This window comes from Falco peregrinus, chromosome 1 (genome assembly GCF_023634155.1).
Source record: "Falco peregrinus isolate bFalPer1 chromosome 1, bFalPer1.pri, whole genome shotgun sequence".
NCBI lineage: Eukaryota > Metazoa > Chordata > Aves > Falconiformes > Falconidae > Falco > Falco peregrinus.
Window position 1 is genome coordinate 75264382 of NC_073721.1, and position 116680 is coordinate 75381061.

Here is a 116680-nt window from a genome sequence, read left to right on the forward strand (position 1 = left end):
GCTCTCTTTAGGTCTTACCTAGGCCTACATGGTGGGCAATGAAAGAACTCTTAAATGAAAGCTGTTGGAGTATGACCTGCTGTTTAAAAGTGGAGACTTTGTAGAAAGATTTAGCTGCTTTCTGCAATAATGATCAACCTTGCTAAGAGATGGTTCTGATCTCACCATGTGCAGATGTTAATGAGCTTGCGAACAATGGAAAATACTGGGGGTTTTGTGATAGTAGAACCATATTTAGTGGGATCAACAATAAATGTTTCAAAGAGGAGGAATTATCCTTTTAAACATAGATCCAGTATTGATTGACCAACTCTTGTTTCTCCAGTCAATGCTACAATTAGCTCTAAGAAAGCCTGTTGAGATGATTAAACTTCCTGTTGCATGCAAAACTGGCCTTGAATTATGGGGCTAATCTCACCTGTTCCAATACTGCAACCTGCCAAACCACTGCTGTGTGAGCTCTCACCTTCCACTACCACATTTGTAGAAAACAAATCTCTTTACATGTGCTAACTACCACCTAGCCCCCAGTGTAGGTAACTTGCCATTTTGTACCCACATGAACAGCAAGTAGTGTAGTGAACTGTTTCTTTCAAGCTGAGGTTATGAGACCATTTTCATTATTTCTGAAGTAAAGGTGGATGTGAAACCATATTCCTGCTGTTAGCAGCTGTCACTGTCCCTTCGCCAGAGCTGACTGTCCCTGCGTACTTGCCTTTCTGTTGTTGCTTTATATTGCCTACGAGAGAAGTGTTACAGTGACTTGATCTTGCCTGTCTTTTCCTTAACCAGTTCCTTTTCATGTTGTCTGAAGTCCTCTTCAGCTTTCTGTGCCAGCATATGGAGTTTTTACAGTCTGTGTGTGCATCTGCTAAGTATAGCTGCTGATTACTGGATGCCCATTATAAATAGCATTTAGAAGTTGTATTGCAAGGGCCAGAAGAGTATGAAATACTGCCCTTCTGCTCAATATGGTAATGCTGAGAAGGTTTCTGTTGTGTGGGCATCCAGCCACAGGCTGACCGATCCAAAGAATTTGTTTCCAAGTCTGGTATTGTTTTACCTAAATTTTAATTTCTCTCTTGCCTATTTGCATGTAGCTGCCTGTAAGGTAGGTAGTGGGATGAACTCTCCTGTACGTTATTGGACAACTCTAAGGGAAGGGGGGACACGACCAAACCCTGAAGGTGTAAACAACTCTTAGTTTGCTCTCTTGCCCTAACAATCACATTTATAAATACAGTTAAATAATTTTAACAGTTGTTGAAACGAACATGGTAGGACAGATTAGTTTGGGAGGGTTGTCACTATGGGCCTTCAACAGTACTAGAAATGCTGCTGAGTCACCAGCTGTGCAGGATCTACTGTTCTGGTTTTCCGTGATGTTAAAATGCTGCTCCTGGAGGAGAGAGCTCTTTCTCTTTCAGGGCTACTTCTTTCATGAGAATGATGACTGTTCCTTCTTCCTTGGGCTTGGTGGTCTTCAGTGAGTTTTTAGAAGCCTGGAAATCAGTGGAGGCATGAAATGCAAGAATGCTGATCCCTAAGCTGAAGAGGTATAGTGTGGGAGAGAGGTTAAATTTTGTGTGTGTGTGTGTGTAATAATGGGAGTGGAGAAGGGAGAGCAAAGGAAGAGCATTATCTGGGCCCTGTTCACCAAATTAACTTCAGGGAGAGTTGACAAGTGATGCAGTATTCGCAAGAGATTTCAAACTTTCTGAATACAGCTGTGCAGCTTCTGACTTCCCCGGAGCCTTTGAGCCTCATTGTGTGCCTGAATAAATATGTAAAGTCTGTTAAGTCCAGGTCCTGGCCCTTCCGTAAGAGGCACTGTCCCTGAAATCCACCAAGTCACAGTACAGAACGCTTCTCTTCATAAACACTGTTTGTCGTCTGGGATTTGCACAAAGGAACGGCTAAGTGATTGGTGTTGAAGGCTGACTGATCTCCAGACATTTCAGTTAACACCCTCTTCTAGTGTGGCGGTTTTACTCAGACTAATGAATAACTTTGGCTTGTGGAAGACTTGCATAGACATCTCTGCGTTAGCTATGTTAGTAAACTTTAGAAATATAAGTCCTGGTTGTGAAGGAGTATTCCCAAGGCTTTACTGCATTTGGAGCTGGTTGCCCAGAGAGGTAGACAAGTCTCCATACTTGGAGACATTCAGAACTCACCTAGACATGTCCCTGAGTAACCTGCTCAAACTGACCCTGCTTTGCAGGGTGGGGTTGGGCTAGGTGATCTCCAGAAGTCACTTACGGCATCAGCAATACTGTGGCTTGTTTTTCAAGAAAATGAAGATTTTGGAGAAGCAAGAGAGCAGTCTCAGAAAAGTGATGTGATTTTTTGTGCAGCTAAATCTGGTCTCTAGTTTGGAGGCAAATCCCCCTGTTAATGCTTGGATGTTTCAAGTGCCATAGGACTGTCATTTCAGTTGTGTCATCATTATGCCTCAATATTTTTCACTGACAGAATTATTAAAATACAAATATGTTTCAGAATAAAGTCTTCAATGTAAGTTATAAGTATTAGCATAGTATTGAGGTGAGGGGGAAAGCTATTCCAACTGTTAGTAAGCTTAAAAATATGCGCAGGTGTTTGCATAAGTACTGAACAGCTGCTTCACATGCTCTTTTGGCAAAGAAAATGTTTTCCTAGATTTGCTAACTAAATTTAAGATAGTTTAATAATAAATAAATAAATCTGACTCTCCAAACTTTTTCCAGATTACCAATCTAACTTAAAAGCATCTCTCAAACCTGGCTGGAATCTGAGGCAAGTTTCGTGAGCAAAGCCAGGCAAAAGTGCCCGAGCAGTGTGTACTTGGAGGGCACATGCACATGCTCAGACTGAAGCATCAGCGGCAGGGTGAGACTAGACGTGGGTGTCCTAACGCACGCAGAGCTATCAGCTAGTAATAATAACCAGCCCAGGCTGTGGCTGTGGGACTCTGTACCTACTACAAAATTTATACTGTGCTTGGTAGCTAGAGCCAAAGAATGGGTGGGGAGCTGAGAAGATTTGAGTCATACCCCTTCGTGCCTCTCCTAAGAAAAAACATCAAAGTAATGTTACTGCACACAAACATTCATCCCATTTTTAGATAATGTTTGTTTCAAGCAGTTACTAGAATAGATTTTTAACTGTATAATTGCCAGTTCACATTTCTTAGTCTTGTTTCTCTCTTACAAGCTTGAAATAATGAAATATTCTAAAAACTTTGGCCATTTTTGTGCTTCTAGAATATGTGAAAGTACCTGCACCATGCTGTTTGCTTGTCAGGTATCTTATGGTCTATGGATGCCTGCTAGCTTACCTTCAGTTGGTTCTGAAGTGGTAACTCATTCATCAGCTTACTTGGTAACATGCTGATAATGACTCAAGTCCTTTCTGCACTATCCTTGATGACTTCATGCTCTCTGTAGCTTTTCTCTCCATTGATCTACCAGCATTTCCAAAAAATGCTTATTTCCTGAAGTCTCTCTTCCCTTTGGACCTGTCACCTCTTTGCTTTCCTCTCTGTCCTCATTTGTTCAGTCTGACACCTCTGAACTGACTCAAACGGCCATGAGTGTGGTACAGTTCTGACCACGGACAGTATTGTCTTCCTGTATTTATTACTTGCAGTTCTCGTTTCCTGGTAAACACTGCCTTGAGGCCTTACAGTAGTGTAAGTAAAGTAGAAGGTTTTTGCCCCCAAGATAAAAAAAAAAAAAAAAAACGAAAAACAAAAACACTGCAAAACATAAAGCAACTCTGTGACTCTCCTTCCAGCAAGGTGGGAAGTAAGCTGAGGGGAGGCGGGAGTGGGTATGTTGGTTGTACTTTTCCATGACATCCCTCCCTGGTCTTGCAGGAACGTACCCTTGGACAGGGGGAAAGGTCACACAGACAGGCACTGTCAGGATTGTCAGCTGCTGGAGCTGCAAGACTCGCTCTGACTTCACAGCCTGAACATGTGGCCCATGTATATCTACTGAAACTCCTTCACTGCAACAGTTATCTCCATTCTCTCTTCAGCTTCTCTGGTTCTACTTTTTGATTTCTTTAATGTATATGTTTACATTTAGAGGGAAAAGCAGGGTGAGAATGCTAGCAGGTTTGTATTGTAACAGTTTGTTAGGACAGTTACTATTATTTAAAAGGCTTTAGAGAACAGGCTCAACCAGTTGAGCTTTATATTTCTAGATCACTTGAGTAGTTTCAGATCTTCGAAACTAACTTTTGTGATGTGTTTTGTCCAGTGCAGATATTTCTAATCGGCTATATTGAAGCATGACCTAGAAGCTACCTTTAACGTACCCCTAGGGTTTAGGCTTCAGTTACATCTCAAGTGCAAAGCTACCTGCGCTTGGCAACTGCTTTTTTTCAAGTCCCTGATCCCTTGATTTGTATTTTTTCCACTCTCTTCCTAAGCCACCTGCACTTGAAAGTCTACTTTTAATCTCCTGAGGATGATACAGAAGCCTTCCTCTTCATGGAGCAGGGAAATGTTAGGTAGTATAGTGGAGTTTTTTTGTAGACCAGGACAGAACACTGTATGGGCTTGCTCTTCAATTCACAAGTAGCATGTACTGAATCAGTAATGGTTTGCGTTACCATCATTTATCCACAAATGAACTTTTAACAAATGTAGGTGCCCTTATCAGGCTGTTGGTTATCAAGTTATCAAAGTGATACAGATTTGTAAATGGTCAAACTAGATTCTGCTATGTGTGTGGACTTCTGGGATTACATGCCTTCTGAAAACTGCGTGTCTCGCTGTGTAATTAATTATTATATTGTAGAAAAGATCTTTAAGCATGCTCAGTTCAAAACAGTGTGTGTGGTAACTGGACGTAAGAACATTTAAATGAAACTGCTCCCATGTGTTGCAATGGTTATTTAGGAAAGGTTGACATCATGAGTGATTCACGTCTGCAAAAACAGAGCGACTGACATACTATCACAACATCACTTGAGATGAAAGTCTTGGCTGTCAGAGCATTTGGTGAACATGCTGCCAGGACTTGGCGGAACTTTGACATCTGTGGTGCAAGCCCAGTTTGCATATTTACGTGGATGATCAGATGGCACCTCATCAGTCGCAGTCTATCTTGAAATGATTTTTTTTTCTATTTCCACTACATGGTGTAGTTAGGGCTTAACCTCTGACTTGAAAGACCAACTCTACTTGCAGTAATCTCACCAGCTGCTGACATGTTTGGATACTCACTTACCTGACTTTAAACAGCTTCTGAAATGTGGCCGGTAAAGACATGCTAATATAATTTTGCAGTGAGTTCTTTGCATCCCTTTTTTGGACAGTAAGTAGCTTATCAATAACACATCTACGGTGACAGTTTAGAGAAGATCATGAAAGATTGCCAGTTCAATCTTATCTTGTTTTGTTACAAAAGAGGAGCACGCTAGTCAAGAGGAGGGTAGGTATCAACAGGTGCTTCTTATGTCACTGCACATAGCTAGAATGCAGAAGCATTCAGAAGCATGCCATGTCATCACGTGTCATCACAATATCTGAAGAAATAGTGTCTTGCCCTTCTCTTCATGATACTGACCGTTAGATGACAGTTGACAGTAATTTGTGATGTCAAATCAGGACTGAAGCAAAGATTCTTCCCAAATGGTGGGGTTTTTTGGTAGCATCTTCAAAGTGAATCATATGGTGGAATATAGAAACTTATAGTGGCCATAGATATTCAGCATTCAGGATGTAAATTGCGAAGAATTGCTGAGTGCACAGTCTTGGTTTCTTCCAAAAATTTAAGCTTGCTGAAGACTTCTACATCCTGTAGGTATGTCAGTGAGCAAGCAGTGGTTTATCAGGCAGCTAGATAATGCTGTAGACAATGTCTTAAAACAGCTTATTGAAAGTCATCTTCAGGTGAAATAGCTCCTCATGAGTAATTGAGGGCTGATAATAAACATCAGCTGTACAAGGTAGCTGCCATTTTTTTTCAAGGCATTACTGGTCTAGAATGGGATTTACCTCGGCAGCTTGGTATTCAACCTTCCTTGGCCCCGAATTAGTTCTGTTCTTGTGTCCAACTCTTCTACCAATGCAAATATCTCATGCAGCACTTTGCAGAGACATGGCATGAAAAGTTTCTTTTCAGTGGGGCAGAGCTTAGTGAACCACGGCATGTCCCCAGGAATGGCAAAAACATCCACTCCCTTGTTGAAATAGAATGTGGTATCTCGAGCAAAATCTCCACAGTGAGGTGATTCTGCTCCTCTCCCGTCACCAAATACATCCTAGAAAAGTGGGGGTTAGGTTTTTTTCTTGTTCTTAGTCATTTGTTTGCTTGCATGGTGTTCCCTGTGCAGCAAATGTACATAGTTAGGCTCTTATGGTATTTACCAACTGTAGCATTAGGAGGACAGCAACTTTGGGGATGCTTGTAGAAGTGTCTCCTCCATATACATGCTGCTTTAGAGCCCTTTTGAAAGGGTCATGGCCAGCTCTTTAGGAGATCTGTTATGAGCTTGCTATGACAGCAAACATCAGACAAGAACATGGTGAATATCACTTGCAGTCTCACAGGTTCCTGTGGTGTGACTTGAAGCCTCCTGATGCTTTTTGTTAGTCTGGCAGTGAGTGTTACATTTCATCAGACACCCCAACAATGACATTGTAATCTTGTGCTAATATGTACAGACCATGACAGAGTTTTCTACTGATCATCCCCTAGGAACAGAGAGAAAAAACTTGCAAAAAAAGAGCATCTCCTAAACAACACTTCCAGAAAGAGAAAGCATGTATCAGAGTTTCTAACGAAATAATTTTGCAATATTATTGTTATTAGGTTAGAAGGCAGTGTACCTTCAGTTTGAGGTCCCAGCAGAGGAACACTCCTTTTGAAATTAGGAGGTCTGATTCGATGGGTTCCCTCATCTCATATTCTTTTTTTTCACACCAGCTTTTCTTCTTGCCTCAGAACTTCAATTGTGACCCCACTCGCCATTTAGTGTTTTCATTAAAGGACATTATTAAGCACTACCTGCACAGCTTCAAATGCTGCAAGGCTAATCTAGCCATCTACAACTGCCCCTACATGTCCTGATAGGCCAGGTGGGAATCCCTCGCTTCCTATGCCACCAAAGCTCCCAGATACCTAGTTTAATTTTTATATATTGAATCACTACATAACCCGGAATGCAGCACTGCCAGTGTGTGACCCTCCTGCATGTCGTGTTCCGATGGCCTTGTTCTGCTTGATTTTTAGCTCACTTTCAGACTGTGATTGTTCCAGTTCCACTCTCCCTCTTTGTTCGGTCCAGTACATCCATTCCAGCTGGTAACAGGCCTCTGAATTTGTCATTGCTCAGTGAATGAACTACATGGATAATGTTTTTGTAAGTTGCATGGAGAAACCCTGTTGTGCTTTTCCCTCTTCACTCCCTCTGCTGTAAGGAGCTTGCACTTAGTCACACATGAATAAGACTCTTTCAGTGTCGTGAAAAAAATTGTCATTGAAAGGCCAGTTATAAAAACAACTGTAAATTCCCTTAAATCCAGTAGAAGCCATATATACTCACTTTATCTCTGGATCAGCCCTTTAGCTAGTAAAACTTCTTGTTTAGGTCTGTTATTATGCTATATGTTTTGAGTGACTACTTTTTTCAAGCAAAACGGCATAACTGCATGGATTTCAATATATGGATTGAGGAATGTCAACAGACAAACACATAGAATACTTCCAAAATTGTTTTAACCCATAAGTGGTTAATGTTAACACTTGTCTAGTGCCAATAAAGTTAAATTTATGTGGCTCATAATTTAGGAAATTGAGTAGGCAGAGAGCTGGTGGATGCCTTCGTAGCTAAAAAAAATGTTCACTTTCCGTTAAACACTCACTCACATTTGTCATAGCAACCTTGAAGGTGGCCATAATGCTAAGCAAAATAAACAGTGCTAGCATAATGTTCACTGTAATAACATGTCTCATGAGCTAGTTCAGTACTCCTTTTTATTACTTTATTTTCATTGCTCATTCACTGTGTTGGAGTTCTGTTTTGTGGTTTAATCATTATTACATCATTTTCCTTTCTTAATTTAAAGCTGCTGCCCTTTTCCTGTCATTCCATGCCACCTCTTTACTGTGTGCACATATCCCTCTTTACTTGCTTTATTTCTTACTGGTGAGTTCTCTACTCTATTTGTTCCCAATAAAGGCTAATAGTTGGATAAATTTTGTGTAAATCTAACTAAATAATGCTTTGTCATTAGGAAGAAAATAGAAAGATTAACAGGAAAAGCCAAAGCCATTAACAAAGTATGACAACACAAAATGCATAGAAAAGTTAATCCAATTCCATCATAGTCACATCTGTGCAAAAAAGAATTTTGAATTTTATAGCTACTGTTCATTGCATTTCGCAAATCATGATCAAAGCACCCAATATTTTGTAATATCCTTAGTGTAAAGTAGAAAAACCGTTCTTAATTCCAGTCTTCTTCTATCCTCCTCTTCCTTTTGTAGATGAAGAAACCTAGATAAAATCAAGCATGTTTACAGAACAACGTATCGGAGATTTCCGGCAGATGGACAATCGCTACTCTATGTGCCTTCCCAGTCATTCCTAATATATATGGCAAAATCCCCGCTGACTCTCCCTGGGAAAGGCCACCTGCCAGGTCAGGACTGAAGAGGGACAAGGATTCAGGGCTGGCGCACTCTATTTTGCTCCTTTAACCCTTTAATAACTGAGCTGCTTATTCTTAAGCAGCATAGATGTACTGTATGAAGAAAAATTGAAAGTACTCTATTACCCTTTGCCTTAGGAAAAACATGCTAGTTCATCGTACTGGTAGCTATTTTTATCTGGTAGTCCTCCTCATCTGAGAGATGAAACTCTGTTCACCTCAGATGGCTCATGCAGAAGAAAAGAAATACTTTTCAAAAACCCTTCTGAGTCCCTTTCACTCAATTCTATGTAAATTTGGGAAAATAGGCAGTTTTAAAAAGGTTTTGTATTGTCCAGCCTCTGATATTCTGTCCAGGTCTCTGTGTATAGTTGTATAAAGAAATGACCCTTGTCACTTCCAAAGTACCTCTCATAACGTTTATCCACAGTGCCATATTCACGGAAGGGCTATCTACAAGTGACGTAGTGTCCTCCAGGTTTTAAAGAACAGCAGAAGGAACCCACAAGATGACAAGAAATCGAATTTAATGATACATTATGTGTATTTGCTTGTAAAACCCCAAAGAAAACGTCACAACTCCTTCCACCCAATCAAAAATATAATCCACAGAAAACCTACTTGTTTTAAGGAGCGTTTCCCAGGTGCTGATGCTTCAGTGATTGCTGATGCAAATGCTGAAGTGCAGCAAAAGCAGCAAAGTTGCTCTCATTTAACTGTCTGCACTGAATATGATAGGATTATTATTGCAATGGTTGCATGGTTTCTCTCATTTCTCACTAATCCCCCTCTCCCTGCCCAATGCCCATCTACCAGAATAATGAGGAGGAAATGCCATTAGGCAAAACTCATTTCCAAAGGTCTAGCTGCATGGGTAAGCACTTGCTTGCAAGGGTGCAGATTGGAAGTCTGGGTCAAATTTGTCAAAAGTATGATAGCTTTCTTTAAAACCAAACCAACCAACCAAACAAAAAATCCCAACCCCTTTCTTATGCCAAGTGAAAAGGAAATCCATATAAGCAACATCATATAAATGGAAAAAATGGCCTTTACTAATACTTTTTCAGCACTACAATGTGACAATTCAGTTATGGAATTGGGTTTATTTGAGTACATATGCCCTAACCTTTTCACGCAATGGTATTCTGAAGAAAGTAATAGGTTAGCCAAGAGCTGGTGGGCTAAGCTGTTTGTCTTTATTTTATGATGTTAATTAGGTTTACTTGATTGTCTGCCATTTACCTCAGACCACAGGATTAACTGAGTGCCCTTCATATTAACTCTCTCATCAGTTAATTATCATTGCTTTTTCCATGCAGTATTATTACATACAACATTTACTTTCATTTCCTCCAAATAGTGAATAAAAAGTGTATTCATTATATAATGTATTTACTTTTAGAGTCATGAAGCCATGAACTCATTTTAAGGACTGAGGAAAAGAAGCAAATACAAAATTACTATGGGCAAGACATGCTGTCTGCCTCAGCAGTCAGTTTAATGTCTATCATGGAGAAATGTATTTTCCAAGGCCAATTGTGGCACAAGTATTTTTAACTTGCCCTTGCTTATGCTGGTTTAAATCTGGAGTAACTCACTAAAGTTAGAGTAGAAGCCTGGATGAATTCCACAAAGTGAGAAAAGAATTTGGCTGCTAGCATATAAAACTAAAGCTGTTAATCTTCCTTTTGATTCTAGAGTTGGTCATTTCTTTATAAATGTTTACTACATCGTAGTATCTAGGAAGTAGTATCTAGGAAGAGACCTATTGAACATTTTTGGCTTAAAATGTATTTTCTCCTCCTGAAATCTGTATCGCAAGGAAATGTCTTACTCTATCAAATACATTAATCTCCCTCCCTTTCTGTACAGCTGTACTGCCTCTACACTTCTGAATCTTACCAAGTGGTTTCCTTTACAATATTTCCAGGAAGTAAGAATGTGATAGTGTTCCCATTTCATGGTGAGCCGACGGAGTCTCATAAGGATTGTGGGCTAAATTCAGGAAAAGGATTTTTTCCTTAAGCGTCATTGTAGGCCTTACAGACATATTCAGTTGCCTTATCTACTTCACACGGAAAGGCATCTGAAGTCACTCAATACCTAGTCTGTCATGAGTGAAGCTATACTGTCTGTTGGACAGACATACAGATAAATCAAGTTGCAACCATATCAAACAGCTAGCTGCTGGGCAGCTCCGGAGCTCTGCCAGGGTTCACAAAACAGAGGTTCCTCATCCTTTTTTACCCATGATTCTTGATTTACGACCTAAATCTGGAGTAGAAATTCTCCAGTAAAACGGGCATATGAGGTGGTTCCAATAGTTTGGCCTGCCAGAGTAACCCCTTGGGCTGTGGGTCCCAGGCTTGGTCCCCATCAGTGCTGCTAGCCGATTGCTGCATCCACCAGGTACTCTGATAAATTTCTTTAGTGGAGTTTGCTTTCTACAAAACACATATTGGCTGTGCCAAAAAGGTGTGTTTTCAAGGCATGCAGCTGGGCAGAGGAGAACTGGGTTCTAGAAATTTCTCTGTGAAACCAGTTTATTTATAACTGATGATCTCCAGGAATAGGGCTTGCCTGAGAAAGCCTCAGCCTATCAGCTACACAGTAGAGTCTTGAATTTGGATCTCCCAAAATACACAAAATGCTGGAATAGTGAGTTGAAATGTGCCACATCCAACCCTCCTTTCTTAGCTATTAAAAACCCAATTTGACTGTTGCTTAGAGAAGAACAGTGACACTTAAACCCTTGCCCGCCCCTTGATATCTTTTACTGGATAACCAAGCTATCTCCTGCTCAGATCACTCCATTTTATGAACCTCACCCTTTGACATCTAAGTCTTTTCATGCTTTATGGAGTATAGGCTGGGAATTTACATCAGGGCATTCATTACAGCTGGTAGCATGCAGAAGCTGAAGATTTGAGCACCTCCATTAACTTGACTGCAAGAAGACTGACCTGGAAACTCTGCTCCAGCATGTTGCCTTCGTTCCTCTCTTCTGTCTGCCGTATTTTTCTTCCTGAAATACATTTCAGTGGAATCACAAACTAAACCTTTTTTTTTTTTCATCTAGAAATACTTTCTTACTACCTTTATTTTATCTTTATGTCTAGAAAGAGAGCAAGGAGCACCAACCCTGTGTGAGAAAGGAGTGGTTAAAAGATCCTCCGGTGCCCACATGATATACTCAATTTGTCTTAGATTAAAGGAGCTTTTCTGCTGACACTGTGGGACTAGAGGGGGCCATTGCCAACTTGTATACTTTATACATGCTGTGATCTGTAAACTGCTCCCAAACAAAGAGCTTCCTGTTTTGCAAGATGCTGAACTCTTCATCTTAGTAAAGCCAGTAGGAAGCAGCATGCCTCAAGGTTCAGTCATGTCTCAACACTACTCTTTTTAATTTGTATTTATGATTGGAAATTTTCTAGGTAGTCCGGTGTCTGAATGGATGTCTGTATTGTAAAAAATAAAACAAGGATGAGCAAAAGTTCCTACAAGAGAACTCTTAAATAGTACTAACATATGTATAGATGTCACCTAATGATGGGAACAAATAAGGGGAATGATAATTTGTGAAGATCGGCATCAAGAGCTAACATAAAATGTATTAAAAGTAAGTTTATTGCTAAAATGGGGGGCTTGAAAGACTATTAAGGAATATCGTTCTCGGATAAGCACCTAAATGTATCTACTACATGAGGAGCTACGTGTAGCTGTGTGTATGGGGGTTACGATGAAAAACAGTTAAGTTGTGAAGACAAAAAAGACAAACTTACTTGTCTGTTTTTATTTATTATCTTGCATGTTGATGCAGAAGCTAGAAGACCTACTGAAGCAAAAACCTAAGAACACACCTAAAGAGAAAGAGGAGTTAGAAAGAAAATAAGGTCAAAAAGTATATTTTTAAGTTAATATAACTAAAGTTATAAATAACTTCAATTGAATATACTTTTTCTCCCCAGAAGTCCTTTCCATTTCACTAAGGCAAGGCTACATAATAATCATCGTCTATAAAACTACTCTGTGCATAAATGTTGTGTATATAGACAGTATACAGAGCACCATCTACTGACATACGAAGAGCATGAAATATTCTTCCTTCCTAAATCACCTTCACTGCAGCTCATAACTATTAGTGACTTTAGTTTCGTTACATGCCACAATCTGTCCTTCATTTAGCTATGTCTTCCAACTCTAATCCACACTGTATCTATGAGGCAAATAAAAATATGTTGGGAAGTAATCAGGCTAAGGACTTGCTCTTCCTGTGTCTACAGCCAGCATATGTCCTGAATGCAATGATTTCTGTGATCAATCACATCATGTATATAGTAATAAGAATGTGAATTAAAATAAAAAAAAGTCATCTTGATATGGCAGAGTAAAGCATACCTTTGCATAATCTCTCATTCATGTGCTCATTCTGCATTATTTACACCAAAACCCAGCTTGGATGAATTAATCTTTCATGACAGTACTCTTAACTTTGCTTGCTTGTGGGAAGAAAGGGTAGAAAGTAATATATTACAGGTATCACCGTATCAGCCTCTCCTGTTAAGCCGAGTTTAAAAATTTTAGTAGATTTGAGAGCTGTTGATTAAGTACAACTGTCCTTACTTCCCTCAAACAAGAGGAAGTGGTGTATGTTGCTCTTCCTACTCCTCTGGCTTCCACCAGACGCACTGAAGTTCAAATTTCAAGACTGCCCATAGCAGTTTTACTGCTGTCACCCTCCAGATATGAGCCTGTGTCCCTGAAGCTCAGGTAACACAGTTTGCTGATACAAGACAGTGCAGCAATGTGAGAGCTTTTTAGGGCTCTGCGGGCTAAATGTTTCTAATGTAATTTCCTCCCCCCCCCCCCCCCCCCCCCTCAGTTTTATAGAAATGAAATGCAGCTCCACAGAAAGAAGATATGAATGACAAAAGGTGTCTTAGAAATAAAAAGAAAGTTGAGTCTTCCTTACTTCTCTGTTCCATAGCATATTAATTTTTTTTAAAGTATATAAAAAGCCAATAAAGTAAGCAAGAAATCCAGATACTTTTCCCTGTGTAGTTTAGCCACTAGTTACTTGGTGTATGGATTAGCAATGCAAATAGTGAGAGGGAGAAGAGTATTTACAGAGTAGCTGGAGGATTTGTGGAAGCCGTCATGCACGCATGATGACAGTGTCTTGGTTTCACCCACATTACTCCTTCTCAGTTACAGAGCCCCCAGTTCTTTGAGGAGCTACCATATGGTTAGGGAGAGGGGAACTGATGCTGCACAGACATGATCTGGGTTTTTTTACCGTGCTCTCAGACAGAGATCTCCTTAGGGACAAGCTGGGCTTCGCTGGTTGCATAATTTTGCTCTATTTCCTAAGATTTTTTTTGCAAAATCCTTTTCAAAGGCTTGCACAATTCTGCTTTTCGTAGTTTATAATCTTATCTTAGTTTATAATCTTATCTTTTGGTTTCTGTCTTAATAACTCATGTGGCGCTATGCTATTGGCAAAAATCTGTCATTTAACAAAGGCAGTCCTTCACAGCATAGCAAATATTTTAAATAAAGGACTACACTAATATTCAGAGGATGCACAAAAATCCTGCCAGATTCTTTCTGAAAGAATTGAAAAAATTCTCAGCTTCCTGAGTATTCCCCAAAGGTTTTTTTTTTAAAAAGTCATTTGTGGATGACCCTTCTGATTTCATCTTACCAAGAGTATGTTGAGGTCATCTGAGATTTGTGCAATGCAGACATCTGGGGAAAGGGATACAATTCTTAAAGAGCTTCAAGGGTGCTAACAATTATTGTCGTTATATGTTACCAGTAAGGTCAGAAATGTATTAGAAGCCTTCTAAGAGCATCAGCCATGATGTTATCATTTGAAATTGGACCCCCCAAAAGGAAAGCATAAGCAATAAATATGCTGGAAGGTCAGAGGAAGAATTTGGCACTGCCAGAATGGACTGGGTCTAAGCGTTTTTCCTGATGGGGAAAAATAGCCATTAGAAAAATGATTGTTGCTATTTATGAACATCAGGTTGCTAAGTGACATCATGTGATGTTCACTGCTTCATTTGGCCACCCACAGTTCTCAAGGAATAGAAACAGAGGGGGTGAAAGGGGTGAAAGAAAGCCAAAAGGCTGAGTTACTATTAAAAAAAAAGCCTACAGTTCAAGGCAAAGCTAAATAAGCTTTCTAAAAATGTCTTCTTTCTTTTTCTTGGAGAATGTAATAGAATTAGGTTAAGAACTTTTCACAAAAGCAGTACATAGGTGAATCATTTGAAAGAGAGAGCCTAAGAACCAAAACCTACCCCCGACCTCAAATATAAGTTAGTCACCTGGCTTTATATATACATATGTATATGTATGTATGTGTGCACGTATGCATGTTTGTATTAAATTTTCCATGAAAGACTGTACACATTAAAGGCCACGTCATAGATTTTTTAATTGCTTCTAATGTTGTCAGACTTCAATCATTTGCACTCAAATGCTTCTTGCTCCTTTAATTTACTCAATTTTTTATTACTTTATCCATGTCGGCTCAGCTGCTTCATGTAGATTAGACTATTTGAGCAACCATTTCACTGAAGCTTTAGCACTTCCTGTGCTTTGCAATCTCTTGAAATTAGGAGGAGGAGGAGGAGAACAGGGATAAGGACAAGAGTGAGATGGAGAGGAGAAAAAGCCTGGATCAAATACCCCAGGAAAGAATGCATGAGCAACTGATGAGCTTGGATGTAGAAACAGAGAAGATGGAAAAGAGACAACAGACTGGACAATATTTTTTTCTTTTCCTGTAGTCTTATAAGAAAACCTCTAACGGTATGGGTTGGAGGCCAGCATCCAAATCCTTACCACTTCCTATTTTGGATACTCCGCACACTCAGGACTTGAGAGGCACGAGGCATAAAGCAAGCATGCTCAGCCTTTCTAGCCAGTGTATCTTTTTAGCTGTTAATAATTAGTAACTTTCTTAATCACCTCTCCCATTATGATTTCTTTTTGATGGCTTTTTGAATACTTTACTCTGGACCACAAGCTTTCATATTTACTTTATTGATGCTTTGCTTTAACCTTTAATACAAATATATAAAATGATCAAAAATATACACACGCACCCTAGATGTCCCTTCTCCTACCCTCTCACAGCCTCTTGTTGCCTCTCTCCAGATTCTTTTAGTCGTGTTATCCACAGACTCTGGCAGTTTTCATTTTTAATGACTATTAAGTACAACAGGTTATTAATTTGATGTCTGTTGTCCAGAGAAAACCGTTTAGAATATTGAATTAATTTTCTCTATTCACACACACAGTGATTAGAAAGGAAAGGCAATTTGGCATTAGTGAGTGCTGGGATAAATGTGTTAGCCAGGTGAGTTAGGAGGAATGCTTGTTGTTTTTTCCCTCACAATGTGATTATCAGTAAGTACCCATTATTGATACATCATTATTAACTCTCTGAGTTAGAACACACAGAGGTGAGTAGCTTGTTTAAAGTTCCAGAATCACAAATTTATGGGATTTACATTCAGGTCACACTTTGATTTGGAGTTTAATTCCCTACCTAGAAGGCAATTTCTGTCAGAGAATGCAAAATGTCGGGTTCTAATCTTGCTTCTTGAAGCCTTTCTATTGCCAGGCTTCCTGAAAACTGCTTGTGTAGCACCACTGAAGACTTCAAATTAGAAGTGTGTCCTCTTTTAGAGAAGGAAAAGCAAGAATTTCATTTTATGCACACTTCTTTGTTGACATTTTCATTTGTGCTTTAAAAAAACCAACCAACCAACCAACAAAAAGACCAATGTGCCCTCAGTTAATTTTCCCATGCTAACAAAGTAGCTCTTTTTCCTGTGGCAAACACACCTTCCAGACAGGGAGTTGCTTTCGGACTTTAGTGGTTCACTCCCTTCCTGTTTGAGACCAATTAAGTCTCATTTGCAAAACCATTAGTCAAGGAAGTGGCTATCCTGAGGTCACTTCTCAGCCCACCCTTCCTAAATGGCACTGGTATGCCTTTCTTCCAAGCCACCAGGCCGTGAGGTTGGGCCCTCTTTGTGGTGTAGGCTTCTCCAAACGTACAAGCAATGTAAACCTTTCAGGACTGGCCACAGCTAGTGCAAGTTGAAATCCTCCAAGCTAATTTGAAAGCTGTGGTTTGAAAAATGATGCTGGCTGTTTATTAAAACAGCAAGCATGATCAGACCAAGCCAACTTGCTGGTTTAACAGATGGAAGCTTGTTAAAAATCTTTATTCCAATATGTTAAGAATCCAGTTTTGCTACAAATTGTGAAGTATGACTTGTGAGTCAAGCCCCAGTGGAATGGATGTCTCATACTTTGAAAGTCTCAGCTTTACATTCAAGACCCAACATTTGCCACTTTATGATGTTTTGATTCAGGGTTGGGTTTTTTTCAGAAGTAAACTATTCCCATCATTTAATAATATTCCATGTTTCCCGTCTTTTATTTTAACTAGGACAGATATTCCGATACTTTACATTTTATTAGTTGAGGAGAGTATGATGATGATTATTATTTATTAAATATATGAAGTTCTGGTCTACCATCTTTACTACCCGGATAACATTGGTTTTTACACCTGAAGCACATAGAGTTCTAAGTAATTTCCCAAGGTCACGCTGTGTACATGACTAGCAGAGAAATAACTTTCTTACTCTTTGCAAAAGATCTTCCTTTCTCCAGTTTTGTTCTCCTCCTCAGAAAGAATCTAATGGGGGAAACAAACCACAGAAAATTCACTTAACTGTGGCAAATCCATGGAATAAAGAAACAGGTGGTGATAAAAAAAAAAAAAAAAAAAAAAAGAGTTGTAAGCTGAGAGAGCTTTGCAAATCTATATGCCTGGCTTCCCTATGCAGGCAGCACAGCACCTGTGGTGCCCTCGTGCACACACTTTTCTGGAGAACTCCTCTGCAGCCTTTCAGTGTTGCTGACATAGGTTATGGGCACTCAGCAGCAGGTTTCTGACCTCAGGGAATCCCTCTCAGGTAACTTACACACCTGGTCACTTACCTTCTTCACTATTTAAATACTCAGCATATCTTAATTAAATTGGTATTTGCATAAGAACTATCATAAGGCTTTTCTCTGTTGGACTTTCTTAAAATGTAAACAAGTTTCAAACAGGCACCTATGACTACATCATACATGAGTATAAAAGAGTAAAATTAAAGTTTTTGTTCATTTATGAGGACATTAATTTTCAACCAGAAAACCTAAAAGCAGGAACAGTTTCTGCTTGGTTTTTTACTCCTGTAACTCTAGTTTTGAGCCGAGATGAATAAGGTTACCTTTCAGTGAAAGAAGTGAAAGAAGTGAAAGAAGTGAAAGAAGTGAAAGAGAACAGAGGATGGCTGTAATACATGAAGCTCCTCACAGTGAAGCCCCAACACTTAACTTCTAAGAAATAATGTCAGTGTAAATCATGATGTGATGAATGCTTCACTGAAATGATTCATGCCATATGGTCTGAAGAGCAAAACCGGCACAGTTTATTTTTAAAAGAATGAGAAATATGAACTTGGAATATTCATTGCTTTGTCCTGCCAGGCTGAACATTTGCTGTAGCAGGGGCCAGACTTACTGCAGGTCTGTCTTTTTTTGCTCACTTAATATGTTGCACTAGTTTGAGGCTTCAGTCTCATTCATAATGGAATCATGTCTGCAAAATTATGACCAGTACTTAGCAGCCTCTTCTGCAAGCTAAATGTTCACTGGGGACCTACAGACTAAATCGTCTTCTCACTTTCTCTTTTAAAAAATCCATGAAAAATTTCAGAAACAAATAGTCCTCACAGTGCAATGGCTATCTTGGTCATGAGAAGACAATCAAATTGAGTCCCCTTGACAGAGGTGAAAGGTGCTGGCAATTCCATGAGTCACTCAGCTTTTCCTTTTATAAAGCTGCTTGTGGTCAGCACCTTTCTTGCTACATTGCTGTGTATTAATATATTCAATGTGAGACTCCACTTAAGCAGAAAGAAATCTAGGCTCTTTCAATAGTCATAACGTTTCTCTTGTAATGCACTAATAGAAAGAAACAGAAGCAAATAAATGTAGATGCCTGATCTGCAAGGAATTATTTATTTTTATTAGTGATGCTAAAAGGTGTGAGCACATCTCACTGAAATATTTAGGCCCCACACCTACTCCTTCTAAAATAAATGACAAAAATGTTAGTGTCTTCAACTACGTGCAGTTAAGTCTATAACATTACAAAGCCAGACTGTGCCTTACTCATTTTATTCCAACTCAAGGACAATGAAGAGCCACTGTCTCCTTAGACCAGTACTAGAAAAAGAGGACTAGTCAGTATGCTGCAGTCATTGTGCAAGGTGTTGATGACTACCTGGTTCTGACCTCTCCCCCACCATCTGTGCAGAGACATGTGCCCCAAGAAAGCAGTTTGAGAGCAGTCCATTTTCAAGAAACTGAAATTTTCATTGCCCTGAATTTATCACTGTCCATAATTTCTAGAAAGAATTCTTTTTGGATTGAAAACTTTGATGTCACTACTTCAGGTGGCTTGGTTTAGTCCGGGAGATGTTAGAAGGGTAATTTCTAAATCAAATGTTTATGATGGGAGGTCAGCTTCAGTTTCAGTAAGCTGCTCTTTAAATTGGTGGGCAGGAATCTTGTAGCTAGTGTAAATCCATTCAGGTTCAGTGAAGTTAGTATACCCATCATTCACATTTACTTTATTTGCAAGACTGATGTAATTTATATATAGATCAATTTTAACTTGCAGCTCAGTTCCACAATGTGTAATTAATTTGATACTGCCTGGGGTGGGTACCCAAATCATCCTTAAAGATAAGAAGGAGTTTATCGAAAGATTAAAAGCAATTTAACATTAGTTTTTAAACAAGCATGATACACTTGTTTAAATGTCAGCAAGTCTGAAGAACAGTACTTATTATTTTAATAGGTTAAAAGAATAGCTAGTAAGTTTTTTTACAGATGGAAGTTGAACAGGTTTAAGATCTATTAGTTTGATGAAAAAGATATGTGCAAAGAAGTTACCTCATTTTAACAATTAAACCTGTTATTGATCTGTTTTAAACTCAATTGATAAAAATTTCTTACATTGCGTAAGCATGCAAGAAGTGCTGTCTTTTCTCGTTTTTAAACTATGCACATACAGTACAACATCGCATGCAGGCAAGCTTGTGTTAGAAGAAAGCATTTGTTACGCAGTGTATTCCATTCCTTCTCCACTCCTATGATCCCCTCTAGTGGTCAGTAATTGTCTGCTAAATGTTTCTTAGTATTCTAAATTATTTGTACCTCTTCTGCATTAAAACAGAGTGTCTCCTGCTCACTTGAATTCAAGCGATCTGTTGTTTATTCCTGTGCTGCACATGAGAAGCACAAAGCAAACGAATCTTTTGAAATGTGCAGCTAGCTTGTCTGCAGGCGGTTTTACTTTCCCTACTAGAAGCAGACAGATTGTACACAGCACATACAACTAAAACCCTGCTTTGTGGGCAGTGTAGACCAGGAGGGGACCACTCTGTTGCAGCGGTAAGCAGGACCCTTCCATCTCGCCCTTGCCAGTAAGCAGTATTAGAATGCCCAGTGCCCATTTGCAAGCCTGGCAGTAGGAACACTTCCTGAGCAGTTTTGAACAGCGTAACATGTAACTTGTTATATTCATAGTAGTTTGGTAAGTGGTTGAGATTTACCTTAGTTTAACATCTATAGAAAACTGAGTTACGTATTTTGGTTTTTTAGTAAGATTACAGGGAACTTGTAATTGTGGATATTTGGTATGAATTGGCAGAAGACCTGTCCCCCAAGTTCCTATCTTCACCTGGCTTTCAACTCAGGGTACTTCCCAATATATTTAAGAGAGATGTAGACAGCTGCAGCTGCATGCTCAGTTAAGATGCCATTTCATATCAATTCAAGTTGACTCAAGTCAGTGATCCAGTGCTATCTTCATTTTCTAACCTTGGCTGTGCATTTCTACTCAGTCCTTGTGCTAACACCAGGACTTATCTGACTGCTGAGGGAGATGACTAACTGGTAGACTAGTGAAAAAGAAATCCTGACAAAACCCAAAAAGCTCTAGGGTGCTGGTGGCCTAGTTGAAGCCACATACACCTTTCATGTGAAAGTAATAGCTGTATGCTGAGACCTCTTCCTTTGGTGGTGGTGTTTGTGTATTACAAACGCCATGAGGCAAAGGCAAAGTCCAGTCCCATGGGAGCAGGCTGCTACAAAATATTTTTTAGCCGCTTTATCATGATATTTTTTCCTCCCTCAGGGAAGAGAAACTCAGGAATGGACATGGAGAAAGTTGTGGACTGAATGAATGACAAAGTTGTGAGAAGGTGTTAGGCAACCTAAGTAGATGATCACAACCAAAAATGGTTTCACTTGTGGGTCTCAAGACACAATTTGTGAAATTCAAACTTGTATGTCCTCATATACATAAATATCTCTGCTATACAGAAAAGTTGGGATTTTTTTAAAAAATCTTGTGGAATTAAAACACTGATTGATGCATGTGCTTGTCTATCATATATGTGCAACATTATCAAAAGACAGTAGGAGAAATTACTAGTTTATGAATTGTCCTATAACATAAATTAGCAAAATACATTTATGGCATGTAGGAAAATTTACAGGAAGACCCAGGAAATGATGCTGCCACCTATTTATACCACACAGTACCTCTTAAATTACCGGATTACTTTTTAGTTTTGATAGATTATGTTGTGCTTGTTTCACTTCCAGTTGTTCCCAGTTATGGGAACATTCAGTGTTGGGCGGTATGAAAACTACTTGGTTTCTCAGAACGACCATACAGTGGTGATTCATGGCAGGTAGCATAAAGATACAACTTTAGAAAAGAAAGGGAAAGAAAACTGGCTGTTTCTGTCTGCATATCTTGTTCTCTCTCTCTATTAATTGGACATTAATGTTGTTTAAACAGGAGTAAAGAGTTCTTATTTTCAGAATCTCTGCTCTCAGATCTCTGACCTTCATTTAGAGAAATTGTGTTAACCCATTTGAAACAAAAGTCCTTTTAAAGCTCAGTCACATGCAGTGAGACACAGTTGAGAGTTGTGAAAGAGACCGCTGAGCTACTGGCACCAATGTACATCATACAGTCAACATAAGCCTATCAAACTTTAATATGCTCATCTTTCCACTGACTGCCATGACTAATGTTTTTAATTTCTAGATTTCTGTCTGTGTTTGTGGGAGGATGTCATGGCTATCCTCATCCCCATTTTTAAAAAAGCTTAGTACTAAATAAAACCACACCTAAATGGAAATAATTCAAAATAGTTGCTTCAAAAACTGTGGAGATTTCACTCATTAAGAATATCTATGTTGTAATTACTTCAGTCTGATTGCACATCTTTATAGGTCTTCATCACAGATTCAGCCGCTGGATTTTCTGAAGGTCCACATGAGGCAACACTGGTAAAAAAATTAAAAAAGGAAGCAGAATATTCCTGCTAGTTAATAGGAAAGATAGGAGTCTACGATGAGCTAGAAGAAATCAAAAACTCTGAGAAGCTAATGTTGCAATATTGTTTTAGAGGGAATTTGGGGGATGCTTCACCAGAAGCGGCTGTGCGTGAGGGATAAAACAGGGATAGTTTGGGACCAAACAGACAAAAAATGCTAATAATAGTTTATGCTTCTCTCTCAAAATTGCTGTCACTGAGGAAAGTTTGGAAATGAGAACCCAGACCTCTTAAAATAGAAGACAAAAGAACATCAAAGAAAGTCACATGTTTTGGGAGACCTGCCTTCTACTTTTCCAAGAAATAGGTCTAATGGTACTGGATCTGGAAATCCCTGCAGGTCACAGGACTGAAGGGTGATGTGCTCAGAGAGACACAGCAGGTCACACAGAGACACCCACACAGACACAGACACACACTACATGCAGTACGCAGTCCCACTCAGGCTACACAGCTTCCACGGCAATGGCCACATCCAGTGGGAAACTGCATTCCTGGGCAGCTGCTGGTCATGCTCATAGCGGGCACCAGTCAGCACAACACAACCCACCTATTCCACATTCCCTTTGTAATTTATTAAAAATACCATGAACAGCCTGGATTTTTGGCTCAACCAGGCTCCGGGAGCAGGTACCCTCCAGGCGCACACCCCTGGGGCAGGGCTGAGGGCGACCACTGTGCAAAATGAGGGCGACGGAGCCCTGCAGTCATGGCCTACTCCTTCTCAGGCGGATTTTCACAGTCTGGAATACAGTGAGATCCCAGAAACACTGCAGAGGTCCAGGCCTAAAAACCTGCTTTTTTAAACCGTCTCGCAGAGGAGGCGTGAGGCAGGCCGCAAGGGCGGGCGGCGGGGCTGGCTCCCCAGGCACAAGCTGTGTCTGGAGCCCCAGGGGTGGCCATGGGCTCTCCCGGCCCTGTGTTTCTCCAGGCGGCCGGTACCTGACGGCGGGTGAGCCGCCTGCAGCGGACTGTGGTCTGGGGCCAAACGCGGGGCAGGGCAGCAGGGCCAGCCGCAGCGCCGGCACTCGAGCCCCGCCAGGGAGGGGTGAGGCAGCCTGGCCACCCCTGGCTAAGGGAGGAAAGCTGCCGGCCTGTGTGGCAGGTCACGGGTGGCGCAGGGCGGCCCCACAGCCCCTCCGAGCGGCGGAGGCAGCTGCCGGGAGTGGGCGGGGGCAGCCCGGGGCCTCCCGCGGGGCGCGGAGCCGGCGGCGGCGGAACGTAGCGGCGGGCGCAGGTTGCGGCGGGCCGGTTTGAGCAGGGCACAGCGCGGCGCGGCGGGCCGCGGTGCCAGCATGAGGGAGCTGGCGCCCGGCGCGAAGATGGAGTGCGACATCTTGGACGCGCTGGAGGCCTTGGGGTAATCGGGGAGCTGCAGTGGCTCCCCCTTGGCCGGAGGGGAGGGGCCGAGGGAAGCCCGCCGCCGCGCCACCCGGCCGTGCGCCGACAGGGGCCCCTTCGCTGCGGGCGTGAGGCCGGGCCGGAGGCGGCGGGGGGACGGGCCTCGCGTTCCGGCGGGTGCTGGGGGAGGCCCGGCGGCGGCCCTGGCTGGGCCTTCTGCCTCGCCCGGGAGGCCGGGTCGCCCGGGCTGTGATGGAGGGAGGCAAAGGACGCGCGGCTGCGTGGGCGTTGCTTGGGGTCCGCAGGGTGTGAGAGCGCTGGGGCGAGCGCTGGGGCCGGGGCTGCCACCGGCCGGACTGCCCGCCCCCTCCGTTCGTGCCTGCCTGCCTCCCGTGAGGGCGCTTCAGCTGCAACAGAGCAGAAAAAATGTAAAATTTGGGTTAATTTTCAGTTATCTTATTGCTAGTACTCTAGGGCAGTGAGTTGTTAATGTTGGAAGGAAATCTCTTTGACTAAACACTTGAATTAATACTTTAATTCTTGCTTGTTTGACACCTATTGAGGCGTGAAACTGTTTTCCTGTACATGTGATATGTGAAAATGCCAGCCTCCTATTTGCTGACAAATAATTTTGCTTGTAAATTACCACTTTTTTTTTGTTGTTGCGTTTAAAAAAGATCTGAATTATTTCTCGACAAAAGTAACTTACAAAGATTAATTTCTTTCAGAGTAGTTGCTTACCAGCTTATAGTAAAATTATTTTTAAAATGGGTATGTTTTATGTTAAACTTGCTTCTTATCACGATGTTTTTCTCTGCGCAGGTACACGGGTCCACTGTTGGAGGAGGAAGCCCTGAACAAAGCAGCAGAAAATGGATTATCTTCCCCAGAATTTTTTGAGCTTTGTGTTTGGTTAGGTTCCCAAATAAAGTCACTTTGTAATATGGAAGAAAGCATCACTTCAACAGATGGTATATGAATGTTAATTTATTAAAGCAATTTAGTGTATGTTCAAGTGGATTTAGACCCATACTGTTCAACACTGTAGTCTCACTATTAGCTGAAATTTAGAAGATAGCTGGAAGATAGCCAGACTGAGACTGATAATATTTCTGTGCATGTGGCTCTTAGATTAAAGTCTTGTCCTTAAAGACAAGAAAGAAAAGAGAGAAAAAAAAAGATGCTTTTGAGTTGGTTTTCTATCTACATAAATATAAAAAGTACATTCATACATCCCCTGAGTGGTAGTTATATATAATCATATTTTGATGGCTTAAATTGCAGTGTCTGGTATTTTCAGCTAGTTGATCCAGTGCAGTGTGCCATTCAGCACTGTGTGTAGATACGCAAGTTGCTTGTTAGTGCTACCTGATTTTTTCTGTTGAGTGTTGGAACTTCAGTGAGATGTTATATTGCTTGTGTTTTCACAAAAAAAGTAGTAAAACTAAAAATGACCATTGAAAATAATGGGCTCATGACTCCTGTAAGTTGTTCATCAGAAAATTAATTACATTGATATGCTGTTTTGTGACATAAGCTGTTGAGTTCCTAGTGATGTTCGTTTGCATTCATGTCTTCAAAGACTGCTATAGCATCGCCTTCTTGTTCAAAGTATGGGTGCAGTATTGCTGTAGCTATTAAAAGGCTTGTCTGCTTGTATGTAGGACTTCCTTAAGCATAAGAAAATATTACTAGGGTGGTAAGTGGGAAGTCTTTCTCTGGGCTATTGAAACCTGCAATTGAATTGTATAAATTAAGAAAATTAGATTCAGATTTTATGTTTCTGTAAAAAGCCATTAGCTTTGCGTTTATTTATTCCCATAGGTGATAAAGATATAGAGAGCTTCCAGCTTGAGATTAGTGGCTTTCTGAGAGAAATGGCTTGTCCATATATGTCACTTACATCTGGAGACATCAAGGACAGATTAAGAGAGAAAGAAGATTGTCTTAAACTCCTTTGTAAGTTATAATTTACATTTTTCCCGTTTATAATACAGGTTTTTTATATACATCCTCCACTGTTACTGTATAATTTACATTGAATAGGTCTTTATGTATATTTGAGTGTATATGTACAACCATTACAACCTAGCTGAGCATGCATCAGCTGCTCAGGGGTGCAGAAATGGAAAATAGAAAACTATTTTAGTAGAAACTAAAACTTCTTTGTGAAGTATGGGTCAGCCTCCTGAGGCCTCCTGATCGCTTTCTTGATCCACTTCCAGCTCAGCTGAAACTGAGACCTTGCTTGCCATGTTTCTGAGAGATTTCTGGGCAGCTTAAAAGAAAATGCTACATGGTTTGAAGGTGCTGAAAGCAGGATTGAGAGAAGCAAAATCTACGCTTAAGCTGGACTTGGTCGAAGGTGTAGCAGCAGGAACCAGTGTGATAATATGAAACTAGCCAAAGAACTAGGGGTCTGGTGGCAGAAGTGGGTTAAGCAGTTAAATATGATGTGTAGGCTAAAGGTAGGAAGTCAGGTGAGAATTAGGTCAGAGTGGGAAACTGATACTAACCTGTCCAGGAGAGAACTGAGAAAGAGTCTCCCTTTTATCATTGTTGTCTTATAAATGTGTATATTGTATTTGTATATAAGAAGGGATGCAGAAAGATTTGAGTGTCTCTAAATCTGCCATTATTACACTTTTCTCTCTAGTATTTCTAAGTACAGAACTTCAGGCTTTAAAGATACTGCACAGCAAGAAAATTAAAGGTTCTCATTTGGAAAAGCACAATGAAATTCATCAGGAAGTGCAAGCTATTTGCGATGCACTGGGCCTGCCAAACTCCTCGACTTCTGATATTCCTCCCTTGTTAACCAATGTGGAACAAAAGGTATGGGCTTTTATGTGTTCTCTCTGTTGTTAAACTGTAAGCATAATCTCTTTAAGCATATATCTTAGAGTTAAGGGGCCAACAGCCTGATCTATAAAAGCCCTATCTGACAAGTGCACAGAATTTTTTATTCTGAAAGCCAGCTTAGTGTTTGAATTGTTTCAGTTATGAGGTGAAGTATTTCAAGTACGTCGCATCCGCAGGGAGATGCTGATGAGGCATACTTTGCCATGCAAAAGGTATGAGTTGAAGTAAGTTAGTTTTCCTGTTACCCATTCAGGTGTGCTGCAGCAAGGAGAAGACTTTGGGTAATAACTGATTGAGTGTTTATGTACCTGTAGTCATTTCTGGCATGTATTTAAATTTAATAGCCAAAACCTAAATTTTTGCTTTTCAGTTTATGAATTTCTAAATTGCAAGTATTGATTTGTTAGTGCCATTTCCTTAGTTGTAGAAGAGGATGAAAATGTCTGAATTACCAGTGAATAAGCCAATTTAAACCATACTCAACAGGATAGCTCTTTCAGTTGTGTCCCACCGGTTTCTAACTGATGTGATCTTTAGTCTGACTTCCTCACTGCAGAATGTAAATAGGCTCTTGGGGTGGAATTTATCTTCTGTCAGGCAGCTAGAAGTTCTGCTCTTTATTTCTCCCTAGTATTTGGAGAAAGAGTGGGCGACCAATCTCTAAGAATTACAGGAGATATGTGGAATGAATCTGTCTGCTGCTGAGTCTTTGAGTTTAGTAATTTTACGTGATTATGCTTCTTTATTTTTCTTCCTCCTCTTCTCATCAACAGCAGGCAGTTGAACATTCAGTGGTTTCGGGGAGAGGGCTTGTTACTTGCATGGTTTTCTTACATCTGTATAACTTTAGCATGACAAGATGAAACCTTTCAATACATTCATTTATAAAAAGCAGCATCCAGGTGGCTGAAGGCCTATTCCTGCACCATTAACTGTGCTTGATCTATTTAATTCTAATGAAATCTTTATATCCAGTCTTTCCGTTAAATATTTTTGAAAGGATAAAGATACAATCCTAGCACTGTGTTCTCAGGATTAAAAAGTCAGTTTTACAAGCAATAACTAATTGATTGAAACTTGCCTAGTACTGTTGCTCTCCCTCTGGGTGTTAGCTGTGTTTATATTCATGGGGGTTTGTGGGCTGCAGCCATGGGTAGTGGCCTTCCTTGCTCACTTCCTTGCTTCAGTTGAGTACAGCTTAAGTTTCATCCCATGTTAAAGGGGTAGGACTCTAGTTCTGCAACTGCAAGACAGCAAAACCAGATCTGATGGGCCAGTTCCTTCACACACACATAGAGAGTCTAGAAAGTTTTCTTTGAGTTACTAGACTCCTGCCACCTTTTGCAAAGTCCAGGATTTCTTTTCATAAGGGATCAGTGTCTTGAGTTGGTGTGTAGGGTGTTACTGTTACAGTTTATGTAAACTGTTCCAGTTTTGTAAGTACTAAAATGAGCTGAATCTTTAAAGCATGTTATCTTTTTTTTTTTTCCCCCAAATAATACTGTCTGCGCTGTTTTGCAATTGTTTTCAGGTCTGTCGGTTCCACAGTAGTTATACGACTTGTACTCACTTCATACTGTAGAAAGGCGGCAAGACTAGTTTGTTCCTCTTCTGCGACTCCAGATTAATCGTGTAATTTGTTCTCTGCATGTTTCATCCCTTACAAACAAAGGATTTATTTTTTTACTACTTCTCAGGAGATTTTTGTAGAATTTCTACCATATGTTTCCTTGGCCTTCATCCCTCCCTTTAATATCGGACAGGCTCAGAGTTACTCTGATACAGTACAGAGTTAGACACATTCGTAGCTGTAGCTGTGTTAGATCAGTGATACCACCAATCGGAATTCCTTTGCTTTGTAAACTTTTTTCAGTGCTATTTGTTGCTCTTTTTAGATTCTCACCAAAATTCACTTGAAATTATTGATTTCCTTTTCTAAATATTTTGTTGCTTTTGATTTAATTAGGTTCCATGTGAAATGCACTGTGGGTTTTTAGTATTATACTATATCATTTGTAATAGACACTTACATACCTATCTAGTATTTTTGTTGAATTTGCAAATGTATCTGCAGCATTTCAACATGTCTACTCTTTGTCTCTGTCTAGCATCTTCAACATTGTCAGTAGCTGTGGGAATAGTTCTGAGAATAGTTGGGCTGTGCAGCAGCAGTCTACCAAAGGGACAGATCACACATTGTATTTTGGTATGGAACATTAGCACGTTGATTGTTTTTAATAATTTGTCAGTTTATTTAAAAGACTAGTATAAAATCAGGATTTCTTTCTTCATTCAGACTATGAGTTTTATAGTAGCAGTCACGGGAAGTACCTTTGGAATTTGCATCTCCTGTAATAAACTGGGGGGGTGGTTGTCAACATACTTAAGAAAATGTGAGAGATGAAATGACAGTGTTACAGCCTCCTATCACTAAATATATTTTATTCTATAGCATTGAAAAACTAATAGTAATTTTGTAGTTATTTGGGTTTTTTTTTTTTAATGTTGTTCCCTTGTAAAGTATGTTTACAAAGGGTAACTCTGGGAGGCATTCTGGAATTCAGTACCAAAATCCCCGTAAATTCTAAATGACCATTCATCAGAGACTCAGAAAGGTTTATGCCGGTATTGTGCTTTGTAACTCATGCTCACATCTGGCTTTTTTCCTGTCAAGGTAGTGTGCATTTCACACCTAATTACAAAGTGACATTCTAATAGTGTTTATTTGAAAGACTTCTTAATATATTTTTCAAAAGACCAACAAAAGGTGCATATTATTTGTTTTCTAGAACATTTTTAATTTGTAGAGAATGAAAAGAAACTATAAAGGGCTAGCAAAGAAACTAAATCAGAACTAAGCTAAAAGAACATTTAAGTGAAATACTTTAAAAATATTTGGGAATACTTCCTAGAATTTATTCATATTTGGTGTGTGCTTTTAACTGTTGGTGTTTAAAAATTTTGCAGACATAATTAGGCCTGTACGTGAAATATCAATGGAGTTACAGGGAGCAAGATGAAAGAGTTGTTCTGTTCACCAGGCGTAAAGGTCAAACAGAAATGTCTTTGAAGTTAGTTAAATATTGAAATTAAAATGATCTGCAGGTAAATGGAAGACAGGTAGAGGGTGGCTTAAAAATATTTTGTGCTTAAGATTTTAGGTGATCTTTCTGCAGTTGTGCAGTATGCCTCATGACTAATCAAGACAGTGTTCCTTCCTTAAAGCGTTGCTAGTTTAACTTAAATTAATAACATGCCACCTCTCTCCAGGTAAGGTTTTTTCAAAATCTTGGAAACCCTGGAGGTGCGTGCGTGTATGATGTTTATCTGTGCAAATGGTGTTAAGCATAAAATTACTACTCACTTTTGACAGAGGGTAAAGATAATAAATATATGGAACGCAATAGTGAAACATGAGCTATAATTTTTTTAAGTAGTATAGACTTATAAAACAGATGAGAAATTTCATGTTCAATACATAAAGATATGCTGTATTTGGTAACAACAGAATAACTATATTTTTATACAGCAGATTTTGAAGTCAATGTTTTTGTCTCAAACAAATCCAATAACTGATTCATTCTCAAACTGTTTTTAGAGGGTGTGTGAACTTCCAAAGCAGTCCTTTAAATATTTAATGTTACCAAGGTCAGTGACACAGTATGTCCAGTAGTGAAGTATATTTATCTCCATCTAGCTTTTAATTAGTTGGTTTGCTTTTTACAGCTGAGGGTGTGAGAACTTTGTGATGATTTGGCTGTTGCAGTTTGTTTTACATTTCTATGAGTATGTTTTCACTGCTCTTTCTATCTGGGCACTGCTTTTAGTGTTGTTCCCACTTACACATACGGACTTCTTTCTGGGTTTTGGTTGTAGTGGTGATTTTTCTTAAAACTCCTGCTTATCCTTTTTAACCTAGGGCAACTGTTACGTTTAAGAATGTGGGTTATAGCATAGATTCTTGCATCAGTTATTTTCTTGTCTTCTGGTGGAAGATGCTTATGTCAAAGCTCTTGTGCTCCTAGTTCTGTCATCAGTCAAGGCTGGACAATGTGTTCTGCAGCGGTAAGGCGGCTCAGCTCATGTCACCATTATAGCTGCAGGATATGCACTCGGAGCCCGGCTGATGGCAGTGGGGGAGTAAAGTGGAGATGCAGTCATTTGGGCATGACTACAGTATGTCACAAACATGAACGTAGACCAGTTCTTCAGTGACAAGATTCTTCCTTAAGTGTTAACTTGATTAATAAACCTGTCACTGGATAAAATTACATAGGTATTCTCTAACCTGGAAATAAAAGGTTGCAGAAATTTGGGAGCAGTTTCCCAGTCAGTAAAGGATTGTTTCATTTAGCTGCTCTTGTTTCATCTAGTTCTGATTTTCACTGATTCTCTTAATTGTTCTCTCTAAACTTCCTTTCATTTTTCAGTTTATGGAAATCAGGAATATGTAGTGCTGGGTTAGGTCTTTTAATTGTGATTGACTTGTGGCAGAATGTGTGGCTTTTGTATGTGAAGCCCAGTGTTGTATTAACCACTTAGCTGCCCTTGCAGCTGCAAACTTGCTGTAATTCTAATCTCTAGATAGTATTTAGCATCACTGGTTTCCAGATTTTCTTCCACTCTGTAGCTATAAATGACATTGAGAATTTGTTTTGGTTTTCTTGTGTTTCAGCAGCCAGTCTCTTTTGATAGATTCTCTTCCTTTCAACTTGTTAGAAACTTTGAGGTTGTATTTCTGACCTTAGTGGTATACAGATAGGCACCTCTTACCTAACAGAATTTTTAATTCATCTGCTGTTTATTCTTTCTTCTATACTAATTAGTGATTTCTCCATCTCTTGCTGTCATGCTGATTTTATTATATTTTTCATTGTTACCTTTATTTTTTCATTCTTCAGACATTTGTTTAAATTCAAGCGTACTTTGTGCTTAGGTACATCTGAATTGTGAAGTAGATTATGAGAAGCATTGTGTACATGCTTCACTAAAATCAGCACAAGTTGGCTATGTTTAGAAGACAGACAAATTGGACAGCCCTGGAGGGCTTTTTGGAAAGAAAATAAAGGTTCTAAAGAAGCAAGAACTAGCAAAGAGGAGCATAGAGATCAGTAGGCTACATGGAACTGAACTTCACCTCTTATTGTAAACTTTTTTTTTTTATATGGATGGAGTATAACAGCAGGGAAACTAGATGGCCACTTTTCAGAAACTACTAGGCTGTCTTTTCTGCTGGAGTCAAAATACTGGTTTTGCGTAATTTGCTTACTGCACAGTAATTTTTTTACTTCAGACTTTTCCTGGGGGTATTGCATTTTTAACTTGCCACAGTGCTGTCCAAAGGTGATGTAAAAAGAACAAAATATACACCCTGGCTTTCACACAAAATTTGAGATCAGATTTTTTCCTTAGTATATGCAAAAAAGGGAAAAAGAGATAACTATGAAATCCCCGAAATACGAGAGTTGATTTATCAAGTATTCCTTTTCAAGTAGCTTTCTTTAATCAATTAACTAAGTGCTCTAGAATTTTATTTCTGTCTGAGTTGGTTTTTTTCATAGCGATCACAGAAAATGATACTTCTATAATACGTGGAACTCGAAACTCTGACAAGATGAACTAAGATAATACTGGAAGAGTGAGCTTTGAACCATATCTTTATGATAAATTTATTGTAAACACCTGTGTGACTAATGAAATCTTATAATCCTTGCAGATGTATCTAATGGCTGTCCTCAGCTACAGGTTGTAATGTAGATTGTGCACTACCTTAATCCTTCTTTGTGATATCTAAAAGAAAATTAACTCTTGGTTTTAGTCGTTTGACTTGGTTCCCCATAATTATTTATAAAAGCTAATGAAGATTTAGGTCAGGGGTCCTCAAACTTTTTAAACAGGGGCCGGTGTGCGGATGAAGTGGCAGGCAGCCATCTGCGGCTGCTTGGTTTCCACCCCCAACCCCCAGTGGGGGTTGGGGCGGGCAGGGGTGTGTGTCTGTAAATACCGGGGGCTGGATTGAGGACCCGGGGGGGGCCGTATCCAGCCTGCAGGCCATAGTTTGAGGACCCCTGATTTAGGTCTTCTGTGCATCAGAGTGTGTGCAAAGCTTGCAGGATCAGTGATACGCATGCATTCTACTCCAGCTGAAAAATCAGTTGGCTGGAAAGTTATGTACAGGTGTTGTGGGTATTCATGATGAGTTTTAGAAGAACTGTGCCAAAGGAGGTTCCTTCAAGAGGAGGAGGTGGAGGTTTCTTGTAGTGAGAGAAGAGAATGCAGTGGAGTCTGGAAGGCAGAGAGAGACCATAATGATCAGGGATGAAATTAGGACAAAAACTAATGGAAGAAGTATAAGCAAGGCAGATTTGGAGTGAATGCAAGTGTTAGACATAATGTTAAATGCCAGCAATTACAGGAATAGAAGACAATTAGTGAAAGTGGTTGCATACCCATCATACCTCCTGCCTTTCTTACTAGCACCCATCACCAGATTTTTGTAGCCAAGTCTAGCATTTGGGAACAGAACTCATAGTAGCTTCCAATTTTTACACTTCCTTAGTTGTAGTTACAGCACTTAGTAATAAATAAAATGAGTAATTTAACTAGTCCTACTCCCTCTATGCACTTGATAAATTTGCTACATAGATACTGTTCTGTTATAATTGGGAGGAGAAGTGGTGTACCATAAAATATTTTTGTGTAGAGGTTGGTCACATAGTGAAAGTATTCAGGAAATCTTTGTAATGGATAAGTCAGATGTGTATCTGTGCTATACTTGTAAGATCAAATAGCAAATTGTGATTGCAGAAAATTGTGCTGAAATAAATGTAAATATAATTTGTATTCTGAGAAGTATGTGTTTCGTTTCAGATAAAGGAAATTCTCTCAAAAGTTCAAAATAACCACGTGGGGAAATCACTGCTAACAAAACCTCTGAATTCCGACCAAGTGGTAAAAAAAGTCTCTCCTTTTCTTTTCTGCATTTAACAGGATGGTCAAAATTAATGCATACAGCTTCATCTAACTTTGTCCATTTCACAGTCACTGTTCTATTGCTACATATTAATACTAAAATTTAGTTGCTAAATATTAACAGTGCTAATCAGATGCTTCCAGAATTAATGTTATAAAACAGACTTTGGGTTGATTCATCCACTTACTAATTTCCCAAATATTTTGTATATACATACTACTGTAGCATTACACAGATGCACCCCTAATTCTATACAGTTTATAGTGGTGACCTGGGGATAGACATCTTATTTGCTGAATGGGGTTAGCTTTAAATTGACTTCTATAACTCTATAGATGTGAACATTTGGACTTTTTATTGTAACACTGCAGGAAAGATTGGAAAAAATCAATGATGCGCTTCGCAGTGAGTATGAATGCCGCCGACGTATGTTAATGAAGAGGCTAGATGTGACAGTACAGTCTTTTGGCTGGTCTGATAGAGCAAAGGTAAGCTTGATGCTTATTTTTTTGCTTCCTGTAGTGGGAATCTGCTACAGTTCCATGGGTCTTGCTACCAAACATACATACTATGTAAATACACTTCAGTTTTATTTATAACTTCTCCAAGAAGGTTTTGGGGATTGAAAATGTTTTGGCATTTATATAATTTAGATGATTTTTTTTTTTTTTAAGCCAAGAGGCAAATTGTTGTCTTTTTTTAATTTACTTGTTAGCTTGCCTTTTTTCCCCACTGTTGAATAGGTTTAGATACCTTTCTCTACTTCAGATGCTGTGGCATTTTTTTGTGTTTTTTTTTAACGTGTTCAGTCCCCAAGACAGGTAAGTGTGCAGACTGAAATGGATCCATAAATGGTGTAGTAACTGCCTAGCAAAACAGTCATGTAAAGAAACAATACCTGTTGTCTGGTCCATCCAAGATCAATTTTTTTTTTTTTTTTCTCTGAATGGCGATCATTCTTGATGTTCCTAGAAAGTGTATTTGTTTTTCTTTTTTGTTAAAAAAATGAAACATCAAGGTGTGTTTGGAAAAAATCTTTTCTCTCCCTTTCACGGCTTGCAGAAGTGTTTTGCTCCATTGATACATTTAAATTTTTTTCCACAAATTTACTGTACTTTGAAGCTGCTCTGTTTTAATTACATTTAGAAGTAATTTGTTAAATACGGCTATGTAAAGTTTTTGAGAGAGCAGGCTGGACTCCTAAATTTAGATCTTTAAATATGCTGGAAAACCTCAAAGAATCTGTTTGATGCCAGTGGATAGGAGAATTTCTTTTGTAATGGTGCTAAGTTTCAACATCCGTTAAAACATAATCAACGTTTTTGTATAGTAGCTCCTCAGCATGAAGAGAATTGGTAACAGCTGGCATTGTATTTTGTAAGGTAACTTAAATTTTCAGACAGTGTGTGTTCAAATTGAAACTTACAGAGACCAATGCATGGCTTATGGTAAGTGTGTTTCTGTGTTTTATGCCTAGCAAGTAAGTTGCGTTTGATTTTTATCATTTAGGTAAAAACAGATGACATAGCACGAATCTATCAGCCCAAGCGCTACGCGTTATCTCCAAAGTCAACTATTACATTAGCTCACCTTCTTGCTGCTCGAGAAGATTTATCAAAGATCATAAGAACAAGTAGTGGATCAACACGGGAAAATACAGTCTGTGCAATCAACAAGGTATACTTTTTCTTTCTGGGATGCAATAAAAGGACATGGGGATTTACAGACCTATCAAAAGTAATTCTGGAATTATACTCCTTGCTTAATACTTTCATTTCTTTTTGCAAGATACCTGGTGCTTCAAGAAAGGAAGGTTTGCAGCATTCCAGTAGGCATTGCAGCAGCTTCTTTTTTTATCTTATTACACAGTCATTCTTGCAACAGGATGAAACAGTAGTGGGGGCTGTATGTGTGCACATGCATGTGTGTATATGACCTCTTGAGTTCAGTGGAACTGCGCGCCTCAAGTTGAGTCTTTCTGGTATCATTTCCTGGGCTACCTGTTTGCAGGATTATGTTGTTCAGTTTGTAAACGAGTGTCTTTAGTTAATCAGTATATTTGAAATTTATGTTTAAAAATTATAAAAGTTTCTGTGGATTTGTTGTTTTGCTGCAAAGTAGATTTATTTGGTTTGGCTAGAGTAATTAATCAACATTGTACTGCTTTCTTGATGATAAAAGCTGGAGTTACTAGTTTCACCACTGTAATGGTGACTAAACCCATTTTATTTACAGATTTTTCTAAAGTTTTGTGCTTCATTTAGATACACTTTAATATGTTCTGATCCCAAAGATTCTGAAATTTCTTAATTATTGTAGGATCTCAGAGAAAAGTTTTTTTCTTTCTTGAGAGGACTTTTAATTGGAGTGCCTGGGACTGACCAGAGTATGTTAACATTCATCACACAGCGAGTTTAGGAAATTCAAAAGCAGTAGCAAAAAGACCTACTACATTTTTTTTTAAACTCAAAACAACCTATTTTTCCATACAGGTTCTGATGGGGAGAGTACCTGACCGTGGAGGCAGGCCAACAGAGATTGAACCACCTCCTCCCGAAATGCCTCCTTGGCAAAAAAGACAAGAAGGTGGTGGAAGGGGTGGCTGGGGAGGTGGTGGTGGTGGAAGGGGTGGCTGGGGGGGTGGAGGGGGTAGAGGAGGAGGAGGAGGAGGAGGTGGTGGTGGTGGGTTTGGAGGTGGGGGTTTCAGAGGTGGTGGAAGAGGTGGAGGTGGCTTCCAGGGGGGCAGGGGAGGTTATGGGGGCAGGGGAGGTTATGGTGATAGGGGAGGTTATGGTGATCCATATGGTGGAAGAGGAGGGGGAGGATACCGAAGATACTAAAACACTGTAAATATTAAGAGAGTAATTGGCAAAATATAGTGGTGGTGTTTACTGGTATGAGAAATTTAGATATGTTAACTCGGGTTTAGGTTAGAATTAAGTATGACCGTATGAATCATTGCATTAGACCAACTGATGTTGTCATTGAATTCTTTTAGTTAACTGAACAGAACTTTTATACTAAAATGTGATGACTAAAGTCCTTGTTTTTCGTACTGCTCATAGGGTGGTTTTTATGTCATTTTATTTAAAATAAGCCTCAGAAAAATGAATAAAACCCTTTCTAAACAAACAAAAAATACATTATGTAACGTTCAAGCCTCTCCAATTATTGCATGTTGCATGTCCACTCCTCTGCTCCAAAATGCTGTGTAGAAAACAAAATAGGCCTAAGAACCAGATGGAAACACTTGCAGGAGACTCTAAAGTGCTGCTTTCAGGCTTTTTCTCTTCCACCTAGTTTTCATATGGGACGTGTAAACAAATTTTCATGTCAAATGTTAAAATCCTTAAGGCTTTCATCAAAATTATTCAATTGGATTTCTTATTCTTCCAGAATTTCATATAAAAGTAGCATTCTGAACTAATACTCTACAGAAACTAATAAAATTAAGGTTGTTTTGTGTGTTCGTAAATGTATCGTAGACTACGTGAAAGTCAGAGCATATACCGTAAACTCACAATCATGGTGAGTTTTGATAGCGTCTATTTTCATTTTACCTGTTCTCCATTTTATTTGTGTTTCATAGAAATATTTTAAGTAAGATCAGATTGGGCAGGAAACTTATGCAGCCATCGTGTCTCATAAGAGTTCATTTATATATTTCTTCTGAGTCAGGCTTGAGACATAAAGGTTGAATAAGCTGAGCTTCTTGAGAAAGAACATACCAGTTCTTTCCCCCTGCGTGCCACCCTCCCTCCCTTTTTTTTTTTTTTTTGTCCCTGCCTGCTCTGTGTTCAAGAATGGCCAGCTGCCCAGATAGTAAGGTGTCTCACACAGCAGTTGTCCTTCCTCCGTGACTTTTCTCTCTCTTACTCTGCTAACCCATTGGTCTGGTAACCTGAAAGCAACCATCTTGTTACGGTGTGGGTGCCTTCTCCTTCATAAACAGTATTACTCTAGATGAAGGAGTTAGCTTTCGTACAATTATGGCTGTAAATACATGCAGACAAGAATTTAATTTTAGAGCTGTCAATTAAAGACGGCAGTTTCTGTTGTCCAGCATCTATTAGATCTCCCCTGTTGTGAGGCCGCTCGTGAGTACAGAGGTGGAACAGAAAGATGATGCCCCAGTATATACTCATGACAGTATTTATCAGGGTCAGGTTACTGCAGAGAGACTTGGCGGTGTCTGTTGATTGCATAGCACAGAAGCCATGAAGCATTTTAATTGAGCATGTAACTGCAGGCTTAACTGCGTGTTGAACTTTAGGATTTGATTTTGGGTTTCTGTTCCACAGTTAACGAGTTCTTTCTGCACAGATTTTCTATTGGTGTCCATGTTTGGTATGCTTTAAAGGTGTTACTTTACCTTCAGGAACACATGCATCATGTGTTTCATAGGCAGCTTTATGCATGAATGTAAAGCTGTTCGAAATCAGTTATTATCTCTTCCAAAAGCCTATGGCAGATTTTAATAAGCCATCACCAGCCTTCCTTCTCATTTGAAATTTTAATCCAGATAAACTTCAGAAGTTTCTCTTCTGTTGTTTCCTCTCTGATCATAGGGTGCTTGAGAATGCTGCTTGTGATGCAGTAGATACAGCATTATGCAAACTTTAAGGTCCCAGCAGCTGCCTAACAAAAAGGGGCAGAAGTTTTCCTTGCTTGAACGTGTTAGCTTGGATGTGAACTCTTGAAATAACGGCTTAACTTCACCCAGCTGCTAGCAGTACAGTTCCTTTGCCAATTTTTTTTCTACATTCCATGCTGGCCTAAGCTGTTGCCAGCTTCTGCATTCAGTATGGAGAGACCCTCATGGATCCTGTGGGAGCACAGTACTGGGTTTCTTGCTGTTGAGCTTGGGTTTTGCCTAATGCTCTGGAATAGCTTGCAAATTGATGACGTAGCAAGTGAGACTGCTGGCCTTGGAGGTGAAGTGTTGGTCAGCAAAGCAATGGAGAGAGCAGTTTTTGACAACCAAAGCCTTGATATAAAATTCTGCTTGCTCATCCCAGTGTTGTGTTTTGGTAGAAGCAATTTACAAACAGCAGGCAGGGATTTAGCTTTACCAAGGAAATATGCTAGGAAAATCAAATGGTTTATCTATACTTAAAGATTTCATCAGTCTTAAGGTGTGCAGTTGTACTGGTTTAGTTGAACTGTTGTAACTGTGGACGTGCCTTGGTGCGTTTACACTCGTCAGTTTATCCTGTGTGTAGCAGGCAGGATGGTTCTGAATGAAGTAAACCCTGACGTGAACTAGCTGTGTTGCCCACATGTAATTCTGACAGTTACATTATTTCAGTACCATACTTAAATTATATTTATCTAGACCATGTAAAAGATGAGACATTCAAATAGGTTGGAGGTTTGTTTTTTTTAATCTGGCCATTTCACTTTTTCTTGAATAATTCCAAAATGTGAAGCCAGTAGTGGAAAACTAAAGTAAGCACCACCACGTTTCAGAGGTATCCTTTTCTGTCCTGTTGTCATAATGTATGCTTTTAATTTATCAAAAGATGCAATAATACCATAGAAATAATTGATTTAAACCTTTTCTCAAATTTTGTATGTTCGTCTTGAAAAAGTATTTTCAAAAATTCTGTTGCAAGTAAAATATTTTCATATACATGTTTGTGAGATTTTTATGTTTATTCACACATAGTGAACATCTACCTGAATATTGTTTTGTTTGATTAAGAATTGGAAAGATAGGTTGGGTTTTTCTTTTTTCAGGATTTGAGAGTCACTTTTGTTAACAGCTGTAAACACTGAGGAATAAAGTACTGTATTTGAAGTTATTTGCATCACTTGTGTAGTGTGATTTGGCTCCACTATCACATGTTCCTCCTATGTTTGTAAGGAATAATTCCTGCTGGTGACTTACAATAGTGATGGAACTTAACTTTTTATGATAAGGAAAAAGAACAGATATATTTATACCAGCATTGAGAAGGCTGGAGATAACAATATAGGAAAAATTCAACAGGCAGGACATGTCACAAATACATCCCTGTTACATTGTCTGTGATTACTAAGGAATCTCAGTTAAATTTTTCTTAGTAAAAAAACCCAGTGTTATAGATCTGTACAATAATTACTTTTGTCTCTCCATAAAGGAAATATCCTCTAATTACTTCTGAAGTTTCCTTTTCTTAATTTCTGTAATTATGATGTAAAACACAACTTCTTTTGTGTGTGCAAGACTGTAGAGTAGATCTGCCCATATAAATAGGAATTCTGGTTTTGGTGGTTAGTCAGCACTCTACGTCTTCATCCCTTGCCTCCCTCAGATGATTGAAGATAACTGAGTAAATGTTCATTAGCCCATGTAAGAACACATTTGAGGTGAGGTATTCTGAGGTTTACTACACGGACAAGAATAGCAAGTCTTTAGGGTTATATAGTGCTGCCTGTATAATAGCCAGCAGTGGCAGATGCTTACAGAAGCCCTGTTGAAACTTGGCTGTCGGGCTGTGAAATCTTTTCAGAATTAGAATTTTTAACAAAAGTGAGAGATTCTGCTAATGAAGAGTTGTGCTTTCTGCTAATGAAGAACTGTGCTTTGTAATACTTGGAATAGTGAGTAGCAAAACAGTGTACTGTGTCAACCATTAAAATACCAAAAAAATAATGCGCAAATACCTAGCTTCCCGAGTTTTCTCAAAGCAATGTTCCAAGGATTTCAGAAGGTGGAGCTAGACTGGGGACTCGGGTAACTAGGTTAATTCTGCAGCAGTGTCTCATATGACTGAGTCAAGGAAGATGAATACAGGTGGTTTAGATTTCTTTGAGATACAAACTCTGAGGCATGAACTGTGATTTTATTTTTTTTCTATTATAAATAGTTAACAGTAATCTTACAATTTATATAAAATCTTTACAATCTGTACACTTTTTCAATCTTCTCCAACAGCATCAGACCAAAAATTTTTCAAGTTGCCACAGAGATCAGTTACAACAAAATAACAGATTGCTACTGTAACAAAAATGTATTTCTAAAAACATATAAGCTATTTAAAGGTAGTTGTGTTTAATCTGAATATGAACAGCACCCCTGCCTTAATTAATTGTGATTGTTAATTGTGATTATGACTCCATCTATTTTTATCTTAAATTTAGAAATTAAAAAGAATTAAATATCTAATTATCAGAATTCACACTTGAAAATAAACTGTACTTGGTAGGGGGTAGGCACTTGGTTTTTCTTCCTTCCTGTATGTACATGAAACACAGCTGAGCCTGGAGAAGGAATACAGGTGAGTGCTTTTCATTTAAATTAGCCATGACGATAAAATTTCAGTATCAGTGTTTGCTAACATTACTTTTAAACAGCACTTAGTACTTTAATTGTATTTTTTTTCCTAGCATGAAGCAGCTTGGGAGATTAATACAGATACGATTTTTGTTCAGTAGCTCTGTCAGTATCCCTGTAGTCAGTTTCTGCTATTAGTCTTTCATGCAGCAAAAAGGAAGTCCCCAAAGAAAGAAGGGGCTCCCATCATAAACAAGCAAACAAAACCCCAACTGTAAGGAGCTTTGGGCAAACAGAGAACCTGAAGGTACTTTGAGAGCTCAGAGATTCTCCAGGTACCAACTGACTTCGAAGAAGGAAGTTTTCAGCTTATGTCAAGCACCACATACTTATTCTGTAAGGCATTCCTGCAAACAGATCCCTTCTAAGGCATTCAGATTGTAGGAGCAAGAAGAAAACACAGAGAAATGTTAAGTTAGCAGTTAAGGCTGTACAAATCTTTGATTGTAACTCAATTTTGAGTATTAAGTACTCAACCTAGTAACACGGTAGCCTATAGGCCAGCTGTTGATGTTAGGGAATTTTCTTAAGTAACAGCTTTTGTTCATGATCTCCACCCCCCAGCACAAAGTGTATGCATACACACAAATTCTGTCAGAATCCAGAGTTTAGACCACAAGCAAACAGTTATCTTGGCTGCACAAGATTCGTAAGTTTTCGCTGCTCTTTTTTGGGTATTTTCGAAGTACATAAAACATTCAACTTTTATCTTGTTTATTCCAATTGTTGCAGAAACAGACTTACTTGCTAAATGCCTATTAGGAATGTGCCTTGCTGTAGTTCCTTGAGTAGAGGACAAAATCGAGAAGCTTGCAGAAAATGGGCAAAGCAGGTTTGCAGTCATGACCTGAAAGCCATTCTGACTGCTTCATTGATCAAAGTGCAATTCCATGTTAATTGTTAGTAATTCAGGTTTAGTGTATGAGGAAAAAAAGCTGCACAATCTTCACAGCTGCTGGTTTTTGTCCTATGCGTTTCAGTTATTTACAGTAAGGTAACAAAATCTATTATTACTACAGTTTCCCTCCATTTGTTTTTACTTACACATGGGGATGCAAGCACAAACAGAATTCAAACCAAGAATTTAGAATCACTTAAAATTAGCTTCAAATGGACTTTTTTTATAAATAAAGCATTCATATACTTGATAATGACTGTAAATTGCAGATGGAACATACACTTATACCACTTTCAACAAAGCACGCATGCTATTGTAATGGGTTGACTAAATTTCAGCCTATAACGGACTTGGAACTTACAAGTTTTGAAAAGCATTGAATGGACTTTGTAGATAAACATATCAAAGTCATAAGGTTCTGATGTTTAAGTGTATGATGATGAATCCCTCTGAGAAATGCAAGCAAGTTTTATGCAGCTGTCAGTGTACAGACTAAAATTGCATTTGCATTCCAAGACAAAGTTGGCTATTCTGATGAGCAGATTTACCAGGAACTTGAAAGACTGTTTTGTCGTCTTTTACAATATGTACACTTTGTAGCTTTAAGAGAATTAAGTTACCTCCCTAGGACCTTTTACTATACAAAATTTACACACATAAGAGCACACTCATCTTGACTCTTTACCTAAAGTGCATGTGAAATATAGAAGACAAACCCATGGAGAAACCCTAGTAGTTAGAATCATAAGTTAGGAGCTCTGGAATACAGTAACTGTGACACTGGGATTACTGTACAGATTCCCTCATCACATGGCCCTTGAGGTTCTACTCAACAACGCCATCCACTCTGACATGACAGAAAAATAATCAGCCTTGTCCTGTATCTACGGTATGTGGACAACAAGTTATCCCTTAAGCCAAATAAGTAGGGCTAAGTGTTCCAAGCTGTGGCGTGGAACACAAAAACAGGAGCAGTATTCAATGTAAACTCTCTCTAGTTTCATCTGTTTTACCTCAACAAAGGTAAGTGTTTGAGCAGCGGGATTTCTAAAGCTCTGAAAGAGGTTTAAAAAAATTGTCAGTTTATCTTAAAGTCTAAGAATCAAGTATCATTAGCTTAACCACTTATTTTAATATTCTTGCTAAACTTTGGAAAGATGACAGTTCGCTTCATAATTTTAATTGGTTTCAGCCACAATAAAGAACCGTTCCTCTTAATGGAATATTTCTACAGTTTTACTTAAATACTCTGATTTTTTGAACATTTGTTTCTACAAACCTGAATTTGGGGAAAATCTGAGACGACAGTGTCTTACGAATACCTACTTTCTAAGAACACTTGTAGAGTAAGGTGTGCTGCTGCCAGACAAGTCACTGGGGAATCCACATGGTCTTCATCATTAACAGAAACTTAAGCAACAATGTCACTCCTTTTAAAAGCAATCCCAGAAGATAGTATTTTCATTGCACAGATAATGCTAAATGACCTTAAAAAGTCAAAGGAATGGATTTATACATTTGGGAGTGTATGTTTAATCTGGAAATGTGTTGAGTAAAGAGTATTTCTGTTTAACATCCTTCAGACTCTCTCTCGTTCACTTGATAAATGTGCCTTACCACAGCTCCGCCTTCAGTCTTACGTTCTTCCATAGGAGATTTCCTCTCTTGTCTGCTAGGAGCAGTCTCTGTATTGTAGGTTATTGACTACATGGTTTCTTCTCTGGATCGTGAGAGACTCAATTGTTTTATGTGCCTGTTCCAGCTGGATCTTTAAACCTTCATTGTCTGCCTTTAGAATATTTCTTTCCTAAACAAAACCAAACCACACATGCAAAAAAAAGAGAATGGTATTATATTTTGAATTTGCTTCAGGACTGTCTGATTGTATGTTTAGGTTGACTGGCATAAACGTTAAGTTGGTGTAGCTCTTATCAGAACAGAACCAGTAACTTGCTTGAATGTTTCCGTAGTCACTGGTCTGTCCTTTGTGTATACTCCCCAGCAGCTGGCGTCTGACACCCTGTCCACAACCTGCCTTTATCCACCCTCCACTGTTCCTCTCGTAACAGCAGCAGTCTAGGGGAAACAAGAACACAGCTCACACTTCACTGCTCTACTAATGCAAAATTTGTTGTCCAATAATCTGAGACATTAACTTACAACATCAGCTGCTGTTCAGTAATTGAGGTCAGGATCTGCTGAGGAAGCAAGGTAAACTGTGGGACTCAGATGAATGGGACATTTTAAAGAACCAGTTCTTACTAGTACATCCATGCTTCACACCCTTGTCTACATCGAATGCATTGTGTTGACTGAAAGTGGTCTACACTGAAGATTCTTGCTAATTGTCTTAATCTCTGTCTTAATAAGCCAACCATCTTTCATTAACTATCAGCAGCAAAGGATACTTTGAAAGTTATACTGATCATTCAAAGATCAGGCTGTGGCCTTGTTGTTGGACTGTTTCCATGTTCTGTCTCAGAATAGTGACAGTAATTAAGTATGAAAGTAAGTTTGCCTTTGCTCCTCATAATCACATCTGGATCTACCCATCAGTTGCATTGTTGATACTATGATTGTCTCTTTAATCTGTCTCAAAAGGTGGTGTTTCTACAAACCCGAATGTGGGCCAAATCTGGGGTGACACTGTCTTATGAATAGCTTATTGTCAAAACATTCACAGAGTAAGGTGAGCCACAGTGGGGCTGATGCAGGTGAAATCTAGCAAGAGGTGTCATGTCTGTTCACAAAACAAAACTTCTTGGTGACTTAAAGTTATCCAGAAAAGAAAAAGGGACTGTCAGTTGAACAAAAGCAGAGCTCCCCACTCTGTGTGTTCTGTCACTTAGGGGAACAGAAGCCACCTGAAGAGTCCTGAATTTCTTCCTATGTTGCTTGTTTTATGGAGTAACATCCTGTCCTAAGATCATAACAAGGGCTTCAAAATTTGTGCCCTACACTAGTATTAAAATTTCTACTTAAAGCAAAGCATTGCTGGAGTTAAAGTGGCTAAGAATTTATGATGTCACTCATGGATTGTTCTGGCAATTAATGATACAGGAGTAAGGTGACACCTTCCCACCCAGCCACTCCTCCATACCCTACAACCACTTCATGGTACTGTTGTGTCAAACAGAAGTTGTGTCACCACGTATATACCTGCTCAAGTTCCTGATAGGAGGGTTTACAGCTGTGATGCTCCTCCTTCGTTTTCTGGCCGGAGTCCTTGTTTTCCCATTTAACATACGCCTTTTTGCGGCCTAGAATTGGGCTTGGACGTAGGGGTGGTGCAGCTGCCTGGAGATAAGGATTTTCTGGCATCCTGTGTTCTTTCTTCTCTGTCTGCCTACGAGATGCATCACCAGCCGGCGTGGCAGAATCAGTCTGTGTACCTTTATGAACCACAGCTGGTTTCAGTCTCACTGAGATTTTCTGAGCTGAGGAACCCATGAGCATAATGGTTCGGTCCTTGCTGTCTTCACTGTGTTCCACTAATTCTCCATTAGGAAACGTGAACAGTCCTTCCTCTTGTCCTGGAGAATATATGCAGTAAATTGACTCAAGATCTTATCCCAGGAAAGGAGAAACAGGAGGCAAGTGGAGGCAAGTGCAGGGTCCTGCACCTGGGGAGGAACAACCCCACACATCAGTACGGGCTGGGGGGGACCTGCTGGGGGGGACCTGCTGGGGGGCAGCTCTGTGGAGAAGGACCTGGGAGTTCTGGTGGGCAGCAAGTTGCCCACGAGCCGGCAGTCAGTGTGGCCTGGTGGCCAAGAAGGCCAGTGGGACCCTGGGGGGCATTAGGGGCAGCGTGGCCAGCAGCAGGTCGAGGGAGGTGATCCTGCCCCTCTGCTCTGCCCTGGGGAGGCCACATCTGGAGTGCTGGGCCCAGTGCTGGGAGGGTCCCAAGAGGGACAGGGAACTGCTGGGGAGGGTCCAGCAGAGGCTACGAAGATGCTGAGGGGACTGGAGCATCTCCCTGATGAGGGAAGGCTGAGAGAGCTGGGCCTGTACAGCCCGGAGAAGACTGAGAGGGGATCTTATCGATGGCTACAAATATCTTATGGGCAGGTGTCAAGAGGATGGGGCCAGGCTCTTTTCGGTGGTGCCCAGTGACAGGACAAGGGGCAACGGGCACAAACTGTCATACAGGAACTTCTGCCACACAGGGATGTGAGGAAAAACTTCTTTACTTTGAGGGTGACAGAGCGCTGGGACAGGCTGCCCAGAGAGGCTGTGGGGTCTCCTACTCTGGGGACATTCAAAACCCTCCTGGACATGACTCTGTCAACCTGCTGTAGGTGACCCCGCTTTAGCAGGGGCTTGGACTAGATGATGTCCAGAGGTCCCTTCCAATCCTGACCAGCCTGTGAGTCTTTGAGAAAGTTAATGGAACCTGTCAACTGTTCAGTTCATGGCAACTAGTTCTCAAGACAGTCTGGCAGATTTAGACAGGTTTTGAGGAATTTGTACACCGTACATCATGTACTGTGCCGAGTCCTCCCAGAAAGGGCGTCCTTACTTATTCAAACTAGAACTGGAACAGTGTTACTTGGTACAGGCTCACTTACACCTGGTTCTAGTTTATTTGTGGATAAAACACTGCAGTTAACTAACAAAACCTAAAACAATGCTGTACAACTCGGCTTTAGAAGAAAAAGGAGCAAATGAAAGATTAACAAGATCAAAAGATCTAAATAATGTAATCTTTTCTCACCATGGAATTGCTCTTTGACTCCTACTGGGCAGAGGCTGGAAGCAAGAGCAGATGTTGGGCTGCTGTCTGCAACTGAAGTTTTGGGTCTTCTCTTGCACTCTATCACAACCAGATCTTTGCATTGCTTGTGACAGTTCATTCCGCAGTCTGTAAACAAAACAAAGTTTACATGATTCAGTGGCTCTGTTATAGCATCTCAAATCAGCTCTAACACTGCACCTATAACAACATACATCTGGTAAACAGACCAACAACATCCCTTTGCTATATACGTCTAAAAATCCTTTTCATTGTGAAAATGCAAAATAGCAACATGGCAACAGTGTTCTGATGGTAGGAGTTACAGAGAAAGACACCTGTACAAGCAAGAAAATTCTGTTAACATACATGTTGTGAATGTGCTGCACAGTTTTCACAGTGTTGGTGTTTGCACCCACTGGACTAGAAGGGTCTGTTCCCAAACACTCTGAATTCAGTGACGTTTTGCAGAGGGTTACAGCTGTCAGTTACAAGTTCCTTCATTGCATTTCTTCTGGACCATCTACCTGTCACACTATTCTGGCATCAGTCTTCTCCTCCCTGACAGGTCAGATTAATTAGGTCCATAGACACAGCAATGGATCTTAGGACGATCAGGGTTTTTTTGTCATTCACCATCAATTACAGAGTAAAATTAACGGTACCTTTGCATCTGTATCCTTGTTTAATGACTCCCCATAGCTGAAATTCAAACAAACAGAAAGACTATATATTAATACATTTCCCTGTACATGTGATACCTCCAGATATAAAAATCCATTAACAGCTCCACTCATTTCTAAGATCTGAGAACCTGAAGAACATCTTGGTTTTCTACCCTTTTAATTGAAAGGTCAAAATATGAACTATTTACCTCTTTAGCATACGGTAAACAGAACATTTTGTGTGTGACCTTCAATCACAAAAAAATACCTTAGAGCAGTCTCCAATGAATAATACATCACCAGATCTGACAGCCCCCAGAGCAGCTATGGAGCTGGAGTAGACTGAGAACTCCATCTCAGCATCCTTGTTTGATCTCAGGTAAACTGGGGACTGGTAGGACAGTCAGTTTTACTAAATCTTTCGATAACACAGGCAGGGGGCATCTTATGTCTGTACCAGAACATGAGTTCTAACAGCCTCACAGAGTGGAAGGCTCTGGATTTGGAAGTCTTTCCTGTGAGATTGTGTTTGGTGACACAGCCAAACACCACAAGAAAGGAGCTATGTTTAAACAGGTAATAGTACTTCCCAGAGGGGTGTAAAGGCTACCTTAAATAGCTACACAGGCAGAAGCCTGATGTTCTGTAGAGCTTCACTGCTGTTGTATATAGATCCATTTCTGTATATGACACATGGTGATTATGAGATAAAACCCAGTGTTATTAAAAACAACATTAACATAATCTACTAAAAAGTAAGCTTACAAATCCAGCACAGTTGTCGCAGAAAGTAGGCCTTAAGTAAGTGGTCTCTTGGAAGTTGTGAGCAAAGCCAAGTCCTAATTTGGAATAGATTGAGCTAGCCCTCATAAAGTAAGCTGTTATTTCATCCCTGCTAATCAGACCTTCCCTGAAAATAAACAAGAAAGTTGTTTGTGAGGCACACATTTTCTTAAAAGCCTAAGAATTGAATATATCTTTCTTCCAGTTTATAACGGCAATAGTTCCATAGGCCAAAAACTACAGTGATCTCAGTAATCTTGTCAACTGCTCCCAAAGTCTACAGAAGCTTATCTAAACATTTAAAATGCAGCCTGTAAGGATAAATGAAGTATCTACCTATGTGATGCAACTTCAAAACTACTTCACATAACACCTCTGAATAACCACTACTGTATTTTTCCATACTTTTAATAGGTTAAGAAAAAATGTTCTTAATTTGACTACAGTACACAATTGCCAATTTTCTATTTTTGAAGGACAAGTTCATCGTAGGGAAGTTCTTTAGTAGTATATACTGAATATAATTTGAAAAAATATTTTTCTTTTATCTGTTCTTCCTCCTACATCAGCCTGGTTACCAATGATATAAGCTCATGAAGACATCATTCACAACAAATTTAGAAGATGCTTTTGTCTGTTATGTTTTCACTTCTATTTGTGGGCGAAAAAGATGATTTTACCACCCTCATGATAGAAATAAAATCTAAACACAAAAAACCCAGACCCCCTCCCAAACAGATGCTATGAAGTTGATAAGCAGAATTAGGTACTCACCAGTCCTTAGCCATTACACAAAATGAGAATGGAAAACTGGCAGCTATCTTTTCAAATTCTTCCTGGGAAATGTATCCATCCTGATCATGGTCATAATTTTTGAAGACAGACTGTTCAAGGTAATAGTAGAGTAGCTTACAGTGAGGATGGGCTGAATTACCACTTTAAAAATTCTCCACAATATTTATGGATTTCCCCTCTCACTTTCTCCCAGTATCTATTACACAACAGTCTAACTGCTTCTTTTGCTTGAGACCAAAGAAGCATTATGATTTCTCGATTTGTGGCAAAGCGCGGATAAGTCAACATAGACTGGACTAAATACTTCACTACACAATGACAGCTCTTTTTTAGTTTCGTTTTAAGACCATCATGTCTGGGCATACATATACAACTTGTACTAATGCTCTCAATTAGTGCTCTCAGTGATTACCTCGGTAGCTAAATCAGTGTAGCTGCCTGGCTTGTTTCATCAGGTCAATGTTATGTGAAAAGTAGTTATGTGACAGAATTGTCATGTAGACACCTGTTTCCAGTTGTGGAATGACATTACTGTTTGTCTCTGGCCCTAAGGCAAGGAGCACATCTAGGCCAAATTTAGAAATATATTCCAAAACAGCATGTATCAAATGATACCTAGCAATAATAGAAGTGTTTAGAAGGAAAAGAGATGAAGCAGAGATGCAAAGACAAACTCTTTATCTCTCTCTCTGTCAGTTCTGGAACCAATCAACTGATTACTTGGCGATTTCAAGTAAAGTGGGTGACCCAAAAGAGAGAGAAAAAGCAATGGCTGCTAGTAACAAAGCTGCTGAGAGGTCCACCTTCAGACTCCACCAATACCATGATGTTGGAGGCGCTGGTAGAAACGGGCTGCCTGGCTCCTTGGAAGAATGACTCTGGAAGCATACCGCCCAGCGTTCACACTCCCCACTGCCTCCATAGCCATTTACGGCACTTCCTTCCACACCTCACGGGCTGCTGCTGCTATTTACAGCTAGGCAGAAGTATATTTGTGAGGACAGAAGTGCTTATAAACTCAGCACAGCTTTGAACGTGTTCAGTGTCTTTCCCTTTCTTTTTATCTTCTCACACCTAGAGACTAAGAGACTGATGCACAAAGTAAATGGGCTTAACCATACTTACATCTACCATCCTCTGAACATGTTTGCTAATGGTTTTTGGATCAGGTTTTGGGGCGACTCCTGAGGCCCAGTCTGCAACTACCGGTGGTCTGGAAGGTGTCAAAGGCTAGAATAAATTGAATGGAACTTTATTTTAATATATTAGTACCACACGGAGATTTTCAGTATTACATTTCTTTCATTTGTGACAATGGGCTACGTGATACAGGACTGCAGAAACGGGCCGGTTGGACCCAACATCATACTTCTGATAATTACATGATACTTCAGGGAAGTTCTTCCCTGAACTGTCCAAAACAGTGGTTGTTCCTTAAATTGTCACCGTTCACTGACAGCCCTGTAAATTCACTGTCTTTTCCATATTTGTAAAACAGGAGCAAAAACTATAATGTAATACTCATGGGTTTCATCATTTGAATCACATAAGAATTATTCTTTTAAAAGAATCAGTATCAATTGTCAAGATTGAGCCTGATGTCCTGTCTCTACACAAATAACTTTGCTTGTGTTCATATTATAAAACCTGATATGGTGTCGACTCTCCTATATATTCCAGCTTAGGCTTCATCATCAACCAATGTATGCTTCAACAGATTTTGCTCAGTGTATAAAGGTAAATGTTTTCAATTAAGCATAAAATAAAATACAATGAATGCAAGGGATAAAAGTTACGTTACTAAAAAAATCCTTTTGTTAAGAATCTGTAAAGGCCCTTACAGCAGCTCGGTGACTTCGTGGCTCTCGTGCATATGAAAGCTCATAAATTTCATCTTCAGTGTAGTAAAGATCAAGGGAGAGCTGAAAACAAACACAACTTTAGTTTAATCTTGAAACAGCCTGTTTGATAAACTTGCTTCTGGTGTGCATTAGTATTTTTTCATGGATTAATTTTCAATTTAGGTTGCAGCTATAAAAATGCACTGGAGCTGCATAGGGATTCAGTGATTTGAAAGAGGTACATTTCTAAATTCCAGACTGTTATTGCCATTATCTGAAAATCTGTAACATTACACAGCTACAGTCATTAGCACAGCAAGTGACTGTAGGGATAATTAGCAGTCAATTAATAAGTAACCTGAAAAAAACTGTTACTCCCATAATATTAAAAAAAGTCTATCGTGCAACTAAGCATAAAACCACTCCAATGAAACTGTCCAACAACTCAAATTCTCAGAAAATTCTTGTTTAAACATGTCATATTTATCCTATCCAGCTGTGACCATGATGAACTAAGAACTATATGATGAGGATAGAAGATGGACTTGCAGGTATTTATTGAGAACATTTAGCTGCCAACAGCAGTTATGTAAAGCAAGAAACTTTACGCCTGGGTAAATAAAGGAATTTGAAAAAACAATCAGATTTATACCTTTGCTTTTGCATGTGTCCATGAAAATAGTACAGCAAATATTTTAATCACTGGAAAGAAATTTCAAGCTAAGATTGAAGACTGATAACATGAAACTTCTTGAATATTTATATGAAAATATTCACACTAGACATGCAAATGAATAGAAAAGCCAGGCTTAAATGTTATAAGCCTCAATCTATTGCAAGTCCAAAGAAAATATAAACTTGTTAGAGAGTCAAGATTGCTGCAGTCATATGCATATAAACTAGAAAACCAAAATATGCTATTTTATTCAATGAAAAATTTACTCAAATTGCAGATATGCATCAATTTTCTTGTGAACAACTGCAAGAATTACTGCTGTAGTCTTAATAGTGAATAATGTTAGATTCTTGGCAAAATTTTAAAGGAGCTTCTGACACTCAAAAAAAAGTGCAAGTGTTATGATACTTCCATGAATTATTGAGTTATGTATGTAATTACAAATACCTCTTCAAACTGATTTGCCTGCTACTGGAAAAGTAAATGACTAAAGGAAACAGAAGGAGAAAGACTGTTGGAAAAATTGGGGAATAAACAGGAAAATTTATGTGCCCTGGAATATTAACAGATTAGAAGCTGCTGCTTTGAAATGAAGTACTACTTTTAATTTATGTCTTGTCATATATAACGGCATGAAATTGTAGCCAAAGTTATATATATTTGTGATAGCCATTTTTATAAAACATTATTATTTGAAAAACAGGGAAAAAAGGAACTTACAATAATTTGAGACAAAACATTTAAAACGTTTAGCAGAAAGAAATTCACCACCTCATGTATCTCTATTCCAGGCCCTGGAATATGTGCTTAATTTCACACATGAGTGCTCCCAGACAGAATAAATAACCTCAAGCACATAAGCACTTTTATCTATTAGGTTTTTGCTGAAACAGGGCTTGTAACCAGAAACTGGAAGCAGGCTATCTATTTTTTCCAAGATGAGGTACTTGTTAAGGCTAAACAAAACTGAGAAAAGGTAGTTTTACCGTTTTAAGAAAAGGTAGTATTTTAACTTACTAGAAGCTAAAATCATTGTCGTGACATATGTCCTAGGTAGTATTAATCTAGTTAGTAACATGGCACTAACTAGATATGACTGGAAGAGTAATACTACAACTATATTTGATTAATGTTTGTGTCAAGACAGTTTTTTCAGTACCAGAAGAAACTTGGCTAGAAACATGGTATGTTTAACCCTACACATCTTGAGGGACTAACTTCGACGTGAAAGTTTGTGTGTTCAACACAAAGAAGTTTTTTAAGCAATCTGCCTCCAAGGTGCATCTAAGGAAGCTTTGTACCTTTCTGCCTATTTAAGCAGAAGATTCAGAGTGCTTCCTTAGTGAAAGTACAGAAAGAATGCATACTACTATAGTGAAGCAGAAATAAACATTTCCTTCCCTTGTAGAAATAACTGGAAGCATACTGCTGAACTGGCACCTCTACCCTTGCTGCCAGATAAATCAGTATCACTAACTTTTTGTCTTCTTCTGTTATTGTATGTTTCCTTAAGGAAAAAAAAAATCTTACGATATTATGTATTTATAATTAATGGAATCCTCTACTTAATTTCATATACCTTTTGAACAACTATTTTTTAAATGGAGGTATTTATCTCATCTAATGGACTTACTGTAAGCAAATGAACAAGGTCCATATTAGCCTCCAGGGGAAGTGGCATTTCCTGGAGTTGTACCAGCTCATTTATGTGGTTATACAGAGAGTACAGTTTGTATATGTTAATTTTTTTGTCCTCTAAGTAGTCCGGCATGCCCTCATAAAGTGATATCAAGTCTTTCAAGTGGACCCCAAGGATTGGGATCTTAAAGTTACTGCACTCGTTATAGGCACGTCGGTAACTATCATAATTTCTGTAAGATGAAAGCAGTTCTGTCATTTCATTAAACACCTAAAAATAAAAAGAGAACAAAAATCAAAATTGGTTACTGCTTTTGTTCTGGTCATCCAGCACATCAACTTCCCACATTATTGTTAAGGAGTTTACTCACAATGACTCTTGAAAAGGATTTCAAAACTTTAGGCTTCAAATGAAATCTAGGTATTCACTTCACCTAATTTAACTATCTATAATACATAATTCTAGACAGTTAATCTATAGTCTAAACTACAATGCTGGTATTCCTACATTCCTATTTAGTCAATGACAAGAAATAGCATCCTCTCAAATCAAGGAGTTGTGCATGCAATTAATGCATAAGCACAGCACAAGCTGTCTGGCCTTCATAAAACCAACCACCTCCACCTTAAAATGTGTAAGGCACTTATCTGGCTTCCAGGTCACCAGCTGGAATTGCTGGAACTGGAAAGTCCTGGCAGAGAAACCCTAGACTGTGCTACAGTCCCGTCACAGTGTGACCAGAACTCCTACTATAGTTGAAGGTGGCACATCTGTGTCTTTAAGAAAACTTTTGTTCCACAGAAATGAAGAAGAAACAATATATTGGACTTGTAAAGGCCACATGAATCTCAAGTCTAGCAGTATAAGTATTTCCCTTGTTTAAAACAACACAGGTACAAAGTTGACTCAGTGTTACAAAAATCAATGGACCAATGTTTTCATGTGGAAGTTCCTGTCTAACTCCTTGATTTTTAACCCTCACAAACTTGATGCAAAAAGTTATTCATATGATTGACACATATGCAGTTCACTTTTCATAATGACAAAATTTTTCAAAACTCCATGCTTATTCTAAAATAAGCTTGCTAACTGGTTTTGCAGATCATGAAAGCTGCAGCCATTGTCAGTGGGAGGTCATACTCCAGGTATGTACAGTCCATTCAAGCTGATCACACTGTGATCAAAACAGGTCCATTAGATACCTACATGAAATATTTATGGTCCCAAATAAGATAAAACAACAAAGCATATTAGTCTCTTAAGAAGCCATTTCACTGCTGAAAAGTATGCAGCTACTAAATCTGTGAAGAAACGCAATCTCAGCAATATGAGCATCTGTATTTCACAAGAATTTAATCGGAAATTTTAACTGATTCCTAAACATTCCACTGTATTCTAATGTGTGTGTATTATGGCTCAGTTTGTTCAAGACTGAACGAGACAAAATCTGTCATAAGGAAAGATCAGATGAACAAAACCAGTCCTTTCAGTTTTAAACTCAAAGTACAGAGCTCTGTGCTAGCATTTCATAAATTCAGGTTGGTCAGTGTTGCTATGGATGACAACAGCTTTGCTTTCAAATGTTCTAGGATCCCATTCTCTGCCACCATGTTTGAATGCTATTCTGTACTACTGCATGTAAATGAAAATGCAGCTTGTCACATCTGAATATTAAAGAGAAACTTTAGAGAAGCTATACAAATCTTGAAGAAAGGTGGGGTTGGAAGTGTAGGAGTTACTGGTGACGTAGAGATGAAATGACAAAGAAAACCCCTCCAAAACAAACGGAAGTCTTAGTTTTTCTCCCCCACCCCCACATCCCGTCTTTCTCTCCATCTTATCCAATGAAGTAAGCTTCTTTTTTGTGGGGGCAATTACAAAAAAGTTAAAGGTTATCTTACTTGTAAAACTTAGAGGAGAAATACCAACCTTAATTACATCATGAGGAACACATGAGCTTGTTTCCTTGAGTCTGGAAATGGAACTGTGACAGAGACCTCCTATCACTGCCATTAATGTATTGAAATTCTGCAGCTGGTGGAGCTTCTGTGTTGGCATACAAAAAAAAAAAATCAGTATTTATTATTTAAAGGTTCAAATTCTGTATTTCCTCTAAAGTCTTAGAGGTTTTGTGCCACTATCCACTGGACTTCATTAATTTTGGTAATGAATTGTGATTTTACTGGGTGTAACATGTACTTATTCTGCTGTTATTATATCAGATAACAATTCTGCAGATTCAGTAAATCTTCAAAGGACTTCCTCAGTCCTTCTCCCCCTTCCTACAGTCTGCCACAACTAGGAAATGCTGCCTATTATGTTGGTTACGACTGCAGTTGAATTAGCATGCAAAGAATACCAACAGGACCATAGCTCTGCTTCTATCCAGTAAGGTCTATCTGGTAGAAATGCTTTTAATTAGAGCCAAAGGCAGGACAGTGGTTCAAGCTTTGGAAAGGTATGAGGTCACAGCTTGGAATCTCACCAGCTGCTTCAAAAGCAAGTCTAGTTTTTCAGTGAAAACAGTTTCTTCAGAACGGATAGGAGGAAGTCATGGTGCCATGACACAGTAGTATCTAAATACTTGGTATGAAGCCAGAGCATACACAAATATGCATGCTGTATGTACGAACCAGGAGGCCAGTGCCACCACTCCCAGCTGACCCTACAGTAGTAGCATGGGAATAGCAATTAAGGGGCTCTATCAGAGAAAGACAAAATAAACAGAACACATGTCAAAATTTAACTGACCTGTGCAACATGAATAAACTTGATGAACACTTCAGCCCGAAGCTGTGGCGTTGGTCTGCTGAGAACCATTAGCTGCACCCACTGAGAGATACCATTGCAAAGAGCAATTGATCGTTCCATTGTTGGATTCTCCTTCACACAACTATTCACAATGTAGTTCTGATAATCTGAGAACTTTAAAAAAAGTTAATTGTAAATGAAAACTCATCTACAGTTTTATATACCTTGTGATCTGTGTGCAGATACAGCTCTGCTGTTTAAATGAAATATACAAGATATATTTTACACCTTAAATATCTGTAAGACTGAAATCTCTCCTTTGTCAAAGCAGAAGGCTTTAACTAATTGGATCAACTGAAAGTATCTTTTTACTTTAATTTGTATCACATCATTTGCATCATGTGTATCTCAGTAGCCTTGGCTCTTATAAACCCTAGGACAAGTAGAACTGGGGCTTTCCTCCCAGCCTCAGGGGCTCCATCGATTCATTGAATGTAGGCTTCTACAGGGAAGGTTAAATGGAATTTAAAGTAACTAAGTAATCTAGTAACTAAGTGATAGTTTAAGGAAGTATAAGGAATTTCAGTGTTCGGATTACATAGTTAGGGCACACTTCTGAATTATACTATGCTAATACAGAAAGCAAGTTCAATAAAATTAATATACCTGAGGCAAGACCTTCAAGAACGAGGGCTACAGATTCCTTAATATTTTTAATACAGCTTGTGAGATTCTCTTATTTAACCAAAGCAATCTAAAATTGTTCAGTTGACACCTGTACATGATAATGGGAAGAATGGCTTAAAAAAATCTGTTTAAGATCAAAAAGAAGTAATCATTTGTTTTTGTTGATGCAATGTTTATCCATTCTTCTGATTTATCCATTAACAAGAACACACAATAATTTGAATCATCAGAAAATGTGACATGGGATTTATACATCCATTCTTACTATGACCATCTATGAGCATCTTACCAAAAACATTCACTGCTCTATTAGACACCTAATCCTTTCTTAAGGCCACAGGAATATGCTGAATGGCATTGAAACTTAAGAAAAAGTTATAAATTGTGAGCTGCTGTTTGTTTCTTGCTCTCCCTCTCTAATTTTCTCTCCACTTTTCAACCTTTTCCAATCCACGTAGTAACTACTGAAACTTTAAAAACAAGACATGACAGCAGACATCTCTGGATTTGTCCTCTTATTAAATAAAAAATGGAAGAAACATAAACATTAATAAGTAAAGCTGCCTCTGAGTTTACATAGTACTCACAATTACTCTTTGAATTTTGAACCCCAGCCAGATTTGGCAGGATCTTGACATTTAAGCAACGAGTCTAATACAAAGAGATAAGTTTTCAATTCTATATTTTGTTCTCAGCAGCTCTCTTCTTCAGATTTTTTTTTTAAATGCTGAACAAATTTATATCTAACATACTACTGAAATTTTCAAAATAATTTTGGTAAAAGAATTTATTAACGAGGTTAGCTGTAACAGGATTGTTAGTTGCAGATAAGGTAAAGAAATCCAGGTACTTCAATAATGCAACAGTCTGATATTGCAATGACTAACATGAGCCTCAACAGAAAAGCAGAATCCAGATTCTTACAAAACAGTGTAGCCTCCATGTTTTTTATAACCATAAATTAAAATGGTTTCCAAACACCAGCATACCTGCAGTCATTACCCTGTGAACACCACTCTGCACTTCTCTTTGCTGTAAGATACATGGTATCTTGTGGAAGATTTTGCTAGTGCTCTATGTGTTCAGGGGATCAACTGTTCCTTTCTGACTTTCAAATGACTGAACCTATGAATAGTTATTCTAGTGACTAATAACACTGCAGGTCATTTGCAGCCTTCTCCCAGTATATTTTAACATGTTAGAATAACAAAAGGAATCTGTGGCTTAGCATATCATGAACGCATTCTGCAAAGAGTTAACGAATATAGCTATTTATTAACATTATTTTCTGGCCTGAGTTCTCAGTAAACTCAATTTATCCCAAAACATATGCAGGGGACCCTGCATAAAAAAATGTATACAAGTATGTAACTGTTGGAATTCTATGACACATCTGATACTGTGACTGCAATCATCCTTGTTATGTTCATTAGTCATTAATTACTTTATGTCTGCACAGAGCTTGAAAATGTTAACTTATATAAGCTTTGCATGTTATTACTGCCTACAGACAGCAATCTGTGCATGACTTTGGTTCTATGGCTTTTTGAATTTAACCCAAAACACGAAGAGTCATGTATCGTCAGCTCAAGATAAACTACACTAACACATGACTCTGAAACCTTCCACAATCTATTGAGAGCCTCTTTCCTTACAAGACTTCATCTGCAAATTGTAGTGTTTCAAAAAAACCCACTAAAATACCAAAACAAACAAAAAAACTTAAAAAAACCCACTTTGCTTTCACTGTTATCATCACACTGACTTCGCAACCATCTTAGATTTTAGCCTCTAATATTCGCTTTTCTTTTCCGTGTGTGAACTGCATCAGGTTTGAATAAAAGTAATGTTGTAGCACATAAGGATGCAAGTGAAGCCAAGGTGCACAGGGAAGTTAGCATCTTATTGGTTACCAACATAGCTAAGAAAACAAATCAAATGAAAGAAAACATAAATGAGAGAAATCCTTAAGAGCTGTTTGTGTACTTGAAAGCTTGCCTGTTAACATATTTTAAACCCTTTTTACATTAAAAAAGGCATTTTCTCAAGTGCTTTCCCACCCCTAGTCTTTGTTATGCACACTCAAAAATGGCAAGCGGAGTCCAGTGGACATCTTCTACACAGACAGTCCATTAGTCACTGCATAAGAATGTTGCAGTTTCCTACAATCACAGGAGGTTAGCACTCTAAGAGAATATTCCAAGTATCCTTCATCCCATTTCAGCCTGATTACTGATTTCAAAGACAGCTGTTTGTTCCTGTGCCCAATGACACCATTTGTTCTAACAAAAAGATTACTTGGAAGAAGATCAAATGGTTTACTCCTCTTCCTTCCAACTGACCTTTCCCCAACTCTGTTCTACAGTTGCTTAAAAGGTTCACTCTCCCTCAAATGACTGCAGGAAAAGGGTAATGTATTCAGAATTTTTAAGTACCACTGGCCACCTTCAACACTAATAAAACAAAGTGTCTGGACACAGACTCAGCTTGGCCAATGGCTTCCATTGCAAGGTTGATCTTTTAATAATATCCTTCTCCCATCTTTTCTACATCCTTTCCATCTTTGTTTAAGATAAATAAATAAAAAAATGTCACTTACTGATATTCTTCTGAAAGACTTAAATTCAAGGTATGTAAGGTGGTCTGACAGCTCCTCTGGCTCAAGATGATCAAAAAGAAGCGAGACTTTCCGTTTCTTACTGGTGTTGACCTTCACACGCTGTGTCAGCTTTCTAGACCAATCCCTAGAATTTCTTTTTGACAAATTTTAGAAGAGAGTTACCTTGAGTTATCTTCCAAAGAGCAAACTTTTCCTCTGTCCCTAATACAAAAGTAACAGTTTTCATGCCTTACTGCAATAGAAAGTGAATTATTCTAATTTCTAAACAAGCTCCTTTCATGCATTAGAGATTATAAAACAAAAACATTACTTTTAATCTTTATTATATTGATGTAGCACATAAGTACAATACAGCTATATTACTAAACAGCATGAGATTATATATCACACTTCCAGAATCACTGTTAACTTTGTCTTCATTGAACACACCCAGTGCTCCTCCATTTAATAATTCTTACAGATTTCCTTGACCAGCCTCTGAGTATGAACAGTCCCCCTATGCTATTTGCCCATGGAGTAATGAAATTTAATTCTGGATGTGAAAAACTAAATACCCTCTTTCATAATCAGATATAAAATGTACGCAAAATTCTGCTCTGCTTTTACCTGTACCTTTCCAACCAAAGTACGATTTGACACTATTATAGAGTTCCACAGAACTATCATACTCTCATAGAACAAGGAAGGTTCTCTTCCCAAAAAAGAACTATGTGATGTACAGCTGTAGGATTTATTCTTGACAGGACAAGTAATTTTATAACTAAAATCACATAAAATAGTATCAAGAGTTTGACAACGTAATAAACTGTATCTTCTCACTTAACTTAGGTGTTAAAAATACAAACACACTTTTTGTACCTCATCTGTTACCCAATCAAAATGTATTCTCCTTTCTCATTGACTTCAAGTGATCTTTCAAAATCATTAGACCTTTACAGATTTTCCAAGTTCCCTGGATGGAGTAAGTTATCTAGCATAGAAAATCAGCACAAAGCCTACACAGCAGTTAAATTCAACCTAAGCCATTCTTGAAAGGCATTCTGTTCCTCTACATAATTTTAATCTATAACGATGTATAAACTCTTCTAAGGATAGGTAACATGACTTATTAAAGCTAACACACTATAGGACCATTATCCTGCTACACTGGAGAGACATTATATTTGAATAAAGGAAATTCAGAGCACAGGTTTGTTTTCCGAGACTTTGGCACTCACATTTGAGTTGTGTCGATCAGACGACAGTGTAACTCCTCACCATTAGCTTTAACCAGTTCCTGAAATTCCTCCATAGTTGTGGACAGTTTAGAGTCCATTTTGAACATAACCCAGAACTCTGTAATCCAATACCTATTGCACATTGAAAATACAGAAACACAAAAAATAAAGGTTTTGCTCTAACATCAGCAAGGTTGAAATTTATGCTCCTTTTTATGAGTTGTATTTCCTCTTGACCAACTTCAGGGAATAAATCTTGCTTTTAGATGCTTTTGCTAGGCTACCTTGATTTTATCAGCAATCAGAATTTCAAGATTAAAAACAAATTAGGAACTACCTGGCTTAATGCCATATAGAACTATACTACATATATGTCTGCAATAAATTCAATATTAAAATATTTAGTTTCACATTAAGTCTGGAAAAAAATGCATGCTGGTTTTCTCTTCATGAGCTTCCAGATAATTTTATATATTCCTTTAAAACTTGAACTTATTTGGTCTGGACATAAAAAAGAAACCAACAAAAAACCCCACAAACAATGCACTGTGCTAGTCAGAATTTTATCTATAAACTGAAAAAAATTTACTAATTAAATATATTTAATAGTTTACAGTGATTCAGTCTCACATGCACAAAATATTTTCAGAAGAGTGTAGTTCGCCACACATTTTGTATTTTAATTCCTCTACGTGACTTGTCACCCACTGTGGTGGGTTGACCCTGGCCAACAACTGAGTACCCACCCAGGTGCTTGCTCACTCCTCCCCCCTGCAGTGGGATGGGGGAGTAAATAGGAACGGCAAAAGTGGTAAAAATACATGGGCCAAGATAAAGACAGTTTAATAACTGAATGAAAGAAAAAAGCCAATCAAACAAGTGATACAAAGGCAATCACCATCTCTCGCAAGATGCTCAGCCAGTATCCAAGCAACAGCTGCTTTGGAATGACGAGCCCCCAAGTTTTTATTGCTAAGCATGATGCTGTATGGCATGGAACACCCCTTGGGTCAATTCAGGTCAGCTGTCCTGCCTGTGTCCCTTCCCAACCGCAAGCTCACCCCCAGCCTACAAGCTGGGGGGGGGGGGGGGGCAGTGTAATCACTTTTCATCAACAGCTAAAACATTAATGTGTTTTACTCACAGATGCAAAGCGCAGCATCACAGGGGCTGCCCTGAAGAAAGTTAACTCCTCCTCAGCCAGACCCAGTACACCCATGCATGTAAAAGTCTGTGCTTGTTGGAAAAACGGAAATGCACATTCTCTTGGATGCATGTATATATGAATTTGCCAAGAAGCAAAATGTTCCCAGACCACATATAATACCAAAGCATTCTGACCTAACCAATAATTTGCTTCGAGATAATAAAATCATCATTTAAAATAAATTTTACTTTCCTAACTGTTACTACTTACATCCCACTTTGTGTAAAAAAGAGATATTATATGCTAATCTATTACCAGAGTTGCATCTTTATTCCCCCTCTTCTGTTTTCTCTAAAGTGAGATATCAAACTTTACTAACCTTAATTAAAAAAAAAAAAAAAAAAAGCGCGCAATCCAGGATCATTGCAAGTGACTAAGTAGAATTACTAAGAATTACCTACCAAATACAACAGTTTTGCTTAATATTAGCTGCACCATCCCACTTCATTTTCTTAACAGACCAATATAATAAGAGACACAATGCTATCAATTCCTGAGCACTGTCAATTTTCACTGATGTTTAAGATACAGATTCATACAGACTGCTGTCCAAAATTGTGACGTGCGCTGACTTCAACGGATCTGTACAAAGCCGTTGGGCCTTTTTTTGTGTAAAGCTGCTAAAGTGAACTTAGAAAAGCTGAAACAGTATAGCTGTTTCTCTTTTTAATGTCAGCTTAAGATGTAAAAGTGTTCTTATGTATGATACACGGATAGCTGCAGACTAATAGCTACCAAGAATATTCTTACCTCACAAAATAGCATATCTTTACACACAGCATTGAAGACTTATTTTCTAAAGCATTAAGATAGGTAGAAAACTGTTAAGGAAAACCACATCCATTCACATGATATGAAACATAACATGCTTGACACTTCCGTACCTGTAAGCAACAGGAATCATTCTAGTGATGGCATATAAGACAAGACCAGGGTTTTACACAAGTGTATACAAAGTATATCCCAAGATCGTTAGCAAAAGTTTATTGTAAATATGACTACTATGAGTAATACTGATGTGGCCGCCTAAGTGCTGAGTAGTGTTGAGTAGCAAAATGATTCTGCTTTCTGCATGTGTTTCTTTGCAACATACCTCACAGTTTCTAATAAAACTCATGCACTTGCACATCTCACTAAAATTTGAAACAGTAATAGCAAATTTATCAACTACTACTTCTATGAAAAACTCCCATTCAGTTAATTATGATTCACTGGAGTTTTTTTAAAAAAGATGCTATTTTCTTTTAAACATAACTAGTGGCATACAATGGTAGAAAAAAAATGTGAAATGCCTCTCCTTGCTAACCTCACCTTTCTAACTACACAACAGTTTTCACTTGACTTGCTGTGACAACTGAAAAGAAACACACATATTTTTAGTCTCTTAGCTCTATAAAACATGTTTTGATATTGTAGCCATTGTCTTTTAAAGACATGTAAAATCAATTTGGGAAACGTATTATGCATATCTTGATTCTTCTGCTGTAGATTACGTACGTATTATCAGTACTAAAAAATATAACTTAATGAAAAACCTTGTGGATCCTCCTACAATCTGACTGAAATTAACTGCAGCCTAAATCTACTGCAACTGACAGGACACACCATCCACAATTTAAGCACTCACATTACAGTCAGCCTAATTTAAGCACTTAGAACTAGCGAGGTCTGAGTTAAGTTCCCAAATCCTTTGAAGGGTCCTGAACTGAATGTCTGAAGTTAGATGGCTTACAAATCATCCATAACCATCTAAAATCATTCACATAATTTAGGGCATGGAAACTAGTGAAACTGGGACATTTGCAAGGATTTTGAAAATACAAGAGCCCAGACTACCTGAAACATTCAAAACTGTCTTCACCTTTCAGTGTCTTTACAGGGAGCTATACACAGACTCAAAAACCAACCTTGCAAAATATGCAAATTTGATAAAAGTTTGAATCACTTCTCTGACTGTAGAAAACACTACTTCTCAGAAACACGCAATTACTTTCTTCCATTTTCGAACAGCATATGAGCCAAAGTTAAACGCAACGCTACAGCATAGTTGTAGCTTAGCACGCTTGGCTAACACTTGTGGTTAGATAAGGAGCAGGACAGTCAAAATACAACACTAGAGTAAAGCTCTGTTGTAAATGATGCTGCTTTTAAAAGCCAGTAAGATACAGAGTTTGGGAGAAGAAAGGAAAGGATTATCTAAATTAAATTTCACCAAAATTGGCTGGACATTCTTAGCATGTCAGGTCTGCCTCCTGTACTGCTCTCATCTAATTAGGAGTAAACACTCCATAAAGCTAAGAACTCAGGTAACATATTCCACAATCGAAAATTCCTAAGAAAGGCTGATATTGCCAATATGACCTAGTAGCTTTGTAGTGAAAAATCTAATGAGCCGGAAACACACATGTATGAGTCCAGGCAGTCACCTCGAAACAGGAACAAATAGGAAGGAAAAGCTTATGATTTATTTCAGTGCATTGGAATGTTGAGTATGTGAGTTAGAAATCATATCTGCTGAAAATTTCCTTTCTAGATGATACAATCAGAATATTTTCAAAAATTGCACTTTTGTTCTTTGCTCTGCTGCTTGTACGGAGGACAGAAAGAAAGAAATCTGAAATGTAGGCCCAGGTTCCCAGTACCTAACTGAGGAAATACATTTATCTAACACCTGCTAGATATTCCCTCCACAGCCAATGGAGGGTCATTTAATCTTACGTTAAATTGGAGTTTCATCACTTTCTCTGTGGATGGTAAGCTAAACCAAAAAAACAAAAAACCTCAACCCTAAACCAAACAAAACCGCACGATACAACCAAAAACTGTATAGAACAAGTATATTGTTTAATCAGTGGAACAGTAATACACCCATAGATTAAATATTCTCTACTTACCCATTTCAAAGTTGTAAAGCTATCTAATATTACCTTAACAGCAGCTGAATATTACAAAGGATATAGATCAATGAGTTTCTGGAGCATGTCTGCAGAAGAGATGATAAGTTGATGCATGGCCAGAATTATCTTTAGCAGCTGGTTGTTCTGACATGCATTTCCTTCTAAATCTGAAAAAAAGGAGTACTCATATTGAAATCTTGGTATACCTTGGTAAACAACTTGCAAGAGGCTTTTTCAGAATACTAATCAGGCCTGCTCACTTACGCTATTTCAAAGACAGCAGTAACTTACTAACTTAGGAGCGCATCATTTTTCTTATGAGAGCTATATAAGAACTGTATTTTACTACCAGGATTTTGAAGACTCTTACCCACCCCACCTCCCAAAACAAAACCCACAAAAAGGCAAGCAAAACAGTAGCTGTCTCAAAAGTATTCAAAATATGCAGGCAATTATACATGATACAGCAACGCACTTAAATGCTTAGCTTTAGGCAGATAAGCATAACCTTTGAAACAAATTAACGAATTGCAGAGAAAAAGAATTCAGTTACTGACCCATAGAGTCAGTCAGTGGCATGACTGAACTTATCAAACAGAATGGCAATATTCTTAAGTGTTCAAGAGGCTTTTTGTACTGCTGACACGCATAACACCAAAGTACATGCACAGATTAGGATCTACACCTAGATGTGCATGGAAGGAGCTACAATGTCTGCAGAAGTCCTGAGATTAATCTGTGCAGACTCCCAGTGGCGGACCTAAATGTCCTAACACATTTTCTTGAACTACGCATTACAAGGATTTCACTTGAAGACTGTTCTTAGACTACATCTATCTTCTGGGTCTTGTGAGGTTTTTTTCCATATTCAGAAAAGATCAAGGACATCAAATGTAGCAGAACGTTTCAAAGTTTCCATTTCTGTAACACAGTAGTGAAAGTGTGTCTAAGTATTAACAGATTATGTTTTTCTACAGCATGCTGCGAGAACCTAAGTAGCTTGAATTGGAATTAGACACCCTTTCAAACACAAAAGAAAATTCACCTTTTTGAATAATTTTAAATACACTGTCCTCTCTGAGGATAAATATAGTTATCACTTAAAATAGTAGTAACTAGAACAATATACAGAAGCAATGTGCAATAAGGAAAAAATGGAAGAGGTAGGTGAAACAGCAGTTTGCAGCGTATGAAATGGCATCTATTACTAGAGGGAAAAAAAACCCCCATTTTTAAATTGCACAAAGCCAAAAACGTACATTAAACTTAGATGACTTACAAAACAAGATAATTGATGTTAGCCATTGAGCAAAAGTTTCCATGCTTTTCTACAGCAAGGTACCAAATGTGAAGAAAGAAACCCAGAGCCTAGGTGGTTCCTTTTGAACAATACATTGGATCTTTGGTAGAATGAGTAAAACTTGATTTCCTCTAGATCTATCTTCTGTATTCTTCACCCCCATGATAGTCCTATTCATGCCCTTAATTACTATACTCTCCCCTGAAAGTCTTTTCTTTCTCTTCCCAACAACAATGCCACAACTCCTTACTGACGCTTAAAGCGATCAGCTACGCAAAGCAATACATGCTGTGGCTGAATGCAGGCTGACTGGCCAGACAGCAGATCAAACCAAACCAATGCTGGGCTCACACAGCTGCCCCTATACCAATGTGAGCACTGATCTGGACGTCACTCTTCTACACAAGCAATTCTTTGAGATTCCTATCTTTCCATCGAATTTAGTTTAAGCTGACAGCCTGCAGAGTAGATGTCATTTAGTAGGAAGGTGACTCAGAATGGCCTAGATCTGTAGTTTACAAGTGAAGCTATTGTTTCAGCTGACTGTTTGAAGCCCTGAAAGCAGAGTATGTGCAGGGTATCATATATCTGGTGTGGGTAACTTCATTCTTCTAGCAAAAGCACAGTCAGTTTGGAGGAAACTCAATACAATAAATAGTATTGAAATATCCTACTACAGCCAGCCTCTCAGGCAAGGCAAGCAGAGAAGTCCTGATCACTAAATTCTGCCAGACCTATCTGAACATGCAGCAAGCCACTCAGCACTGTCAAACCCAGAATAAGAACTTTCTGCATCTGGCAATCTTCAACACGGAACATGAGGGACCATTTTCCGTACCTACAATTTAAGTTTAACTACAGAAGGTAAGTAGTAATTCTACCTACAGCAATACGGGCAGGGGGAAAGTCTGCCCATTCTACAGCCCCATAAATGGGAGCAGTATAGACCCCATGTAACTAAAAGTTCTTGATCTGCCTTTTGACTTACTACAGGTTCTCAGTTTTATAGCATGAATCAAAGTTTATGCATTCCTTGTTCATGTTCTCACATAATTTCATTCGTTACCTAAATAATCTTTCTGGGATGTAAACTGCCTAGGTATCACAGCAGGTGCACTGAGGGCAAAACAGCAAAGCATCCAGCCAGAGAAGTGGGAAATTTGCAGAGAAAAGCTGGGCCAACAGGGATCAATACTTATTCGTGCCTTTAGTATTTGGCATTTTGTACTCTTCCGTGTCTTCAGGAAGAGTAAAATTGTTTTAGGCCTTGCATACAGACACCTGTATCAATTCTCATCCATTTTACAACACTTGGCTTTCTGCCAGAGCCTCCATCCAACAGCTCTTGTTTAACCAGAAAAGTTCAACATATGCTTAACTTGGAAGCCAAATGGTTACATGCACACATACTATTAAGTATATATAGCTGTAATTAAATCACCAGCTTTTCAGAAGTGCTCAGTATAGATATCTCCAGCTGTCAAAGACAGCAAATAACTCTCCTAGCAGTTTCTCCTCTGTACATTCCAAACTCCTCTGCGATGACACAACACAGGTACCATTTGGCACCAGGTTCCAGATTGAATACCTGTCCTCTAGAAAGTCTCTTTTCCATTTTACAAAGATGCAGAGAAAAACAGTATGCTCTCCTTACTATTAGTGATTAGGTCAACACATTTATGGTATTTTTTTGCATAATAAAAGTGCATTTATGCTTCACAACATCCAGACCTCATTATCCCACAACAGAGACAGATAGACTTCATTACGATGACATGCAATTATTTTGCACGCATCAAAGTAGTACTCAGTTTTGTGCTATCCATTATCTTGCCCAACTAAAAGGCTCATATCCACAAAAAAAGCATTGTATTTGTGGTAGCTTAAAGACCAAAATAAACCCTCTGCAGCAAAAACACCTTAAGGTCCCCAGTACACTTCAGCACTGAGCAGCAAGCCTGCATGGAATTGCAGCAGCACACAATTTTACAAACACATGCAGTATCAAACATTTAATGTCGTCTTCCTGCCCAGTTTTAAAACGAAGTACTTTTCAAGTGCATACACCATGATACAGCAAACGTTACTAAAAAGAAAAATACTGATTCTGACCCCTCGTCTATTTGTATTTCACAAATTTGCAATTCATAAAAAATCCATGGCGTTAAACAGGTAAAAAGGGGCCTTAGGTGAGAAGAGACTCCAGCTCAGGTTTGGTTTCAGAACTGTCATTGGGTCTTTCACATCTCTGACCACCAGGTCACATCTTTTCAGAAAGCTAACCTGCCAAACGTAGTCATGTATAAGGAAGTAACAAAAGTTATGGTAAACTATCTTTGTGCAAACGGCGGAGCCAGTAAGAGGGCTTTCCTGACAGTGTTGCAAGAGTGTCTCTGAATGCCTCTGCAGCATTCTCTTGAACCTCCAGCAGCTTGTTTTAAAACTTTGAGACTCATTTTCATTTCCGTTCATATACCTGTTTCTAACCACACACTCTGCTGAGCAAAAACCACTAAGTGAATACTAAATAAAGTGGAAAGGGTGTGTTTCAGTTAGTCAATTTAAAGCAAGCTGCAAAAAAATGCATAAGCCTCTGCTTTGTTTCACTGCAGCAAAATACAAATAACCCACAGGTTATGGTTACAAGCTTATCCTCCTGTATATGCCCTTATTGTACTAAGATGTTTTAATATATATTCTCTGAAACAAACAAGGAAGCAGGAGTTGAATATACTTTTCCAGTATTTAGAAATGCAGACATTTAGGGATAAATATTTTATTATCTAGATAGTTACACTAAAAACTACAATTACAAAAGTTCCATTGCATATGTGACCCTCAACACACAGGGGAAAGAACATCCTAACCTAGGCCCATCAGTCACTCTATTGCTCAATCCAATTTGTGGCACCCTGTAATTCGTAATGTAGAAACAACTGAAGTATCACTTGTTCCTAGAATAGTTGAAAGAATCAAACTACTCAAAAGCCAATAAGCAAGGCTTCAAGAGCAAACTGCCTGCTTTTCACCAGGTACTGATGGCCATGAAGCCTGTGGTAAATATACTTAGCAGAAAGAGTACATTCAATAGACAAGATTGTTGTACTGAGACTTTCCTACTCGGGTGCATTGGTAAGGCAACTGGAAGAATACCAAAGATGTCTTAACTGATCTGAATTTTGCAAGAATGAAAAGTTAGCTTTTCTAGGTCTAAAAGGCCTTTATTTTATAAGCATTGTTTTTATTTCATAAGCAGGTTCCAACTCTATCACCTAGTGCACAACTTGAAATGAATCAGAAGTGAATCACAGAGCACGGACATCACGTGATCAGTGACTAAGCTACTAAGAACATCTTGTAAACTCCCTGAAGTGTTCCAGTGGTTATCAAAAAGAAGCACAAAAAAACAATGCAATGCAAGGAAGCATCAGAAATTGGCAGGTGGTCTTACTAAGTACAAAGCTGAAACTTGTGGGTTGCTATACTGATAAGCTACATAGAATTCTTCAAGATTTCTACAAAGTTTCTTTCTGGTGGCTTAAAGAGGATGGTGTGGGGATGGTGTTATAAATCTCGGCAAAGATCACTAAAGCAGCATGGGATTTGAAAATCAGGGTAACTGATATTCTTGAGATCTCAAAGACTTTCATAAAACACAGATACATGTATGAAATATGGAGGTACATGTGGGAGTACACGGTAGGGTTTAGTGACTGAACAGAAACAGCCATAAGTCAATATCTCTGCCCCACGTGCGAAGTGCAGTACTAACAATAACTGTAGAATGGCCAGAAGCAATCAAAATTGAATGAAATATTTCATGAGTATTTCACTGATACTTCCTGGAACATACTTTTACAAACAGGAAACACTCTGTTCCCCTTCAGCTTAAAACTTATGCAACACATAGTAGTCTTCCTACTATAGGCTTATTATTGCCGCATTGGAATTTGGTACCCTGTAACAGAGAGGCAGTCATTTAACTCTCTTCATTAAATTGATCACACTTGGTCAGAATCAGATTCATAAATTATGACACCTGCTCATCAGTTATGACACCATCATTGAGGGTCAGCAATCAAATTCAACTTAAACTAGGGCGTTCACTTACTGAGTTGGAAATAGCCTTTATTTTTTAATGACACCTGAAAGCTCAGTTGATGGCAGAAATCAGGGCTAGGAGCTAGTGGACTCTATTGCCTTGCCCCAGAGCAGAATCAGCTTTCTCAAAGCAGGTATGCTTCAGAGCCAGTATGCTTCACAGCCAGTTTAATTTGTTGTTAAAATTCTACAGTGATGAGGATTTCACAGCCTCTGTAGGTGACTTGTTCTAGTACTTGAGCATCTCTGTCATTACAGCGTTCTCCTTACTGTCTAATCAAAGACTTCAGGCAACTTGGACAGCTTAAGCCTGTTTTGCCTGGCCCCCAGCAGACAGAAAAAACATTCTCTTATCAATATGTTTCTAGATCTCTGGTCAACACTGAATCCTTTTCTGAACCCTTTGCAGCTTCCACATTTATGAAGCAAACCTGAATGTAGTACTCCAGAGGAGGTCTTAGCATCAGAGTTAGATTATTTTTAATACCCTGTACATAATACCTTTATATACATATGCATTTTTATACATGCAAGTGTACTTAAATAATATGTATATATACTTAAACAAAGACACACACACACATGCATGCATATACTCATCTCCTTGAAGTTTCTGCAGTGCTACATCAAACCATTTGCCATTTTAAAATCCATCTTCACATTAAGATTCTTCTCTGCAGAAATGCTGTGTATCAAGGACTTTACCATACTGGTTTTACAACCTGTTACCCTAAGCGTAGAACTTTGTATGTTTCCTTAATGAGCATTTCTGTTTCAGATCATTACTTTAAGTGCTTAATATCTTTCAGAAGTAACACCATTCAACATCCTTACAAAGATGATGTACTAATTAGGTAAAAGAATGATTGTTTTAATTTAGCTGCAGCAGAAAGCAGGTGGAGTCTTGAGCTCTCCCCCTTACCTTTAATTCTAGACAGGATGGTGGTGTTCCCCCTCATGCAACAAGAATGTTTAGCAGACAGCACCAAAACACTTAGGGAATTGAGCTAAAGCTTTTCTTTCTGTCTTTTTTTTTTTTTTTTTTAATTGGCTTATTGTCCATACATGCTTGCTTGCAACCATTGAGTCATACAGAAATTCATTTATACAAGTAATTGGTCTTAGGAGGAAAACCTCCAAAATTAAAATGAGAACAAATCAGTATTTTTCCAGAGAGGAAAGCATCATGCTATGTGATCAATCCTGCACCAACACAACTCTAAAGAAGCCAAGTAAATACAGAAGTTGGAAGAAACCCTATAAACTTGACGTTTCTTCAAGTCTACTTCTCCCTTCAAACTCTCTACAGGAGTAGGGGCAGGGGGGCACTGCTGCTTCTCCAAATACTCATTAACAATACAAATATATCCAAGACACAAGTGAGTCAAATATGCTTCCAAAAAGGATAATAAGACTGTTCTTTGTGAGGGTAAGGAACATTAGGGGTAAAAAACCTCAAGGGAAAGCCATTACCCTTTCTCAGAAACAGCTTTTGGAAAGCTACATCTTGCAAAAAGAGCTCTGGGTGGGTAATTCTTTGAAATGAAAACAAGATAAAAGCTCTTGTCAAGGGGAAATGGGATGATTTTGAGAAATTAAAATGTACTTTGAGAGAAACCAAATGAAATGTGGGTGGAAAGCATTCCATTAGCCTTGGAAATTCAGATCAAGTACACAGAACAAGTTAACATATACCCCATACATTATTCTACAGCATATTTAAAATACTGATTTTAGCAAATTTAGATGAGAACTTTTTAACCAAATAGTCTTTTTCTCTAAAGCCTGCAAAACATAATTTGTGCGTTCAAGACTTTTTTCAAAGGTCTAAACCATGATACCAGAGCCACATGCAGCTTCTGAGCTGCAGGCAGCTCTTGAATAATTCAGGTGTAATGCCTGACAACACAACTGTCCTGGCATAAGCACTGATGGTCAGGACAACGGAGACTCCCAGAACAAAATCAAGAACTTCTGAAGCCAGTATCATTATTTGACCACTGAACCCAGATGCATGCTTAGCACTTACCCATCCCACAACTGCAGTGTGCTATAATAAGCTTCTAACTGCATGATTGATCCTGGGGCAGCCAGTCGCCAGTCCATGGAAGCACAAAGGTTCAAATTTTAACAGACTAGCACAGACCAAGCTGCTTTCCTCCCAGGGACTTGAAGATGTTGCAGATCACTTAGATCCCAGTTCTGAGCCTTGATTTTCATTACTGATGCACACTCCAGCTCTACTCCTGCTCTAGTATATCTGACTGTTTCAGGTTTCCCTCCCTTATATACCTAAGCTTCCTAGTCTTTTCTCTAACTTGCAGGTATGTTTCTGGAGCCAGTGTTTACAGACTCTCCGGAAAACTAGTTTCTAACCCAGCAGCTGGGGCATGCCTTCTCACACAGCCCCACCAGTGAGTAGGCTACAGGTGGACAAGAAGCTAGGAGGCGATACAGGCAGGGCAGCTGACTCCAACTGACCAAAGGGATATTCCATACCGCTCCATACTGGGCTCAGCAACAGAAACTGGGTGGAAGTTTGCCAGGGCTGCCTTTGCTCAGGGACTGGATGGCCATCAGTTGACTCGTGATGGGTGATTAGAGTTTTTCACATCACATGTTTTTCTTGGTTTTGTTTGGGTTTTTTTGGTTGTTGGGTTTGTGGGTTTTTTTAAACTTATTAAACTGTCTTCAACTCAACTCACATATTTTCTCACTTTTACCCTTCCAGTTCTCTCCCCCATTCCACTGAGGGGGCGGGTGGAGGGGTGTGTGTAATCAAGCAGCTGTGTGATGGCTGATGGCTGGGGGTTAAACCACAACAGATCACCCTTAAACTGAAACATCTCTTGTTCACCATGGACCAAAAGAACCAGTTAAAAAAAAAAAAACAACCCGCAGCTTCACTCTAAATTTAAAACATACCTAATCCCAGGTAGCACTATCAAATATCTGCATACAGAAGAAACTGCCCAATTGCTGATTCAAGCTAGGGGCAGTATGGCAAATTTTCATCTGAGAAACATTTTTACATGTGTTTAAATGTAAGCGTTGTTGGCCCCACTGTATCACTTGGTCTAGCACTGAACAAGAGTATTATGCCTCCTAAGTATTGCTGCAGGGCATTTCTTAACATCACTAACAAAGGTATCTGATCATTTTCTATGATATTCAACCTAAACAAGTACTCTTTTTTTTTTTTTAAAGTATACTTTTAAAAGAGTAACACTACATAGTGGAGATTGTCTTCTTTCCTCCAGGAGAACCAGTTATGTTTAACGTCAATCTCACTCATACCCAATGTGAGTATTCTTTTAAAAAAATGTAAAGGTTAAAAAAGAAAAGAAGCTTTTGACATCTCACACTGGTTCTCTGTCAGAGAGGTTCCATATTTTGTATTTTGAAAGAAGAATATTATGGCATACCTCTAAATGATCTTTCATCACAACATAGGTGGCACAAGGCACTGAATTTTGTTTAACATGACCTCTATATACATTTGAGTATTAAAACTGCAGTGTCCCTAAAGTCATCTCCAATGCAAGTGTAATCTTAATATGTCCCAACTGAGCTCTCTCTTATCTTTGCCTTTTGCCAGTTGCATTTGCACCTTTTTACCTCGGTAATATGGGGAAAAAAAGTGGTATCATGTTTAAAAAGATATTTGAGCTTTTAATCTCCAGACTGTCCTGCATAAAAGAAAGATGTACTGAACTATGTAACAGCCTAAGGGAAGCCCTTTCTTTTTCAGACTTTTAAAAAAGCAATGCAAAAGTACGTCTTCACACTTGGTGATAATGCAGCAAAACACTGAAAGACTTCACACTAAAGCACACACAAACCAAACCAAATAACAAAGTAAAATGCGGAAGCCTGAAGAACAAGTGACTGACTTCTTGCTTTAACTTCATACACAGATTGAGGAGAAGAAAGAATTAAAGTCATACTACATTCTCAGAAGAATGAATTATTTTCTATTGCTGTGGAAGTTTTTTTGCATTGCTAAACAATAGTTTGGGGTTTTTTTTTTCTGAAGTCATATTTAGAGGCATGAAGGTAGAATTTTCTGTCATATCCCTTTAGTAACTATAAGTAAATGGGAGATTGCTTTATAAAGCAAGAAGCCTGAGTTCTGTTCTTTTTAAAAAAAAAAACAAAAACAAAACTTGTTTCTTGACTTTGGAAAATTATATTGAAAAGACTGGAGTCAAATTAGCTAAATAGAACTTTTAGTGTATATATATATAAAGATATCTAAAGTTTCTTTTCTTTGGGAAAACTTTTTCCACAGACATCAAGTTACAAAAGAAATCTATTTTCGTTTTGGCACAATCACAATTAACTTTAATAGTTAGCTGAACAGCACTTAGTATTCTCCAGAGCAGTAACTACTCTTCTGTTCCCACAATGTCATGCATTCTCCAGAGCAGTAATGACTCTTCTGTTCCCACAATGTCATTAATTAATCATTAACATAGTTTCTGTTGCCAAGCAATACTAAAGTTTCTGCACTGTATTTGACCAAGTTGTACCCAGATTACTTAACACACAATGATCAACAACATTTTAACACAGAACAATACCATGAACAAATTTTTAACTACTTTGGGGGGACTGGAGACCTCAACATTCAGCCTAGGCTTCAGTGGTGCGGGGTGGAACCCTGCAAGTTTGTGGAGCATGAGATTAAAACAAATGACTGCTCAGGCAAACCTAACAGAAAAACGTAAATGACCAAAGCTGCCTTCTGTGCGTATGCATACGCCTTGAAAACTGTAACTGCTTTTGAGTCAGTATTCTATGTTAGAATTTGGTATATGGTAAATGGTAAAAGGACAGAGATAAACTTGAAACTTGAACTGTGGTTCTTTTACTAGTTATTGTATGCTTTAACTAGACTGGAAGAATGTACTTTTGTTAAGAGTAGAGTGGGTTTTTCTTGATAACTGAAAAGTGAAAAACTGGATAAAACTTCCAAATTTTCTGTACTTTAGAGAAGATGGCTATGGTTCTCCTAATGACTGAACTCTAATTTGCCTGTTTCATTGCTTGTAAACTGGATGCAATACTTCCCCAGCTCTCAAAGAATTCCTAAGACTCAATATATTTTTGCATGATGTTTATACAAAAGCAAAATATACAAGTATTATCAATTCACAGAACTGTACAGTTCTGCTAATGCAGTTATTCTTTGTTCTACAAAATGTTAACTACAATTAACTTGTACAGTTTTAGGCAGCTAGCACCTAAGAGGCAACCAGCACCTTTGCCAGATTTCTGATTTCTATCAAAACAATTCCACGGCATCTTTCATTCAGATCAGTCTGGAAGTGGTTTCCAGAATTTCTAGGGTTTGTTTGATCTGAGGTTTGTTTGATCCCACTTGATCATACATTGGTGCAACAAGCTAGTTTACCACTGATCAGACACTGCAGAGCAATTTACATCAGAACCTACTCTTAGGCCTAGCTGTCTATGAGTATTATGACCATTAGAAGCTGCAAATTACACTAGGTTCACATAATTCTATTAAGAATATTGCTAATCCTTAAGATTATGATTTTAAACTTCTTTGGAAAATAGTAGCCATGGTTTAAATCTTTTTAATTTTTCATACTGAAGATCGACATAGCAGTAAAAACAACTAACTCCACTGCAAACAATTTACCAAAGCTGGGCTTCCACGTAAAATTATGCTACATGCTCTAGGAAATACTTCAGTTGCTTTCCTGAAGACCACTACTTACATTTCCCAAGAAACCAGACACAGGGACATTGCATGGTGACACGCATTCAAAGATGATGTTTTGTGATTTCTTTTTTCCATTGACACACTCATTGTGTCTAGCAGTAAATGGAGTGCCTGAATTGCAGGATAAGCCTATCTTTTGTGTGATACATTTTTAAGTACTAGAAGCAGGTTTAGTGTAAGAGACAAATGAGTTAGATCTCACACTCAAAGGTTAAGGAGACAAATACCTTCATAATACTAAAATTTTGAGATCTTAGGGATTTCTCATCTCTTAAATGACCCTCAGATGCTTCTAGGAAGACACGAGTGTTTGTCTAAGTTAAGACTTTCAAGCACTCCTGGAATTGTTTCTTAGCTAGTACTGCAGACAAAGCAGGGGGATAGGAAATTGACACTATGCTGAAGATACATTTTGTCCCAGCTGCAACACAGTTTTTGAACACTTGCAAAAACAATGTAAACAAAAGTTTTGTGAAGGCAAGGAAAAGGCCTTCTGACCCTACATGGTCTATAAGCTTGAATGCGTGTTAAAATATTTCATCGACTCTTTGAAAGGTGTATTTGTTTTAGAAAATAAGGACATTTAAACCTTACTCAAAATTTTTTTTAAAAAAAAAAGTAAATTTATAAAGATAGATGCTTACAGTCAAAGGAAAGAAACAGGGACCTCTTACCATGCACAAACATATAGTGAAGATACAAATAGGAAAAAAAAAATAATCTTCCAGAATAGAAGCTGACTTGATAACACATAGTCAGAACATTGAACTCACAGTAGCATGAAGATAGCCTAGAGTGAAAATTATTATGAACAATTATTATTTCATTTCTATAGTTAGCAGATATACAGTTAACAAATTAATCCAGTGAAGTGAACACTGCTGATATATTTCCTCTCTGACCTGTAACACTTTCTGGACTAAAAATATGTTAACGTGCATTTACACAGTCTCACAGAATTACTATAAGAACTAGCAGAAAGTAGGGCTGTGCTACTAAACATATGCTTCCTGTGTTCTACTGAACTGTCAGCACGAAATAGTCAATATGGCCGTGGACCAGCAAACTAGACCCTACTCTGTCAGTTTCAACAACAAAGCTGATAGCGTAAGTGTCTTTACAACTAGCAATGAAGTAGGAGACAAAGCCATACTGGGTTTCAGAGAACTGTCTGCCAGTCAGAAGTACATTCTTTTCCAGGAGTTTTATATACTACGTAATGGAAAAACATGGATGCAGGGGGTTAAAGTCACTGTTCTACTTACAATTCCACTCCAGAATCACAGTCACTAATGAAGATTTCCTCCAGAATAAATTATCTCCCTCCTGAAGCTGTCATATCCAAGCCAAGATCTATTAATTCTTTCTTTGCTTCCCTGAACTCACAGCCTCAGCCATCTTATTGCCAGCTGAACCTCTACCTTTAATTTTCTCTTTATGACCTTTCTATCCAGAATTAACCTCTCTGATGGAGAGCTTTCACTGAGTCTAACCTTTCTACAGCCTCTGTGTTTTCTCGCCTTTTCAATAATCTTACCCTACCTCCTGCTCCTCCTCTTCATGCACTCTCCTCCCTTCTTCGACTTCTCTTTTCCTCCACTTCCCTATTATGACTTTTCTTTCTTTCCACACAATCACTTTTTAATCTTTAAAAGATACTGTGAGTTCCAGTTATACACCACACTTCGCCTTCTTTTCTAAGGCAATCACGTGTGATGCATTCACCTGAGCTCTACAGCTTTTCTTGTCAATCCAGATCGTAGCAGTAACAGCACCTTGTAGCTACTTATAATGTTGAGAGACCTTCCAAGTCATATAGAACATGTTTTAAATCACTGTCTTGTACAACCACATCTCTTATTTTTAAACTGATGACAGCCAGTTTCAAGTCTCTACAAACCTCCTAATCTCAGGATCAATATTCCTTTCTAAGTCACTTCCTGCCTTCAATCTCTTATCATGCTATTTTTCCTGAACTCTTGCCCTAACTTACAACCTGGCTTTTCTGCCTTTACTTTTCACAATTCATTTGCAGGATGATTCATCTTACTTATTCTGATGCAACCTTTGATGAGACTTGAAGAAACCTCTACTTTCAGCATCTCCTACTCATCATGTTATTGAATAAACACTGATGTAATGCTGATCTCTCAAATGTAGTGATCACCTACATGACTTCACCCTACCTCATATGGTCCTCACTGTTTCTGTCTCTAAAGCATATGTCTATCATTCATCAGTTCAAGCTAAAGATGACAAAATTTGAGAGGTGAAAGAGCACACACTAATTATCCCAAAGAAGGTATTGAAGTTAATTACACTGAATATGCTTTTGGTCTTTCCTGAAAGATGAAAAGCCTCCCACCTCTTTACTTTTTGAAATTAGCAAGTACACCACCACCATTGTAATTTACCCTATTCTGCCCACATTCTAGCATCACCTTCTGCCCAGCACTGTTGTAGACCCAGAGATAATATCACTAATGCCAAGATCCAATCTTTACTCAAAGGAGGCGAGGAGCAAGTTTTGGATTAAGTTGGCTCTCTGGACAAAACCTGTCTTTCTACAAAACATCCTGGAATCAGTTTACAACACGGTGGCAAAGCTTCGCCTTTTCACCCCAACTTTAACTTTGCATACCCACCTTTCTCATTTTTTCCCCCTTATCCATAATTAGGATAAGTAACTTACACTAGTGTTCTTCACAGCTGTGTGTATTAATTCTTAATACCTTCTTGTGATATTCAACTGCATATATGGCAAAAGGCTGCTAACTTCCCCTTATGCACCATTGTTGACAGCAGCCTCTCTTACACATTATTTGCTTTTTCAAAACTTACATATTGAGTCCAGGAACATAAGTTCAGCTGCATACTTTATATAGGAATTGTATTTGTAATTGTATACATAATATTAAACTGCTATTTGCTAATACTAACATGATACAGTATCTATTCTGAAATGTGACACACCATCATCTCTGTCTACTACCTATTGTTCTCCTTAACTCTAGACAGCAAATTAATCAAGAGGGTTTTTTTCCAGAAAGCAAACTTAGAATATACAAAGGAAATCTGTGCTTATGTCTTGAGGGTTTCTGTATTTTTAGTATTGAAATAAAACTTGCTCAGATCACATTAATGAATTCCTAGAATAATATACAAAATATTATAGGTCAGCATATCTGAGACTGAAGAGATAACCTCCGTCTGAATAGAACTATTAGAGTACAGGGTGATAGCTTTACTTTAGTACTGCGCACAGGAACAAACACATTCAGTCACTCAATTTACTTGTAATCATTCAGCAACTACACTCTTTTTCCACCATTTTTCTCTCTACCCCCACCCCTTCTCAAACTCCCTGATAAACACTTTGCTAGACCTACGCACCACTTGTCAAAGTTCAAGAAAACCCTATTTAGCAGACTATGGTGTATTTTCTAACTGAAGTATGAAACCTTTTGCAAAGATTCACATGCATGTACAGCTGAACTGGACAGGTACACTTGCTTTTATTGTCACCTTAGTCCTTACAACATATGGATGCCCAGGAATCTGAGAACATGTGTATGCTGTTATATGCATGAAGTATTAAAATAATCAAGCCAACAATAATCCCCCATTCAGGGCTTCACCTATACTACTTGAAATTAATCACCATAATTTTTTCATGAAAATGTGGACACATTAATATTGGTCAAGCAGTCACAATATTAAAACTGTATGAAGGTCTTACACATGCTTTAGATGTCTTATCTCATTCACAATGAACCAAAACTTATAAAAATATGAATCACCATTTGTTTAGGAATTAGGGCTTTATAGCTGTTCAGTGGATATGTTCTTCACAACAATTAAATGAAGGAGAAAAGAAACCAAAAAGAAACAAAGCATTACTGACACGTTTCATCAACTTTACTCAGACATGCATTTCACTGCATGTTCTGATTATAAAGCATTTCCAGTGAATGTGAAAGATTCCACTGTTTATACAGTATCTCCTGCGTTAACTAGATCAGCACTATGTGTTACTATTTAACTATACAGATTAATTATTAGTGGGTGTTCAAGTACATTTATTTTCTAAGGACTACTCTGCAACTAAGACTTTACCACATAAGCTTTGGGAATATCTCATAACACTGGAAGACACAGCATTAACAAACAGATGCACTACTTACAAGCAAAGTATTCAGAATCATTTTGAGTGCCTTCAGTACCAATGTATTTTAAAAATATAAAAAACAAACATGTTTACTAAAGAAAAAGTTGGAAAAGGAAACTACGGATGTAGGGCTTGGGCAACGGTCATGCTTGTCTGTATATTACAGTTCTTATTGTAAAAAGACAAATGGATAACTGACAGGCTCAAAAAGGTATACGGTTGTGATTTTTATTTGGATTCTTTCTCTTTTGTAGAGAAGCAACTTTAAGTCTATACTGATGATGCAAGAAGCAATCTAATGTTATTTCACTTAATTTAAAAATAGCCCTACTCGTTTCAAAATGTTTAATATAAACACAATGTTTACACACATTATATGAATATTCTGCAATATGCAAAATATAATGATTATTTGCTAAAGTTTACCAAACCAGTACTTGAAGGAATGACAAAAACCACACATAGTATAAATGATTGGCATTTGTCTTACTCTCAAGAAAAAGCAGCAGTCACACTAATATCTTGGAATGTATTACATACATACGCATAAACAGATCCACAAACCTATAAATATGCAGTCCCCTACAGCACAGAAAATTCTCAGTTACATCTTTCTACTCCACTGATAATTCAATGTCATTCACTAGTAAGTGACCTAAACAAAGCCAGGATAGAAATAAATTAGTATGATTATAAAAACCTCCAGACACTCACCAAAAGACTGAATGCAGGTTTCAAGAAGATCTTCCAAAGTGGCCCCTTTGGCTAAATGCCCCAATGGCACCATCGTGACCTGGGTAAGATTTGAGAGGCTGGGACAATGACTGATCTGCTTCAGCTCAAGTGCTGATTGAGGGGCAGTGCTGCATGCTTGGGCAGGTTGCCTAAAAGAAAGCACAATAGTGAAGTAAATACAAGAAGATCGAGTGGCAAATTCTACGCTGCATGGAAAAGGAGGAGAGATTTAAAAGGCAATTAATTCCTTGTAGCTACGGTGCCGAAAGACATAACCCTCCCACTTAATACGTACACCAGAGACTGCTCAGAAGTGACTTCTCTTTTTTCTGCTAAATGTGGATTGTAGAGCACACTGTTATAAAGCTCCTTGAACGATCTGTCAAAATTACCAGAAGCCTCGTTTCTTTTTTGGGGAGTTACGTTTACATCACTATTTCAGCACAAGCATTAAACCCCCTCGAACTACATAACAGTAACCAGCAGTAATCTACCACCACACATTTGTGTGCTCATCAAAAGTAAAGGAGAAAAAAAAAAATATAACTATAATCAAATATTATGCACACTGAAAAATGCAAGACTAGCTTTATTAACTTAATTTGGAAAAACACTATTAAGTAAACAAAATATCAGTGCAAGCTTACAGCGGAGTATTTCACAATTTAAAAAACAGGCTAATATGCATCTGTTCTATACTATTATTTCCTACTAAGTTGTTTTAAAATTGCATACATGACTAAATTAATGTCTTTGATAATAAAGGTAAAAGAGCCCCAAATAAAGCACGTATCTAGTTTTAGGCTTGTGTTTTGATCATATAATATCTCAGATTTCAAGAACATGTTTGTTTACAAATAACATTAAAGGCAGCTCATTGTTTTCATACAAATTCATAATTCTGTATAAAATTGTAAACAGGCACATTATTATATCCATGAGAAGTGCTGAAACATTACTCCCTACAAATAACAAGGATCTCTTCAGACTCTGACTTGAGAGTATAACCACACAGTTCACAAAAGGGCAACAACCACTCCTGTATCCATAAAACTTGGGTTTATTTCAGGGACAATTTACACTCCACAGTCTTCCTAAAGAAGTGACTCCAGCATCTTTAAGGTACTATCTTAAGCTTTCATGCAACTTTTCTTGGAACACCATGCAAGACTTTATCAATAAACTGACAGTCCTGGGAAGAAAAGGCATAGAAATGTATCCAGTGTGTATATTACATACAGGTGGGAAAGTAAAGACACAAACATCCTCGTATGGGCACTCCTGGATGAAGCTGGAGGTATGCACACCTTATGAGGACAGACTAGACCCTACATAATCCCAATGAATGTCAAGCCTTACATTAAATCTGCCTCATTTGAAGGCTGGGATAGCCACAAAACTGCACATGATGTCACTCACAGCCCAACGCTGACCCCAGGCCTCCCCGGTTCCCACGCTGACCCCAGGCCTCCCCGGTTCCCAGGTCAGGAGAGTGCAGGGCTGACCCCGCCGGGGCGGCCACCGCTCAGCCCCCCGCTCAGCCCCCGGCCGCTGTGCTGACAGTGGCTAGGCCAAGAATGTTTTCTTCCCTTCCCCCTTTCTCTAAATTTCCCTCTCAGCTTTGTGATCTGACTTCCTGTTCCCATACAAAAAGAGCAAGGGCCTGATCAGCTTTCAGGGGTTTCTTTCCACAAGCTTAAACCCCTCTCCTAACTTCATGCCAGAGCCCCTCCAGCACAAGGCTGAGGAGCCGAAACAATGCAGTAGCAACTAAGTAGAAGTTACGGCAGAAGACGTTTTTGGTCTTCATAACCGAGCATAGAGAACCTTCAGTGTCCGTACCCCAGAAAAAGTCTACAGTAACGCTGTGGCCGACTAGGCAACGCTGGAGAGGCAACGCGCCGCCGCCGCCACGTCTGAAACTGTTCTTCGAACCAAGCCCGCTGCAGCAGCTACTTGAGGCGAAAATCGGACTGAAGCTGTGCCGGGGCGGCGGCGAGGGGGACGCGCACCCCACGCTGCCAGGCACGCTGCGGGCCCGCGGGGAAGCAACCGCGAACCAACGCGAGCCGACACCCCAGCGGGGGGGCCAGGCTGGCGCCCCGGCCCGGCGCCCCCCGGCACCCCGCTGCCGCGGGTAACCGGAGCCCGGCAGGGGCCGGGCCGCTCCCCCCCGGGCCGTAACGCGGGGCTCTTCCCAGCCCGTGCGGGCCGGCCCGGCGCCCACCTCCGCTCCCCAGGGTGACACGAAATCCTACCCCCTGCGCCCCCCGCCCCGCGCTCCTGGGCCCAGTTCTTTCCCACCGGGAGGGCCTCGGCCGGCCCCCGCGGAGCCCGTCCGCCCGCACTGCCGCCCCCGCGCCCCCCGGGAGCCCTCGCCAGCCCCAGCGCCCCGGGGGCGCGCCTCACGCTCTCGGGCGCGGTGCCGTGCGACCCACCGCAGCCTGCCCCGCGGCTGAGCCCCGGCCCGCCGCGGCGGGAGAACACGACGGCAACGGCGGACTCACCGGTCCTCTCTCCGTTTCCCTAGAGTTCCCATGTCGGCGCCCGCAGCGGCTCCGCCGCCCGGCCGGCTCCGCCAGCAGCGCAGGGAGCGGGGCTGCGCGGGGCGGGGGAGGCAGGGGGAGCGGCGCGGCCCCGCGCATCGCCTCCTCCCGCCTGGCCGCGCTCCCGCTCCCCGTCTCGCCTCGGGAGGAGCCTGAAACCTGCTCAAGTGGGGCAGCGGCAGCCGCCACCCGTGACGAGCGCAGGCGAAGATCTTATCGGCAGAAGGAAGTTCTGAGCAGCTGGGCTGCTCTTCTCTGAAGCCACCGGATTTACCAGGTACCGACACGCGCTCTCCTGCGCGCGCCGCCGGGCTCCAAAGCCGCCGAAACTTTTTTTTTTCACGGCACAACTGCAGCGCCACAGGGCCGGCCCTCCCCTCCGGGCAGGCCCCCCGCGGCGGGCTGCGCTGCGGGGCTCGGCACGCCGCCGGGGCTCGCTACGCCGCCGGGGCTCGGCCCCGCTGGCCAGGGACGGCCGCTGCGAGGGCACCTGGGAAGGCTGTGCCGGGGCGGGGCGGGGGTACGTGCGCAGCAGAGCCGCGGCCGCGCTGGCCTGTAACGGCACCGGCCGCTGCCGGACACCTGTGTGTCCGCCTCCGGGGTGACGATGTGACTGCCGGTGGGGTGGCCCCACGCGCGCGCTGACTGGCCGGCTGGCCAATGGCCGGCGCGGGGGGGCGGGCGCGGCCCCTCCCACCGTACCTGCCGGCGGCTGCGGCGCGGGGCACGAGGGGCGGCGCGGGGCCCGGGCACCGCAGCGTCCGCGCCGGGTTGGGCCGGGGCACAGAGTCGGGGCGGTCGCACCGACGGGTGTTGTTTGAAAGCCTCTGGCCTTATTGGGCACCTTACGTTGTCCCTCCGGGTTGATCGCGGGGCAAGGCATGCGGACCGCGCCGTTTCATGGTCCCGGTATCATAATTAGGAGTCTCAGAGAGCTCTTCCGACGCAACGCTGGCAGCTCCTCCGCTCCGGAGAAGTGACCAGGCAGAAAATCTGAAAGGGCAAACTCACCCCACATCCTGCAACTTTCAGTTTAACCAAACGGCCCTTTGCGGAGAGGTACGCTCAAGGGGCCAGGAGAAGAGCGGTGCGTCACGGGGCGCCGCTGCTGCGGTGTCAACAGCTTGTTTTGAGAGCTCAGTTTATGTTCTTAAAAATGACTTCGGCATCATAAAGCCATTGTGCCCCACACCAAGATCCAGGCAGTTTTGATAAACTGCTTTTTTGATATTAAGACTAGCTGGTAACGTTCAGGTACTCTGAGTAATTCTCTGCCAAGCACCAGGGCACGTTTCTCTTCAGGTCTCCAAAATGATCCAAGGACAGACACGGCTCACTGGCAGTTTCTCCAAGGCAGTGGAAACTACCATTATCACAACAGGAGCTGTTCAGACCTGGCTTTTGCTTTGCCAAAGACCTCCAGGTAAAAGGAAAAACCCCACATACTTCTGGAAATCACATTGGTGATTCAGCAGGTCACATTCTTATGAGTAAGTTTAAAGCTCATTCCTAGCATAGAGCTTGAAGGTCACAGATACACAAATACATTAATATGTATCCAAGACCGCAGGTCACACGGTCTGTGATATTGATCTGTAGCTATTATGTTAAGCCAGTCTCCTGGCTGAATTCTACTTCAGAGAAGTTCATCCCAGCTATCTTTGCTTTTTCTTTAACACATTTTCCTTGAGAAGTTCATGTGCATACATATAAACACAAATAACTCAAGGGTTGCCAGGAAGAATACTCTCTTAACTTTGTGGTCAGAAGGTAATCCGTATGTAAATCTTACAGTACGCAGTCTCATAAAAAAACTTACATGCCTACACAGCAATCTGACATACTGATCCTTGAATGTGATATTCTTCAGATGAAATGGTCTCCTACTGCAAAGTAGATTCATGCCTGTTTTGTGTCCACAGAGGATCAGAGATTTGCTCTGTGGAAAGGCAAGATATTTCTACTGTTCTCAGAGCTTCAGTCAGTAGATGATTACTTTAAAATATAACTTATGATTCAAAGGAGCCACGCTATCAAAGTTGCAGGATGATGAAGGCGAGGATGGGCCATATTGCTCTTGAGGGAACATGACCAGCCAGATGTTTTTATACTGCTGTGCTCAGATTCCTGGAAGATCTTGCAACAATAGTAACTTATAAATTAGATTTTACTATAGGAACCAAGTGAAGACACCAGCTGCCTCAGTGCAAGCCGGATCTGTGAAGTTCTGTTGTACTTCAGGATATGCCTTTCTCCCTACAAATTAGTGCAAGTCCACAAATGTAGCTTGGCCTTGAAGAGAGTGAAAATAATTTCTGTGCTTTTGTATCTACTTTAAGTTCATGTAATTTGCCATCTTTCCTGGGTCCATATTCGTGCCCCTTACAATGGGCCAACTAGAGGAGCTTGTACAACCACAGAGTGAATTGCATACAAAGATTAATCAAGGCAAAAGACTCCACCCAACTAAAAATTATACATGTTCTGCCATACAGTTTTAATTATTTCACCACCCAATCATATAATCTCAACTGCTGCCACAATCAAACAATGGCAAGAGTGTAAGACCACACATTATTCCAGTAGCTTTCACTTAGATCTATTTTACATAGATTATGTAAAATCACAGCCTGATTCTGAAAACTTTTTGGTGTCCTTGTGGAATCATGAATGAGAAGTTTCTTTGGCACTTACATGGTGGGGTTAGCAGACAACATTAGAAAGGCAAGCAAGACAATCTAGTGTAGGAAGCGATTCAGAAAAGGAGAAAAGCTTGCTAACAGAATTGGAAAGAAGAAAGCAAATTAAAAGCTATGAAGAGTCACGTATGAAAAGTGAACTTACGTTATAGCAAACTAGGTAGTAATCCAAATCATTTGGTTTAACAAGTGGACATCAGTGAGGGCCTGCTAGCCACTGCATATGAAAAAACCTCTTTCATCTGAGCTGTGACATTCCAAAGGTTATCCTGTCGGATCAGCTAGTAGGAACAGCAGCCCTATTTAAGACATCATCTAGATGTACTTCCCTGTTCTATTTAAAGTCTGTAACTATTAGAACAGTTTTTGTTGGTGTGAGTGTTAATTTCTATTACAGCTAGTAGAGCATTTCTGTTGTCTTGTTCCAAGCCTGGGTCATAAATTTTTGATCATAGGCTTTGGGTGCTTTCACTAATCTATGAAATATTTCTATCTTTAGGAAGTTGTAGTGATAATGAAGGTTTTGGTCTGATAACCCCATCAAACTTATCAGATCACGGTAATGCTCTTGCAGTTTTTCTCTTGACATACCTTTGCCATAGTGCCCAGCAATGGAATGTTCTACTTTCTGAAGCAATGTGACCTATAACTGTATTAGTTTTTGTGACTTTATCACAAGTATCTTCCTTCAGTGTGCATGTTGTAAGGTGATTTTTTGGACAACTACAGCTTTCATTTGTAGGTGGGAAGCAATAAAACTCATACTCATGATTACAGAATGAGATGTGAAAGTGTAAGACTGTAAGATTGAGAGAGTGGATAGTAAATTAGGTAAATCTCTTTTTAAACATGATCTTCAAGTCAGGTTGAAGAAGACTCGACTAATCTTGAGTGCTTTGGGTTGTCAGTAAGGTACCTCTGAGACTCCAGCTTTTCTGCAAGAACAGAAAGAATTGAGAGCACCCAGCACCAACTGCCTCCTTAACATTTAAGGATCATAGGTTATGTACGTTATGTGCAAGACATCTTACATAGTAGCTATGCTGCTAACAGGTCTACCTATCCAATCTACCTCTATACTAACATTTCTTCTATAAAGGCTGTTTCTGTTAAACCTTTTAATGTCTGTCAGCCTTGAGCTTATAAAGGTAGAAAAGAAACAAGACTAGAATTCATGAAAGAGGAAAAGGAAAAGCTCAGGAAAATTGTCAAAACCTAGAGTAGAGCATGGAGTACCCCAGTCTCACTGGTTTTAGATTTTGCCAGAGCATTTCTTAGGTTATTTGCCAGCCATGGGTTCCCCACCGCTCTCAGTGAACACTCAGGCAGAGCATTACAGCTACTGAGTCATTTTGTCAGTTCAAATGCCAAAGGTCTGTGGGATGGGTTGAATGAGTCCAGTCCTAGTAACGAACCATGTAGGTGTAAATGTGCTGCCACTTGATGGAACATCTGTGGTTTTTAGTCTTGGAAATTATAGGCAAAACATAGTTTGTAGGTAAAGGCAGTATCTTTTATCAGACCAACTGGCAGTTAGAAAAAGACAAGGTTTTGAGTAGACTTGAAGAAGGTTTCTGCAGAGAATCACAGAATCAAAAAATGATCGAGTTTGGAAGGGACCTCTGGTCCAGGCTCCTGCTTAAAGCATGGCCAGCTGTGGGACTAGACCTGGTTGCTCAGGTCTTTATCCAGTCGGATCTTGAAAGCCTTCAAGTCTGAAGACTGCACAGCTTCTCTGAGCAACCTGTTGCAATGTTTGACTGCTGTCGTGGATAAAAAAATATATTTCCTTATATCCAATCAGTATCTTCTCTTGTTTCAGTTTATTGTCTCTCGTACTCCTGTCATACGCTGCTGTGAAGAACCTGGCTCCTTCTCAATGACCTTCTCAGAAGTACAGTCAGCCTGCTATTACACCCCTGCTGAGACCATCTCTTCTCCAGGGTGAAAAGGCCCAGTTCCCTCAGTATCTCCTCACAGGGGAGGTGCTCCAGCCTGCAACAATCTCAGTGGCCCTCTGGTGAACTCACTCCAGTTTGTCAATGTTGTTCTTGTACTGGGAAGCACAGAACTGGACTCAGTCTGAAGTGCTGACTCAAGGTGGTAAAATAATTTCGCTCGATCTGCTGGATCTGTGCCTGTAAATACAACCCAGGGTGCTGGTGGCCTTCTCTGCTGCCAGGGCGTGCTGCTGGCTCATGGCTGCTTGCTGCCTTGCAAGACGTCCACATCCTTCTCCGCAGCGCTGCTCCCCAGTTGGTCAGTCCCCAGACTACATTGGTACAAGGGTCTCTTCCTTCCCCGGTGCAGGACTGTGTATTTGTCCTTGCTGAATTTCATGGAAGTTCCTGTCAGCCCATTACTGCAGCCTGTCTAGGTCCCTCTGGATGGCAGCCCTGCTCTCAAGTGTACTGAATTGTTGTCCCAGTTTGAGGCTGGGTGCAGCTTGAGGAGAGCACACTGCATCGCCTCCCCCAGACTGTTGGGAACTGTTAAAATGGGCAGGTCCCATGACAGACCCCTGCGCTACTGAGCCTAAGCATTCAAGCAGCTTTTTACTAGATGGGTATCTAGTTGTCCACCTATCCAGACCTCAATGTCCCAAACTGAATGCAAGAATTTTGTAGGAAATTATGTTGAAATCTTTAGTGAACTTAAAAAATAGCAACATCAGGAAATCTGTGTACTTTTACCTATATTATAGTAGTTGGTCTAATAAAAGGCATTATCTCTACCTACAGATCTTGTCTTGACAGTGTCTTTAAGCCACTGCAGTTATGACAGTGTTACCGTGTAGAGATGCCCCTTGAAGAATTGTTAGTCCAAAATTAGGGCATTCATGTCTCATTGTGTGTATGGATTGCCTTCAAGTATAAAACAAGATACAATTTCTTTCATAGCACCTCTGCTTCCATTCAGATCATAGTATGGATATGTAGTAGGGGCAAATAAGGAGGCATACTGATGGGAGTCGTCATTTCCAACTGCTTTGGTTACAGATGGTAGATGGCTTGTAGTCATTAAAGTAAGTGCACTGTAGAAGTAAGATTGTGGTCTGATGGCTGAGATAACTGCAGACTGCTTGTACATCTTCTATAGACTCTCCTAGAGTTCCTTGCCCTTCAAGTAATGATGCTGAAAAGAGCTTTCTACTATTGACTGTATTCCTTGGGTTTTAGTGCTTAGTGGGCATTCTTTTACCTGAAGAAATTGCAGAAATCAGAGCATCCACTAATGAAAACTAAATAAAAATATGTGCTTTGGTCATGCAAAGTAGTAAGTAATGCTGATCAGTATTTTGGAAAAAAGGTCTTCATTGTCTCATTTTGAATACTACAACTTCTGTGGCCTTTGCCTTGTGTGTCTGCCCTCCCTTTCTAAATTGGAAAAACAATCTCACTGTATTTCACAAAGTTGATTGATAAAGTCTTTTCTTGACTTACAGCTGTGTTGGTGAGAATTTATCCAATTGCTTAGTAATGCTCTGAAATAATTGCATTTATGCTTGTGAAAGTGCTCATATATTCCAATGATGCACAGTATACATGAGTGCATGATTTTACAACCCAAATTAGAAGTTTCACATTTGGTCCAGGAAATCTGACACTGATAGATGGATATAAGCATCAGGCAGTGCATACAGTGCACCAGTGCCTGAGTTTCACGATTGGGATTCTGAGCAGAGACAAATCCCCCGAAAATGGTCAAATTCCTCTTTTCTTTTCAGACAAATCTTACAAGATGAAGTGAGCCAGTCTGGGAAAAATTAGGTATTTCATAGTTATTAATAACATAATTTCTCCTTCTATTTTCACCCTGGAGTCCCTAAGGGACTCCCTAAAGTCATCAGAGAGTCCAAAATTTACTTTAAGTACTATGTCTAAGTTTATCATTAGTTGTTTGTACAGATAATTTGCAAGCTGCTGCTTGGCAACAGTCTTGCACTGTCAGCTATGGGTAACAGAAACTGTTAGATTTTTGTTGGGTTTAATCTGGAAGACTTTAAATAACAGTAGAATAAAATTAATTGTTCTGGTAAGAAAAGCAATGAACATATATCTTGATAGTATATGAAAATATCAAGTCTGGTAAGTCAGAAAATATTACTAGCTGGTGGCATTCTTCTAAGTATAGTACACTGATTTGTGTGGCTTCAAGGCTCAGTCCTACAATACCTCAGCCTTTCTATTGATTAAAGATTTTGATGTTTTCCTTTTTAGGTGAATGCTGAAATACAGTAAGCACTGGTCATCTGCCTATAAGCATCATCTGCCTACCTTGCACTAATGTCCAGCAGTTTCAGAAGTACCACACAGTGGGTCTATTATGATATTGCAATATGCAGTAAAAGGTAATGGTATTGCTAACTGAAATCTGTGTTCTGTATCTGTAAAACAAAAGCCACATTTAATTCTGGAATCATGGAAAGATAAAAACTTTTACTTACCATAACTGAGTTCAAGGGCATTGTCACCATAACTTCTATTTACCCCCAGTAGTCCATAGTGAAATAGGTTTTTTTCCTTTATGGTCCAAGAAGAACAAGCACAAACAGAGCCACGCCGAGGATCCCATCCCCCCAGAAACCCGCTCAGAATCCAACCACAAGAAGAAAAAGAAGAAAAAAGAGGAGGATCCAGAACAGAAGAGGAAGAAGAAAGAAAAGAGTTGACATACTTGATCAGTTTTGATGCAGGTCATCAGGATGTTTATGTGTACATACAAATTACCAATGGATTTTTAAAAAAAATGCACAAAAATTAATCTCCTTCCCTTCCTCCTCCCACTCTCCCCAAAACCCCAACCATGCTGCAACACCTTGTTTCTTAAAATGCATGTGTGTAAAGTATGGATAGATAAGGTGAAAAACAGCTGGTACCCTTGAAATAGCATAGCTACTGTCCAGAAACAGTGAGACTCAAGATACAGAAAGGAAAAGTGTAACAATGCTACTAAGAATGCTTCTTTTCAGTTCACCATCTCATTTAAAACAACAAAACAGCTACTTAAACAGGATGTAGATAACATCATCCCAAACGTCCCTTTGTAAACATTTTCCAAGGAGGCAGTGATTAGCTACTTCCTCCACAGGATATCTGTTTGTCAGCAGCAAGAGGCAAGACACCACTCACTAGAAAATTAAGTGTATTGTTTTAACCTTTTAAAAGTAGTTTTGCAGATAATTTTTTGTAGATATAACAGTCCCTTTGAAGTATTGCAGGATGAAAGTTAGGCTCACAGAAGTGGTTTACTTTTTCTGTTTAATGTAATATTTACTTAGATTTTTTCTGTTTAGCACATAGCAGCTAAATATTACAGCGCTCCTTCAAGCTGGTAGGAAATGTAGATGTGATTTGGATGTGGTTTGTTTCTGACAGAGCTGCTTCAAAATTTCCAAACTGAGAGGACAAAATTTTAATTTTACTGCTGCAGTGTTCAAGGCCAGTATTAATGATTTTGCCCTTGTTATTTGCAGTGATTGTCAGTGGTAGGGATTGTGTGAAGAAGCAGGAGTGGCAGGTGAGGTGAGATGAGGAGTAATCACAGGGGTTTCACAGGAGGTGGGTGTGTAGGAAGTAGAGTTTCTCTGCCCTTTCTGATCTCATCTGCAGGAGAGGAAACTTTTCCAAGGGGATTTCACGCTGAATTGCAGGTTTGTGCTGATTTGAACTGAACACTGGATTGAGTGCTGAAAATGTAGGTGGACATGATGTGCCACAGAGAAAAGGCCTGTGCTCCTCCTCTGCTGAGGAACTGTCCTTTTGCACTGTTTTAAGGGAAATGCTCTTTTCCCTTCTCAACAGGTTTTGCTTCCCCTCTCTCTGTTTCTTTCAGTATGCTCAGTATGTGAGTCAGCTGGGGAAGAGAGGAAGTGGGAGAAGAGGGGAGGAAGAGCATCTTCTCTCAAACCCATTCCAGCAACTCACTGGAGCCCTTGGTGCTGGGGGGTCAGAAAGAAATAGAACAGGGCTGAGAATAAAGGCAGTGTAGCTACAGATAATAGCAGTGCCTTCCAAGGGCTTTCTGCCTTCTGTTGTTATTGATACAACAATTAACAGTAAGTCGATCAGTATTTAAAAGGAAAAAAAATAGTCTTAGTTGTGAGCTGAAAATGGTAAGTTTACCAGCCACACATACGTATGAAGGGAAATATTAATCTTTCTGGGATTCTGTTTGTCTCTCGTGTGCTCTCTCGTTCTCAATTAGTCTGTAGACTTATGGCTTGACCTGGAGGCTATTTGCTCCACATGTACTGCAGAAGAAAGAGTGGTTGACTGAAGAATTTATCTGATGCCTTTTCAGTTGAACTGAACTGGTATTTCTTAACATATTTGGAGCTAGTTAGAAAAAATCACATTTTTTACCAAGCTGCTTACAAAAATTGTTACACACAACAGTCCTTTGTTGAATTTCTACTTTGTCCCTGAAAAATATCAGGATAGGTCAATGCACTGGTCAGTCTTCATAGTTCTTAGAGTTATTAAGAATGAATGCAGAAAATACCTTCAAAAGATGGGTGACCAAAGCACCAGCAAAACTACGCTCAGACTCTATAGGAGAATACGTAATACTCCTGTGTTGATACCATCGGGCTTCTACTTAGATGAAGGGAATGTAAAACCCGCTCCTCAGTCTGGTGGATTTGATAGACACTATGCAATAAATTGTGTTGGGAACAGGATCAGGCAGATGAATGCAATCAAGAAAATTTTAAGTGAGACAATGGGCCATCTTCATCTGTGGTTCATTGTGACTAGGTGTCAGATGAATACAGGGAAGTGTCAATTACTCAGACCTAAAATGACGCAAGTTTTCCTGAACTTCTAAGATCTTTTCCTTCTCCTAGTTTTATACCTCCTTATCTTCCCAGCTTTAAAACAATGTCTATTGTTTCCTGTTTTAAACGACCACTCAGAATAGCAATATTGTCAAGCATTACCATCCCTTTTCTGGATTAGAAGCATTATCTAATGCCAGCTTCAGTTTTAATCAGGGACAGTAGCTATAGCAGTACTGAACAGAATGTAATTGCTAATATATACATACCAAAACCAATATTCAGTACCATATCAGCCATGACATCATTTGAAGGTATTTACGCACCAATTCAGCATCATTTAAACCCACTCTTATTTTAAAATGCCAAACAGGGACAGGCTGAAGATTGATGTGCTGAAAATTAATATGGTTTAAATTAGGAGCTCCTCAAGGGGCAATGTTAAAGGGTTCTTGCAAAGCCCTAGCCCAAGTTCATTCAGTTAGGTTCAGTTACTTATTATAGGTGTCTCTGTGAACATCTAATTTAGAAAACAATGCACAGTTGTCAAGATATGCCGAGAGCCTTTAGTGCTAAGATTTCTTGTAGTCAGGCTACAAGAGGGTTAGGTAAAGTATCCAGACTTTTTGTAGCCTCAATGGGAAGGTTCTTTTTCAATATTTTTAGTTTGCAGCTTTTTATTTTGCCCCTTCAATCATCTGTAAAAAAAAAAAAGAGTTACAGTACTTTTCTTTAACACTTCTAAAAGCCTCTAAAATCCTGTGGTATAAACATGAACAGTGAAGTCTTATGGCAACCTGAAAATAATGCAGTAGTGAAAGTCAGAAATTCTATTTCTGTCTGAAAAGTGGTTGTTTAGGTGTGTTTTCTCTCTCCTATCTACCTGTCCTATTTTATCACACCCATGGAATTTTGAAAGGAAGGGTAGTCAATGTTTGTTCAGGGTGACTCACAGGTTAAAAAACCCCAAACTGTTGAGTGCTATTTTTTTGTCAAATACAAACACATTTTAAAATTTGGGTTTAATCTTAGTGGATCTATCTTGAAAAGGTCAGAAAGCGAAGAGGAGGAGGGAAAAATATTGTCAATGAATTGTGTGATTAATGAGTCAGAGTAACGTAACTAGTATTCTTAATGCAGATTGTTTTACATCACTTTTAATAACATGCCAAATGCTATTATTCTCACCATCAGTTACAGAATATTATTTAATATCTGTTTTATTATTGTTTTATTATGTATTAATCTGTTGTATTATGACAAAAAAGTTTAATGCTTGTTTCCATAGTAGAGAGAAATGACAATAAAGAAGGAAAACTGTGCTTAAATGGACATGTCAGATTCTACCAATATTCAATCACTATTTTAACAAGGTGCGAACTGTTTGTGTTCAAACAGACAAGTTGTTAAAAGTGCTTTTGTCCAGTCTGTAGTTGCAGCAATGAAAAAATAATTCAAACTCTTACACAAAATAGGTTTGTAGATCCCTCAGCTTTTTGGCAGGATAGATGGCAAAAAACAGACAGTAGCACCCTGTAGAAGTAATTGCTGGTTGAGATTCAGAACCTTAAACCTCTTTTACTTAGCTTTTATGATTTCTCCAACAGCCAGTGTATTTATGCACTAGTTACTGAAGATTCAGTTTAACCCACCAGTGGGAAGCATTCCTGTGCTATGCTGACTACAACATTGTTCATTATCATTAGAAGCTGGGCAAGCATGTAGATGTGCTACGCTAATAGTTGTGGTGACGATGCTGTGATAAACAGATACAATTTTAATGTTTAACATGCCTCTGTAGGAAGTTGTTCCCTTGGAGCTGTGTATATTACAAAACATGCTTAGGTATACTGCACAGGACTGAAAGAGTTATTTCATTTATTTTTAATTCTGTTTTTCTCTGTTATTTTCACTGCCTGTATTTACATAGATACAGTTCAAGTTAATAGGTAACCACCTTTTCAAGCATTGTTTGCCTCCCTCATCACTACTTCCATCATTTACCTCATTCTCCTGTTCCTTGAACTGTAATCTCAGTGGTTTTGGAAACATCAGGCGTAAGAGGAAATTCAGTAGGTCACCCCAGCTATTTAACAAGCCTCTCTCAATCACATGCCTTCTCTGTTTCTTTTTTCTGCCATTTATGTATAGACCAAAACATGCCGGTTTTGTAAAAAACTTCATTCTATCTGTTGTGTAGGTATCTACTTTTCCTTCTTTATTTCTTTGTATCTCATCTGTCTCTTTACTCCCACAAGACAAATTATTTAACAAGACAATTATTTAAAGTGTTCTGCAATTAGTTTATGGAAAATGTTTTGAAAAGCAACAAAACTTTCCCACTATAAGAAGTCTTTGTGCTCTCTTTTAAAGGCTTAAATACTATGCTTTTGAAAGCTTAATTCTTTTAATCTTTTTGATACTTTGAAAAATTGCTTAAAGGAATCTTTTAATTTGAAGCTGTTTAACTTTGTTAAATATTTGTCTGTTGTATTTTTTTCTTCTATAACCATATGGTGGTTATTTCTGATTTTCTCACAGTTTTGATGTAGTTAATCACACAGAACCTGGGGCACGTAGGGAACTACCAACATTGACGTTTCACTAATGGACAGCTGTTCAGCAAGACTGATATCTCAGTCCATAGAGTATTTCGTATTCCAAATTCTTTAGATACAAGTTAAAATTCTTAATACCTCAACACAGCTGCTTCCTCAATCTGGTGGCATCTAAAGCTCTTTTTCAGGACAGGCTAGTAAGCCCCCAGCAATCAAAATCCGTAGGCTGTTTGCTCCTCTGTCTGTGTTGCTTGAAAAGCTTGATCCAAGGACTACTTAGTATTAAATATAACAGAAACTGAACCTGATTTCTTCCCTTCCCAAGAAAGTGTTCTGGTAGTTGGCTGTGTTATTGTTTCTTGTGTGCATTCCCTGTATACATAAGGTTCTTTCATTATTGAACGGGAGAGAGTGAGAGCACCCTTCCCTTTTAAATGTCCTACAGCCTGGCATTTAAGACATTTTTCCACTGAGATGTGGGGGGTAAGATGTTAATTTCCAGACAGTGGAAGGAATTGAACCGAGGTGTCTCATATAATGATATAACGAGTGAGAGCATGTCTATGAGGGCTCCTAGCATCTGAGCCATTGAATTTAAATACAATACAAAACCAGAGTGTTGACTTCCTTGCCCTTTGAAGGGAATATATCTTGAGGAGAGATTCCAGAACCTCAAGAAGAATAAGTGCCTCCTCTCAGCAAAGACCACTTATGCACCTCAGATGATGTAATATAAGATATGATCTCTCAGAAGCAATTACTGTTAACTGTGTTCAGCTACTCACAGTTCAGAATGCAGCCTGTTGTCAGTCCGAGTAACTTAAGGTTCTGGATTCTGCTCCATGGCCAAGAACCTAAAATTGCTTGTTACTGCTCGTAACTTTTAGTTAACACTGTGTTTCACTGGATCTGAACTGCATGACATGGTCAAGGTCACAAAAGCAAGCTGTGGAAGAGCAAAATACTGAATTGAAATGTCAAAGATCTGATGCTAGCATCTTAACCAAGAGTCAACCTTCCTCTCTCAAATAGGTCATCATAATCCAATAAATATGTCATAAAGCATGCTGTTGACTTATGCTTCCTTCTTTCCTTGATAGCATCACTTTCTCGCATTGCAGTTGTATAGCTACCATTTGAAAGTACCAACCTCTTTATATGTGTGATTGCAGCGATTGCGCAATCAGCTGTATTCATTACTATAGCAACCAGAATAAAAACATTCTGTAGCACATCCCATGTAAAAAGATCTTAGAGTTTCAGCTGCTTTCCTTCCATTTTATGCTTACGCTGAGTAAGGTGTATGACGCAGTGGAAATTGTGTGCTTTGGTTTGGTTGAAGGCTGCTCACACTAGTGAGGGTGGAAAATTGAATGATACTGGAACCCTTGTTTTAAAAAGGGAAATAAAATTTCTGACCTGCTCAGCAGTACTCAAATGAAACATATATACCCTTTCTCCAGCTTCCTTTGCACACTCTTGGCAGGGTGTCTCACCAGCTAGGAAGAACAGTTCTTGTAAAGGAGTAAATAACTTCCAACATGAGGCAGATACTCAAACTGCATATCCTAATGTTCGAAGTTGAATCATTGCCTTCTCTGAGCCTCGATGAGGCCTTGCCAACACTGATATTTTTTAATAGACCTTGCCTAATTATAATGTCTGAAATCAATAACATAAATAGTCTCAATCTTGAACATAACTTCACCCCACTTTTCATCTCTGTTTCCTACTTCTTCCTTTAAATCCAGCAGCAGGGCTTTCTGCTACTACCAGTTTTACCCTCTGAAGCACAGAGGAAATCTGGATGTGGCTCAAAAAGACATGATACCCGCAGGCTGAAATGAGAGATCCACACGCCATCCATGCTTGAGCAGTTGTTCTAGTTCATTATTTTATTATGAATAGTACAGTATTTGGCTTTCACCCTTTAAGCTCCAGTTCCTAATATTGCATTGTTTCAGGAAATTGCATTTGTTGTTGGGTTTTTAATTAATAAATTTCCTAATATGGAGGGAAACTCTGAAACCTAAGTAAAGAGGTCAGTGAGTGGTTCTGTTAACACCAAAACTAAAGTAGTATGATTTCTATCACATTAGTTTTCTTGCCGCCAGGCTACAGTCTGGTATCTACAGTTGTCCCCCTATTTTCACAACATCTGTGTTACGTTACCTTTGGGACCAATACCTTTGAATTACATTACCAGTACTTTGTGTCCAAGTTTGCTACAATTTGCCAGGAGGTTCAAAAGTGACATGTGAACACGCGGGCCAGGCGCCCCTACACACCCACCATGATTGCACAAGTTTCATTTCCTTAGGAAACCAGGCTGAAAATGAGAGGCAAACCCAGGGAACTCAAAACTTTGTCTCCTAATCCAATACGGTATCCACATTCTAGCAAGAGAAAAAGTGCAGTGTTTAGTTTTCCCTGTAAGTTTTACAGGGCAAAAAGCAGCCTGATCCACTGCTTACTGGGCTTAAATGCAGGAAATCTTGTTTCTTTTGTTTGCTATTAGTCAGTTGCATAATTTTGGTCAAATTCTCTCTCATTTCCCTTTTTGCCTGTTTAGACACAGTTCAGTCAGGCAGGAGCAAGCACTTTGTCCCTGTCTTTACAGTGCTTAGCATGCTGATGCCCATGAAAGACTCTAAAAATCAATTAATACATAATGCAGCATTCCTCTTGTTGATTACGGTATAATTAATCAGAATAGGAACAACATCTGAGGACTTCAGTCACCAATACACCAGAAATAGAGCTGTTCACAGATAACTTTTTGAAAACTTCCTGCAGATTACAGGGGATTTGTTTATTGACTCTAAACAATTTTAATCTGGTACATCTTTTTTCTGAATCCTTTAAAAGCATAAAAAAAAATAAAATCAATTACTCATTATGAAGAATTAATCCAACTTACTAGTTTCTTTTACTCTTAAGCAATCTTCTGAAGGATTCTTCTCTAAAGTACTTGTTTCTTTGGCTATTCAGAAAATGCAAGGATCCCGAGAGTGAATAATGGTCTTTCTTACTGTCTCCTTTTTCTAAATTGACAATGAAAGCTACATTGAGAAATTCTGTCTAGTTTTGATGTTGCTGGTGGTGCAAGTGCTGATAACTGTAGCAGATTTTTTTAAGTGAGTTCAAAAGGCTATGAAAGCCAGGCTTGCTCAGTACCTTACTGTAAACAGACCAAGGGATGGGTTCTATGATAAGATAGTAAGTGTGCACCACACCCTAGATTCAGTTACATCAGAAAAAGTGCCAGATTTTCATTCACATCACCTCTCTTGCTGTTAACTTCTGCTTTTCCTTCAGCACAGACTAAAATAATGGATTTGTGCCTCAAGTTTAATATTATAAATAAGGGTTCTGAACTATAAAAAAGCTATCCTTGGCTTAATTGTAACTGACATAAGTCTCATTTTGAATGAACAAATGAGTGCTGTGCTTTGGGCTAATGCAAGTGATCCCACAAAGCCTGTGCAAATCATATGAAACACTGAGTGAAACTTGAGTTTAGTTTGGATTAGATGTCCATCATTATCAGTTTATGTTAAATCAGTAACAAGTTTTATATTGACAAAGCCACCTCCTTCCTCCTTTCAGGTTTCCTTCTTATGTACAGTGTGTTTACAAAGGCCTGTTTCTCTTTCATGAACTTACAATGTTTAGAAACTTTGGATTAATTTTCCTACCTGATTGATAACTAGCCAGAATGTGTTCCTGATTCATCAAAGGAATTTGAACATAAAAAACTTTGACAAGATATGACTAGTATACACATCATCAATTAACGGCCGATTACTAAAAAAAACCTCTAAGCTGCCATTAACTGATCTCTATGCAAATTAGCATGAAACAGTAGCAATGAGTACAGTTAAGCTGATGAGTAGAGGTCAGAATAGTAAGGAGAAGCAAATATATTGTCTGTGGTAGGAATGTAAGAACTATCATTCTAAAATACATCAATGCTCTTTCCTTTCAGCCTCAAACCTTGCATTTATATAATACATCAGGTACTTCAAGCAAGACTTAAAAAAAAAAAAAAAAGTGTGGTTTTACTTTTTACTTAAGCAAACATTTCCATCATGTGTTGCTGAAGACTATAATAGATTATTTTGTACTTAGACTGCTGCTTAGGAAAGAATCCCAAGTAGCTGGGATTCAACCTTGTAATGAATGCAACAGTACTGTCATGAAATAGGACCTTTTCTGATCCCCCTAGGTGGAAAGAAATTTTACTTTCGGGCTTAATTCTATTTCCAGGGGGGGGGTGTCCCCAAATGCCTTGTGATGATCTTTGAAGCAGCACGTTGTGCAAACTGTGCTACAGAACACATCTTTTAAAAAAACGGTAATGCCTCTGTATATGGAAGGCCAGAGCTGAAGCATCAGGAAACTAGTGTCAGGGAAGGTGTATAAAATATACTGCCTGGATCTTTTCTGTGACTTAGACGTGACACTTGAACCCACACAGCTGTATGTGGAGCAGAGAAGACTCTTTTTGTTTTGGGCAGGGTGAGAGAGATAGAATGTATGCTTTTAGAACAAATCCTTACAACTGAGGTAAGTGAATTTCCCGTGTAAAAGCTTCAGATTATAAATATGGGAAATAACTTGAGAACAAAGAAAATGTTAATGTTGTTTAAAAAAAAATTGCACCGATATTCATCCTTTCAGCATCTTTATGAACAAAATTAACTTACCAATCTTTGCACATCTATAAAACGTAGCTCATAGCTTACTGATTCTACCATTCATTAAACATCCATTATTAGACTTACTACATCTCTTAAAATGACTCATGCACTTGTATGTAGAATTTCAATAACATCCTGGTTGCTAGGGTACATGGGATCACTCTGACATATAAAGTATCTGTTAGAAACAGATTTTTTTTAAGTATATAATGAACAAATCTGTATGGTTTTTTGTTCAATAGATGTTTCTGCCAGCAGTTAATCATGCAAAACAACATGACATCTTATGCCTTCAAATAAATATTGATCTATATTGTACACAATCCGTAACTGATACATACAACATTTATTTTTCCATTTCATTGAACAACTTTTTATTCCTGACATATGTATGTGTTAGAATAGTTTCTGGGGTAATTTTCCTTGACTTATTTTTTTCCCCACTGGCCCACTATGTCAGCATTGTTCCTTGCCTATAATTGGGTTTTATCTTTGTTTCAAGCTTCTCCCAGCTTTCTCTGGGGGTCAGTACAAAAGCATTAGCCATGGTATGGCTTTTGACATATGCTTCTGTGTCCTCATCTTAGAACTACAGGCTTGTTTATGCACATGGGACTGTGTTTGTTTCTACATCAAATGCATTCTTGCAGAGACTGGGGACATTTTAGGCATTATCACTCCTCCATTAGTCCAAGCTTTTCCAGAATTTATGCTTGTGCATAGTGTGACACAATCTGAACTCTAAGACCAGAGTTTTCTCTGCCACACCGGTATTTAATTTTAAATTGTGTCCCGAAAAAACTGTGTTAAGAGAACAATAAACCTGCAAAGTGATGGGGCTGGCATATGAGGAGACCAGAATTCATGCTGCCTAAAAACTAGAGGTGGATTAAATAAATTATTTTTTTCAGTTCCATTGCAAAATCAAAACAATCAGAAAGTACATTAATTTTATGTCAATCCAAAAGACCTTTTCTTTTTTTTTTTTTTTTTTTTTTTTACTCAAGATATGTTTTTCTTGGTTTGGATTCACCAAAAATCATTCATTGTGAGTCACTAAGAATTTTATTCATTATTCTAGGTAACATTTGGGTCTTTTCAATTGTTTTTAATTTAGCTCAGTAACGAAACAGGGTATGATTTTTCAAAATGAAACATCAAAAATATTCCACCATGTATGAAACAAAACCTTTTGCCTTAATAATAGCAAAAATCTTGATTTTAATACTCCATACCTCTTAGTATTATGTATCAGATTCAACTAGTGTTTGCAAATAGTGTCAGTACAGCAGAAAAGGACATTTTTGATTATTAAAAAAAATCCCTAGATTTATATAAATCCTCACTTTAGTCTGTAGGTAAATATGCATCATTAGACAGTCCTTACCTAAATATGAACATATTATTTCTGCAGGACTCCTGCCTAATGACTGTGCATTCAGTGCACATGATAATCAATGCTTACTAATTACTGAAAGCACTATTTTGCAAGAGAGGAAGATAACAAGTGTCATTGAAAGGGAAAGTGCTGTTGTAAGAGTATGAATAGTGGAGCTTATCAAGGGTCAGTCTTTAAACAGTTCTTACTTAATAACTTCATTAATAAGCTTATATGGAGATACCAGAGTGTGATGATTGAGTTTGCCAACATCAAAAAATACATCTACCATTAACGCAGAAGGCGGCTGCAATATCCAGGAAGACCCAGATGACTGTAAGGACTAGAATAATATACAAGGGATGAAATTTAATAGTATGAAGTACAAGACCTCTTTGGGACTAATACTGAGAGTTTCTGTTAATTTGTGAGCTCACTGACTGGAAACGGCTGTGGTGGGGACAACTGCAGTGAGTGGCTGATCACAGAATGATTTATGAGTCACCAGTGTGATATGGCTGTGAAAGAGGCAAGCGCACTAGATGACATCGGTTACAATAGTGTTGGAAAGCTGTTGTGTTAATCTGATGTGCAGGAGCTATTTCATCTATGAAAGTTCTTGGCATCCAAGCTCAAGAAAGATTAATTCAGCATGAAACAAATGTTACGGAAGGAGATGCTCCATTTCTCTGCTGTGTTTCAATCCGTCATAAAATCTCTGTTCATTTAGCTGACTATATGAAACTTCATTCTAAAGGAAAACATAAGCACAAGTACAGATAGAAACTTTGATGAATAAATTCAGATTGAGCATTAGAAGTTTCGGGCAAAATGGTCAGTAAAATCCAGAGGTGGCTGGGTTATGGCTTCTCCTATTATGGGCAAGTAATTCAATAATCCTTGAAACCAGTTTGGAACATTCAGGAAAAGGATTAGATTATGTGGTTGCCTGCAATTGCAGGAAATTAGATTTAGTGATCCGTAGCATATAGTTGTATAGTCCTATGAAAAGTTTGCTATTTTCTGCAGTATACATCTCCATGAATAAGTTTATTGCAGTCTGCACTGAATACAGAATATTTAGCTTCCATTTTACAATTTCTGTTGCTATTACTTCATTAATTTTTCTAGATTGAAAGAAAAACTGTTCATGTTGTATATATGGAATACCAAAGTACTAAGAGTAAAATCCAAACAATTACATCAAGTAATGTTTGGTGTCCCATCTAAGATACCTATAATCTGGTTTTCCAGGTATTTAGAAATTCGTATTGAAATCATACTTAGCACTCTAACTTCTGCTGAGGAGACTCAGCTCTGCTGCGAGTCAGACCACCAGACCACAGGTGCCTTTTTTTTTTTTAGTCCTGAGTGATACTTAGATTGAGGAACTGTATGGAAAAGACAATTCAATATAAAATCCTCCATCATGTTCTATAACACTAAGTTAAGATGTAGCAAAAGACTATTTCTTTTCACCTGATCTGTCCCTAACAAGTAGAGATGTTCATCCAAGCAATGTTTTATCTGAAGGTGACTTAACGTTTCAAACTGAAATGGTGCCAATATGCAACTTTGGCAAAGGACTTAACTAGACAACTTGGTTGAATTCGTATCATTTGTTAGCTGGTCCACCAGTCACTGTTATTAACCCCCTGAGTTTTGGTTTAGAGGATAGCCCCCACAGGCTCTAATTCCACTATACAGTGGTAATGCCAGCCTAAGGCATTGCCATCTTTCCCATGCCTGGACGTTCGTTACCCCAGCGCTGCAGTTCATGTCCCCTGCCTACCTTGTACCTGTGCAGCTGACTGTGGGACTATGTTGTGAACTGTCAGCCAACTGATCTGCCTTATGTGTGCGTGTTTTCTTTCTCACTTAAATCAGTTAAGCCCTCCAGTTCACAGGATGACTCACAAGCTGTTGCTCTGGCTTAACCTAGAAGGAGGACATGTACTACCACATGAGCCCAGGAACAATCAGCCTGAACAGCTCCTCAAGCCACAGTATCATAGAACAATGACTCTGGGTATGTCTGTGCTGGACACTAGGTGTGTGACCATTGCTTGGATAGACAAAAGAGTTCACCTGTGAATTGCTGTTTGCTAGAAGTGGCTGTAGTCATTACACAATTATCGGACGCAACAATTTTTAATCAGGGCAGGCAAATCCACATCATCATCTTGGTGAATTTAACAAAGCATGAAAAGATTTATTATATCCAGTGGTACTGTGCATAGGTTGATCCTATTACTTGATCTCTTGTCTACTGAAATCTAGAAGGTAATTTAACACACACAATACAATGTTTTTTCTCTTGATTTTACTCTCAGAGCTGGTTCCATTGTGGTAGCTGAAACTTACAGAAATACCCAGCTAGTGGCAGTGGCATGAAGAATTTCAGCCCACATAGTTACAGTTTGCTAGTTAGAAACAAGAAAAACTAAGTTCTTATTATGGAAAATTATAGGCCTTATAACACTTAAAAAATGCTAATCCTGTAAGCCTTGCACTTTATTGCCCTACTTAAAAATGAAAGGCAGGAACATTGTTTTTAAGCTGTGGTTTTACTCCGTCCTTACGTGCTCTGCTTTGATTTTGACACTGCCTGTATAAGCGCTTCTAAAAACTGTGATATGATAGGTGTTTAATTTAAAGTGTGCTTCTGGGAAATCTTTGTGCCTGTCAGGCAGTGATTTTTTAAAATCTGACAAAAAAAGAGAGCATTAATCTCATGACCAGATACCAGTTTCTTCTTTAACTTTCTTTCTCAGTCTTAATGCAAGTACTTTCTCTTTAGTCAGAATTCCTGAACAGTCAGACCTAAACTTTTCTCACACTATAAGGTGCTGCAGGTTGCACAGGTGCATTTGAGAAGTGTTTTCTCTCAGATGGTTATTGAAGTCTCAGATTTAAGATAGAATCTGTATGTTCATGAACTTCCTATTACAGTGTTCTATCAAGCTCACCTGCCATAATGCTTTAACCAAGGGGGTCATTCTGCTTTTGGTACCATTTATTTCAAAGAGAAGCTAAACCCTGGAAATTTTAACAGATGAGTTAATTATAGTAAAGCAGTTATCTTCTTTTTTGCATATGCTTCTCATAGGTATCATGTAAGGCAAGTGTCCATGTTTTCATTTTACCTAGTGTTGAGCTGTGAGTGGTAAGTTGAAGGATAGCCCTTCAAGTTACTTTAATTATGGAAACTAGGAAAGACAGCTTAACAATGAATCTGTGTTGCAAAATTTTTGTATTTTGTCTATTCAAATTTTGCTTACCGACTAACTTGCTACCTCAGCTGTGGTGTTACACTGAGTCTGAGAAAGGCACATGACAGATTTCAAATGAGTTAATTAACTAAACTAACATAATTTGAATTTTGATCTCCTAACTTTGAACTTTGATCTACTTTCAGCCTCACAAGAAAAATGTAATGTATACATATGTCACAGAAAAAAATCATTTTAGTGAGAGCCTAAGTTGCCTTGCATTCCATATGTAATTACATATTCAAGAGATAATCTCCATTACATACCTTTCAGCAGCAGTGCAAAGGAGCAATGACTTGGAAGAAACAGTTTTCAGAGATTACTGTAGATACGTATGTCAAGTTTCAGAGGTTATCAGCAGTTTTTCTGAGTTTTGTAATTGTTGATTAAAGAAGCTGCTATGTCAGTCAGCACTGACCCAAAGAAGAATACATATCCTAATACATACCCTTAGGCTCTGAAGAGATCTTATATACATGTTCCCTTTACAGCCTGAGTATGTGTTGGAACTAGAATGGAAAAAGAGGAAAAGAACAAAAGCTCTGTAAGGAAATATCAAAGGCCATTAGAGAAAGAGCTTTTAAAAGGAGACAACGTAGCAAAATTATCAGGCACTGCTATATAGAGAAGAAGAATATTCAGCTGTTAAATGGAACTGACTGGCTATATTGTGAAAGCAAATACAACATTCAAAATATGTAAAACTTGCCTGTGAGGGGTTCTTTCCCTAGTTAAAAGTTGGTTTTAATTTTTTTAAAAGGTTTACCAACGGTTAAACATTTATTACTTCTCTGAATTAATTTATTATTTTTAATGGAAATTAATATTTATTGTTTATATATTTCATATAGGTAATGTCTGGTTGTCCTAGGCTGAAAAAATATATAGATAAAAAGAGTTTAGCAGGTCTACCATTTTAATGCATTTGAATAAAGCCACCAGAAACTCTACATGGCTTAGAACATTTTAATTAAATGAAAACACTGGTCGACAAAAGAATGACCACTTCTAGTCATATCACTTTAATATGGTCATTTTACATTTCATAACTCAGACCATTTGACACTGAGATTGATAATTTTTTTTGTAAAGTTATTGCTAAACAATATTCTTCTCCATTGAACCTACTTAAATCTTTCAATACATATTATTGTAGCTCTATGCTAAAAATGGCCTCTCTGCGAACATACTGACTATGTGGCAAATTTTTAAGTATTGAAAACTTAAAACTGGCCTAAAATGCAAAGTGTGATTCTGAACCTAGATTCAAACTCTAAAATTGTAACGTTATTTGAAATCTGGACTCACTTTGAGATGCACATCCATTTTAGAAATGCTTTCTCTAGTAAGCAGGCAAGAGCACAATGTTATCCCGTCATCCAGTATTGCAATACAGTAAGAGAGAATTTGGCATGCCAGTTCCTCTTAACTGAAATAATCTTAGCATTGCCAAAGGTAAGCAGTGGGGCACATTTCAAAAGGAAGTAAAGGGCCCATTAGGCTGTTCATTCCTGTAGGGTGTTCAGAAAATTTAGTAACAAAGAATATCTAATTAGGCATATGATGTTTTATATATAACATACCATAATTTGTTGGGTTTTGATCTAGTTCTTAATTTCCTATATCATGAGCCTGATGTGTTAAAATTAGGCTAACGTATAGCTACAATTAATTGCATTAGTAATTAAGGAATAAACTCAAATGTTGGACTTGGGAAGTGTGTAATCCAGAGTAGGTCTGGTTGTAAATCAGGAGATTAATAACTCAAATGTTGGTAGATACATTATCAATTAACTGCTAGGAAAACAAAAACAAAAAACCACCCACAACCCAGCCTAAATGTCTAAGGAATACATTTGGGGAAATGAAAGGAAAATCAATTGAGGAAAAAAATCAAGAAAAGAGATCTTTCCTAGCCTAGCTAAAAAGCCCAAGTACAGCTACATGAGTTAGGAAATAATGGTAATGCCAACACTGAAGCTTTGTAGAAGCAACCCACCCTTTATCCTTAGTGCAATGCACGAGGGGTGAAGAAATGCTTAAAAACTTTCCAAGCTTTTGCCTGTGAGGAGTGACACACCCACAGCAGAATGATCCCTTGGCTAGAACAGAGGTTACACTGTGCCAACACAGAATGATTAACTTTCAACTCAAAAAACAGGTAAGCTTTCTGGGTTAAGAGTTTGCAGAACAAGAACTCTCATACTGTAAATTTCTCAGATGTGACCTGAAATGAACGTATTTCTGAGAGTAGGCTGGTTTACTTTGACAATGCTGGGTGGCATTGTGCAATATGTAACAATATAAAGTAATAGAATATGTATGCAGAGTTTTTTTAAAGTTTATCATCTTCTACCCTTCCAGCCCTCAGACTGTAAAAATACTAGCAGGAACTCACAGCTACCTTGGATACACATACTTGTGCTGCAGTTTTAGCTCCTGAACACACAGAGGGACATGATGTCTTTATTGCTGCCTCTCCAAGGAAGTATTCATGCCTTTGTATATTAGTTACACTGTGAAGTCCTGAGAAGAAAGAGGCTTGGTTATCTTGTTAGACATGTGGTCTAACTAGACAGTGGGAGGGGGTGGGGGAGGCGGTGAGGTAGAGGAGAGGGTTTCACGCTTAGTCATGAGCGGTGCTGGAGGCAACTCAAATCATTAGTATAGACTGGCTGTGTGTGGGATTCCATTACCAGCACAGAAAGAGAGATTCACAACCCGAGAGTGGTTTCAGAAAAATGCTGCAGAGTGGAAATTCCATTCCCTCCTGAGCTCCAGACCTAGGGGCTCATTTCCCATTAGGGAACAGGAAAGAAGAAGAAAAATAAAATTCCTGCTCAGAGAAAAACCACCCATGCATCAGGCGACACAACTAGACACAGATGTGAATGACATTTCTGGTGATGAGTGAAATTTGTTTTCATTTCAGTTATTTGGTATTTTGTAGTACCTAGCATGTAAACTTTGGCATGAAATGCTACTGAAGAGGCACATAAGCAAATTCAGCATAAACACCTATATTTAAAGAAATAGTTGAGTTAGTATCTAGATAGATTGAAAAACAAATTAGAAACAAAATTAGATTACTTACCTATCTTTTACTGTTATCTCTGTGGGTTTACCTCATGTAATTTTAAAGTTTGTTTCTCCTTTGTTGTCATGTAAAGTACAACATAATTTGTAAGACCCACGTGACTAAATTGAATCTAATCAGACTAGATACATCTGAATTTTCAGCAAGTAATAAACAGCAAAACAAAGAAAACCTTTTCACCTTACTGTTTCAGTGGTAGCTGGCTAAAAATAAAGACAAGCAGCTATTTTTAATAGCATGCTATTTCTTAGGAAATGGAGCTTAAAAATCTTTTTTGAGTAAAGAATATTAATAAACTAGAGTTCTGGCCCTGTAACAGTAATGTGCATTAGTTGCTTTATTTGCATTATTTGACTACACACAGAATCGGCAATTGTAAGAGCACATAAAACTACATCTCCACCTCAAAAATAGATGAGACTACATCTTCACTCCATCACAAGTATGCATGTAATGATGATACAAAGATACTTGCACAAAAGTATTTTATTTTAATACTGTACAGGTTTAATTGATTTGAAAAGGTGTAATGTGAGCCATGCTGGAAATGGCTAACTTCCCATAAAGTAGCAAAATGTTTGAAATGCTCTGCCTTGTCATAAGATCCTCAGGGCAGGGGCTTTCCTTATTCTTTCTTGTTTGTACTTATTTTATTTAGGAAAATGAAGCAGAATTATTTCCACTCTCAATTTTAAGCCCCCAGTTTGAAGACTAAACTAGTGTCCTACAGCCAATGACAGAAGGAAGGCACTTCTATGACCATCTGTGTCAGAAGTCAAACTGCAGCCCCATTTTCTGTGGTCTGAATCACCTTACAGAAAATTACTATCTTTGCCCATTAATACACAAAATTTAGGAAGCCTGCTCACCGGTACAGAAACTTAATGTGGCTGTATATATATTGGACAGTACTATCAAAATTTCTTTTTACAAGACCAGTATAGGTATTGCTGTGGTTTAACCCCAGCCGGCAACTAAGCCCCACGCAGCCACTCGCTCACTCCCACTGGGGGATGGGGGGAGAATAGGCAGCTTAAAAGTGAGAAAACTTGTGGGTTGAGATAAAGACAGTTCAATAGGTAAAGAAAAAGCCGCATATGTGAGCAAAGCAAAACAAGGAATTCATTCCCCACTTCCCATCAGCAGGCTCAGCCATCTCCAGGAAGGCCGGGCTCCAGCACATGTAACGGTTACTTGGCCAGACAAACACCATCACTCCGAATGTCACCCACTTCTTCCCCCAGTTTATATACTCAGCATGATGTTCTGTGGTATGGAGCATCCCTTTGGCTAGTTTGAGTCAGCTGTCCTGGCTGTGTCCCATCCCAATTTCTTGTGCCCCTCCAGCCTTCTTGCTGGCAGGGCCCAAGAAACTGAGAAGTCCTTGACTTGGTATAAACATCACTCAGCAACAACTAACATCATCAGTGTGTTATCAACATGATTCTCACACGAAATCCAAAACAGAGCACTGCACCAGCTACTAAGAAGAAAATTAACTCCACCTCAGCTGAAACCAGGACAAGTATGCACTTCACAGGCATGAAATAATAAAGGCCACTCTATCATTTTTACTCTACTATATTTATTTGCAATTTAAACTAGTCTTGTACATTCTCTTACTGTTCTCCTCTGTATTTATGTTTAGATGGATGAGAATATAGACACATCACCTTATTTCTCCTTTTAACAACTGACATGACATTAATGATGCACTTTTTCACATAAACCCTTCTCTGTCCCAACCCCCACCCAAACAAAGAAGTGGAATTTGGAACCATAGGATTAGAAGTTACTTTTTGAGTCACTCAGCCTAGTTCCCTTTTATAGGAAACCATGAAATCTCTTTTGTAAAGTAACAAGGTACCATCCTAAAGCCAGTGAGTTACTTACCCCATTACTCCTATTGTAGGGCTATTTTGGAACCTTACATTCATGATGGGTGGAAATTTTTGTATAATTTACAATCTAAATGTGTTCATACTACATATACCTACTTGTGTCTTTACTATCATTAGCCTTTATCTAAATAATATCTTACTTTACCTCTGAAGGGTTTCTCTAGCTAATGACTTTCCAGACAATTGAATTTGTTGGTTTTTTCCACACAAGCCTCTGTGCGTCTTTCAGCCTCCCCTTGCATACATGCTCTTTATTCCTTTCATCATCCTAGGAGCTCTTTGGATTGTCCTGTCAGCAAAGTATAAATAATTGCCAATGGTAGCAAGATTCAAAGGGTAAGAAGGGAAGCCAGGCTTTTTTAATGTCTAAAAAAACCGCAACAAAATATTCACAGCAGTCAGGCTGCCAACCCTTAGTTTTGTAGAAGGATGGATTTTCACGAGAGTGGCACATGTCATCTGTGTGTTATTTTAAACTTTTAGAAGAAAAGCTGCTATGCAAACAGTATATTAAGGGATTTACTTATTATAGTGAAACGTCCATGATGAGAAAACATTTGCAATAGAACGGATTGAGGAACCTAATTTATCTCTGCTTATTTACAATGTCCAGATTGTACATCACTTGACAGAGAACTTCATCCAAAAGCTCTATTTTTCCAGGCCAATAAGGACTATAGTGAAGTTTTGCTCCTAGCTGGTTAATATAAACCAGCTTCCTTGATTTTACTGATAACAGGTGTCTGTTGCAGATGCATGTGAACAAGCACATTAGTTCCATAGCAGAAGCTGTATAGGTATCAATAGTTATGTTAAAACTTCTATAAAATTATGGTTGTACAATATTAATGTCTACAGTTATTTCATGAAGATTTTATGAGTTCTGTTCAGCTTAAATTGAAATGCTTATCTGTGTGTATGCATATAAATATATATTTATATAAAATTAAAGAAATACATTTATACAGTATTTTGTTTTATCTTAGACCACTTAGAATGCTACAAAGCCAGAAGGATTTTAATGGAGTTGCTGTTGATTTAAAATTAGGCTCATAATCAATAAGAACCAGGAAAAACGAGAGTGCTGATAATAAGGGATGAGAAGCGGTTTCATATCCATACCCACCAGTCCCGAAAATCTTTAAATGGATGAAATCAGAGCATTTAAAACCTTAACTCTACATCTGGAATTTGTTTTCAAAAGTGCAGTCACTCTGGATATTTCAGTTTTCTCTGCACTTGATTGGCAAATCCAGGTCTTTGGGGTGACTACCCCAGTTATTCTTAGTGCTGACTATTGCTGTGCATCAGGTCCTAGATATTTTAAGATAATCAGTCAAAATTGCATTTAAATTCAAACAGCTCCTAAAACTCTATGGCCCTTTAATTATTATTTACTATTCCAGCCAACTTTATGAAATCCATTTAACTCAGGGGCCCAGATCTTGGTGGTAGAGGTTAAACTGTAACATGCTGACGACGCTAACTGTTGGTGAGATGATTTTCAGCCCCTGAAGCCCCTGTAAACCCTTTTCTTCTCTCCTGCGTGCACCTTGTCTTTCTACCCTGCCCCTCGCCTGGCCATGTAATACTGATACAGCTGCCCCATGAAGCAGTCATGTCCCTCCATCACGGAACTGTATTTCAGAGGTGCAGCCAGCGAAGCACAGATGGATGGGAAGCCAGGACAGCAAGCCACGGAGTTGCTTCTACTTGGCTTCCTGTGCTCAAGCCCTTCACAGAGACAGGATTCAAACACCTCATGGGGAGGAGAGAGGGGCAGCTTGGCAGAGCCACATGACTGCCTTCAGGCCCTGGAATGAAGCAAAATTCCTGGGGATTAGATTAAGAGATCTTTAATGTGGATGGTTAGAAGGTCTGGGTTTAAGTGCATCCTATCGTATTTCAGAAATTAAACTCATCAATGTCACACAGGCCTAGCAGCACTCATTGTAGTATTGCCTGAATAGTTTTAGAAGCTGAATACCTGAGACAATGAAACTGTTTTCTGAAAATGTAGTTTTTAAGATGTTAAAATCTAGAGCTGTTTTCATTAATTAATCATAATAGTTTTAATTATGGTAAAACTTGAGTTTAAATTGGACATTAAATGCACCAAACATTTGGCTTTGAAAAATGAGTAGAAAAGTAGGTGCCATCATCACCAGGCAATAAATAAATAATAAATATTGATGAATATATTTTAATTAAAAAACCCACCACCTCACACAAAACCAGTCTTCTAAGTACCACAGGTGACCTGTTGCTCTCTTCCTGTTGTTCTTTTTATTGTCAGTCATGTAACAGACATTATCCTGGCACCATGGGTTTGAATCTTGGTAACTGACTTGAAGAGAGTGGGAAGGATTTTAATTTTTCAAAAAAGCAGCAGGTGGAAAGTGACTTGGTAAAGATGACAGTTGACTGAAAAAAACACAGCTGCCTACTCTTTACCCAAATACATGCTCTTTGGAGCAGCTGAAACTGAAAATTTTGAGACTAAAGGATGCAGCTTGCTTGGCTTCATGCTATAGCATCACATCCAGCAGTATTAACAGTGTACATCAACAAGAATGTCTTCTTCATAGAACATGGAAAACATCTACAAGCTATTCCACATCAGACACACTTTAACACAGTAACTGCTGAAAGTGGAGAAGCTCTCAAAATGTACCTTTTGTTCTGCAATTAGCTTATGGTTTCTTAAGCAGGAAATCAGCTTCAGCGGTGGTGGTTTTTCTGCAGCTAACATAACCAGCATAGGAATTGTTTGATCTTTGCAGGTTTTTAAATAGATAGTTTTGTGCAGAGTCAATAGAGAGAATTAAGTATCTCTGTAGCTACCTGAAAATATCTCATAAAGCTATAAATAAATGGATGCAGAAATTACTGAAATGAGAATTTCTTCACATTAAGATTTTTTTTAGTTCTACATTTAGCTGTCTTGAGAGCTTGTATATTTATGAAAAATTGAAACCAAATGGAAGAAATAATAATGCTTATGCAGTAGTATACTAATTACTTTGTTTCCTCTAAAACATGAACAAAGGAAGTTTTGCTTGTTTGAGGATTACATGATGCAGATCTGATTGGTGAAAGGAAAACTAACTGATTTGGAAAGGGGAAGAGCAGTCCTGCAGCTCTGACACTGGAACCGGTGGATACCACCAGTCTTCCACTCCTAGCAAAATTTCCTCCAAGAGCATGTGCAATTCATAGTCTGTTTCTGTTGGAAATGTCTCATTTTCACTTTTCCTTCTGCCAAAACCAGTTACAAATACCACAATCTGAAAAGTGCAGTATTTCTTTATTTTGCTGTATTTCTGTATTTTTTTTAGTTTTGAAAGAAACATGGATTATAAACATTCACTTGTTAGAATACAGTACTCACAAGACACTGTGGCAATTTAAGAGTAAATTAAAATTGGATGTAGCGTGGGAAGCTAGGATGACATGTAGCGTTTTCACCTTGACAGCCTTTCACTGGAAGTGGCACAGCAAAAGATCTTGACAGATCTTGATGCCAGTGTAAATGCCTTCAGCTGGAAGGCAGGTAATTTTTTTCAGATGCAATAAGAATCTAAACTTAAAGGTAGTCACAAGACAAAAAAAAAAAAAGACGAACTTCTGCATTTCCTAGATGAGTGCTGATCTTACATCTATTTTTGGGAGCAAAAGTAACTAAAAACAAAATAAATTTTTAAATAACATACAAATAACATACATGTAAAAAACAGCTATATATGCATAGTTAGAACTAGTTTGCCTAGTAGAGTAAAGCTATAGGAAAAGTCCAATATGGCAATTTAGAAAGCGGAGATGTTTGGAAATGTCATGTTAAAAACAATGCAAAATTCCAGAGATCACAAAGAACGGAGGAAATTTAAGTATACAGCGGTAGGTTCTTATTTGCCTCTTTTGTTTGCTGTCTCAAGAAACCTTCCTGTTTTTTCTTCCTAGTTGCTGCCTTCTTTAAGTTCTCATTCTTGATGTATTTAGTGTCTTTCTATCATCTTTTTTCTTCTAAAATAATTGAAAATAATAGATGAGCAGACATTTAATTCTAATCCTGTAAAATAAACAGTTGTACTACATGAAATTGAAGTTTGTTTTAATAGGATTGCTGATTATGTTAGCATTAAATAAGGTCAGTTTTTGTTTATCTAAGGTGATGAGGAATGAGATAACACAGTAAAACCACACATAATACAACACTTAGGTAATAAGGCTAGAAAAATATACAATGAGATGTAATAAAGACATTAACCATTGAACAACGGTTCAAAAGCTGCAAAAAAAACTGGTTCGAAAGCTTGCAAGCTCACACAATGAGGCAAGCCACACACATGTGTATCAGTGAGGGAAGCTGCGGCGCTCTGATCATGTGGTGCCACTCCCAAGTGACAAACCCCATCCCTCGAGGCTGGGTCACTGCACCAGATATACCTACACTGCAGAGATCCAGTTCCCAGTCATACACAGAAAGCTGACCTGAGCTTCTCTGCACTCACAACATGCCGAGTCTCTGAAATGGATTAAGATCCACCCACAAATAATAGAAAGGTATCTATATGTGTAAGAGGTTTCAGGATTGTGGCTTTGTAGGTAACAAGGCTGTTTCTAACTACATTCACATATAAACCTTATAGCAGTGAGATGTCAGTGCTGTTTGTATAAGTAACTGTAATGAAAATAGTAATAAATTTGACCTTACTACTGCCACCTACAATAACGCTGCATGTTTGCATGTTTGTGTCTGGATTTCTCTATAATTTGTCAGTAGACTATTCAGATCTGAAAAAGGGTAATAAAGAAGTTATACTGTGGGCTCTTGAAACAGTCATCATTGTCTAAATCAAGGTCTGTTTGATTTTCCTCCATCATATTTACTAACCAGTCCCAACTTGTGAAAATGTAGTCAGTGCATTGGCTGAACTGTTTGCATAAGCCTATTTGAAGGCATGTTCCGTTCACTGAGTTGCTCTTCAATATGAGCTGGACTCAATAGCCATTAGAAGTATTTATATTTAATACAAACAGCAGCAGGCTGTATAGGAGAAGTGTATAAGTCACACAGTACCACTGTTTCTACCCAGTTAGAATTATGCTTTATGAAAGAAGTTGAGTAGGTCAGTTGGTGGTTACTTGGACTGAACTTCAAGAGACCTAGACTCTGTATTTGGCTTAGCCATTGACCTTCCTAGACTAGCTGTATCATCGATCTGTTCCTCTCCTACCTAATAATATGTGCTGCCATGTTTATTTTTATTCCAAGCTTTTCCTAATAGGTCCTGTCTCTTACTGGACTTACGCAGCATCTAGCATAGGGAGACTAAAATGCTAGCTAAGTCCAGCAAGCACATCTGTAATATAAATGTGTAAAAAGAAAGGGAAGGGGGGGAAAAGAAGTAATAAAAGTAACAGTGAATATTCTTGTTCATATACAATTATCTTTTCTACCGGAGGAAAAAAAAAGTGAATTTGTATAAAGAAATTAGATTAAAGCAACTTCAAAGATTAAAAGAATGGAAGAAGAATTGAGGGAATATATTAAACAAACCCACAAAATAATTATCTACTCTCCTTTAAACGTTCAGTAGACAGAGAGCCTTTTACAGATGGAGGTTCAAGAGGAGTCTGGGACTGCACAGCAGGAGAAAGACGGAGTTAGAAACAGGGGTGAGATTTCCCATCCCACGCACTGGGGTATCATAACAACTTCTCAACCTACAACTGTGTAACTGATGAGTATAGAATGACTAGTGGGAAAACTGAGGAAAGAAAGCCTGTGTGTGCTCTTCAAAATAAGTTTGCTTAAAACCACACATCAGGTTGTTGTTCCTAGGCCAAAGTGTGCTTTGATTACAGATATGCACAGCAGAGCCCTCCAGTGACGTGTACGTCCCTATGTAGTCTATGAAACTAAACAACACCAACATCATGAATATTATCTACAGATTATATTTCTTCAAACACTCTCACTGTTCATGTGTTAAAACATCTTTTTTTTTTTTTTTTTTTTTGCCTCACTACACACAGGAAAAGCCCATTCTATAAAAGAAACAGAGAATGGAGTTAAAAAGGGGAATCTGTGGCTTCTGTTCTCTACTGAATTCCAGTAAAGTTCTCCTTTGAATTGGCAGATGAAATTGAGTTACTGCTTGTTTTTGTCCAGCCCCAACTCTAGCCCTAGAGCTAGACAACTCTCTACAGCAGCACAACTCTCAAGCCTGCACTGAGCTCCTAAAAGTACATACATTCCATTGCAAAATGATCTAGTGATCATCGTATCTAACAGTACATCACATTCATAAATTGTTTAAATTATAAGGCTATTGTGAAAGTAGTTTGAGACAGCTTATCTGTAGAAACGAAAATTACTTCTATAACATTCAAATCCTTTAGCACGCTTCAAACATTCCAAAAACCAAAGGACACTAATTGTGTTGGCATAGCTTTAAGCCTAAAAGCCTTTTTATGCAAGAAATTAAGTCTTCATCAAGAAAATAACTCTTGAAATCTTAATATCTTTCAATGACAGCCACATTTGAAGAGCAATTTTTATATCATAATGATCCTTGTTGCATAATTTGGACAGGCTTTTATTCTCATTTTGATTTCCCAAACACAGCTTGCTTTTCCAGCTCTCCTTCCCACACTGATTGAAAAGGAGAGATCAAAAGTCAAGAGAGAAAACATCAAGATTTGGGTCTGGGGTTAAACTTCTAAAGATTTCAGAACAGCTCCTACTTCAGACATGCTATGGCATATCTGACTAAAGCCTTGGATGCCTCATATAAGACTTGGACAGGTGCATTCCACCCGAGATCCCACTGTAGGCACAAGTCCAAAACAGCAACTTTAAAACCCCCACCCTTGTGACCACTTGTGATATACAAGAGGTCAGACTAGACAACCTAAGAGTAATTACTGGCTTTAAATTCTATGATAATCTCTGAAAATTAATGTGCTGCCATAAATAAATAAGGCATTTTGCCTTTGAGTCATTACTTTCACAACATGGGAACAATATGCTAAAGCAACAAAGAAAAATTAAAACCCAGAATATTTGTGACAAGTTCTGTGCCACAAGACATGATGCTTAGTGTCCCATCTAACTTTTGCCTTGGGGTCTGCCCAGCCTTTGCACTTCCAACGGACTGAGAGTTTCAGCCCGTGAGCTGAGTCCTATATATAGTTTGTGAAACTATTCTGTAAATGAGGAATAATATAAGAGGAATCTTAATTTCCTTTCCATGTGCAGAATTATACCAGTCTGAAGCTTCTACTTCCTTCCAAGGAAGTTTTATTAACCCTTACATCCTAGAAACACAGGTCTTCAGAATGAAGGCATTGTCTCAGTAATGGGTTCTCAGCATGATTTCTTCAGTGGATCAAAACTCTATCTCTTCAGAGAAGAAACCTGTACTGGGCTGGTGTGGCAAAGTTTTGGTAGCGGGGGGGAGAAGGGGTGGCTTCTGTGAGAAGCTTCCCCTGTGTCTGATGGAGCTGATGCCAGCCGGCCCCAAGATGGACCTGCTGATGGCCAAGGCCGAGCCCGTCTGCAACGGTGGTGGTGCTGCTGTCATAAGGGGGAAAAAAGTGCTGCAGAGCAGCAGCTGGGGGGAG

At 39.0% G+C, this 116680-nt stretch overlaps 2 protein-coding genes and 1 long non-coding RNA gene across 6 annotated transcripts; 2 read left to right on the forward strand and 1 right to left on the reverse strand.

The window, feature by feature from the left end:
• Nucleotides 1-23256: 23256 nt before the first annotated feature.
• Nucleotides 23257-39138, forward strand: FAM98B (family with sequence similarity 98 member B). Of its 2 annotated transcripts, none has more exons than XM_055810023.1 (8): nucleotides 23257-23518; nucleotides 24322-24470; nucleotides 25324-25458; nucleotides 26156-26334; nucleotides 33232-33312; nucleotides 33706-33822; nucleotides 34844-35011; nucleotides 35827-39138. In XM_055810023.1, the coding sequence occupies exons 1-8, from the start codon at nucleotides 23454-23456 to the stop codon at nucleotides 36172-36174; spliced, it is 1242 nt and encodes a 413-aa protein (XP_055665998.1). In that variant the 5' UTR covers nucleotides 23257-23453; the 3' UTR covers nucleotides 36175-39138. The 2 variants fall into 2 exon arrangements, with proteins under 2 accessions (XP_055665998.1, XP_013152410.1); XM_013296956.3 differs by lacking the exon at nucleotides 23257-23518 and adding an exon at nucleotides 23611-23927.
• A 1004-nt stretch (nucleotides 39139-40142) lies between these two features.
• On the reverse strand, nucleotides 40143-82760 carry RASGRP1 (RAS guanyl releasing protein 1). Of its 2 annotated transcripts, none has more exons than XM_055809847.1 (17): nucleotides 82627-82760; nucleotides 80099-80268; nucleotides 64125-64230; nucleotides 61917-61979; nucleotides 59960-60091; nucleotides 58722-58875; nucleotides 55436-55609; nucleotides 54614-54730; nucleotides 52679-52954; nucleotides 50370-50450; nucleotides 49654-49758; nucleotides 48508-48617; nucleotides 47716-47860; nucleotides 46951-46987; nucleotides 46268-46414; nucleotides 44710-45083; nucleotides 40143-43357 (listed from the first exon to the last, which is right to left on the reverse strand). In XM_055809847.1, the coding sequence occupies exons 1-17, from the start codon at nucleotides 82656-82658 to the stop codon at nucleotides 43223-43225; spliced, it is 2358 nt and encodes a 785-aa protein (XP_055665822.1). In that variant the 5' UTR covers nucleotides 82659-82760; the 3' UTR covers nucleotides 40143-43222. The 2 variants fall into 2 exon arrangements, with proteins under 2 accessions (XP_055665822.1, XP_027638482.2); XM_027782681.2 differs by lacking the exon at nucleotides 82627-82760 and adding an exon at nucleotides 81962-82323.
• A 44-nt stretch (nucleotides 82761-82804) lies between these two features.
• LOC129784871 (uncharacterized) lies at nucleotides 82805-94110 on the forward strand. 2 transcript variants are annotated; one of them, XR_008748069.1, is made up of 3 exons: nucleotides 82805-82942; nucleotides 87187-87623; nucleotides 89585-94110. It is a non-coding gene; the product is annotated as an uncharacterized LOC129784871 (long non-coding RNA). The 2 variants fall into 2 exon arrangements; XR_008748066.1 differs by lacking the exon at nucleotides 89585-94110 and having other exon boundaries at nucleotides 87187-88806.
• Nucleotides 94111-116680: the final 22570 nt, after the last annotated feature.

Bases quoted from the DNA above. Each gene is read 5' to 3' on its own strand.
- FAM98B (XM_055810023.1), top strand. From the start codon at position 23,454: ATGAGGGAGCTGGCGCCCGGCGCGAAGATGGAGTGCGACATCTTGGAC. The intron at 23,519-24,321 runs GTAATCGGGGAG...TTCTCTGCGCAG, and splicing joins GACGCGCTGGAGGCCTTGGG to GTACACGGGTCCACTGTTGG. The intron at 24,471-25,323 runs GTATATGAATGT...TTATTCCCATAG, and splicing joins AAGCATCACTTCAACAGATG to GTGATAAAGATATAGAGAGC.
- RASGRP1 (XM_055809847.1), bottom strand. From the start codon at position 82,658: ATGGGAACTCTAGGGAAACGGAGAGAGGACCG. The intron at 50,451-52,678 runs GTAAGTCCATTA...GTTTGTTTTCAG, and splicing joins ACCTTGTTCATTTGCTTACA to CTCTCCCTTGATCTTTACTA. The intron at 47,861-48,507 runs GTGAGTACCTAA...GTTTATTTTCAG, and splicing joins TGTGTAATGGCTAAGGACTG to GGAAGGTCTGATTAGCAGGG.